General features: G+C 41.1%; 1 protein-coding gene and 1 long non-coding RNA gene across 4 annotated transcripts; one reads left to right on the forward strand and one right to left on the reverse strand.

Moving 5' to 3' along the window:
* Positions 1-22,781: 22,781 nt before the first annotated feature.
* HMGA2 (high mobility group AT-hook 2) lies at positions 22,782-88,116 on the reverse strand. Of its 3 annotated transcripts, XM_072146628.1 has the most exons (5): positions 87,666-88,116; positions 86,751-86,840; positions 72,437-72,487; positions 38,105-38,131; positions 22,782-23,686 (listed from the first exon to the last, which is right to left on the reverse strand). In XM_072146628.1, the coding sequence occupies exons 1-5, from the start codon at positions 87,771-87,773 to the stop codon at positions 23,642-23,644; spliced, it is 321 nt and encodes a 106-aa protein (XP_072002729.1). In that variant the 5' UTR covers positions 87,774-88,116; the 3' UTR covers positions 22,782-23,641. The 3 variants fall into 3 exon arrangements, with proteins under 3 accessions (XP_072002729.1, XP_072002728.1, XP_072002731.1); XM_072146627.1 differs by lacking the exons at positions 22,782-23,686; positions 38,105-38,131 and adding an exon at positions 67,498-68,152; XM_072146630.1 differs by lacking the exons at positions 22,782-23,686; positions 38,105-38,131 and adding an exon at positions 68,816-69,182.
* LOC140126784 (uncharacterized) lies at positions 84,165-86,882 on the forward strand. Its single transcript, XR_011854895.1, has 3 exons — positions 84,165-84,283; positions 84,629-84,780; positions 86,795-86,882. It is a non-coding gene; the product is annotated as an uncharacterized lncRNA (long non-coding RNA).
* Positions 88,117-144,179: the final 56,063 nt, after the last annotated feature.

Genomic DNA, 144,179 nt, shown 5'->3' on the forward strand with positions numbered 1-144,179 from the left:
CACCCCCAGTATAAGAATAATGTAGACCCATATAAATATATACAGTTCCCCCCCACCCCCAGTATAAGAATAATGTGGCCCCATATAAATGTATACAGCCCCCCCACACCGAGTATAAGAATAATGTGCCCCAATATAAATATATACAGCCCCCACCCCAATATAAGAATAATGTGGCACCATATAAATATATACAGCCTCCACCCCAATATAAGAATAATGTGGCCCCATATAAATGTATACAGCCTTCCCACCCACAGTATAAGAATAATGTGGCCCCATATAAAAATATACAGCCCCCCACCCACAGTATAAGAATAATGTGGCCCCATATAAAAATATACAGCCCCCCACCCACAGTATAAGAATAATGTGGCCCCATATAAAAATATACAGCCCCCCACCCCCAGTATAAGAATAATGTGGCCCCATATAAATGTATACAGCCTCCCCACCCACAGTATAAGAATAATGTGGCCCCATATAAAAATATACAGCCCCCCACCCCCAGTATAAGAATAATGTGGACCCATATAAATGTATACAGCCCCCCCCCACTCCCAGTATAAGAATAATGTGGCCCCATATAAAAATATACAGCCCCCCCCCCCACCCCAGTATAAGAATAATGTGGCCCCATATAAATGTATACAGCCCCCCACCCCTCTAATCCCATTATATTAGTATTAGCCCCTTATATCTTTTTAATTAAAAGTCTATATGAAAATAATAAAACTTATACTTACCTCGAGGCTCTCACGGCACGCGGCTCCTGTCGGCTCCCGTCTTCTCCCGGCTCATCAGCCGCCGCCTGTGTCCCTGCATAATACGGAGCGAAACTGGCAGCCTTAAAGGCGCTGCGTTGCTTCAAATGTAAATCACACCTGTGTCTTAAAGGCAAAATGCCGCTCTTAAAGGGATTTGCAGATGCGGCCCTGTGAATAAATGTGGTGACAGATTCCTTATAAATCGAAGCAGACCCTTAGTGCTTAGGTCCTGGTAGTAGTGCACTTGGATATTGAATTGCTAATGGGTAGTTCTTTATTTCTGTTCTATACAAATCCATATATACATGACGTTTTTCATCCATATGTGCATGTCTGTCACTGTATTTGTCCCGTATAAAATACGATGGGCCTGAAAATGATAGATGGCTGATGGCTAGCTGTCTATTGGCTGGCTGACAGAATTAATTTGCCACTGGTTCTGGTCTCCCTAGATACTGCACATGTATATGGCAGCATACAGTGCACAACAATATGAAGCGCATACGCAACATGTATTTTAAATGTCCCCATTTACTTCTATGAGGCGTACAGAATGAAAATATTGGAGAAAATAGGACATGCTCTATATTTTTATTTTTATGTCTCATTCATGGTACGGTATGATACAGTGGACAATATGGCCATGTAATCTCTCCCGGCAGGTAGTAGAAGCCAGTTTTCTGGCATGCAAGACAAGTAAAATAAAATCCCAATTCTGGCGCATGGTATGAAAATTGTGTCTTTTTGGCCTTTGTGTACTGGTTGGCACCTTAGTAAAAAAAGAGAAGGGTGGGGAAAATGCAGGCTGATCTCAGCTAATCAGATGTACAGTGTCCACCTTGGTTATTGTGTTATGAAACTAACAGCGAAGATGACTTGGAGCTGAAGTTGGCAGAGGTGGTAGAAGGCCTTATAAAAGTCTATGAACACATCAGTGTATTATATTTTGTCAGGGCACAGGGTCAGTGAACCCCCTGGACCAGCCCGGGAGATGGTGCTACCCGACACCTGGGACCGGAATCTAAGTGGCATCCGGTCTTCACCAGAGCCTGCTGCAAAGCGGGATTGCCCTTTAAACATTCGAGTGCCGGCGTTGCACCATAGGGAGCGGGAATCTGCACGGCGTAGCTGGGACAGGAGCAGAAGCGTGGAGAGGTAGGTGAGGGCCGGGGGCACCGCCACGGAGAGGGACACCCATGACATATTTTAGGTGTAATTTTCTGTACACGCCAATCTTGTACAATTGTGGTGAAATGTTTGCCTACATGGTAATAATTTTTTTGAACCCTTCTATATTGTTTTATTGCAGACTTGCATTCCTGTTATTATTAGTAGTAGTTCATCTTCATGGCACGAAATGACTGTTGATCCAGTGGAGCAGTTGGAGAAAATTGATAACACACTTGGGTAACATAATTTAATAGTCTGCTGTAAATATGAGGAATACAACAACAACTACAAGGAAAGAAACATTACTTTACAATAGCATGAAAAGGTTCTATATGAAATATGATTTTCATTTCTATCATTAATATTAATAATAGATGCAATGCCTTCAAATGTGATACTGAGAAATGGAGTGCTTGTGATGCCTAATGCTGAACCATTTAGCAAGGCATTGACAGACCTATTTAACAAGCACCAAAAACTGAAATAGTCTTCATGATTAGTTTTGTCTACCACCCAAGCATAACGTCACTCTAGGAATCTTTATGAGACCCATAAAACATTGTACTGATATATATGCATGTAACATGGCGTGGATGTAAAATATGTCAGAACTTGGATCAATCCCTAATATCAGTCATACATACCATCAAATTTTTCATATTAAAGTGGGAAAACAAGAACATAATTCATCAAAATCTTCTTGTACATGTGAAACCTTTTGCCTCATTCTTTATATCATAATTATACATATTTGTAATGTCTAGACTTTGCTCAGGTTTTTCAGTTAGACTATGGAATACCCTGCCATAGCAAAGATTGATCACTGAGTCATGAATTTAATTGAAAATGGACATTTGGATTTCTCTCAAATTCAACTTTGAATTTTCTCCATAAAATAATTACAATTGGCTACTCGCTCCACTGTTTTTCGGCTTTGCTCTGCTGGATGCTGTGTTTTGTGAAGTGAAATGCAAAGCTACAACTTCTTAATTTGGCCCAGTTCACACGTGCATCTGGGCTTTCCGTTAAAAACTCTGTTTAAATAAATTGTAGTGGAAATTAAAATATAGATGGAACACAAGGTCATACTTTCACCTTCTGTTACCTTCTGTTACACATATGTTATTGATAGGTAAATATATTCCAGGTAAATATATTGAAATCTGCTCCGCTGGACGCCATTGGCCTCCACACACACAGATAGTACTTAGAAACAGCTGCTCTGCCAATCACTGCTTTGGGGATCAGTAAGTAGAGATCAGTAAGCACCCAAACAGTCCCAGAAATAATAAAGGTTAGTACCATTATTATTGGGACCCTCATAATAAGCAGTTATAAATATTTATTCATTTTAGTCCAAAAAATGATTTTATTAATAGGCCCAGATTTATTATGCAGTCTGCACCAGAATTTTGGCGTAGAAGGCACATAAATACATTGCAAAAGGAGAAGAATTAAGTGGTTGAGCTAGTATTGTGTCACGGTGGCACTGTGCATGCTGCGACGCGATACAGTGCACATAAAGGAGCGATTCACTAAGAACATGCTCCGGTCTTCATGAATCTGGGACACTCTGCAGGATACTGAGGCAAACTGCACGTTTGTCTCACTATTAGTAAATCTGGCCTATTATCTGTTGTTCTGTCCTCCTTATGTGTGAGTGGCATAAGTTAACAAGCAACTAAACCCCACCATACCAAACCATTGATTCTGGATTGTTGATTCTTTGATTCTTTATTGTAGATTAGGGTAGGGTTAAACTGGGAACAGAAAGATAATGCACTTACTACCGCACACAGGCATGTAGTAATTCACTATTATACCAGTTAAGCAAATACAGTCATGTGCATGAAAGGTCCATACTGAACAACAGTGAGGATGAACATCCATAGATAGATGAACATTCGTAGATACAAGACATATTCTATCCTAAACATAACTAGCATGGGACTTTGGCTTAGGAAATAGGAGACATAGGGTACTAACAGAATAATATGCATTAATATGTGAACTACAAGGCTGGATGGCTATTAAAAACATACCAGCGATCCTATAGAACACAAGTTTTTACCCCCAAAGAATGGAATTTTGGGAAAGAAAAGCATTTTGGTGTAAATACATAATGCCGCTACATCACAGTTACTTAATTGTAAGTTTGACTTCATTTATAGTTGATTTTCTATAGGTTACTAGCTCACATCTCTGCCAACAGGAATACAAAGCCTAAAGCTCAGGAAAATCTGCACATTTATGCCAGGTGGAATGCAGAACAAAGCCGCAACAATGATCACATACAGAACTCATAGAAAAATTCCTTGTAGAGTGCAGGAACTGTTTTATTCTATTTATTTACTTGAAAAGTAGTTCAGTGCTCTGCTTATCATTCCCACATGCAATGAGTGGTGAAAGGGATTGTGGAAATGATTTTTACTGTCTTCATATGTTTTCTCTGACTGTTGCTATAAGAGCAAAACATGGTTCAACCCATGACAATACCCTATTGTTTAACATCCAACATTACAATTTCTTTTATTAACAGTTAATCAATATATCCTAGATATTTTCTTTTTGGATAAATGGGACTTTGAGGCCAATATATTGTCCACATACCTCATGTCATTAAATCTATATGAAGCTTTTGCGGTGGTTTAATAGTCATTGGGATTTTTTTTACAAGGCATGTTTTCAATAACTCTCATTCTGTAAGGTACAAAGATGAGCATGTGAATATTTTCATTTTTCTGGTTTCATTTTTGTTAGGGTAACTGAATAAATGAAAATGTTTACCGATTATTGACAGTTTAATATATGTAATAAAAGTCAATGGGGGATATATCATTGTACTTACATAAGTTTTCTGTCTTCAAAATGTGTTAAAACTTTTGCACTTGACAATTTGTGACAAATTTGCTACTTTTTGTGAAGCCACTCCACATTTTGCTTTTGAAAACTTACTTCAGATTTTTATTATAAGAAGTGGGTGCAAAATATCCAGTAAAAGTGGTTTTGAAGAAATTGTCCTGAAGATTTAGTATACAACAGCAAAATAAAGTGCTAAAAAAATGTTTTGTAGAAAAGGCAGAGGACCAACCCCCCGTGTGCTAGCATTGTGTTATGAACCAATGTCCTGGAGGTCTCCCTGTAAATGAAATATAAGAGAATACCAAGATGATTTACATAGTTAATTGAGAAAAGATATACATTCATCAAGTTTAACCAAGGAAGCATTTGTGAGCATGTCTTATATTTATGTGAAAACTGGAAGCAAGGGTAGAGCTTATTTTATCTACCTATTGTGAAAGTGGGAAAAAGTGGGTAAAACCAAGGTCCATTTAATAGAGATATGTTACCATAGTTACTCATATCGTGACTAAAGAGGGGGAGGGATGAATATGGTACACTGAATTAAAATGGGGTGTTGTCATGTGTGCTTCCGCGACCCATATCACGGGTTGCAGGCTCACCCGTAATCTTCTTCCCCTGCTAGCGTGTCGCCCGAGCATCTTACCTCTCCTAGCTCCTGCTCCATCCTCCTCGGCCGTCCGCACGCTTCCCCGACTCCTAGGGCGCGCGGACGCCGGCTTAAAAAGATTTAAAGGGCCAGTGCACTGCTGATTGGTGCTAGCAATTTTCTAGAAAACTATTTAAGCCTGCCTCTTCCTGCAAGCCCTGCCGGATCTTTGTGCCTCGAGTAAGCCATGTTTATATGTGGGGTGTGTTTTAATACTGTGTAGCTTTGGATATGTATTATTTAGTAGCACTGTGTTGTTATCCTGGTGACATTATACTATAACGGACTGTGGTATTTTTATGGACACAACGTAGAGATGTTCTGCACAGAGCTGCAAACATCTGGTGGTGAATTTACCACTGATAAACCACAGCAGGAGAAGTAGTAATGAATTTCTCTTCCAGATGAAGCAGATTGTCACCAATGTGTGTCACTGATTGACCTACTAGTGTGTGAGACAGCATGTGTATTGTCAGTCACAGTGTCGCTGTGTGGGAATGTTGTTAGTAATGTTGTCAGTAAAATCAGGCTTTAGATGCTTTTTAAAGATGTGACTGTAAATTCCGTTGGCGGAAGCCCTCGTGAACAGAGAAGACAAGCACTGAGCGATATTTTTTGAGTTTTATTGTGGTATAGCAACAAGTTACACATCAGCCATGTCATATGGTAGAGCGCCGCAGCTTGCTCTCCAGACAAAGGTTCATCAACTAATCCTCCTCGTGGATTTGTTATGCGCATTTTTATCTGTCTCTATGTGAGTAGATTTTAAAAAGAAAACTATTGGATTTTGGAACTGTCTACGCTATGTCTGCATCTTCTTTTCTCTCTATAGCGGAGCATGCTACCAGGAGATTTTGAGGATTAAAAAGACACTTAAGCGGTTCCGTGTCTGTATGGTGCCTTATCTTTCGTCTGAGGCGTTCAACAGTTCAAGTGATTTTATAGAAGGATATACATATAATACGAATCTGAAAGGAAACAGAGGGACTAGAAGACTATATAGAGCTCCGGTCACACTATATAATATTATTATATGATAACTCAAGAATGTTAAGAAATAACATATATTGCTCTCATAACAAATTGGGGCTGTAAATTGATTATGGAAGAAAAATATATTATAATTCATTATGTTTTGAGAGAATTTTTTTTTTAAATCATTGTGAGGCATAATGAATAATACTTCATTTTGCCCCCACAATCACTTTTAACATACCACCAAATTTTTACACAAAATAAATTGAGGCCGTCCCCATTGGGTTTATTTTATTTTACTTTTATTATGGGAAAAATATATTTTATTATTATTAGGGGGCCTCAATTTCTTATTGGGGCATAATAATTATTCATTATGAGGGGAGACACAATTTAATTTTACCTTGCAAAATAGATTTAGGTTGAGCATAAAATTAAAAACAATACTTACCTTGGCCCCCAGTGCTCCACCATGCCCCTCCTTCCTGCAGTGATTCTCACTGCCAGCCGCATTATAATGAACAGCGCAGACAGAACTATGATGCTATCATCACACATCACATCAATTGTGTCAATACTTTAAGATCCGGCTGGAGGTTACTGTCGTAGAGAGACCTGTACCCACTGTCATGGTAATCAATGAATTGATTGTTTGTTACATTTGATTATTTGTTACAACTCCTTTTGTACAGTAATGGCAGATTGAGTACTTAAGCAAATGGTCACTATCGCTTATCATATCAGTGTGAATGGGGACCACACTACAGTACCATCAGTACTGAACTAATGTCCACCATACACACATACACAGATATATTTATATATAGGATTATGCAATCATAGATTGCCACATGATATAATACATAGGTATTATAAGGGCAGATAAGATATTTCAAGCAGAAATAGTGAGATGGATGCTTTTTCTTGGTTAAAAGTAAAGTTGCACAGGTAAAGTACCACTCTCATGATCATCCTCAAGAAACTTAATGTAGGGAAGAGATATATGCTGTGTTTATAATGTGCAGCAGATATTTTTTATGACATTTTACAATTTTGTATTTTAGGATCCACTGGTTCCCAAATAGTGTTTGTGCTCCAATAGAAATTGCTATAGAAATTGTAGTAGTAGTTCACTGTGGATATGGATATGAATTTATAAATAAATACAGTACAGACCAAAAGTTTGGACACACCGTCTCATTCAAAGAGTTTTCTGTATTTTCAGGACTATAAAAATTGTAGATTCACACTGAAGGCATCAAAACTACGAAATAACACGTGGTAGTGCTTGATTGCTTTTGCAACTGCACTTGGGGGCACTTTCAAAGTTTTCACAATTTTTCGCACTTTCATTTCTTGTAATGTAAGAATGTAAGACATATTTTCAGTTGTTTCACACTTTTTGTTAAGTATATAATTCCACATGTCTTAATTTATAGCTTTGATCCGTTCAGTGTGAATCTACAAATTTTATTGTCATGAAAATACAGAAAACTCTTTGAATTAGAAGGTGTGTCCAAACTTTTGGTCTGTAATGTATTTTTATTCTACTTACATTAAAACATGTGGAGGTGATTTGTTTATGTGTCGGAAGTATCTGGCATCACTGTGAATACATGTATTAATGATATTGTCAGGAAGATGGATCATCTTAAATAATTACTGGTGGGAAAACAGTGGATTCTTTTATCCAAAGGAGGAAGTTCCACAAGGATGAGCATCAGGGTTGGGCTCCGTTCAGCTTGGAACTCATTTTAAATATTCATGAAAGGAAAGAATCCACCAGACATTTGCTCCCAAAATGTTGCAGTTTATATCCTTTTTAGTTATATTGTCACAGCAAAGTTATATTGTCAGTGCAAAGTTGGGTGGCCTCTACATGGAAGTGGACATTTTTGGAAAAGCAACAGCAAAAAACATTGTAATAGGGAGTCTTTTTTGCCTGCCAAACATATAGCCTTATTTAGTTTTTGCTGGAAATGTTATTTAAATAATGTATACAGTTACAATATAAAGTATTGTACTATTTGTAAGCAGTATACAGTCTATTGGCATTTGGAGCATCCAGCTTCCAAGAGATTTCTTACTAATATTATTTACACATAACTTCACTTTTTAGAACTTTTTTGCCTAATTTCTGCTTTTTTATATATTTTTTAAATAAAAGTATAACATAGTATAATATTATATAGCTTCCCAGATTTATTTAAGTCCTTGCACCAGTTTACTGGTGAAAGAAGGTGCAAACTGCTTACACATGTAATTATAAAGTGTCTTTGTCAGTTTTGTGTTGCTAGTACTAAGCCAGACTGTGCAGCACAATTCTGCCCGACATGTGCCACAATTGTGTCCACGTCAAAATTCTGCAACATGAACAAAGTGGGCAAAAAAAGTGGTGCACACTTCCAGAGCAGTACAGGAGTGCCAGATTCATGAAGAACGTGCACCACAATTCATGAATTCGGCCCACCCTGCTCACTCCACAGGCAAGCTGCACCTAGTACAGACTGCACTGTTTTTGACAAGAGTGGGCCAGTATGTGCACAATATAGATGACACTTTACCTCAGAAATGTTTCTCCTATATCAGTGCAGGTTCCTGCTTGATGTCTAATGCATCAATAATCATAAGAAAAATGGGAAGATGTAACTGACCTTCTATCCACATTAATGCATATTCCAGTACCTTTGTCCCCTGAAGGGTGCCTTCTGGGCCTACTCTCCGAAGAAGATTGGTCTCTTTACCAAGTCATATTCCTACGTGAAACTTTATTTATGGCCCATACTCCAACGCTGAGTATGTGGAAACTCCAAATTAACCAGATTTTGCCATTTGAGAAGTTGGTGTATAAACACAGGAAACGTCAAGGTAAATTTGACCTAGTTTGGGGAGCATGGTACGAGTCAAGGGTTACAAATTATTCAGTATGAATGTTTAGTGCAGTCCACTCACCAGCGCATAAAGTGGATACCACTACAGCCATATGATAATAGTGACTCCAATAGATACACAAGAGATGGGACTAGACTCTGGCTAGGGGAGGAGGTTATAGGACACTGTAGCTGCTTAATAGACGAGTGCTGAGGGTTAAGTTCCGACTTATTTGAATGTTTAACTCTAGAGCAGAAAAGCTCTGGATCCGGTAATAATTTTCACAAGGACTCAGGGTTGCAATTTCTTACTCAGAAACAAATATACAATGCAAAGTATTTTGGATATAACCAGGTTATTTATGATGTCACGTCTGTCATGTGAAAAAAGGGAAAAATTCCTTCCCAACCCCTAATATGGCAGTCACAATAACAATAAAAACTACTTATGAAAAGTTTAATTCCCATAAAATGTGATATTATTGCTCTCCAGAAAAGAATCCAGGCCTCTTTTAAACATGTACAAATTATCAGCCTATACAACATCTTGTGGAAGAGAGTTCCACAGTCTCACTGTTCTTACAGTAAAGGATCCCTGTCTATGTTGATGGTAGAATCGCCTCTCCTCTAAGCGTAGATGATGCCCCCTTGTCCTGGTCACAGGCCTAGGTATAAAACGATCTTTGGATAGATCCCTGTACTGCCCATTCAGGTATTTGTACATTGCAATAAGGTCTCCTCTCAGTTGTCTTTTTTCCCCAAGTTTAGTAATCTGTCATTGTATTCTAGTTCCCCCATTCCTCTAATAATCTTGGTTGCTCTCCTCTGCAACTGTTCATCTGTCCTTTTTATACACTGGGGCCCAAAACTGCACTCAATATTCCATATGTGGTCTAACCAGGGCAAAACGATGTCTTTATCATGAGAATCTATTCCTCTCTTGATACATCCCAAAATTTTCTTTGCTTTAGCAGCAAGGATAACTATAATAGAGTTTACTATCCACCAATATAACCAAGTCTTTTTCTCCACCAGTTTTACCAAGAAATGTATTATTTAACACATAATTATTATTTTATTTTCCTTGACCCAAGTGCATAACCTTACATTTATCTACACTAACCCTCATCTGCCATTCCACAAATCCCTCTGTAATGTCATGCTATGCTCCTCTGTATTAATTACTTTACTGAGCTTAGTATCATCTGAAACTCTACATTGTAAACCCTCTATAAGTTCATTAATAAAAATATTAAATGAAAATGACCCGAATACTGCCCCCAAATAAGATCCCCAAAAATATAAACTAAGATTGCCTGTTTGTAGAGGATTTCCTGACAAATCCATGCATGCCTTCTATATAGCTATATGTAGCTATATGTTAACTCTTGCTCCAGGGGATTATCAATGCCACCCGCCGCACTTCAGATATGCCCACTGCTTAATCAAAACTGTCTGTTGATGGCGACGTCAATCCTTTTCCTTGATCCGAAATCCTGCCTTTCGGAACAGTTAAAAAGTAAGAAAAAAAACAAAAACTCCAACGCTTGGTTTAACATTGTAGCATTGCTTCTGCTGTCTGCCCACATACACTCCAAGCTACAGGAGTGTAGGGGCACCCAAGGGTATGCTGAGGCCATTAATCGGCCTTCTAGTCCAGCAGTGTCAGTGAGCAGATGGCGAAGCTGCAAACATGAATTGGAGAAGGGTAATTACGCTTTATTGATTTCCTTTAATTTTTTGTTCATGCCACCATGGAGTTTTCCAGAATTCCTGGAAAACCCCTTTAAGTAGCCATTGCATGTACCCACCAGGATTCAATACATAATACTGTTCAAAGCTGAAAATGTTGTTTCCTGGGCTTCATAAAGATTGTATGGTGAGGTCACATCACTGGAGTCTGGTGTTAGTGCTGAACTGTCAGAATAAATATCTTGTTGACACTTGGTGCAGAGGAACGCTTTTTTTATTTGGAATCTTTCCAAATGAATTTATATTTGCTTATTTTCCAGTGAATATTTCTTTTTGAATGTTATATCCCAAAGGAGCATTTGCAAAAAAAAAAACACAGGATATTACAATGAATGATGACTCTTGGTTTTATATGAGGGATTATGGTTTTGGGGAAGTTGAAGCAAACTTCAGAAAAATGATATGTTCACATCTTTTTATGTCAAAATACTCAGAAATAATGATGTGTGAATGATACTGTACAATATTTTATAGAACAAAATACTTTTCAAGACATAATATTTGGCTTAAAACATGAAGATGTTCTACAAGGGAGCACTTACCATGGTTATGTTCATGACAGCATTACTTGTGCACAAGGATAATCGAAATCCTCCACTCCCTAAAATCTTAAATGATGGGGTGAGGAAATACACATAGCTCTCCAATGCATTCCATTCCTTTCCAAATCAGGAGGGGAAGAGAAAACCTAACATGCATTTTCTCCTGGGCAATGCAGTCTAAGGTATTGCATTCAACTCACCCATCTTTTTTCTGTGGGAAAGTCTTAAAAGTATGAATATTCTCTTGGTGATGAAGTGGGAGACAAAATACTGAACACCTGGCTTGTATTTAGGAGAAAAAGCAGACCTTTATTCTAGGAGTTTAAAGAAAATACTCAAAATAAGGTAGAATCGGGACAGGGTTGAAGGCCAGGCACCTGCCTAGAGCACCATCCAAATGAGTGATTAAATGCTTAATTTTTTAAATAAAACAAATTAATTTGTCAGACATAGCAACAAACATTATCTGTATTGTAATGTAGGATGTAAAACTGAGCATCCCTGTACTGGAACATCATTATGATTATTATTCATGCAGTACAAGGCAGTGGACGCACAAAGAGCATTATCCCTATACTGATGGATTGATTTGTGAATAATTCTTGTGTTGTGATTTTATGGTTATTATTAGGCCAGCTATACGTTGACTACTTCTGGCTGTGGAAACAGACCCGTATGCTGGTCTGATCCCACGTTATTAACACATTGCACTGGACACTGAGTCCTTCTATCATACAGAAATATGATGTAAAAAATTGTCATAGTGCTTGCAGTTTGGCCTGCAGACATGGACTACTTGCATCATATTTCTGCATGATGCAAGGACTCCACCCCTACATAGTGGGATCGCGTGTAGCTAGCCTTCTCATTTATTGTTATGTTTCTGGCTTCCATGTTTATGTAGTCTGTTTGCATTGTGTGCATTATTCCCACCCTATGTGAATTAATGAGTTAATGCTAGTACCTAATAAAATGCTGAGATGTTGAGTAGAAAGGTAGAAGGTCAGAAAAACAGGCACTTTTTTTTTTTTAAAGGTTTTGTTTAAATTTAAGATTCAGCCAAGGAAATAAACTGATACTATTCAACAAAACTGACCTATGCCAGTTACCAATACCCTTCTTCTTATAGCTTTCTCTATTTTGGACTTGAAGTTCTCCCATCTCTCAGCAATCTGTACCCATGACGGTGATATGAGAATCCTGGGCCAGTCAGTGCTGTAATATATTCCATATACGATATACTGCATTACAGTGCCATTGCAGTATATCGTATGAGCAATACCATATATTTTTTAGTCCCCTAGGCTGTTTGAACCCTAGAGGACCTAAAAAAAGTAAAAAAAAAGGTTGAAAATGAAAAAAAATAAACTAAAAAGGGCAAATCAGACCCCGTTTGCCTCAAACAGATTTAAAAATAAACAAATAAAATCACATCTTTGATACTGCCATGTCCATAAATGCCGATCTATCAAAATATAAAAACAATGATTCCCTGCAGTGAATTCTGTAATGGAAAATGTCTGTATGTATGTACACTTTTCTGCCATTTTGCAAGATTTGAATAAAAAGTGAGCAAAAGCTCAGTGCCTAAAACGGAATCAGCCCCTCCCACAAAAAAAAAACATTGCACAGCTGTGCCTTAGGCGTGCCACAGTAAAAGGACACTCTAAAATGGGCAGTTTTACCATATTGGGGAGGGTCCTAGCGATGTGACCACCATTTGGCTCATGCAGTGTGACGGGCAATGAATATGCAGATGAGATTTCCCAAGACACTTTCTGATAGTTTGTGGAAAAATTGGTTGGTTACTGAAAGTGATTTTTGCAGGAGCCGACTGGGAGGGAGGTATAAGATGATTTTGAAGCTGAAGATGCTGGATGCGGCGGCCTCAGGCTGCCGTGGTTATACATGGTCTAGGGTTGTGAGACTGGTTGGATGTACTGCCAAATTCTCTGAAAATGCCTATGGAGAGGACTTCAATTCACAGGCAACAGTTCTGGTGGACATTGCTGCAGTCAGCATGCCAAAAGCCCAACATAAACTGATAAAACTGTTTAGTTTAGTGCGGCCAGCATAAAGATGCTCTTTAACCACCAGCTTGATTCTCTTATGCCTAGTCATTTCTGGACCCAGCAGGAGAATAATACCGTATATACACTGGTGTATAAGCCGAGTTTTTCAGCACAAAAAAAGTGCAGAAAAACCTCACCTCGGCTTATACGCGAGTCAATAAAAAAATAAAAACTTACATGCTCACCTTCAGGAGCCCCCGATGCACGGCTCCCTGCGGCTCCTCTTCTTTTTTTCTCTCTGCTGTATTAGCTGGCAAAGGCGCGGCCATGTGCTCTGTCGCTGCTGATTACATCATAGTGTGCGCTGGCCGGCAGAGCGCATGGACACATCTCTGCCGGCTGTTAAAGCAGAGAGAAGAAAGAAGAGGAGCAGTGGGGAGCTGCGCCAAGCTTCGTGGGTGCCAGAAGGTAAGTATGTAAGTTTATTACTTTATGTGCTGGGCAAACTGTTGGCTAGCTGACTATATATTAAAGGGGGTTGGCTATATACTACAGGAGAATAGCTGGCTATACACTACAAGGGTGGCTGGCTATATACTACACTGGGCTGGCTATATACTAAAGGGGGCTGGCTATATACGAAATATAGCTCTATGTGTGGGTCGCACATATAAAGTCTTAGGCAATAGACCAAAAGCCAGTTTGTCACAAGAAATAAGAGTACAATATGCCTTGGGGGAGGGAGGGGGACTTTCCTGCGTGGGCGATTAAGTTGATTTGACTGCTCCTTGATTCAATTTACTGTAGAAATCAATGCATTTCGGTATAAAGGAATTCCAAAACCTCATCTTACAGCAGCAGATCTTCCTATACCGGTCACTTCTCATGCTCCGTTGTTGGAGTAGTACAAGGGGTGTAATGTATTTTCTGCATACATTATATTCCTTTTTTTAAATTGAACCTCCCCACCAGACAATGGCATAGCATATGATGCTTGCAATGGTAGATTAATTAAAACATCATTAACCATAAAGGGGCGGAGTTAACTAAGTTCACTGCAGGGTGCCGCATCCCGTTGTTCACTTAAAGGGGTATTCCGGGAATATGAACGTCTGATACAAAAATCCATAATGCTGTAAATAAATGAATGTAACAAAACTTGATGTCATTAGTCACAAAATGGAGCTTAAATTGTTTGATTTTATGATTCACAAATTTTTATGGCCTCTCTAAAGTTATCACCAAGATGGTCGCCACTGGAAACTACAAGTCCCAAGATCCTTTAGTTCTCAGTAACTCCTCCTACGTCTTATGCTATGCTCCTAGTAATGATGTAACAGGTTTTCCTGCACTGTTACCATAGTAATGATGTGTAACTGCCATCACCACAACACTGGCCATTCTGGATGCACTGCAACCAACCAAACGTAGTGGTGATCACTGCCCAGGCAGGTGCACGACATGTGACCAGCGGCCATCTTCTGTCCTGTGTATGCTCTGCAACGGACCGCGGGAGGAAATTAATGGACTGATTAAAGGGCCAGTAGCATTTTAATTCTCCATTACAGTCTATGTCATCAGCATTTTTCTGCTAACGGGAGCAAAATTTTAAATAACAACTAATTACATAGTAAGGAGTATAAAAAAAAAACTCTGACCAGAGCTCCCAATTATTCCAATACGGCTGTTGTTCAAAATTCCTTCAAAGATCTTCAATTACATTCTACCGATGAGGAAAGTTTGGCAACAAGATGTAGGTCACTATTCAGAACGTCCTTAAGGTGCAGTTTTCTCCTTAAACTCACTCAACAGTGTGGTAGGAAAAATTAAAAGAGAAAGTAGGCACCAAATCGCATAGTACGTTCTTAAAACCTTGGATTTTATTCTTAAAAGTTATACTCACAAAAGTATGTTTAAAATGTTTTATACGCATTTTAAACATACTTTTGTGAGTATAACTTTTAAGAATAAAATCCAAGGTTTTAAGAACGTACTATGCGATTTGGTGCCTACTTTCTCTTTTAGCCGTATTGGAATCATTGGGAGCTCCGGTCAGAGTTGTTTTTTATACTCCTTGCTTTATTGTTTAAAGTGGGACTTGTTGGATCGGTCTCGGACTGTGGTGTTAGCTCCTGTGGTATGGAAGTGTGCTGCAGTGTGTTTTTATAATTTTTGCTAATTACATAGTAGCTTATATTTTAAGGACCCATTTGTTTATAAATTATGCTGATTCCTGGAATACCCCTTTAACATAACCGGCTCTTATTATCGCTCTAACTCGCAGTCATCCAGCATGCGGATCAGGAACCAGGGGCCAGGAGGTGCTGCCCAGTTCACTCAGGCGACTGGCACCAGTTATAGTCATGTACAGGAAAGCCATGCCAGAAAGAAAAGAAATGCTAACGTCTTAGAGAGAGAAATGTGTAGCTCAGAGCAGACTCCAGACTTCCACCTCCCACTGAAGGCCCCTCTAAGACCAATGATCGCAACAGATAAATAGGGACCTAGCACAGATTAGCCAGGTATCTAGGACACAGGATTGTTAAGGATGATTTAAAGAGCATAACTCCTAGCCTAGCTCAGAGCTGTGAAAATCTGACACAACTAAGATGACTAGGAATGCAAAAACAGATGGTTGGAGAGCACAAGGATTGAATGTTTCCCAAATATTTCCATTAAACCATTCACGTATTGATAATGCAAAAAATGTTACAGACAACACAGGGATAACAGAGGCTATTATATTTATTGTGCTAAACAGACCATAAAGAAATATGTTCAACAAGCAAGCAATTTGAAGTACAATCACAGACATGAGGTCTATGCACAGAGCGAGGAAAAGGTTAGAGGACACTCCAAGAATAGGAATAAAAGCAAACATCAGTGAAGCATTTTGATACATTTGTTCTCCTCCGCCATCAGAATAATTTTGAAGGAAGAACTGAAAAGTAAAATGTCCAGTCTTGTATACGGGTGACCAATAACAGCAAAGAACAGTCTTATAAAATTTATCTCCCACAAAAATAAACTATATGTATAAAAATTTATAATGTTCTTTCGGTTTTGAATGGCCCCCAGCTGCTTTTGTTCAGTCTGAAAAATGAGGTATAGTAAGCCCTAAGAGGTAGTAATGTCTTTATCTGATTGTACTAAAAACATAGAAAACACAAATTGGTGCAACAGAGATATTAGCTCCTCAGTGCCTGATGTCACAGCAGTAAGCACACAAGTGCCGGCTCCTCACATCAATACATATTGTAATTTAATCTGAAGTTTCTTCAATTTTAGGTGGTGATCATTTTCCTTTAAGGGAAGCAAAATTTGTATGTAACTCTCCATGTTATACCTTATGTGGACCAACAATTATTTCAATTAAAAAAACAAATTATTGTCATTTTCAAGAATCATGTTTGATGATATGAACTTCTGTTGCCAATAGCTTTTGTTTCAAAGGATGCTATTAAATTTGCTGAAAAAAGTGCCTGTAATGAATGCCTGTAATGAATGTCATACAACATGATCAGCACTTGTTTACTTTGGTTTTTCTTTGCAAGTTATAGGGAAGGGTTTGATTATGTATTAAAGGACTTACACTGTTTGTTGGCAGCACATTCTAGTTAACATGGGAGATGCCCTGTCAACAATCATATTAATGTATCCATAAAAGTTGAAATCAATTACATGCAAGCGGTTTGCCCTTTGCCACTAGCTTACAGAGCATGTTTATTGATTAGTACCTTATGTAAAGTCCCATTTACCATGGCGGTGTAAAATGAAACCTGCTTTGTGATAGAAAGACATTGTTTTTCTATTTTCAGGAATCTCCCTTCTACTTTGCAGCTGTGTCATATTCTTATGAAATATATTAACAGGACACTGGCATTCATCCTTTGGACAAACATACTGCATTCTCATTTAGTAAAGGACAAAAGGTATATGTATAACAACGGTTCACATAACATGTGAATTCAGTCACTCGGCCGTATTCCTCTCTGTCCTTTGAGGTAATATTGCATATTAGAGGTATGAGAAGAATGTGACACAGTGTGCATTTGTGCATTGCCATTAGAAAGAATGAAACATTGGATGCTTTGGTGGAGGTAACTATGTAGGATTGAGCCAGATAGAAGCATAACTATTATCAACTGATTTGCAATATTCGGTAAGAGGCTATGAATAGGATGATCCTAACCTGACAATTCTAATAAATATGCATTGCCCTTGACTGAAAATCTTAACATTTATGACTTTGGAACCAAGCCACTTTCGAGACTTTTGGTGACAAATAGAATAGTTCCTAGTCTACCAAATTGACCAAATCCACTCAAACCACCTGCATTGACAGCCCCTGAGGAACTCTCTCTTGCCCAGTTATTAATACAATGTTAAGAATGTGTAAATACTGGCTAAACAAACAGAGAATAAAAACTCTACTTGAGAATTTAAAATACATCTTAATGAAACAATATAAAAATCACATTTGTGTAAAATACATGGAAATACATTTCAACCCACTACAATAAACACATAGTTATGATTGCATTATGCAAAAGCCAAGCTTGCATCTTCCCGCCTACAAAGCTTCAAGTTTCTTTGAAGGTTTTCACTAGAAGGCATTAGGATCCATGTGAACAATAGAGTGCTAGAACAGGGCACTGCTTTCAGCTCTCAAGTATCGATAAAGTCAATATTAAACATGGTCCGACATATGTGTTTACTAAGCAAGATATCCTACAAAATACTTTGGTTAGGGATTAACTGCAATTCTAAATGTTTTTGAAATGATCTAATGGTAACTTTGTGTTCCTGTCAAAAAATAAATCTGGAGGTACAGTTGTTTTTTTTTTATCAATTAGTCCATTTTCCTTTAACAACACACAAATCTGAGGTACATATATGGACAGTAATCTTTAAACATGAGGATAAGAATGGTCTGTATTATGTAAAATCAGAAAGATTATCCTTAAACACCTAAAAGAATTCAGTACAAAAATATATTCAAGTTAGCAGTTCATTATACAGAAATCTGAATACAAAGCTTGAAATCTAAGGAAACCTGTTTGTGATAAAGCAATGATTGCATAACGGTATTATTGTATTTATGGAAATACAACATGAGAATAGGGATTACTTAACTGCTCTATTGCAGTTCTCTGCAATGTACTGAGTATAGCAGCATTCAATGATGAGGCTTGTAGGGATCTGTGGAAATCAGAGGTAGTCATGAGTAGTGAGAGGAGTAGAATGTCTGCTGGTAAGTGCACACTTTAGAGATAAGCTTGTTCTGTGAAATATATAACCCTGGTTTTCTCTGAGCTATGTCTGGTATAAAAGCATCATACAAAAGTAGCTGCTGTAAAGGAGGTTTCTTTCTGCTTTCATTTACCATCTGTAAGGGTGCACATCACCAAAAATCCTGTATATCATATTCTCACCATAAAGGCACTAATATGTATATATTTACAGCGAGCTGAAGATACATATGTTCCCTTTCACAGATGTAATCTAATAGGAAGGAGACTATAAAATTGCCCAAAACACTGTTATTCTGTAAATGTGCAGTCAGTTAGCTGCAAGTTTTAAGGTGTTAAATGTTTTTCATTTGGTGATTAAGACTTGTTTAAAAAAAAAATGATATCATCTCAGAGCATAGATACACAATCCGGCATCTGTGATGCAGCTGAGAACTGCAACATAGTTCAAAGAGATGGTACCGAATGGGGAATTGGCTGTGCAGCACAAATGTCACGTCTGATAAAGTTTTCATCATTGCAACTGTTTGCAGGATTTAGCACCAGTTTTAGTTATTTCATCAGTTATTGTGGGACAAAAACAGGTGTAGAGACTTCACAGAGAGAAGGTTTAGAAACGAGAGATTTGTACCTTTTCTGCAAGATTACCCAAACCTAGTAAGACTGCGTTCACACATTGCGTTTACCTTTACATTGAGTTTACCTAAATGCAATGTAATGTAAATACACTGTTAGCGCAATGTTAATGTAATGTAAATGCAATATGTGAATGCAGTCTCGTGGCTCACACTACCTGAAATAACTGAGATGTCCCAAAACTGTTAAATAAATGAGAAAGAAAATAAATAGTTAAATGGGAGATCAGCTATTGTGCAGTCAGGAACTACAACTTTATGAACATGAAAAATACATATGGTTCTCAACTGCATCAACTACATCACAGACACCAGTGCCTGTGCCTCTGACTTACATCCGTTACATATATTCAGATTGCTATTATACCCATATTTGGTTTAAAAAAAGTATTATTCTGGTTGTTACCCTTATGACAATAAACCCAGACATGCAATTAATAGATCATACTTCAGGGCAGCCTGCAATAAAAAGGAAATACCAATTAAAACATTAATCAGCCATAACATTAGCACCACTGACAGATAAACTGAATATTTTGGCACTTCCAAAGCAATGGCATATGCAAGGCAGCTAGTAAACAATCAGGTAATTTGATGTTCCAAAAGAAGAGCAAATAGACAAGTGTAAAAATTACACTATGATAATTGCCAAGTTTATAGAGAGTACCTGGGCCCAGGAGCCATAGGGGGCCTATCAGGCGTCTCCTTCTAATGTGAAGAAACCAGTACTATGAATTACCCACTAAAGTGATAGCATTTCACAAATTAATCCTAAAAATGTAAATCAGTTCACCAAAGAAAAGATCTGCAAATAAAGTGGAATAAGAAAGTTACAGCATGTAGAAAGAGAAATCTGGGCAGCTTCAGAGATACATAAACAGAAAAAATTGGATCTCTAGCTTGATCAATAAGAAAAGATAGAGAGAATAAAAAACTATGGTTATTTCAGTGATTAAAAGCATGTGCACAAAAAAGCAGGACAAGGCCACTGATGCATTTCAGACAATCAAATGTCCTTAGCCGTGGAAGATATGGAACAAATGGACATTTGATTGTCTGAAACGTTTAGGACAAATGGTCTTTTCCAACTTTTTTGTACACATGCCTTCAATAGCTAAAACAGTTTTTATTCTCTCCATTTTTCCTTTTGGCCTAGCTGGAGATCCAACTATTTAAAATATAAAGTTGGGAGCTTGGTAAAAGTTTTGTAGTAAAGCCAAGCAGTACAAAATTGTGGCGACAAGAAAAATTGGTAGGAGAATCTCCTAAACACACGTTTTGAGTGGTTTTCCTGGCAAGCAGTAATTTCACTGCCAAAAGTGAAATGATTGTGCAGTACCATTTTAAGGAACACGATAAAAGTGTAAACTTTACCTTCAAATTGTCAAAGTTTTATATGGGAGATTGCACTTGAAATGTGCAAAAAAAAAAAAAAAGGTTTTAAGGGTATGGCTGATGTATGCAATTGGTTTAATAAGTGCTGGCTCCTTAATATTGCTTCTAGATACAGCAATCTAAAAGTCCTCTCTAAACAAGAGAATTAAATCTACCTAGGTTTTTACAAAAGCTCTAGACAATAGGGTCATGCATAAAACAAACAATAAGGACACTCATTAAATTGCATGAAACAGAAATCTGGCTTAGGCTATATTCACACGACCGTAGGGGGATGTATATACAGCCGTAAGCTTGCGGTCATGTATACCTCCCCCATAGGCTGGCAATGACCGCACTGAGCGATACGGTGCAGCAAACTTCTTGCACTGTATCGCTCCGTACAAGGAGAAAAGGTAGGACATGTCCCATCTTTCCCCATGTTACAGTGCCATGCATCGCTATTGAGAGGGGAGGGGTCACCACTTCTCCTGTCCATTGCGGCGAACGTATCCCTGCCTGGCTACGGCTTGGTGGGTATACGTTTTTGTGAATGTAGCCTTAAACTATGAAAAAATACAGTAAGCCAACCAATTGGAGGTATTAGAGGATGAGCCACTTTGACAACTTTAACTACTTAACACTGCCTTAACCTGGTTTGCACTGTACCTTTGAAGAAGTAAATATTAGACAGTATTAGTAAAAGCTGTCCTTCTCTCATTTTTTTTTAAAACCATTCTAAACAGAATTATTTGATAAATTCCATCCGTCTCCTTCAATCTCCCAAGGTCTTAATTTAGTGGCTTTTAGTATTTACTGTAATATTTGCTTTTAGTATTTAAGGCTTTACAAAAAAAGCCTTAAAACTACCATGTCACCACACATTATTGTCAAGAGAAGATGAGAAAATGGACCTGTATTTTCCACTTTTATATTTCAGATGAATGTTGTAAAGTTATGGAGATGATCTGATTAGCGACGGACAGCCCTCAGTGTGTCACTGTGCACACAGACGTACTGGTTAGTCACAGACAGAGCCACCTACAAATCTCATTTGAAATGAATCTTCTCCCACAAAACTATATATATCTGCTCATCTTCTCCTGCTGTATAACATGCTGAAAAGTTCATTGCATTTTCATTCACCGACTGGTATGCTTTAAAAAGAAAAGGTGTAATGTGTCTTCTGAATATTCCCCTTTTTAATCTGCACTTTCAAAATGAGAGCTGCCCCTGTTGTTATTAGTGTTACTTATACATGACCCTAGTCAGTAGACGCATCATATGAATTATCCATGTTCTCGAACTGGAAAGCACACGTGCATTTTCATGTTTGCCTTGTAATGTAATAAATCTAGAATATCAAGATGCTTACACGTGTCCCTCTTCACTACACTGGATGCTTTTTTATGACATCTTCACAAAGTATATTAAAGGGGCTGTCATTTATAAATATACACACACATATTTTAAGTACCCCAGAAATAACATAATAAAATGGACTTTATTTGCCTTCATGAGATCCAGCCCTGCACCTCCTGTGTTGCTTCCGGGCACATAATCATTCAGTGGCTGAACAGTGGCATTTCACACAGGCACTGGCATAATAAGAACTATCAGAATTATGTCTAGGGAACATAACTGCGCAGCTGCTGGTAGGATTACTCATAATAAAGACTACCTGAAGGCAAATAGGGCAAGTAAGTTTTATTAAAATATTTCTGGACCTATGGAGCATTTAAAAGACATCTACCACCAGGGATCAAGGATTGTAAGCGAAGCACACTGACATGCTGCCCTCTCTGTCAGGATCCCCTCTCCTTTTAGCTACTCATGTCCTGGTTTTTACAAAAAAGCCTTTTAAAAGTGCAATTGAGCCTGAGGGGCTCCAGACTCCATAGGTGTTAATGGAGCCTAGGTGTTACAACAAGGGCATAGAAAGATTCAAAAAGAGTCCTTCGTGCCAGTATGTAAGTGTGTTTGGTTTAGAATCCTTAATCCTGGTGGTAGATGTTGCTTAATATATATCTCAGACAACCCCTTTAAGGAATTTTCTGGCAATCTACTCTTGCTAAATGGCAAAAAGCAGGAATCTTATTCCAGTAAGAATATTCATGGTACCTTGGTAAAAAGAAAACCTACAAATGCAACATAGTCGTATAGATAAATAGTTATAACAGTGTTATCTAGAATGAAGAAGGACAATTTATCCCATAATTTAGTATCAAACTACTGAAAATATGAATACAATAGCAATCTCTTGCCGTGAGAGAAATGTAGCTGAGGCTTTCGGGGACAGAATCCCAAATCTTTGGTGTTCTGTGGGAAGTTTATCATATTACAATGTAAGCAAGAATAGTCTACATAGGGATATACACCAAGTTTCCCAGTTCAATGCCCATTTTAACATATATTTTACAAGTATATTTATGTTTATGCAGTGCAGTGAGTGGCAAAAAAGAATCCTGATATATTGTCTGTCCCACTTTGCTGATTAGTAGGTTACCATTTATCTGTATCCCTGTTTTACAGCAGTTTTTTCTCAGCACTAAAACTGGGACAGTGAAAGGATTGCAAAGAAAGTAATGAGCTAAAAGTTCTTATAGCGTTTGGGTGACTTTGCTCCCTGCTCAAAGGCAAGAAGTGGAGAGATGGTGGTAGTACAAATTAAGTGGTCAAGGCAGCGTCTTCATTTCTGAAATCCAGATAACTTGAAGGGACTGAATCTGAACCTAAGAAACCCAACTGCTTTTTGAGGTAGAAATTCATGTTGGTTGCGGTCTAATCCTCTTCAGATTCATGGGAGGAGGCCTCTTCGGTTTCTCCCTGCAAGAAAAAAAAATTTGCAAATTAAAAATGAAGAGTTTGTCGTTTCTGAGCCAAAAAGTAAAGTTTGAGAAAAGTTACATCATTGACATCATAACATTGAAACTGAAATAAACGCTACAATCTCAGCTACAGACGGTCAACGACTTACAGTTGGCCCCAAGTTACAGACAGACCTTTCTGCCCACAATGGCCTCTAATGAAGCTCTCTAGATGCTTTACTTTAGTCCCAGAATGATCAGCTCTAAGGTGTCTGTAATGATGCTTTATTGATAATCCTTGTTCCCATGAGAGTACAAAATTTAGTCAGTGGGGTTTCAAAGTTACATAGTTTATACGGTTGAAAAAAGACACTCGTCCATCAAGTTCAACCAAGGAAGGGAAGGGATTCGATGAGGAAGGGATTTCCACATCCACATAAATCATCTTTTATCTTATATTACCTGGCATCAGAGGGAGGCGTGTCCTGCTCGGCCAGCCCCTCCCATCTAATTCTCCCCATGCCTTATGCCTCTCATACAGGTAACAGTTCATGTCATGTGGCCAGAGTGACATAATCTCAGGTCCTTTAGCCTCTTAATAATAGCAAACTGTACCCCATGCATGTATTTGACCACATGAAGTCACAGACTCCTCCATGGACTTCTACTCCTCTCCATTATGGAGGATGCTGTGTTCTCATGTGACATGTGACAGACCTGCCATGATGTCACTGGTCACATGTCATGAATGTAACACAAGGCACAGAGTACAAAAATTTACACAATATTTCCCATCTGTACATAGAGCTTTATGTGTCTGTAATCAGGGCAGTGATTTGAAGAGACAGAACGGTCAGTCAGAATAAGGGGCCATGGTTCATTGGCAGCCTGAGAAAGAAGAGTCGCAGATACCAGACATGAGTCAGAAAAGCTAATTTGCACATCGGAAAATTAAGGTACAGTGCCACACTGGAAGCAAATTTTAGGTGATATGGGGAGGACTCGTAACCCTTTACCAGCAGGCATGGTTAGTCAGGATGGTTAAAATCTGGCAACAGGTCCTGTTTAATAAACATCATGATAGTGTTCAACTTCAAACAGCTATATCTCCCTTCCACCTAGAAACACAATTATGGCATCATATTGAACTAGAGAAGCTTCCCTTTAACGTGATACATGGATTGTGTATGAATGCTTCACGGAAACAGATATCCACCCTTAAAATTGTACTGCACTTGTATGACCTCAGCATGTAAGGAGCTTCTCATGTGGATCGGCCCCCTTGCAGGATGTGGATCGGCCCCAGGGCTGCACAATTTCTTCTGTGTGCTGGCCGTGCTTGCATAGCAGCTCAGAGCAGCCTGCTAGCTGCCCCACGGCAAAGGACCATCCTTCCTCCCGATCCTGCTGGTTCATTACAGCACTCAGGACAGAGGTATACATATATGACCTCTCCCACATCCAAATAATAAATAAATAAATAATATAAGGCTCTTCAGGGCCAAAAACAACCACCACAGGGATGACAGCAGTAGACACACACCCCCAGATGAAACTTTAGGGGCTATGTCAACCCTGTCCAACTTGGGGAATGAACAAGAGACTTGGGCTTCCTCCCCTGATCCCCAACAGGTGAAGCATCCCCGACTAGGGCTTTCACAGAACAGCCTGACTGTCAGAAATATATGCATACTATACCTACTAAAGAAGACCATGATAGCTGAATTTAAAAATATGCTAAAGTCATAGTCATGTGATTATATCTCCTATTTGCAATGCACAGTTGCAATGCAAGCCAATGCCCTACAAGCCCTTATTGCCTCAATAAATGGGCGATCAGCAACCCTTCAATCCTATCAGGACTTGGATCAGTTTTATAGATATTTAGACAGATTTATGGCTCTTTTGACAGATTGGAAACTGCAGGATCCTTTGCCAGCTCCACAATACCTTACTGAAGAAATCAAGTGTGTTATGGTCAAGGATAATGAATTCAAATGATCACAGTTTCCGGACAACATCCTCTTGACGCTTATGCAACCTTTAATAGCACTTCCCAGCTTACACACGGGTAATTTGGATGACTATCTAAGGTGAATACTTCCAAGACAGGAGGAATTGAAATTTATGTATCCATTTGAAACCCTACCGTTAGTGGTTCCTGCTACACAGGTTCCCAAAATCCGATATGATGGCAGGAAAAGGAAAACAGTTCCTGACATATATAAGTACTACCAGTATGTAGATGCATACTTTAGAAGAATCCCTTTGTGGTCCCCAATGTTAGCTTACTCCAAATAGATGGAAATTGAAAAATTGTGGACAGAGCCAGTTCACCCTAACTCGTATGTATGGTCGGATAGGCCGGATACCCTATTTCGAGGCCCTATGGAATTCACAAGGAACATTTGGAATAAAAGTAGACTTTCTAGACCCCGTTTCTGTAGATCTTTTATTTTATATAAAAATAAAAAACATAACAATACAAACCAAACATAATATACAATATATACAAAATATATAGCTTACCTGCTGGTCCAGCCCCATTCATACCTAGCAAAAACAATAACTTATAATACACCAAAATAAATAAACACCAAATACCCCCACCCAACCGATTATCACATCCTAAACCAAACCAATAAACAAAGACAAGCCACACCCACAAAAAAACATAAATGACCATAAATATATATAAACCCACCCACACCCTCTAATAACAAACCACCCCACACCCATTTTTTTTTTAATATATAACAAACACATAATACACATAACACTACACTAAACTAGATCCCTCGCCCGCACCCTCCCCTTCCCCCCCACACACTGGTCTAACGTCCAAAGTTTGCCTTTAGTAGTCCAGACCAGTGTCCAAGGTTAGTTCATAAATCCCAAAATCCCACCACCATCACCCCCCTCCCAACCTAACACTAGATCCCAAACCCAACTACATGCAATATATACAATATATACAGCATAACTTGAAGAAACATAATACAAATAAAATCTGAACAACATCAAAACCACAAAGCCCAGATTTGGCGCCTGCAAGCCCTACATCACTACATGCTTATAAAACAAAACAAAAATCTACTGTGCAGCTTCAGCCCAACACCAGGAGAGGATATGACAGACTAAGGGACACTAAAGGAGAACCCCCTCCAAAGGAGAGAGGCCCTCCCCGTGCCCTGCCTCTCATACTCCAGAGAGCGCACCTTTACCAGGTCACCCAGAATGTTCCCAACCACCTCATCCAGCGGGAGGATTTTACGCTGCATCGATACTAAGCACGGTGCGTTCCACATAAGGTACCTGACCACTAGGCTAACTAGAAATAACGTGCAGTGGTCCCGGCCACTCAGGCCTCTGAATGCTCCATAGGCCCACTCCGCATAGGAGACAATGGATGGAAGCGCCCACCCGGTTGTACACTTCTGTGTTAAAGGGGCACCTAAGCAGGAAGTGATCCATGCTCTCCAGCAGGCCACCGCACTGCTACCGGGGATAACCCCTTTCCTCAGAGCTCCTACACTTCAGATTGTCCCTCACACGCAGCTTTCCATGGAAGCAGCGCCAAGTGACGTCCCAAAACTTGAAGGGGATCCTGATGGAATTCAACAAACTCAAACCCACCCTCAGATCCTGACTTGGGCAATCCCTGAGGGCCAGAGGCTTCTGGAAATGGGTCAGACCCAGTTTCTATATAACCCATCTCTGCCAGAGGGCATGACTCAGGTTCACTATGGTTCAGCACTGGAACAGGGCAGGGTTGTTTAGATTTGCGAACATAGCAGATGACAAAATTTGGGAATTAAAAATCCCTGATTCCCTTCTTTTTCGGTAATACAAATTTGGTTTTAAGATTACTTTTTACTCTTCCCTCCCCTCAAAAAAAAAAATGGGGAAGTGCTATTTTAATGGAATATGACAGCTGTGTGGTGCATGGACCCCATCCTATGTCATATGTAAGATAAATATGCTGTGACTTTCATACTTTTATGATGGGTCGGCACGGTGGCTCAGTGGTTAGCATTACTGCCTTGCAGCGCTGGGGACCTGGGTTTAAGTCCAAGGGTCAACATCTGCAAAGAGTTTGCATGCTCTCTGTGTTTGGGTGGGTTTTCTCCGGGTCCTCCGGTTTCCTCCCACACTCCAAAACATACTGGTAGGATGATTAGATTGTGAACCCTATTGAGGACAGCGATTTGGCAAGCTCTGTGTAGCGCTGTGTAATCTGTGTGCGCTACATAAAGGAATTATTATTATTTGTACTGTTCCTTGTATATTCTTCTCAGCTAATTAAAAGAAGTTAAAAAAGGAAAAAAAATAGTTTTGCATCAGTCCGCGCTTAAAAGGGTTGTCTAGTTGTGGCAAATAAATTCTATGGTTTGTATATAAAATAAAAAACTGCATAATGAAATATCTCTTGACACCAGGTGATGCATTTTTGCAATGGCTGGAAAAAGTTTATGTAAGTAGATACAGAAATACAGTCTGCGGAGTCAATTTAATGGTTTTAGAGCCTGGCAAATATTATACAAAAAAAAGTTATATAATAAACGGTTAACTTTAATATCAGCATTTTATGTTTTGTTCTAAGCAAAATATTAAAGAGGTCAAGTACAACTACTTTCTTAAAATCTAGACATGGTGGTTTAATGGGGTAAAAACTCATGTATCTGTTGGCATAACACTACAGAAAAAATCCAGAAGAGCGCATACAATTCAACAGCATCTGATGTCTCAAAGAAAACCAAAAGAACAGATAACACTGAGTGGGCTGTTCCTGTTGGCAGTACATCTATATAGTGATACGTGTTTTAATCTCTATAGATATGTCAGCTTTTTAACAATGAATACTTGTTCTGGACACAAAACAGGAAACAAGAGAGGAAATATAGCATATTCAAGGATGGCATGAAAACCCAGATAGAGACACAAAACTATGGGGATGTATCTTTAATATCCTATTTCACTTATATATGTGTATGTATGTATGTATGTATGTATGTATGTATGTATATAACATAATCATTTATGTCATAATCAATCATCTTGATTGAAAAAAAACCCCAGAAATGTAGATATTTTTTGCCAATTTATGAAAGAAGAAAAACTGAAATATCACAAGTATTCAGACCCTTTGCTCAGTATTGAGTAGCATCACCTGTTGAGCTAGTACAGCCATGAGTCTTCTTGGGAATAATGCAACAAGTTTTTCACAGCTGGATTTGGGGATCCTCTGCCATTCTTCCTTGCAGATTATCTACAGTTCCCTCAAATTGGATGGTGACAGTTGGTGGAAGCCATTTTTAAGTCTCTCTAGAGATGGTCAATTGGGTTTAGGTCAGGGCTCAAGAATAGTCGCAGAGTTGTTCAGTAGCCACTGCTTTGTTATTTAAATTATGTGCTTAGGGTCATTGTTTTGTGGGAAGGTGAACCTTCAGCCCAGTCCGAGATCCAGAGCACCACTGGAAGCTATAGAACAATTCTAGAATATGTGCTTAATACATAGAAAGTTACTTTAGCACAGCAAGTGGGCTTCACAGGCTAAAAATATTGCTAAGATATCTATATCTAGCACCCTTATTGATTAAAAATGGAGCCGTCTGCTTCCTGTTCCATTTTCTTTGTATTAACTGTTGCAAAAATCTGTCCTGCATGATAGGGAAACATCTTCGTCTGTTGGACCACCATCAATCTGATGCTACAATCCCAATATAGGTCATCCACAATGTTGTCCAGAAAACCCCTTAAAAATATACTCAGGATAACAAAATAATGCATTTTCTAATTTACTGATATCACAAAAATATAGCATTTGTTAAAAATAACAAATGTTCAATAAAAAGTTTTGATAAAAAAAAATACAGCATTTGCTATCAGTTATCAATTTTGGTTGCCCAAGTTAGCAGTGCTGAGCGTGTCATTGTGTTTTATGTCCACCTCCTGGATCTGTGATCTGTCTCATCTCTCTTTTTCTATGTGTCAGATGCCAGTGAATATTCAGAAGGTAAACAAAAGTGTAGATAAACCTTGTACTATGACAATCTAAACACATTATCAGCACACAGCATCTCATAGCGCAGAAGAATCATGAAGTGTCTGCTCAGCTAGTGCTTGTCCACACTTAAAAATCTTTATTGTGTAAAGATCAATAGGGGATTCAAATTCGAGAACTTTCTTTTATGGTCTAATCTAAGGGCCATTAAAAACTTCAAAAAAGTGCAATAGGATGCAAATTAAAAAAAATGAACCAAAAAATAATGTGTAGAGATAGCTGTAAGATTAGTATTGTTTATTTAAATAATCAGTATTCAAGCAGGAATCCAGGGAAAATCATTTACAGCCACAGAAAATTTAAACTTCCTAAATGAACTAGCTAAACCAGATTATAAAAGTCTTCATACTTTAATAGATTTAATTTTCCACATGGCTTCCTTTTGTCTGGGTGGCTAACTGACAGAATTTATAACCTTCTTCCTTTCCCAGGCCACTACAGTGCACCATTCAGTAAAGTATGCCTTAAAGTTTGTCTGTGTTACATGAGCAACGTTTCATTCATTAGTGTTTGAAACACTTCAGCTGTGAAGGGGCTCCTAAATGCTACCACGTGTGACACTGGCGCAGGGGAGCACCCAGCACAGAGAGAATGCAGCAAGATCCTTTAATCTCTGCCTAATGCTTATAGTAAAGTTTACGTGGGATGCTTTAAATATATTCACAAGCTTATTTGCTGTAAATATAAAGAATAAACACATGCGCACATGCATGGGTGACAGCTTCAAGATGCTACAGCGGCATTAAGCTGTGACATTTCACACCACTTCTGTTCAGTCCCTTTAAAGATTTGTGGGAAACATGAAAACCATGAATCAAAGAAAACTCTTCTCATAGTGAAATAATCCTCTGCTTACTACACATTCCCTCCATGAAAGAATACCAATCTCCTGGCAATCAATTAGTCAATTCTGTACACTGCTATGCAAGTATAATAAAGGAAATACCTCACAAACATTGATATACTATATAAAAACCCTACAGTATTTAATGGTTTTCAAGTATGGCATGTCTTTAAACACTGAACACAAACATAAATAGTCTGAAATAGTTTGTGACCACTTGAATGTTGGGTTTGGGTTCAGGTATGAAAAATATGAATCTTACTGCTCATTCCCACCGTTAACACCCATGAACGGTACTGGCACTGATTGCAGATGTTACCCTCTAAATGCCTCTTGTCATTGGTGATTGGTGACCCAAGGGAAATTTATTTTTGGTCAGTTTGGCTGAAGTCTGCATTGAAATAATTTTTCTGGAAATTTACCAAACATTGCTTTATGTTTAATAGATATAATAATAACCCCACTATTGATGTGGAATGGAGATAAACTGTCATCAGATGTGCAGTTGTAAGGCTAACCAAGCCCATCTCACCACTCACTATGGAGAAAGCAGTGCAAAGTATATAGTAATGACCACATAATGGCCCAGATATATTAGAGCCCCTGTGCCAGTTTTCGGTCTGACTTTCCACATTCTTTTCCGTGCAAATTGCTTGCACGTGTATTTAAGAAGTTTCCGGGACACATTTGTGCACTATACAGGCAGTCTCCTACTTCAGAACACCCAACTTACAGACGGCCTCTAGTTACAAATGGCCCTCTGAATGTTGGGAATTTACTGTACTGTAGCCTTTTTTTTAAACTCCCGTTGTCACAGAGACCACAAAAAATTAGTCTGGAGTTACAATTATAAAATATACAGTTCCGACTTACATACAAATTCAACTTAAGAACAAACCTACAGAACCTATCATGTATGTAACCCGGGGGCCGCCTGTACTGCACTAAAATGGGCATTCCTATGCAGAGTCGGACCATGCAACATATTTATTATGTAGTGTCTGACCACAAAAAAGTTGGTGCACTCTGGAGCAGTGCAGATTCATGAAGAACGGGCACCATAATTCATCTATCTGGCGCCCTCTGCTCACTCTACAGGCAATGTCCTCTGTGCATTAACACTTGGAGCTGAAGTTTTACCAAATATACATCTATATATATCTCTAATGCAACATTATTTATTTATGAATAAAGAATAAAAAGTGTGAAGACCATGTGGCAAATTGCAGAACATGAGCAGCATTACAATTCTGTCCTTTAGTTTTTTTTTAATTTTAAAGTTTCCTAAATAGAAGAGTTTTATACACTAAATCCACATAATTTTTCAGGGCAGAAAATGATATGATGGCAGTATATTGTTCAATTGGTATAAAAATTTAAGACTTTCCTCCAGACCTTTTAGATACATTCAAAAAACTTTGCTCATACACACAGTCCGGGAAAATGGTTGAGTCTGAGTGGACTAAGAAGCACTCTCTAACCTGAATTTACTGCATTACAGTTTTCCTTGATGCTGTAATTTCAGGCTCAGTAGAGGAATGATGTTGCATTCTCAAACATAGATGCAATATTGGTCCAGCAATGGGTCTGGAACTCACAGCATCTTGAAAAATTATGGTACTGTGAATTTGGGTGTGAGAGTGCACTGTGGTTCCTGTACTTGAGCCCTAGAATGGAATGGAGCTCTCCAAGCCAAAGATGCAAATTTTCTCAAGTAGGAAAGTTTTAATTTCCATTAACTTTACTATATATTTTATATTCACATTATTTGTGATGGTCAACATGGTTTCAAGTCATTTTTATGAACCGCCCAGATATCGGAGTGTATATCTGCAAATGGCAAAACCCAAAGGGCTCAGACTAGCAGTTTCCTGCCTCAAGAATGCTCTTTGCAATGCAGCGCTCATTTTCTTTGTGAAGTGGTTGTGGAAGTAACTGTGTGAGCTGTTCAGTGTTCAGCAGCCCTCTTGCCTGGCACTCATAAAAACGTCACTGTGCACTTCCACTTTGAAAGGCTCTTTTATTTTCCTGTAGTCCCTATCCAATGGCTAAGTAACTTGAGCTGGAAGCTGCAGCATGGCCTTATCACATAGCTAGGCCTTAACGAGGTGCGTACAGCATCTCATGGCTCCAGATTTGCCTATATTAGTTATTCATTTCTATTATAACATTTACATCATGTGACAAGTTTACCATAATAATTTACTAATGAATTGACCAGTAATATAGATTTTTAAGCTGTGTGCCTGACTACGTTAATACATGATGAAACAATTTTAAACACTGTAAAAGAACTAAGTGAAAATTTACTAGATTAATGCGTAGTGTATGCAGGGAGCAACTGGGCGGAACGTTAGAATTCCATTTTCAAGAGCAAAAGGATATTATTCCATATAAATTATTTTTGGTCTATAGGTCATACAAACTCTAGGGTTTTTTAAATTAATTTCCTGCCTCAGAACCGCAGGATATCCCCTTTTCTAATTCTGTTATAACAATAGTAAAGACTGAATTTGAAGTGCTGCCCATAAACATAAGGGCTGCATTGATGATTTTTTACTTTGTTCCTTAAATTATTGTCAATATGTTATAAATACCAAAGATAGAACTACCCCTTTAAGCTGTCCCTTCACTATTACGGTTTTGTAGCATGCTTCTAATCCCATAAACTGAGAGAAAGCACAGTGTAAAAACAAAAACACTAAACGATAATGTATTTATCTATTCTAAGCTTGGCACTTTCCCTACCATGCTGTTACCACAGATCGCTAACTGCACTGCATATTTGTCAATAAATATTCAAAATTCCTAAATATAGCATACAGAAAATGTCCCAAATTAACCCCATTCCTACTCTGTGAAAACATATAACTGAAATGACATTTTAAATATTTAGGCTCCGGTTTCTTCAAAAACCTATAAATATAAGATGTATGCAGTTTATAGTAGTAAGTGTGTCAAGTCCCCAGGCAGCATTGTTAAAGAGAGGATATGCTTCAAATTTAATTTTCATTACCACATGGAAAAGCCATCAATGGGGGTATTCTCAAGGAAACAGATGGAAACGGAAAAGATTCCTGTGAATGTAGTGGAAGATTTACATTTCCCTCCATGAACTTCCATGTAGTCCCCATGTTTATATACTTTATCACTATTTCCTTACACCATTCAGATTAGGAAGCTCACATGAGCTCATGTCCTTGATGTTAATTCCTCTAATGTAAAAGGGAAATCATATGAACATAGAAGGAGAATAGAACAGGCTTATGAAATGATTGTACAAAGTCTTTGACCTTTCAATGGGGTCTTTTCTTTTTAGCAAACAAATAACAATGACGTCAAGTGGTGTAGCATAGTACAGTAGGAGAAAGAAGTAAACGTTTCACTTTCATTTTGCTTATAATTCTAGATACATATACTATATTTCTAAGAAGTTAGGTGAAATATTGTGTAGCCGCTCCCCCTACAATTACAATGGCCATTTTCTTCACAGCATTCCTAAACAATTATTTGTATTGTGACAATGTACACTATCCTGTTGATAGAGGCCACTGCCATTAGGGAATGCCTTTGACACATAAATCCTAACTGAATACTATATATTCCAATCATGGCAAAATGACACAAATGCCATGACCCAAGGTGTCTCAGCATAACAGTACAAAGAGCATTTGACAGTTTTCTTTTTTTCCCCATAGATATCTTGGTGCCATTTATTCCTGAACTAATCCAGCCAGCCAGCCCCCATGTAGTATACAGTCAGCCCACAGTAGTATCCAGCTAGACAGCCCACAGTAGTATACAGCCAACCAGCCCACTGTAGTATAGAGCCAGCCTGCCCACAGGAGTATCCAGCCAGCCAACATTAGTAGATAGCCAGCCAGCTCACTATAGTATACAGCCAGCCAGCTCACTATAGTATACAGCCAGCCAGCCCACTATAGTATACAGCCAGCCAGCCCACTGTAGTATACAGCCAGCCAGCCCACTGTAGTATACAGCCAGCCAGCCCACTGTAGTATACAGCCAGCCAGCCCACTGTAGTATACAGCCAGCCAGCCCACTGTAGTATACAGCCAGACAGCCCACTGTAGTATACAGCCAGCCAGCCCACTGTAGTATACAGCCAGCCCACTGTAGTATACAGCCAGCCAGCCCACTGTAGTATACAGCCAGCCAGCCCACTGTAGTATACAGCCAGCCAGCCCACTGTAGTATACAGCCAGCCAGCCCACTGTAGTATACAGCCAGCCAGCCCACTGTAGTATACAGCCAGCCAGCCCACTGTAGTATACAGCCAGCCAGCCCACTGTAGTATACAGCCAGCCAGCCCACTGTAGTATACAGCCAGCCCACTGTAGTATACAGCCAGCCCACTGTAGTATACAGCCAGCCCACTGTAGTATACAGCCAGCCCACTGTAGTATACAGCCAGCCCACTGTAGTATACAGCCAGCCAGCCCACTGTAGTATACAGCCAGCCAGCTGTAGTATACAGCCAGCCAGCTGTAGTATACAGCCAGCCAGCTGTAGTATACAGCCAGCAAGCCCACTGTAGTATACAGCCAGCCAGCCCACTGTAGTATACAGCCAGCCAGCCCACTGTAGTATACAGCCAGCCAGCCCATTGTAGTATACAGCCAGCCCACTGTAGTATACAGCCAGCCCACTGTAGTATACAGCCAGCCCACTGTAGTATACAGCCAGCCAGCCTGCCCACAGTAGTATCCAGCCAACCCACAGTGGTATACAGCCAGCCAGTCCACCGTAGTAGCCAGCCAGCCCACTGTAGTATACACCCGCCAGCCCACTGTAGTATACAGCCAGCCCTCATTAGTATACAGCCAGCCCTCATTAGTATGCAGCCAGCCCTCATTAGTATACAGCCAGCCCTCATTAGTATACAGCCAGCCAGCCCTCATTAGTATACAGCCAGCCAGCCCTCATTAGTATACAGCCAGCCAGCCCTCATTAGTATACAGCCAGACCACAGTAGTATACAGCCAGCCAGCCCGTCAGCCCACTGTAGTATACACTTAGTCAGCCCACTGTAGTATACAGCCAGCCAGCCCACTGTAGTATACAGCCAGCCAGCTGTAGTATACAGCCAGCAAGCCCACTGTAGTATACAGCCAGCCAGCCCACTGTAGTATACAGCCAGCCAGCCCACTGTAGTATACAGCCAGCCAGCCCATTGTAGTATACAGCCAGCCCACTGTAGTATACAGCCAGCCCACTGTAGTATACAGCCAGCCCACTGTAGTATACAGCCTGCCAGCCCACTGTAGTATACAGCCAGCCAGCCCACTGTAGTATACAGCCAGCCAGCCTGCCCACAGTAGTATCCAGCCAACCCACACAGTGGTATACAGCCAGCCAGTCCACCGTAGTAGCCAGCCAGCCCACTGTAGTATACACCCGCCAGCCCACTGTAGTATACAGCCAGCCCTCATTAGTATACAGCCAGCCCTCATTAGTATACAGCCAGCCAGCCCTCATTAGTATACAGCCAGACCACAGTAGTATACAGCCAGCCAGCCCGTCAGCCCACTGTAGTATACACTTAGTCAGCCCACTGTAGTATACAGCCCGGCAGCCCACTGTAGTATACAGCCAGCCAGCTGTAGTATACAGCCAGCCAGCCCACTGTACTATACAGCCAGCCAGCCCACTGTACTATACAGCCAGCAAGCCCACTGTAGTATACAGCCAGCAAGCCCACTGTAGTATACAGCCAGCCAGCCCATTGTAGTATACAGCCAGCCCACTGTAGTATACAGCCAGCCCACTGTAGTATACAGCCAGCCAGCCCACTGTAGTATACAGCCAGCCAGCCCACTGTAGTATACAGCCAGCCAGCCCACTGTAGTATACAGCCAGCCAGCCCACTGTAGTATACAGCCAGCCAGCCTGCCCACAGTAGTATCCAGCCAACCCACAGTGGTATACAGCCAGCCAGTCCACCGTAGTAGCCAGCCAGCCCACTGTAGTATACACCCGCCAGCCCACTGTAGTATACAGCCAGCCCTCATTAGTATACAGCCAGCCCTCATTAGTATACAGCCAGCCCTCATTAGTATACAGCCAGCCAGCCCTCATTAGTATACAGCCAGCCAGCCCTCATTAGTATACAGCCAGACCACAGTAGTATACAGCCAGCCAGCCCGTCAGCCCACTGTAGTATACAGCCCGTCAGCCCACTGTAGTATACAGCCAGCCAGCCCACTGTATTATACAGCCAGCCAGCCCACTGTAGTATACAGCCAGCCAGCCCACTGTAGTATGCAGCCAGCCAGCCCTCATTAGTATACAGCCAGCCCACCCCCTGTAGTAAACAGCAAGCCCCCAGTAGTATATAGCCAGCCAGCCCCATGTAGTATACAGCCAGCCAGCAAATTTAAAAAAATATAATAAAAATTACATACTCACCCTCCGGCTTGTCTATGCTTCTCTTTGCCCATTTGCTAAAACATGTACCCTCCGATCCTCTGCGCGGCTTCTCTTCTTTCTTCTCCTTGCTGTATTAGCCAGCAGAGATGCGTCCACGCATCAGAGGCGACTCCGCCGCATCATAGTGTGTGCCAGCCGGCACATCGCGTGGACGCGTCTCCGATGGCTAATACAGCAAGGAGAAGAAAGAAGAGAAGACGTGCCAAGGATCAGAGGGTACCTGTTTTAGCAAATGGGCAAAGAGAAGCATAGACAATATGACGGTCTACTGCTATGCAGACTCCATAGGCTTCCTCTGGATAGGTCAATAATATCAGTGAGAAGGTAGTTTGAAACCTGGATCCCACACATACTGGTTTCTGCAGCTGCCTTCAAGAACTGGAAACTGTATAATGGATGGAGCTAGAAGCTAAACACTATGGTGGCTGTGATGGTACTGCAGTACAGCATCTATTTACTTTGATAGGAGATCAGCAGGCATTACCCTGCAGCACCATTATACAAAGACAGTCAGGAAAGCAGATGTGGTGTCTATGTTTGACCCCACCTATCACATACAAATGACTTACCCAGAGGATAGCACATCAGTAGAAAAATGGCATGAGGGACCTGCAAGACCTTTAAACATTTTTTGCAAGATCGTATGGGTTAAAATTTCTCCCCCACACGTATTGATGGACTTTTAGTGCCCATATTACGGTCCATTGTGCTATTTTGGATCACTTTTGACCCCACACTTGTTAAGTTACTCTATTACACAAGTGCTTCAAGTATGTTCAAGTAGCAAAAAAAAAATCCCCAAAATTAAGCTTCTGGTTTAGGGAGACACAATCTGATCCAGGTACCTTAACAAATTTATTTATAATGCAGGTTATGAAAGCGATAAAGTGTTTTAAGTATTCAAATATTCAAATCATGCCTACATAAATAAATAATCTGTATATTATTTTAAATGTAGCAATCCATTTTTTTGTCTGCAAAAATGTAACTAAATATGAATTAAAAATAAATAATATCCATTGCCAATGTTTGAGTAAAAAGTATAAATACAGATCAAAATATGGAAAATAAAAGTTTACCTGACCAGACTTTTTTTCTTGCTGTGGCTGCAAAGAAAAAATATAAAAGTCAATTTATTTAAATACAAGCAAATGTTACATATTGAATACAGTATACAGCTTCAATACCAATTCTGTTGTCTTTTTAGCAAAAATAAGAGTCCCAGCAAGAGGTTGGGGATGTCAATTATAAAAGTACATAAATACCTATGCAGCCCTAGGGCTGTAGTTGGCATTGATTACTGATTTCTGCAGAACACACATCATTCCTAGGTGTTACCAGGGAACCAGAAAAGCCTAACGCATCAATTTGATGTGCATCTCACCCATGTTCCTCTTCACCTTGATCCCGACGAAGTCTTCTGCTAATCTTGACACACAGGGATCACCTATAAAAGAGTTAGAATTATGCACGCCATCCCCATGTCCCTCCTCCCATGCTGGGAGAGGGAGGTGACGTCACATGCATAATTAGCAGCATGGAGCGCTGGACATCTTGTCTGCACACTCCTGGCTGTTAACTATAACTTTCGTTTCTAGGTGATCTCGGGGTGTCAAGATTAGTGACGGACAGCACCGGGATCAAAGTGAAGAGGAGCGGAGGCAAGATACACATAAAATTCATGTGTTAGACTGACCATGCGCATTTATAGTTTTTTTAATGCACCAGCAGTACACCAAGTTCTAAAATCTTCTCTGAACACAGTGCTGTAGAAAGGAGTCATGTCAAAATAAGTACCCTTAATGACCGACCTTAAAACACAGTATGGTGGTCATTAAGGGGTTAACAGCAATGTAATTAGGCAAATCTCTGCTCATCTGTTGCATTACGTTTAAAAACACAATGTAAATGACACTTGTGATGTTCCTGTTAAATAAATGACTTACCTGTGCTATAAAGGTCTTTAAAATGCTTGCGTTTTTGTATGTTTAGCATGCGTTTGGCTGGTTTGAACCTGTTTAGGCAGCTTTGAAACAGTTTCAAACGCATGATAAACATACAAAAACACATGCATTTTCAGTCTGTTTAAAACCAGTCCAAGAACACACTGTGGCAGCCCCCCTTAAACTACAACTCTTAATGATGCACTTTTAACTGCAACGCGTGAACATACCCCCGCTGATCCAAAAATTAATAAAACTGTGTGAATAAAGCCTAAGGGCAAGTGGTATTTTGACATTTATTTGTAGTTTTTAACTTCCTCAATTAAAGGGGTTGTCTGACTGTAATAAAAATTTAGTTGCTGGGCAGGTAAGGGCTTTTTTTTAAATAAATGTGTAATGCTCCGGCACTCTCGCTTTTCCACGCCGTGATCCGTCGAAGCCCTACCCCTGTATGTTTTCAGTGGCATGGGAGCTCCACACCGACCCAGGAGGTCTGGCATGCCCACCCATCACCATGTCCCAGCCCCTGATACAGCCTCAGGCCTCCGATGGACCACGCTTCGGGATACCGGGACTGCCGAAACAGGGGAGTATGCATTTATTTTTTTTAAAAAAGTCCTCCACAGCCCGAGGGCCTAGATTTTTTATTAGTTGTATCCCTTTAAGCAGTCTTAAAGAAAGAAAACTGCAGAAACACTTCAGAATTCCCTAGTGAAAAACAGGTTACATGTGGATGGCATCTTCTGCAGCAAAAAAAATAAATAAAAAAGGCCTTGAAAAAACATTTCTGCAAAAAGATGTGTGAAACCAGCCTAAGGCAACTTTCCCTTTACATTACTGTGATATTAATCACACCTGAAATGATGTTAAGACCACATCAAACACAGACATTCTTCTAGCCTGGCTGATTCCTACTCTTCACTAAATCACTGTGCATCGCTTGGCTTGAGGTCCTGAACTCATGTGACTTTGCCACACTGGAACTCAATGAAAGAGCTGCCAGCTATACCAAATGTTCCATGAATTACTTTCTGACACTTCAATGAGGGGAAAGACAAAGTCTGAAAACAGGCCAGCTCTGGCGTCCTGCCTAGTATGTGTCACAGTAATTCTGAAAGCTGCCCTTCTAAAAAAAAAAAAAAAAAAAAAAAATTAACTCCATACTTCGCAGACCACCATACAAACAGACCCTTGAAAGTTTCAGTGCTTGTCAGGGTTATAACTGTGTGCATGTTTTTCCAGCTTGTGGCACCCAGTGGCTCCAGACTCTACATGGAAGGTCTTTTTTTCTTGTGTTTTTAGATTTATGTATGGTTTGTGCTCTTGAACTCCTGGCACATCCAGACACTTCGTAAATGAACCTTAATTTAACTAGAAAGAAAGACAAATTTTTGGTCTAAAACATATAAGATATATAGTTTATGTGCACTAATTTCCACACCATTAAATACTCCTGACTAGAAGTATCATGGGGCCAATTTCTCATTCTTTGTGTACCAGTTTTCAGGCATGAAAAAAAAAAAGTAGATATGTTTGAAATACAGCATTTTTTGTGTGAAAAATAATTCTGACTTTCCAGAGTTTTTTTAAACATACAAGCCCATTCAATAAAAAGTGGACATGATCCGGCATACAGAGTGTTAAGGTCTGCAATGAATTTGCAAGTTTTTGATGGAAAAGTCAAACAAAAGTTGCAGATTTAGGCAAAATAAGTTCTAAACTATTTCCTACTCCAGGTGACTGGAAAACATTTGTGCCCAAATTTGTGACTTTTTAAAAGGTTGCATGTCATAAATTAAAACTTTGAACATCTGGACTTGCCTGATAAATCTGCCGTTAGTAGTTAGAAGTGTATGGTGATGTAGGTAGCGAAAAGGTGAGCTTCTGTAGCAGCTGCAGTACCTATTGCAAGGGTCTGCAGCAGCTGCGGTGTGTATTATAAGGTTATGCAGTAGGTGCAGTGTGCATTACGAGGTTCTGCAGGAGATTAGTTGTGTATGAAGAGATTACAAAGCAGCTAAGGTGTGTACTATAAATGTTCTGGTGCAGCTGAGGTCTGAATTATGAGGCTCTGAAGCAGCTCATATGTGTATTTTGAAGTTCTCTAGCAGCTGAGGTTTATATGATGATGTTGTGCAGCAGCTAAGGTGTGTATTGTGAGGTTCTGCATCAACTGTTTATATGAGGATGCTGTTCAACAGCTAAGGTGTATATTTGGAGGTTCTGCAACAGCTTAGGTGTGAATGATAAGGTTTTGTAGTCAATAATTTGTGATTGTATTCAATATTAGCTTAAGGACAATTCTGTAATGTGGGATCTGTGGAAATGCATTATTACTTCCAGCAACATTTCTTTAAAAAAAAAAAAAAATGTGGGGAGGGTCCCCACAAGTTTGAGCCCAATTACCCCCAATGTATTTGCTTTATTCTGAAATGGGGTTGCTGCAGAAATCAGAGACCCTATAAGCAAATAGGTTGTCTGAACAATTAAAATAAAATGGGCTTAGCCTGGATTAAAAACAAGGATAGGGGCTTGGTAATGGAAGTACTGCTGGTTTTTAAATCTTTTTTTACCTATTCTGAACCTGTTCAGTACATTTTTCTCTTGAGACTAGAATTCTAAGGCTCAATGAGCATGACTAAGTTGATTCTCGGTGGTGAAAAATGGGCAGAACTCGTCCAAAACTTACTGCCATAGGCACGAGCCCCAAAGAGTGTTCTTCCTTTGATGAGATGGCTGCGTATTATGGTCAGTGGACCAGAAGTACAAGGAGCCAAGGCAATCTAAAAATAAATGTGTAGGTGATGGATGACTATGCAGAAAAAAAAAATTCTGGCAAAACTGAAATGCCTAATATTTAATCTATCCTACTTAATATCTCTATCACCTCAAAAAAAGGGGGGGGAGGATACGGCACAGCAATGATAATGACTATGGGCCAAAGTGCATCAAGAATACAATTGAAATGAAAAACAAAGAAAAGGAGATGCAACTATATGGCAAAGGGTAACAATCTTTATTGAAAAATGACAAGAAAAATACATACAAAGAGACACAAACCAATAAAAACAATTAAAAAGTGTGCTACACCGAGCACAAACAACCCCCCTTTTTTAAGGGTATGGGATGGAAGATCCCAACCCCGGGGAAACCCACAGCTGTCCTCCAAAAAACTCCCTAAAAATGAGCCCCAATAACTAAACCATGAATTACACAGTGTGTATGATCAGGAAAAAACCTGAAAGTGACCATATACGATACCTCCTACCAGCAGGTGAGCATGAAGTGGAGTAGGCAGATAGGACGGGGGAGGGATGGAACAGCTGTGGGGAAGGAAACCCCACGCGTTACGTCACGTATCCGTGACTTCCTCAGGGGTAATGATGGCTGCTGGTTCCGTCCTACTTATATGCCCCAAGAGAGTACTAGATTACCTGACACAGGTGTGTAAGCTGAAGAGCCGGAAAAATAGTCACCATCACCCCTCACCCGGAAGTATGATAGACCAGCGCATGCGCTCTTGAGGTCCAAGAAGCCAAGTATGATACGTCGATTAAAGACACAGCGCATGCGCCAGGCGGCGGCAAACCGCCAATCACAGCAAGCGTGTAGATGGTAAGTATGCGCGTGCGCAGGTGGCAATATGCGCATGCGCTACAATAATACACATATGAAGCTGTGATGCAGCACAATGAAACCACAGATTTGGGGCACAGGGGGAGGTGAAAAAAAGTATAGAAAGGGGGGCATACAAGCAGGGCAGAACCACAACCATTGTAGCAAAAGTAAGATAATCGTCTCAATGAGTAGTAATACGTGACGTAACGCGTGGGGTTTCCTTCCCCACAGCTGTTCCATCCCTCCCTCCCCCGTCCTATCTGCCTACTCCACTTCATGCTCACCTGCTGGTAGGAGGTATCGTATATGGTCACTTTCAGGTTTTTTCCTGATCATACACACTGTGTAATTCATGGTTTAGTTATTGGGGCTCATTTTTAGGGAGTTTTTTAGAGGACAGCTGTGGGTTTCCCCGGGGTTGGGATCTTCCATCCCATACCCTTAAAAAAGGGGGGTTGTTTGTGCTCGGTGTAGCACACTTTTTAATTGTTTTTATTGGTTTGTGTCTCTTTGTATGTATTTTTCTTGTCATTTTTCAATAAAGATTGTTACCCTTTGCCATATAATATCTCTATCACTGCATCTTCAGACCAAGCACCTGAAAATATAAACCTCATGTTTACACCATCTAGTGGACAAAAGGGAAATGATCATTTAATATGTCCCCAAATCATTTTTGTGCTAGCATGGGCAGGTATAAGTCATTAATGATATATCTTGTAGAAGTTGTATATGTTTACACACACATAACGTTACATTTGTCTTCTATGAACTTATGCAAAAGCAACTTAGTGATATTCTATGCACCGAGAATGTGACCTCTAATATGCATTCACGAAGGTTATAAAGTTTATGAGTCCATTTAACTGTAATTATATGTCCTTTCAGCATAACCTTTTATGATAAAAATGTACATAGAGAAAAAAAAACAACGTTATCCTCATCAGATCTGAAAAAGTGAAAAGCCTATTAACCATTACTATTAAGTAGGGGGAAAATGGTACAAAATCATGGTAAAATCTCAAAACAAGCATAAAAGACTTTATTCTGCTTGAGAGGTAATTTATGGCAAATTTGAAAGCTTCCGAATAAATATGCCATGAATCCAATGAACTATTTTCATAACTTAGAATATCATAGAATAAGATGATCATGAAGAATAATTCCTTTATTTATATAGCGCACACAGACTACGCAGCGCTGCACAGAGCTTGCCAAATCGGTCCCTGTCCCCAATGGGACTCACAATCTAATCAACCTACCAGTATGTTTTGGAGTGTGGGAAGAAACCCACGCAAACATGGAAAGAAGATACAAAATGTACAGGACTGTCAGCTACAATCTGTCACGTTCATAAAAGGCACCTGCTACAGGTTACAGGTAAAGCCGTTTGCATGTTGGCCAGATCCCACTACTTGCACACAGTTCCTTGTATTGTACAGCAATAGGATACAAGGGCTTCCCATCTACGTACCAAACACTGTAGTACCGGCATTGTATTATTGTTACAGTTGCAGGTGCTGCATTACGGCCATGAGACGGGAAGTCCTTGCCTCATTTACCTGTACGAGGCAAGGACTTCAGTCCTGTGCAATACGTGCAATCTGTGGGATGAAGTCAACATACGGGTCCATTTCCATGGGCTAAACACATACACGAACACAGCGTCATTGCCCCTTCCATTCTGCCACTTTATACAAAGATTGGAGGCACAACACTGTACAGTAGCCCAAAGTGTTAAGCATCGGTAGTTTGTTTTGTTTTTACAACCCTTTGGGTCCATATAAAAGCTTGATCCTAGACAACGCCTTTAACCTGTTGCCAAAGAGTAGCAATTTGGGCACTACAGCTAATATGCAACGATAATTCAACATTATACAGCCTTTACTCCAATTCTATAGTTCCCTAGTTTCAACAATATTGTATACGAAGAAGTTTAGTAGATAAGACTGTAGAAATCAACTTTTGGCAAAACAGAAACAAGATAAGGGCCTTAAAGGGGTTGAATATACATAAAATCAGCCAAAAATTCAGGGGTTTCATGTCATTTGTGCAAGACCTTTATTTGTAAATTCCATGAGGATATATTGAGGCAGCAGCTCAGAGTGTAATAAAGGTACAGAGATTATCATCCCCTCCTACTTTATCCTGATATCACATTTGTTAAATAAAAGGCGAGCCATCAAGTCAGCTTCCTGCCTAGAGGGTGTACTGCACCTTACAACCTCCTACATTCCACAAGTAATAGATTTTATGTTGGATAAGACAAGTCTGAACTCATTAGGTACATAATAACTCCTGATTACTTCCCTTCAGAGCAGAAGAAAAATACTAGGATGTATACTATTTAAATAGAATAAGAATACAAAAAAGATGACAGTTTTGGAATATCAGAAATGATAAGTTTTCCGGACACAATAATTCAATACCATTATTTAGAAGTAAAACCGATACTGTGATAGTAAATCCTCTCATACGACCAAACAATTTAAAGAGGACATTTCAGAACCACCATCAACTACACCTCAGAGATCAAAATTTGCGGCTCTATTGATTGTGGAGTAATGGGAATTTTCTCTCTAGCGTTGACTGTTTCATAGAAACCGACATCAGTATTGTGGGTATCTACGGTCGTATGGTTAGTACCTGGATGACCGTTCCAGCCCAGTGCAGTGTATAAATGGGCTAGCTGACTTGCTCTGTGTTATAACCTCTTTTTTATCACTGTGACTATAAAGACGTAGATGGTGGTTGGCCAAGGTGTTAAACTGAGCCCCCTTTACACACATTTCTGATGAAATAAAACCAAATCTTCTACTTTTGGTACAGAATAGAAGTTATTGCAGCCCGGACAGTTTTGCTACTGTCACACACTGATGACACATACGGTAGTTCTGCTTGTAGTCTGAGATTTAAGGTAGCTTATTGGCAGACTTCTCTGGTTTGCTTCACAGTTTATTTAATTGTTTCAATTGCCGCCATATGTGTGTGTGTACGACAGGATAGCCCTAAAATATATGGATAGATTATTATAAATGTGCTCATTACATGAACTGTCATTTTGAGTGTTTTTAGTTTATAAATATTTTAATCTAGTTATCAATAATTTCCATGTGAATAAGATCAGAATTTGGCAGAATGTTCCCCTTTAATCTAGAATATCAGTCAGAAATCATGGGCAAGATCTTCTTGCGGAATTTAAATTACTGAACTTTGTGGACTCCGATGCAGAAACATCCTTTATATTGTTCCACTGGCTTGCTGGGATGGAAGCGGGTCATATGGTGAATAACTGAGTATGGTAAGGCATTAAAGCATTAAGAAAAAAGCTTAAACGAAGGGACAGTAAAGAACAAGCAAGGGAAAAAAGGAGGGTGGGGAATCAATTGCCTACAATGGAACTGCAGCTTTGTGATTCCTGCAGCAATGTTACACAGTTTTTTTGGCACCATGAAAAGATCCCATTAATGCCTGTGTCCCATCACATAGCAGACTATGTTCATGAATGGCACCTATGAGAGTCTAGGATAAATCCAGTGATTAGAGAGAATTTGCCAAAGGGCCTTTGTAGCTCAGAAAAATGCCTACTCCAGAAAGGAATGCAGTGAATTCCTGGGAGCACAGGTCCTCCTTTGTTGGAAGTCTAGTGGTATTCTGGAGCAAATAAAGGCACAAAAAGGGATCTGAGAGGCAATAACTATTTGGAAAAATGTTCAAAGGCTTCATTTAAACATTCCATGCTTTTTTAACTGAATCAATCTGTTTAGAATAATATACAGCCAGTATAACTATCATTTAGTTGAGTTACATAATGTGAAAGCTAGTTTCAGGTCTTAATCCTCCCAAAGACAAAAAAAAAACTAAACAAAAAACAAAATGGAGTAGATATAAACAAACACGTAAAGCATCTTAAAACAGTGCTATGCTAAAATTATTTCATGTATTTTTTTGGTCAACTGTAAACCTCACTAAAGTGTTTCATAAATGAAATAAAAAAAAGAAACTTGCCAAAAATATATATTTTTTTCCTAGCAAAGTGTACAATTCTATATACAGAGGGAGCACTATAAGCTTTCCTCACAAATACAGGCAGTCCCCGGGTTACATACAAGATAGGGTCTGTAGGTTTGTTCTTAAGTTGAATTTGTATGCAAGTCGGAACTGTATATTTTATCATTGTAATCCCAGCCAGAACTTTTTTGGTTTCTGTAACAACTGGATTTTAAAAATGTTGGGTTGTCATCAGAACCAGGATTAACAGTAAAGCTTCATTACAGACACCTGTGATAACTGTTACAGCTGTTTATTGTAGCCTAGGACTAAAGTACAATAAATTACCAATATTCAGTGGTCCGTTTGTAACTAGGGGTCGTATGTAAGTCGAGTGTTCTTAAGTAGGGGACCGCCTGTAGTGTCCATGTTGAAAACCAATAAACTTTTATATAGTGCCAAGATACTGTGCAGGAAGTTGGTAAATAACAAGTAAAGTGGCAGGTAATCTGAACAGATGACACAAACCATGGCACATGGATTAATTTAAGAGATTACAAATCAGACATATGTGTAATTATAATAAATACTATTGGCTAATGGCTCCTAAATCAAACTGCAATGTATAATGAGCCTAAGCAGAACACCTGACATGAATAGAGAACAACTGCGGATCTTCATATAGGTGGTCGGGGCTTTGGCACAGCGCCCTATATGAAGGTCGCCACTGCCAAATAGCTTCAGATTAAAAGAAAACTTTATACTCACCTCCGGTATTTTTTTCAAGGGGTTCTAATGTGCTCATTTCATTAAACGGGGGCTCCGCTGTGGCCATTTCATTAAACGGGGGCTCCGCTGTGGCCATTTCATTAAACGGGGGCTCTCCTGTGGCCATTCCATTAAACGGGGGCTCTCCTGTGGCCATTCCATTAAACGGGGGCTCTCCTGTGGCCATTCCATTAAACGGGGGCTCTCCAGTGGCCATTCCATTAAACGGGGGCTCTCCTGTGGCCATTTCATTAAACGGGGCCTCTCCTGTGGCCATTCCATTAAACGGGGGCTCTCCTGTGGCCATTCCATTAAACGGGGGCTCTCCTGTGGCCATTTCATTAAACGGGGGCTCTCCTGTGGCCATTTCATTAAACGGGGGCTCTCCTGTGGCCATTTTATTAAATGGGGGCTCTCCTGTGGCCATTTCATTAAACGTGGGCTCTCCTGTGGCCATTTCATTAAACGGGGGTTCTCCTGTGGCCATTTCACTAAACAGGTGGCTCTCCTGTGGCCATTTCACTAAACAGGGGGCTCTCCTGTGGCCATTTCATTAAAGGGGGGCTCTGCTGTGGACATTTCATTAAACGGGGGCTCCGCTGTGGCCATTTCATTAAACGGGGCCTCTCCTGTGGCCATTCCATTAAACGGGGGCTCTCCTGTGGCCATTCCATTAAACGGGGGCTCTCCTGTGGCCATTCCATTAAACGGGGGCTCTCCTGTGGCCATTCCATTAAACGGGGGCTCTCCTGTGGCCATTTCATTAAACGGGGGCTCTCCTGTGGCCATTCCATTAAACGGGGGCTCTCCTGTGGCCATTCCATTAAACGGGGGCTCTCCTGTGGCCATTTTATTAAACGTGGGCTCTCCTGTGGGCATTTCATTAAACGGGGGTTCTCCTGTGGCCATTTCACTAAACAGGTGGCTCTCCTGTGGCCATTTCACTAAACAGGGGGCTCTCCTGTGGACATTTCATTAAAGGGGGGCTCTGCTGTGGACATTTCATTAAAGGGGGGTTCTGCTATAAACATTTCATTAAAGGGAGGGCTCAGCTGTGGACATTTCATTAAAGTATGCGACTACAGGCTATGGTGGGGTCATCGGACGAGGTTTGTTTGGACGATGGAGGGGCCCTAGTCACGTGAACAGCCCACGGCACATGGTTCATTTAATCCGCCACTGACAGAGAGGAGGAGGCGTGACCTAAAATGAGTGGCTCACTCACAACAATCTGCTTATGTATCCCAATTAGAGAAACTCTGTAAAAAGAGAGATAATTAAAGCCCGCTATAGTGTTTAATTACAGAATGCATTTGGTTACAATTATTGTACAACCGGTTACATTTAAAGTAAAGATGCGCCTTCTGACATTAATTTTCTCCACTCAACTGCATAGTGCTGCAATAAGAAATACATGTCAAAGGGCATTCCAAGTATCATCAAGAACTCTTCCTTTTAGTGACTGATATGGGTCTGAGCTCATAGGATACTACTGATGACATCTACTGTATGAACATAGACTTTATAGCATCCATGCTGTTTTTTTAAATAGGTAAATGAATATAATGTGTAAATGCACAAAATGTTATATTACAAAATGTTGTGCATTGGTATTACATCTATTACTGGGGAAAGTAGCTTGTCCCTTACCTTCCAGCAGTCTTTAGTTCCCCTTTTTCTGTAGATAAAGATATTCTATGTAAAGATATATTTTATCTGGTATCTGAGAGAAAGAAGTCTATGTCTATGTAAAAAATTACTATTCCCACTATATAAATCCAAAACCAAAGCATAGTATACATAGAACCCACACATGTCAACTGCGGATTGCAGCTGCGTATTCTGGGCGAGTAACTTTGATGCAGTGGTGCTGCAAAATGACTGCAGAATTTCTTCTGTGCAATTCCTCTGCATGTTCAGCTAGCCTTAACTAACTGTATAATACCAATCTTTATATGGGAAATCTGCATAAATTTGGCCCAAAATGTACAGATTCTTCGTGTCGAATTCTTGCAGATTTTCAGTCAGTAATTGAATTAGTTCAAATTTGGATACAATCCACTGCAATTTACCTCCTACTGAAGAAAGTCTCATTAATTATAATGGTAATGTATTAAGCAATGTTTCTTTGTTTTGAAATTATGTACATAAAATTTAGAGAATTGGTTTTGAAACCTACTGAAAACAATACATAAACATATCACCCCCCAAAAAGATTTATTTTCAAAATTCATATCCCCTGAAAAAGCATGTGACTTTTCAAATTAACCTTTTGTTGTACATGCTCCTTTATACACACAGTAGAATTACAATAGGCTTTCATTTATTACAGCCATACAAGTGAAACTTTCTTACTTCAGTAAGCAATAAAACAATAATATATGAGGTTTTAAATTATTTTTAATTCTATCCATTACTTCAGTTTCAGTGAGAAACACAGGGAGCACCTGGAACTTGTTACTGAACAATATATTGAAATCGATTTTTTCAAATTAACCTTTAAAGGAAACAGTCCTTTTGGGGGTTTTTTTCACCCCAGCCCTAACTGGAGCTCATTCACCATTTATGTTCTGCTGTGTGGTTTGACTGTAGCACTTAAAAGGTTTAAACTCACAGGCCACATCTTTTTTTTTTTACTTCCACAAAAAAAATAAAAATGATGGGGATTCCATTGCATGGCATCCATTCAAACTTCTGTTAAAAGTATACCTTGGAACAGATATTAACTTGAGGCGATACAAGAATGAATATAGCCTTAAGATTTATTCACATGTTGCAGATTTGTTACAGAAAATTTTGAAAATACGTTTATTTGAATTGCATGGTTTAGTGTAGATGCATGTCAAGTGTAGTGCATTTTTTATACAAATTAGTACAAGGTTTTTAACCTTTTTTTCCACCTGTGGTCCGATGTAAAATCTGCATTAAACCCAAATGGATTTCTTGCAGTTTTCACAAGCCCATATTTAAAGCAGTCACGCACAAAAACCCGCAAAGCAGATACAGAAAAGTGACATGATCATTAAAGGGGTTGGTCACTTTACCTCATTTTTGTAATGTGTATGTAAGTGTGGGGGGCAGGATAGAAGGTTATTTACCAATATACATCTATTAAAAGACAGGAGGTTTCGCTTCACATAGCAAGACACAGTGCAGAACTTTTACCTCATCAGCCATTAATGTCCAAAAAATGGCCTAAGATGTAATCTCCATCTGTCCATGAACAATTGCCATGCCACAGTCATAAGGTCTTAGCAGTGCAATTGTTCATGGACAATAAGAGATCACCATGACCCTCCATTTGTGGCCATTTTATGGTTAGGAATGTCTGACCAACCCCTTTAATTTATTTTCTGCATGGCATCATTTCCATGCGGAGAAAAAAGCCCAGTATCGGTGCCACAGTGCAAAAGACAGTACTCTGATCATTAGTGATATTCGGGGAAGCAGGGACTCCAAGTTTCATATAACAGCAGCGTTGAACTGTTAGACTTCTTTGCTGCTGTTTTTCATGTAAAAAGGGATGTAAACCACTGATGCTAGGAGTTCTGTCCTTTGCACCGCTATGGTCAGCTCACAGAATGACCACACTAGTAAGAAACTGCCCTAACGCATTACTGCTGAATGCCAGTATTCTCATTTCTGTTACAGATAACTGGCTGCAGTTGTCAAGAAATCACCATATATACTCGAGTATAAGCCTAGTTTTTAGCACAAAATTTGTTCTCAAAAACCATAACTCTGGTTATACTCAAGTCAAGAAATAAAAAATAGTCAAAACTCACCTTTCCGACGTCACCCGTAGGTCCTATGCTTAATTCGATGCTCCGGTGCGACCGCGGGTCCTTCGGATCCTCTTTGGGTTTTTCCGCTCCTCTTTGGGTCCCCTGGCGATGTCAGCGGTTCACAAACAATGACGTCATTCTGTGTGCCGGCTGAGTGCGAAGACCCGAGGAGGAGCGGAAGAATCCAAAGAGGACCGAAGGACCTGAGGTAGAACCGAAGACAGACTGGGCAGGCTATATACTACAGGAGGCTGGGCAGGCTCTATACTACAGGGGGCTGGGCAGGCTATACACTACAGGGTTCTTGCTGGCTATATACTGGGAGGCTGTGACCAATGCATTTCCCACCCTCGGCTTATACTCGAGTCAATAGGTTTTCCCAGTTTTTTTGTGTTGAAATTAGGGGTTTCGGCTTATACTCGGGCCGACTTATACTCGAGTATATACAAGTAATCACAATGGGAATGTAGCCATAACATTTGTAAATAATTCACTTTGCTGCTAATGTAAACTGCAGTTTGTCTTGTAATGTGTAGGGGCAGAATATTAGGCAACTTTCCAATATAAGACAGAAAGTAGCACCAAGCACCGATCCACACTGTAGCAGTAGATGTAGGAGTAAAAAAAATCTTTTATTTTTCACTTTTCACAAATATTCCCATCCACTTAAAAGGTATACCTTAGTGCAAACGCTTGAAGTATAACAGTTAGAAATAAAAATAATGTACTATACATAGGACCTCAGGCTGGGCTAAAAAAGAGGCAAAAACGGCACTAATAGGGCCCAAGTGCACATTTCTGCCTTTTAAAAATAGAACAGACTACAAAAACGTGGTCCGTGGATACTATGATTGTTTTGAGTCCTTGTAATGTTTTATTCTTTATTTTTGCTGTTTAGTTGTTGATTACCAAAATAATTTAGGTTGATACTTTGTATTTTTACACTGTCTGTAATGTCTGACTAGATGGTAATGTCTCTGCGATATATTGCGAGAAAGAGTAAACAAAAGTGGTCCTGTGTGGTATTAGGATACAGGTCCAACAATAGGTTTTTGTTACGACCGTCAGATCTTTAGCTTTTTCATTATATACACTCATCGGCCACTTTATAAGGTACACCATGCTAGTAATGGGTTGGACCCCCTTTTGCCTTCAGAACTGCCTCAATTCTTCGTGGCATAGATTCAACAAGGTGCTGGAAGCATTCCTCAGAGATTTGGGTCCATATTGACATTATGGCATCACACAGTTGCCGCAGATTTGTCGGCTGCACATCCATGATGCGAATCTCCCGTTCCACCACATCCCAAAGATGCTCTATTGGATTGAGATCTGGTGACTGTGGAGGCCATTTGAGTACAGTGAACTCATTGTCATGTTCAAGAAACCAGTCTGAGATGATTCCAGCTTTATGACATGGCGCATTATCCTGCTGAAAGTAGCCATCAGATGTTGGGTACATTGTGGTCATAAAGGGATGGACATGGTCAGCAACAATACTCAGGTAGGCTGTGGCGTTGCAACGATGCTCAATTGGTACCAAGGGGCCCAAAGAGTGCAAAGAAAATATTCCCCACACCATGACACCACCACCACCAGCCTAAACCATTGATACAAGGCAGGATGGATCCATGCTTTCATGTTGTTGACGCCAAATTCTGACCCTACCATCCGAATGTCGCAGCAGAAATCGAGACTCATCAGACCAGGCAACGTTTTTCCAATCTTCTACTGTCCAATTTCGATGAGCTTGTGCAAATTGTAGCCTCAGTTTCCTGTTCTTAGCTGAAAGGAGTGGCACCCGGTGTGGTCTTCTGCTGCTGTAGCCCATCTGCCTCAAAGTTCGACGTACTGTGCGTTCAGAGATGCTCTTCTGCCTACCTTGGTTGCAAGTCACTGACCTTGATTTGGGTCACTGTTGCCTTTCTATCAGCTCAAACCAGTCTGCCCATTCTCCTCTGACCTCTGGCATCAACAAGGCATTTCCGCCCACAGAACTGCCGCTCACTGGATGTTTTTTCTTTTTCGGACCATTCTCTGTAAACCCTAGAGATGGTTGTGCGTGAAAATCCCAGTAGATCAGCAGTTTTTGAAATACTCAGACCAGCCCTTATGGCACCAACAACCATGCCACGTTCAAAGGCACTCAAATCACCTTTCTTCCCCATACTGATGCTCGGTTTGAACTGCAGGAGATTTTCTTGACCATGTCTACATGCCTAAATGCACTGAGTTGCCGCCATGTGATTGGCTGATTAGAAATTAAGTGTTAACGAGCAGTTGGACAGGTGTACCTAATAAAGTGGCCGGTGAGTTTAGAGTCACACTCACGGTTTAGTTGAATGACACAGTCTCCTCCTTGGAATCCGATGCCTTGCAAGTGATGGTGATTATCTCGGCGTTCTCCGAGTGAGTGTGCGCATGTGCAAGTGCGCTACACTCCGTCAGATTAATAGAGCTGTCGATCTCCAATTTCAGGATGGACAGGAATGAAGGAGCATCTGGGAGGTATATAGTGGATCTGGGAGGTATATGGTGGATCTCCCTTGCTAAACAATGCTCAGGTGCTCTTTTAACAGTCAGAACGAGGGATTGGGAAATGAATAGCACACCCTGCTGGCTGTTTGCAACTGGCGGTTTGCAACTTCTCCACGGTGTGAATTGTAGTCCAATATCGCCATACGCGTTTCAAAGCCTTCCTCGGCTCTTTCCTCAGTGGCTTAATGAATACACGTTCCGATATAAATCTATTAAAAGTTGAGCACCACAAAAGAATGGCGCGAGACTGACCTAAGTTCCACCAATCTACCTTTCAGGACCTGTCAGCCACATCTAGACCCCCAAACCTCATTTTCTGTAGTGAGCTGCCCTGCATGATGATATTGATAGTTTGCATCCTGCCGCCTCCCCCTCTATATAGCCAGCCTGCTTGGCACACTAATAATAAAACAGCTTCTCACCTTTCCCGCGATCCACCAAAGCTCCGCTGCTACACTCCGGCCGGCGGTGACAGCTCATTGAGCGCTGGCGGCTCACAGAATATGACGTCAGCCGCGTGCCGACGTCATATTCTCTGCGACGCCGGCACCCACGTAGCTGTCACCGGCGGCCGGAGCGTAGCAGCGGAGCTTCGGTGGATCGCGGAAAAGGTGAGAAGAAACATTACCGGCGTATAAGACGACTCCAGACCAGACTGAATATTTTTCAGTCTTCAAAAGTCGTCTTATACGCCGGTATATACGGTACCAAAGTTTTGGGTTTCATTAAAAAAATTAAAAATGCTGACATTTTTAAAGAATTTGCCATTTAAAAATTCAAAATTATCTACTTTTCAGACAAATATTTCTACCACACAAATTAGTCCCTAACTAACATTTCCCATATGTCTGCTTTATGTTTTCATCATTTTTAAAAAATGTTTGAATACTTTATTTACAAATTGAACATCCGTATTTCAAGCAGATTTCAGAATTAACTTTTTTGGGGATCCCTTTTGTTTATAATATGCTTTAAATAACATGTACCATCAGGATCAAAGATTTTAAACCAAGCATACTTACATACTAGTGTGTGCCCCTTTGGCAGGATCTGATCTTTATTTAGCTTCCTATACCCTTGTTTTAAAGAAAACCAAGGCATAAGAAGCTAAAAGAAGAGCTGATCCTACCAGAGGGGGCACACACCAGTATGTCAGTGGGCTTGGTTTACAATCTTTGATCCTGGTGGTTGATGTCATTTAAATGTAAAATATTAGAAAATAAAATATTGAAACATTTTTTTCGATAAATGTTGCCTTGTGAGGGCTTATTTTTTGCAAGCTTAGATACATTTTCAGTGATGCCATTTTTGGGTGGCTATGCCCTATTGATGTAAATTAACTTTTTTGTTGGGGGCTTGTAGAAAAAAACATCAATTTTGTAATTGATTTTTGCATTTTTTTGGTGTTGACTCACAGAATAAAGATAACATGTTACTTAGAGTATACTTAGTAACATGTTATCTTTATTCTATGAATCAGATTACAGAGATAGTAAAATTTGAGAAAAAATTATAAAAATTTGATAATTTTATAGAATAAATCCTAAATTGGTAAAAAAAAAAAAATATCTATCATCCTGTATCAACATTTTCAAAGTGGAGCACAGGAGGAAGGGGCATTGTAAATGTGGTAGGACCTTTGGTTTGGGGGGCTACATGTGCTTGACAGGTTCTCTTTGCATTTAAAAATACCACCATAAGGTCTTAGAAGGTAGACTGTCAAAGAGATCACATGGCCGTCCATCTCATGCCATTGTATGGACAAGAACGTCTGGCTGATAAGGTAAAAGGCATTTTCGGGACTTTACTTCAAATCAACTTTTAATTAAATGCTCTGCACCACTTTCTTGGAAAGTAAAGTGACCAGCCACTTTAAGATAGCAATTAAATAGCCATTTCACTTCTCCATTATTTAATCAGTTTTTATTCAGTTATCGTGAGCCGAAACCGGTTGTGGAGATTGCGGAGATGTACTCTTGTTCTGTGCTTTCAACCACTCCTAACTTGACTCAAAAAAGCTAAACCTGAATGCAAAACCTGAGGCTGTGCTCACAGGAAGGGTTTACATTGCATTTTGAAACACAATACAACAGCTGAGGAGAAGAGATTTAAATACCTTGCTGCTAACATTTGTGTTTGCAAAACATGATAACAACAAGACATTAACATGTGTGTTTACGTTTTAACACTGTGTTAACATCAGTTTCTTTTAAATGTAAATTTAAAGGGAAAGAGGGGTTATAAAAGAAAGGGAAAAAAAACATTAATATATTATGGATACATGAATAAAGTGAACAGGCTATTCTTGTAATACAGTATTTGTTAAAGTTATTCCTGTGCTAAAAGCAATTAGAAAGCTCAGCTGTAATTTCACCCCTCATTCATACAAGACCTTCTCTCACCTTAAACAGGAAGCAGGGGCTGGTCTACTGAAGCTTGAATATAATAGAAGCCTGTGAATGTAGTGTAGCATAGTAATCAATATAAATCTGTCACAGACACAGGCAATAAGGGCGAGGAATGCCTGGCTCAACACGTGCACAATTTCTGGAGCAACAACAGATTAAAGTTTTCTGCAATTCAACAACATAAGGCTGGCTTTACAAACAGCATTTCAAAGGGAATGTGTAAGCAGAATATGACCTATTTTATAAAAGTTTTTTTCATAATTTTGTGTCAAAATTTCTATGTATTTATAGTTACTAAATATAATCTTATAAATACACCGAAACTTGTAGAGGATTCATTTTCCATCACAAACAAGGCATCCATGATTACAATACCATTGTACCATTTCTTACAATAGATGTCACTGCTTATCTTCCAACCTCCTAGAACAAACCATGCCTAAAAAGTTGTTCTCACAGCGAGTGGACTCCAGTCTATTGTCGTCTATGGTAATGAGTTTCCTAAATTCTGTTAACAGAGCAGAAGCAAAACTCAGGTAAGATGAAAGTCCCCTAATATTATGGACAGGAAATAAAACACTGATTACTGAGGTTAGGACGACCATGGAAGATACATGGTGATTTTGCAAAATGCCACCTTGTAAACTGCTGCATACTAACTTTGAGCCATCAGGAAGGGGTTAAAAACAAATTGTCTCAGAATGGTTAATAGAATATTTCCTACAAGCATGCAGCCACTGATTAAGTGGGTGACTCATGTAGAGAGATCAGAGGTGGGCTGAGTTGGGGAAGGCTAGGAGGTGAAGTTCAATATTTTGCATCAGGCGTGCCTGTACTATAAAAAGCATGTGATGTCTGAGTGTGACTGTATTTGCAGTGCTCTGGCAGAAAAAATCCTTTCCGAGCTTTCCTTGTTTCACAAGTACAAAATGAGTCACAATCATGTGTCTCAGGCCCCTGCCAAATTCCTGTGTGCTGCTACCACTACGAGTGTCTCTCTGAGCTCTGCCAACAATATTTGTATGCTTGCCAAGACCATCGACTGAGTCCTGGAGTGGGAAGCAAGATTTTTTTTTTTCTCTTCCCCTCAAGTTTTATTTTTTTAAACAAATAGGGAGCGATTTAAAATGTTATGGATACCAAGGATAAAAATACTCTACCATAAATACACTTTGAAAAATGAAGGAAGGTTGTTTTTAACTTGCGTAAAACGCGCAGCATTCTCTACTTTTGTGAGTGCCGAACTTAAAAAATGCACTATACAAGTCTATGGGGACACTTAAAGAAAAATCGCACTGCAATTCATCAGTTTTTTCACATGAATGGTAAAAAACTGTTTATTTTCCAAATTATGTTAATTTTTAAAAAACATTTATCAACCAAACTCTCATACAACTCTGACAATCTCTGCAATGCTCGTGTGAACGGCCCTAAGAATGTACGCCTCTGATGTCAATGAAGGGCCCAGCTTTACACCTGGACTGTGGGGTTTGACTCCAAATCAAGCCAAAGCTCAAATTCTGATTGAAAGGGTTGAAATACACAATGTCGCCATGACACGGCCGGGCACATCCAATTAACAAATGTTGCTGCTAATTCATTACAAAATTATTACTTAGTGGCAGACTTTCCTCACCAAAATCCTTCTAATACTGCTATTTTATTGTTACTTAATTATATGATGGACAGGTCCTGAGCTGGCACCCGGATCATCCTTACAATTTGTGCTGCTTTCCTCTTTTTTTCCCCATTTGTATACAAATATAATATATATTTATATTATATACACACACACACACTGCGTGATATACGGTAATTATAGTGCCACTAGCTAGCATTAAGCATAGACTTAAGACAGTTGAGTCTAGATCTGAATAAACTGAGGATGCAAATGAACAAGGTAGTATACAGAATTTCACAAAGTCAAGAATCTCTAAAGTCTGAATGAAAATGTATCTTGGCTCATATCCATGAAGATATAGCATGTTTAGTTTTACATCAGTCTGAAACCGCATTACAAACAAATAGTAGAGCAAAGTGCATGTATGTGCAGCTCAAATCGGTGTTTAATGTGGCAAAAAAATTACAAGGAATTTGAGGAATGAACACAGAAAAAAAAATACCATGAAAAGGTATTGTAAGGTCACTGCACAAATAGGTTTTGGTAAAGGGTGTGCTAAATGCACTGAATCTCCCAGGCTGGGAAGATGGAAAATACACTGCACAAGCACAAACACAGTAGTGGTTCACAGGAACATCTACATGCAGGTAGCCAAAGACAGGAACTTAGGGAATGTCCAGCCATACAACTTTAATGTACTGGCAACAATAAACTGTGAAACAATATTTAAAAAAAAAAAAAAACAACCGGAAAATACACACATTTACAGATGTAATAAGATTGCTGCGGGTCTGCTCCTGGTTTTCAAACTGCAGCATGTTTGATATTGTTGTGGAATTTAAGGCTTCCTTCACAAAAATGTGATGATTCTCTGCCAATTTGCATTGGCATTTATTTTTTTCACAGATGCTTATAAACTATAGTCTAGTGCAGTGGTGGCGATCCTATGGCACAGGTGCCAGAGGTGGCACTCAGAGCCCTCTTTATGGGCACCTGCGCCATCAATCCACCACAGAGTTCGCCAGACAGGACTTAAGGCCTCTTGCAGTCCCAGGTAGCCCAGGACCCTAGAAGGAAACTACAATGATAACCATAGCTTTTTCTCCTTCTTTCTACTGTATTGGTGTCCTCAGGTGCCTATACAATTTAAAAATGTGACAGAGCAGGGAGTAATAAGTTACTGTTTAAATTGTTGCATCGGCACTTTGCGAAAAATATGTGGGTTTTGGATGTAGTTTGGGCATTTGGTGTCTAAAAGGTTTACCGCCACTGATCTGGTGCATTTAGTGCGGCTGTGTGCAAAATGGACAGCACTCTGCATTCTTCTCATGGTTGTGTGCATCTAGCCTAACCTTTTCAATGCCAACCTGCTTCTTTTAGTTGTAAAATGAAAAATGGAATTGCTTCTTCTTCTTGTAGCTTTATCTCCAACATTCACCTCTGTCTGCCTAAAAGTGAGTATCTGATATTTAGTTGGAACATATTTTTCTATACAGACACTCTTATAGAAAATAGGACCATTTAAAGAACAACCACAAATACAACAATAACATGCAGCAATAACATGCATTTAACGCATAGAAATAGCTGAAACCTATTCTCCTTGGCACTTTCAACTTTTCAGTACCATTTTCTCATTGTTTACCTTTACTTCCACAGCAAATATTTTTTAAGAGCGAGCTGTATATATTATAAATGAGTATAATATATCCATTACTGTAGCAAATTTTTCAAGATATATTATTTTATAGGCAGAACGTGCGTGTGTGTGTAAAAAAGAAAAAAAAAAAAGCTTAAAACTCATTGAAGAGGTTCCTTTTCTAATAAGGTTTTACTAGTGATGTCTGTGTCCAACATTTGTGAATGGATTTCAGAATGTAGTGGCAACTCCCATAGTTAGCAGTCTACATATTTGTAACCACTTGCATACTTTTGGTAAACCACTGTAAAAGTAAACACACTTTTCCAAAGCTGAGCAATAACTCATTTAAAAAGGTGTGTGGTATAATGGCAATTTCACGTTGTTGTAACACTGCCCATTCCTAAGAAATTTCAATCCAACTGAAAGACAACAGAATCTGGTATTTACATAGAAAATTGATTCAAGCCTGAATACACAAATAAAATTTGTATTTTTCTTTGTTAAAGCTTAACCGTCATTTGATATAATTTTTTATATTGTGTGCGGGAGATGTACATTACATTTTATATTTAAATAAATATCATAAATTCTGCTTTGATGGAAAAAAAATCAAGCTACTTCCTCACATAGATAGGAGTATTCCATCCTGTACAGTGTGCGTCTATGGAGGCTGCATGAGCTCACATCCAATCTCACAGTTAATCTGAGGATTAAATCCCCAACTTTCAGCTCATAGCATACTACAGCCAGAAAGAGAGAGAGCAGAAAGGTTTAACACTCAAAGCTATGTAACAAACAGAAGAAGAGAAGAGAGACCAGTTTTCAAGCCGACGCTACTGCGCATGCGCAGACGGCAGGTGCGCAGCTCCTCATAGCTGCGTGCCGAAGATATCTGGTAGGAGGATCAAAGAGGCTACTGGGATGTGGAGTAGCTGCCCCGTGTAGCCTCAGCTCCGGCTACTCCACGACCCAGTAGCCTCTTTAGAAAATCTGCATATTAGGGAAATAAAAGTTATAAAAAGATTGCGAGGAAGTGAGGATTATCCCTTAAAAGGACTATCCTCACGTCCAATAGATGCACCTACCATTCAATCTACCTTTATAGGTAGATCCGTGGGGTAGGTTTCCTTTAAACAGACTTTAAAGGGGTTCTACCAAGGATCATGGTTATCCCCCATCTACAGAATAAGGGGTAACAATCTGATCAATCAGGGTCCATCTGCTGGGAGCTCCACTATTGACGATAACCAGGGTCCCATTCTCACTAATTAACTGGTGGAGCATGGGTCCCATTAGATACTATGGGAGCATCAGAAATTTCAGAGCACAGCGCTCATGCATCTGCAGCACTTTCATCGACAGTGAATGGAAGTGGCAGAGATAGCCAATCGCTATGCTCCTGCAAGAACTGGACCCCAGAACTCTTGATCTCCAGATAGAAAATACCAATAATACGATAAAAATAATACTAGATATAACCCCTTTAAAATGGAAAGATGCATACTTTATGGATGTCAAGTGTAGAGGTTTTGCAAGCACCGACCGCGGGTGATAGCGATGGGTCTTTGCTGCGATATGCAGCAAAGCCCATCTCTGTATGAAGAAGGCTCAGCCCGTGAGCCTTCTTCATACAACCTTCACAGCTCCATGGCGGATATATCCGTGAAGGGGTTAAGAAATTGCAATAGTGCTATATGAAAAAAAACAAACAAAACTAAAATTCCCGACAAGCAGATGAAAAGAATGGCACTAGACAAAGTAAGTTTTATCTTAAAGGAAAGCCATGTTCAAGGCCCATTTGAGGAAGTCAACATGCATTTCACCTGTGCTTTTGGCAATTGCTGGAGACTCCATAGTACTACCTCATAGATTCTCCAGCAGAGAGTATTGAAAAACTGCCTGTTTGTTACACAGGAGAAACCAAGGCTCTTCTCAAGCATGGGAATAACCCCCTCAAATGATTTATGTGGCTTAGAGATGTGATACGGTAAATGTCAGTTGGCATTACAACAACAGATGCTACTCAAAAATGTCACTAACACACTGGAAAATATACATGTTGGATCTCTATGGCATAAAGGGAGAAAACAGATGATGATAAGCTCTTGGTTCTAATCTTTTTAATCTCCCAGAAGAAGGATGTGGCGAAGAACAGTGATGTAGCTAGGGGTGCAGTTCAGGGGGGGGGGGGGGCAAACATATTTAAAGTGTAACCGTCATTCCGAGCAAAAAAATAAAATAAAAATAAAATACATAATTCTGCTCCAGGTGTCCCTGGGAATCATTCCTCTAAGTATTTTGGCTCCCGGTCCTCATTTAGTACCTCTTTTGGCCCATAGCAACTAGGGTTTCCAGCTCTCAAAAAAACCTACAATCAGCAAGATGAAGGGGCGGAGCCTGCCTCCTGTCACCTCATCACAAGCGCATGCTGCTGACCAAAGACACCAGAGCTATCTATCTATCTATCTATCTAGTAACCATTTATCTATCTCCTATTTATCTATCCCTCCTATCTATCTATGTATATCCTATCTATGTATCCATGTCTATCTGTCCATCTATCTACCTAAGTAACACTCCAGCACAGCACATGAGGGCAGAGCTTGTAGACTTGGAGAGAGTCTCCTGCCACTTCCTTGTGTGAGGTGATGGGGGGAGGGGGGCTGCAGTTTATGTCAGTGTGGATTATTTGTTATACACAAGTGTAGGGAAAGCTGAGGAGAGATAAGAGTGTAGGTGCTTGGTTACTACATTAGTGAGGGCTTCTCCCTTTACATGACTGAGTGCTGGGGCAGTGAGCCATGAGGTAATCAGGTGGCTACAGGGAAACATGGTCATCAGCTGTGTGCAGGGAGGGGGGGCGTGTCTCCTGTTCCGTAGTCTCGACTTCTTTATGAAGACGGAATGTCCATAGTAACAGATATCTGAGCAGTCACTGCCATCTAGGGGAAGTCTGCAGAATACAAGAGCAGGATTTGGGTAACTAATCCAATTGCAAAAGGGCTTAAAATTACCTGTATTACGTCACATACTGGGTCCTGGTGCATGGAGAGGGCTCGCGTGCCGAGCACTCTCTATAGCCGGTAAGTCTTTGCTGCATATTGCAGCAAAGGCTTACTAGTAACACCCGCGATCAGTGCCAGCACCGATCGCGGGTGTTTTCGGGCTGATTGCCGCCAGCAAAGCTGCCGGTGGCTTTAAAAAGATGGCGGTGCATGGGCGCCGTCATCTTTCCGAGGATCGTCACTCTCCGTGATGTCATCGGGGAGCAGCGATCCATCGCCATTGTAGCCTTGGGTCTCACGAAGACCTGAGGATACTTCGGGTTAACCCATGCATTACAATGTGCAGAATCAGAGTCTGAGAGGTCGTTAAGGGGGGCAATAGTCATAAAGGGAGGAAGTGGGTGTGCTGTGTTAGAAGGAAAGAATAAAATTGACAACAAAAGAGGACGGCGCATCGTTTCGTAACGTCAAGAAATTGGTATCCAGGCGTCAAGTATAAGGTGCTCACTTGATGAACACTTTTTGTTCTGCAGTCCTCTTGCGGGACTGGTACTTTATTGACCAATATAGGATCTTTCCATAGGGTAATGGCATAGGGTAATGGCATAGGGTAATGGCATAGGGTAATGGCATAGGGTAGCAGCTCCTCGGATGCGCTAATAGCCTACTGGTGGGGTCTCCTCATCAGAAAACACACATTCAAAGGTTTGAACCAACTGATTTTATTTAAATAAACACAGTATAAAATACAAGGTAACGTGTTTCAGGTAAAAACCCTTCCCCAGACCAAGCTACAGACAAAATTATAGAGAAATACATATAAAAAATAAATATATAAATGAATGTAAAATTGGATCACATAATTATATATAAAATCAATCAATTGTTGCATCCAAAATAATATTGGTAACCACAATTAATAAAATGTAAGATTAATAAAAGAATAATCAGGTTATGCTAGTAGCCACCATGGATAGAGGCAAATTCTATTAATTACCATAAGAGGCAATGAAATACCAGCAAAATGAGATATCGGTATAAAAAATGTTATCACAGTTGGTAGAGACCATAAGAAACCAAAATAATAATAATAATAATAATGATAAAACCAAACCAATCATAGCCAATTTATGCTAATGGAAAAGACTGAATAAAATTAATTATAAAAAGAGGGAAATTGCTATATATTGAATGTCCAATAGCTAATATACTGGGAACAATAGAGCTATGGCTTAGGAGAGTAAGAGAAGACCGATTACTTACAGTATATAGGAGTAGAGAACTGTTTAGTCAGAAAGGAGCTGCTAACATATGCACGTACAGTGTCACGCCACCGCATGTGTGCTAGAGGCAGAATGCTGGCGTCTGGTATAGACAGCGCCCGTGCTGCAGATGGCCCGAGTGGCCGAAATAGTGTGTATACAGCCAATGCATCAGTGTTCCTCTTAAAACATACCTTAAATGTCAGTTTGCGTAAATCATGACTTTATACCATGAAAATATAAATTGATAGATACATAAGATATAAGTGTAGTTTGGAAGTACATTCGATTAAATAAATGCCATGGCTAGAACAGTTAAGGAAGCTTTTGATATCAAAAGTTTCATGTGTGATGTTTGAACTAAACTGAGATTTCCTATGACAGATAGACTCGCAACATTTCAGGGTGCGGGACCTCCTGAAGGTGATCTTTGCACTGCGTGGAATGGTGTCCCCAAGATATGGGTTGAGTAATAACAAATTCTAATGTTTCTTTAGGATACAGCAACCCTTAGTAGAGTATGTTAGGGTTTGCATTCTTTTTATTTTTAGTCTTTTGCTTTAAGCAGTCTTCTTGTCTTAATATCCCTTACCTTGAACACGCTGATAATATAAGAGGGCAGGGGTATCCTTTGGCTCTGAACCTATCCATCAGAACTTTACTCTGTGTATCATAGTCTTCCTCGGTGGTACAATTTTGACAAATTCTTTTAAATTGACCATGGGGAATGTTAGCTTAACCCCTTAAGGACGCAGGGGTTTTCCGCTCATTTCTCGCTCTCCAACTTCAAAAATCCATAATTTTTTCATTTTTACGTGTACAGACCTGTGTGAGGGCTTATTTTGTGCGTAACAAATTTTACTTTCCCGTAATGTTATTTATTTTAACATGCCGTGTACTGCGAAGCTGAAAAAAAATTCCAAAAAAAAAAAACACGTTCTTGTGTGGGCTCAGTTTTTTCGACTTTGACTGTGCACTCAAAATAACACCTCAGCTTTATTCTTTGGTTCGGTGCGATCGCGGTGATACCAAATTTATATAGGTTTTATTGTGTTTTAATACATTTTCAAAAATTAAACGAATGTGTACAAAAAATAAAAAAAATTTTTTGCCATCTTCTGACGCTAATAACTTTTTCATACTTTGGTGCACGGAGATGTGTGAGGTGTCATTTTTTGCGAAATGATGCGACGTTTTCATTGCTACCATTTTGAGGTCTGTGCAACATTTTGATCATTTTTTATTTACATTTTTTTTTTGTGATGTAAAAAGGTGTAAAAGTCGCATTTCGGACATTTGGGCGCCATTTCCCGCCTCAGAGGTCACCGCCGGCCGTAACCGCTTTTATATTTTGATAGATCGGGCATTTTGGGACGCGGCGCTACCTAATATGTTTGTGATTTTTACTGTTTATTATGTTTTATATCCATTCTAGGGAAAGGGGGGTGATTTGAACTTTTAATATTTTTTTTTTTTATACTTTTTTTTTTTCCACAATTTTTTAGACCATCTAGGGTACATTAACCCTAGATGGTCAGATCGTTCCTACCATATACTGCAATACTACAGTATTGCAATATATGGCATTTTTGCACACTATACATTACAATGAGCCACAGGCTCATTGTAATGGATATGCAGAAGGCATGTATCCTCGGGTCAAACGTTGCCGGCGGCAACGGAGGGGTTAATAGCAATATGCAAAAACCCCCACCTTTGTATGAAGAGGACTCAGCTCGTGAGCCCTCTCCATAAACTCCTTATACCTTTGCGCCGTAGAGCTACGGCGCAGAGCGTTAAGGGGTTAAAATGGTTACTAGTAAAATCCAATTAGCTGTTACTATCAACTAATATATGTTTTCGTACAGATTTTTGATCCGTATGATACACAAATACAACAAGAAACACGGCTTCAACAATATTGGATGTAAACTCAAGACCCCAAATGTTGTTGTTGATGTCTTTAATAAAAAAAAAAAAATCTATCGCCTCTTCTTTGCTAGATTTCCAGATGATAAAGATATCGTCTATGTAGCGCTTAGAAGTTAAAGTTTTTATAAGCTAAATGTGAATTAATGTTAAGTTCCTCGAACAGGCCTACAACTGTGGCGAACTTGCATAACTGCGGCGAACTTGCTGCTAATTGCTGTTACTCTTTTTTGGAGAAAAATCTGATCCCGGAACGAGAAATAATAGGATGAAAGAAATGGATCTTAGTATAAAGTTGCTCTGTATATCTGGCCTGATACTATGGTCTCTTCTCAAGTACTGTCAGATAGCATGAATGCACAGATCGTGTCGGATGACAGTGTATAGGGAGGAAATATCCATGGTGACGAAGAGATATGAATTCTTCCAAGGTAGCTAAACAATGTCCCTGATCAAGTCTTAAGTATCCGGAGTAAAGGATGTGAGTTGTCTAAAATACTTTTGTAAAAATACGTCAACGTAATGGGATAAATTGGCAGTTACAGAATTGATCCAGAAATTAATAGGTGGATTACTGCTGGTTATATATTTTGGGTAGATAATAAAAAAGGGCCACCAGTAGGCTATTAGCGCACCCGATAAGCCCAACTTTTCTTTCCTTCCATACACTGTGTGAGTTAGGATAGTTATGCAGTAAGATTTAAATAATAAATACATAAAGAACAAGGCTGATTATTGCATATTGCATAACTGGAAATAAGGGTTTCTATGGAAAAATTACTATAAAAATAGTTTTTAATATTTTTATCAAAGTCTCCAGAATTTTGCATGATGACAACCTTTACAGTTGTCTTTTGAACAAATGTTTATACAAAGCCTATAATCATGGGCGTAACTAGGAGAGACAGGGGCCCATATACATTTTTGTATACTCACACATGCAAGTTACAATCACACATTTATACACATTTATGTACACGTGTAGAGCATATACATGCACCTACAGTGGTATATACAAATATACAGCACACACATACACCATACAAGCATATACACATGAAGATACAGCTTACATCACATATATGTTAGTATGCATATTATGCTGTACAATGTGTAGATGTGCACATCCTCCATTATTTAGTGTGTCAGTTTGGATGACTGGGCCCTCTGACACTGCGGGCCCCATAGCAGCTGCTGTGGCCGCTACCACTGTAGTTACATCCCTGCCTATAGGTTTTTCTTATGTAAAGTATGGAATACTAAAGGCACGTTGACTTACACTGTGACTTTTGAATGGGGTTGTAAAAATCCACATAAATGTTACAGAAACCACCAAAATAAGATATATGCCCCTTGTGATGTGTGTTTGGATGATGGAGTCCCCTGACACTGTGGGCCCCGTTGCTCCTGCTATGGCTGCTACCACTGTAGTTATGCCCCTGCCTGTAATTCTGTAGGTTATTCTTATTCACACTTGCACTGTGACTTCTAAATGGGCTTGTAAAAATCCACATGAATGTTACAGTAAGTCCCTCCCTAGGTCACTGTGCAGATATGAAACAAAACTCACAAACAACACAAAAGCAAGGTATTGAGCCTCAGCTGCATATAACTGCGTAAGAACTCAATCACAGCGGTAAACTACTCCTAGACCAAATACAGTCAGCAACATAAAACACAATTCACACTATGAAAAGTCAAACAAAACAGAAAGAAAATCATGTTTTCTTGGGGTCGTAGAGATTGCAAAATCAACCTTAACCCTTAAAGAGGGGGTGTTTCCATGCTATATCCCTGACACAAAGCCACAGCTCTGTACATGTGTCCTCACACAGCTTTACCTCTATATTTATTTTTTGATTATCAGCAGGATTGTGAAAAATGTATTTATATTAAGCTCTGTAAACTCAAAGCAGGTGAAATATTCCTTTTATGCTTGTTTCCAAAAGAAAGGGTCAATGCTGTGACTAATTAGTAGAAAAAACTTCTTTAATTGCACAATTTTTTTTCAATATTAAGGGTGTCCCATTTTAAATTTTGGTCCCCTCTGTTTTCGAATGCGACACACCTGCTTTATAGCATGTGTACACTTCTGATGGGGAAACCACTAGTAATTCTCCTCAGTAAGTAAGGAATGAGCCACAGAATACATGTTCTGGTGGATTTAAGCCATCCTTGAATAACTTGGTCAGCTTTTCATGTGCAGGGAAACACTTGACAGACTGTGGCAACCACATGTGGCGATGCATGAAATACAATACCAAATACAGTAGGAAAACCTAAAGCAAAAGTGACAAGGGGACCTCAAACCTGCTGACTCAAATTCAACTTCATTTACTTGTGGACAGAAAATAAAGCTCCGATATGTACACTTAGTGTCTATAGAATAATGCAATGCGAAAAGCTTGGGAAAGTGCAGCCCTGCTGCTCCATGTCAACATTCCACCCCCTCTGCCTTTCCCAAGGTCTCATGCAAAAAAAAAAACCCTCTGTTTTTGTTCTTATCAGTTCAAATAAGAACAATGAATTCCTCTAACCAACAAGAATGTGACAAGGTGCCAGCAAAGCCAACCAGGAAGGTGATGTTCTGCCCATATGCTGAAGCTCAGATCACAAATCTGGAAAGCAATAACCAAAGTAATATTTAAATTCAATTTAAATCTGCATCTGCTTGAACAATTGGACAATATATGAATATTATTATTTGTTAGGGGGGGGTCGGTAACACAACAATTACTAGGGGCATTTTAAATCTATCAGCTGGATCACCGTGTTGGACCAAATTATTTATAAACAGGATCTGTCAGATGCCATTTATGTTCATCATAAAAAGGCTCCACTCTTTTTATTCTTCTGCTACTAAAACAGAGCAAAACATTGGAAACAGCCATGTATATTTTAGCAAAGTGTAAGATGAAGAAAGAAGAACTGTAACGTCACAAATCTGTTAAGGAAGTATGGACAGGGCTTAGAGGATGAACTGTCACTATACAAACTACACATTTTTACAGATCTATACAATTACATATTCTCCATATATTGCAATACAGTAGGAATAATCAGACTCCCTCGGGTAAAGTACCTCAGGGCATCTAAAAAATAGTAAAAGAAAAAAAAAAAAAAAAAAACAGGAAAAAACCTAAAAGTTCAAATCACCCCATTCCCTAGAAATGATATAAAATAAACATAGGAAGTCATAAACATGTTAGCTGCACCCCAATAGAGCAATCATAATATTAAAATGGTAATTCCCGGCATTATTCCCGTAGCTGAAAATAGCACACAAATGTCCAATATACCACTTTTTGCTGTTTTATTTAGATTTTTGAATGTGGGGAGTAAAAATTAAAATGCAAAAACAAAATAGGGCCAAGTTCTGAGGGGGTTAACTAGAACTTAGAATATTTTACTATTCTGTCACTGACTGAAAGTTATATATTTATTCTTACTTCACAATAGTTTAATGGCAGTTCAAATAACTGAATTTTAGGTGACCTGACCTTACTTTAGATCCTTCAAACAGACAACAGGAATGCTTTGAAGCTTTAATGATAAAACATAGTTTTTGTACAAAGATTTTTATCTAAAAGGTGCAGACTATACGAAGCTCCAGTAAAATAAGATTTCAGTCTTTTTCTAACATTCACCCTACAAAAAATACAAAAATTTTCATCACTGTTATGGTGTGCAAAACCTCAAAAAGGATTACATTATGGTAAATATATATATTATTTAAAGAACCTTTTTTGATGGAGATACTAAGTATGTGATGAAAGCTATACTGGAATGCCAAGGAGGACAGGAAAAGGGGGCAAAAAAATAAAAATATGGCTATGGCTCCATTGCATGGCCTTTTATGCCAACAGCTAATTAGGACACCCTTTAGGATTCTGGGATGAATTATCTACAACCTGACTCCTGATGGTAGAAGTCTGTATAAATCTATGATTTTTGTTTAACCACATTGCAAAAACACCAAAAGGAAATGTGAACACCCAAACAGTACCAATACAAAAAGTTCTGCAAAAACCAAATCTAAAACACAGCTCTTTAGGTGGAGAAAAGAAACCTAAGCTGCTAAATAAAATAGCATTATGGTAATTTAGTTAGCCTGAAAAATATATATTAACCGGTTAAGGACCGGGCCCTTTCCCGTTTTTTCATTTCCATTTTTCACTCCCCACCTTCAAAAATCTATAACTTTTTTATTTTTACACGTAAAAAGCTATGTGACGGCTCGTTTTTTGCGTAACAAATTGCACTTCATAGTGATGGTATTAAATATTCCATGCCATGTACTGGGAAGCGGGAAAAAAATTCCAAATGCAGTGAAAATGGTGAAAAAACGCATTTTTGTCGTATTCTTGTGGGCTTGGATATTACGGCTTTCACTTCACGCCACAAATGACGCATCTAATTTATTCTTTGGGTCAGTACGATTACAGGGATACCAAATTTGTATAGGTTTTATAATGTTTTCATACATTTACAAAAATTAAAACCTCATGAACAAAAATTTTTTTTTTATTTTGCCGTCTTCTTGTGCTTATAACTTTTTCATACTTTGGTGTATGGAGTTGAGGGTGGTGTCATCTTTTGCAACTTTTGATGATGTTTTCAATGATATTATTTTTAGGACTGTACGACCTTTTGATCACTTTTTATAGAATTTTAATTTTTTTTTTAAATGGCAAAAAAGTGGCAGTTTTGACTTTGGACGCGATTTTCCGTTAGGGGGTTAAACGCAGTGAAAAACCATTATTATATTTTGATAGATAAGGCATTTTCGGATGCGGCGATACCTAATGTGTTTATGATTTTTACTGTTTATTTATATTTATATCAGTTCTAGGGAAAGGGGGGTGATTTGAATTTTTAGGTTTTTTATTATAATTTTTTTTTGTAACTTTTTTTTAATTTTTACAATTTTTCAGACTCCCTAGGGTACTTTAACCCTAGGGTGTCTGATTGATCCTATCATATACTGCCATACTACAGTATGGCAGTATATGGGGATTTTACTCCTCATACATTACAATGTGCTGATAGCACATTGTAATGAATGGGTTAACCCGAAGTAGCTTTGGGTCTTCGTGAGACCCGAAGCTACCATGGCAACGGATCGTCACTCCCCGATGACGTCACGGGGAGCGGCGATCCTCGGAAAAATGGCGGCGCCCATGCACCGCCATCTGTTTGAAGCCGCCGGCAGCTTTGCCGGCGGCGTTCTGCAAGAAAACACCCGCGATCGGTGCCGGCACCGATCGCGGGTGTTAGCGGTAAGCCTTTGCTGCAATATGCAGCAGAGACTTACCGGCTATGGAGAGGGCTCGGCCCGCGAGCCCTCTCCATGCATCGGAACGCGACTGCCGCCGTGAATACACGGCGGGCGGTCGCGAACCGGTTAAGAACATAGCATTTACAGTACAGACCAAAAGTTTGAACACACCTTCTCATTCAAAGAGTTTTCTGCCTATACAAATTGTAGATTCACACTGAAGGCATCAAAACTATGAATTAACACATGTGGAATTATATACAGAACAAAAAAGTGTAAAACAACTGAAAATATTGTTAAGTATATAATTCCACATGTGTAAATTCATAGTTTTGATACCTTCAGTGTGAATCTACAATTTATATAGTCATGAAAATACAAAAAAATTTTTGAATGAGAAGGTGCGTCCAAAAGTTTGGTCTGTAATCTACATCTCTTAGGGTATTTGCAGATATTGCAGAATGGCTGTGGGATGTACCTCAGTGGTAATCTTTCTAGCATCAGAAACTGTAATCGGATGGTTCCTGATGCTTGAAATTGTGTAACTTTTTTGTGATCTTCCTCAAAAATCAACAGTGGCAAGGCAAATCCTTTGCAGATACAATGCTACTATGTTTTGCTATGGCAAATCTGTACATAACATTAAAGATGAACCTTAAGAGGACCTGTCAGGGTGATTTGGGACACTAAACCAACCACAGGTCCTTATGGACCAGTGGTTTAGGGCCACAAATCGGCCTTTACAAAGTCCCTATGTGCTATCTAAGAAAATAAAAAACTTTTACACTTGTTTGGTTTGGGTGCTCCCTGCACCTGCGCAGTCACACAGTTGGTGTACTACACCCAGGCAGGGACAGCGCCAGCATTGGGCATACCCAGTCAAGTGCAGGCGCCCAGGGCTGCTGGGGGGGGGGGGGGGGTCCACATAAGGCTGTACATAAGGAATCCATGGTGTTGATGGTGCTGTATATAATTAATTCATAGGGTGTGAGGGGGGCTTTATATAAAATACCCATGTGGGGGCTGTTTATAAAATAATCATTAAGGTGGCTGTCTGTTAAACAAGGGAAAATTTTAGCGAACAGAAGACCGCTTTAGTTTCTGAATTTTTAGTGTTGCCATGCGAGCTCTGTCGCCCTGGGGCCTACCGAAGCTCTCTACTGAAACCTGGATTCTACCCTGCACCCAGGCTTCATTGCACATGCACCTTGGACAAATCTCTAGAGAAGTATAAGTTTGTACAAGTTTCTTTTTTATAGCAGGCTCAAAGAGACTAGCTAAAGGGCGATTTGAGACACATAAGGACCTTTGGGTGCTTTAGTGTCCCAATTTCCCCTGACAGGTCCTCTTTAAAGGACCATTTAAGTAGCCAAATTGCAATAAATAACATTGTAAAATATACTTTACTAATAATTATCCTCATAAAATAAGGAAGCTAATTTATAGCTTAATTCACACATTTCAGTTTTGGGGCAGTTTCTCTTTTTCCAAGATGCTGAAATTTAAGACTTAAAGAACAATTAAGCAAAATGAAAACCAACATATTTATTTAAAAACCTGTTGGCCGACGCTCATTTTCCCCAAAATATTAATTAAGAAGCACAGTAAACCATTTAATTCTTACCCATTTTCTTGGACGCCCCCTTGGACGTTTCTCACCAGTGCCCTCTTCTTTCTATAAGAAAAAAAAAATATATATATGAATAGATACATCATATTACACTAAAAATCATCAGCACTTTGCAAGTCATATGATCAGAATGTAGAGTTAGAGAAAGTTAGAGGTAGCGAAAGGAATCTTATTCAATAAAGTATTCACATGTTATTGCATCTTATTTGTACATTAGTGATTCTTTAAAAATGGATTTCAAATAGTTTAAATAGACATGAATACAGCATTTATATGTTTTTGGTTCTATTTTAAGTTACATGCAAAATGTAATGCAGGATATGCTGCGGCTTGTAATACCTCTGTCCAATAAAGATTTCAAAAGAACACAATAATTCCTGTTAAAAACCACATCAAGCTATGCAAGAACTTATTCTTGGCAGAAATCTATAGTTTTGGTGTATTTATACTGATGAAACAAATTTATGCATTTCTACTTGCCTCATTTGATTGAGTTATACCGGATATACAGTTTAAGAAAAATACCATACCTTAGGCCACACACAGCAGTATTTGCGTCAATATTTTACATCAGTATTTGTAAGTAGAGACCTGGAGTGGAACTGAGAAAAGTATAATGCGAAGATTTGCACATCTTTTTATGAGCTATAGACCAACTACGAGTTTGGGCTAGCAAATGCCATACAAGTGCCATAATCTCAGTAACCAGGACATTTTATTTTGGACATCAGTTGGTTCATCTTTACGTTCCTTTGTATTAACTAAGATCTTATCAATCTTTCTTAATCATTTGTTAACAAATATCATCTTTCTGTAAGGAGAAATGTGTGCAGCACTTGGAAAAGGACCTGCATGTTGTAAATGTAGTCTGTAAATGTAGTATTTAAATCCAATTTGCATAATTAATTGGAACACAGTGCTGCAGCAGTGAATGGTCTGATCACTTGAATTCTGGAACATATCTATAAATGTAATGTGGCTTGCAAGAAGGTAGTTATATGGAACACTACATAAAGAAATAATTTATTGCACGGAAAACTAACAGCACATGAATTTTTGAAGACAGTTTGCCAAAGAGTTTGTGATAGGAACAGTTCCCAGTGTAAAAGCCCCTAAAGTCATTGACCTCCCTGGGGAATTTTTTACCCCCGTAGAGATCATCAATATGTGCTTTTACAGTAACCAAGGGGCACTACGTTAAGCCACCCTATATCTACAGCAGGTATAAAAAGCTATCTAAAAATAAAATATAAATTATCCCAATGAAAACTACAAAACATCCCACAAAAAAACAAAACACAGAGGGGGTCATTTACTAAGGGCCCGATTTGCGGTTTCCCGACGTGTTACCCGAATATTTCCGATTTGCGCCGATTTTCCCCGAATTGCCCTGGGATTTTGGCGCACGCGATCGGATCTTGGCGCATCGCCGCTGGCATGCACGAGACGGAAATCGGGGGCGTGGCCGAACGCAAACCCGACGGATTCGGAAAAACCGCCGCATTTAAAAAAAAAAAAAAGTTGCGGAGCTTGCACTTACCTTCACTAGGAATAGGCCGGTGAACCTGAGTGCGCTCCAATGCTCTTCAGCGCAGCTGTGCCACCTGGTGGACGTCGGAGGAACTGCCTTAATGAATCCCGGCCGGACCTGAATCCACCGCAGAGAACGCGCCGCTGGATCGAGAATGGACCGGGTAAGTAAATCTGCCCCATAACGTCATAAAGCAAAAAAAAAAAAAAAAAGTTATGGGTCGTCTTAATTCTGATCTTGCCATGGGCATAACTCATAACAATACATCTTTGACTGTTGACACTTCAGTATTAATGTATATATTATGTCCTGGCTTCTTAAAGCCATAGCTCAAGATCTATATATAGAGCGCAAAAGAACTGCTGTATATGAATTTCCCATTTATGAGGTGTCTTTTACTGCTGATATCTCAATTTCGGTAGCACCTTGAACCACGATCCTAGTGCAGAAGAGACACTCTGTGGTTCTTGGTGCCATAGATCCTATTATTTCAGCTTTTGAAGTGTTGTCCTCTTCAACCACTCATTTAAGCAGCATAGACAAGAGGAATGGGACTGAAGGTGAAGCGTGCAGAGAGAAAACATACTCTGTAACTTTGGCTATCCCCAGGGAAAGTTAACACAAGTAGGTTTATTAATTATGTTATTAATACACTTTCCTCATAAAACAGTTTATGATTCTTTAACTCCATTTATTATAAATTGAAGGAGGTTGTGGTGTTCTATCCATAATAAAAGGGGATACATATTATACCCAAGTGGCCTTAGTTATAACATTAGTTAGGCTAAGGAATATACAGATATTGTAAGATTACAAGGTTATTAGGCAGATGCAAAATTATATACATATGCAAAGTGCCAATGCAATATTCTTATAACCATTTAATTAAAAATAGTACCAATGAAAAGGTTAACGTATTAAGATAAAAAGTGTTTTTATGGAAAAAAGAATGCTATGTAAATACCGTAACATGAGAAAAAAAATAAAACCTCAACATTTTTGGGTGGGTCACTTGAATACACTGCAATATAATGCAATCAAAAGCAGATTTATAGGCTATAATTTAGAGTTTATAAAATATGTAAAAAGGGAATCTGTCACCACAACCAGGTTCCAAAAGCCCATAACATGACAATTGTATAGCTGTTTTTGTCACGTTTGTGAATAGTATAGGTTTGCTATAATCATACAGTGTATTTTACCAGGCTCCCTGCCAAGCTCCCAGGCGGAGTCCCAAGGACAGGATCTCTTCCCCAGCCCACATGCTCCAGTCCCTCCCTTTTACATCATTGATGAGCGGCAACTAGGATCCAGCCTATCTGTGACATCAGAGGGAGCATGTGGTCTGTGGAAAAGATCCACAAGCAGATGTATATTTGATTTTGGATTTCTGCCCCCAGGACTCAGCATGGGAGATTGTCAGGGAGCTAAGTAAAATACACTGTATGATTAAAGCGAACCTATACTACTCACTAATGTGACAAAAGCAGCTATGCAATATTAATGTTATGGGCTTTTGGAACATGTGCATGCTGGAAAATGGGGGTTGTGGCAATAGGTTCCCTTTAGGAGAAACAGCTGCATGGAGAAATGGGAGACTGCTATATCCCTCGGCACTTGGCAGAATATTTGGTCCAAGAATGTAAACTTGTATAGTTTACCAAGTAATCATTATAAAATATTAATGTTCTGGTATCATAACACAACACTTTTGCATCATTTCAATAATACAGGTTCCATTAGTTAAAAGTCAATTCAGGTACATCAATTCACTATATGTGAATGCCCATGATACAGACATTGTAGGTTCCCCTAAAAACCATATCATGAACCCATGCCCATACTAAGAGAGGTAGATTTCAGCATTACCACATCCCCGCTAAAACAGTCTGCACAACAGCAGACATTGCTACAGTCAATACTGGGTCATTAACATCAACATTTATTTGTGTCTAAACCCCAGGGAGGAAAGATATCATGATTGATCTTAGAGAAGTAATCATTACTGTTCATCTATATGGGAAATGTTAAAAACCCTGTCATTGTCCAGACCTCAACCTAATAGAAATACTCCTTCCCTCACCTGGACATATAGTATGTTCTTGTGAGCAGTGTTTTAAAGGTAGGAGTGCAAAAGCAGAGCCCTTGTAATCGCTGCAGGAGCCTGGCACATGGTGACGTCCGGTCTGCTGTTGGAGCAACTGTGTACTCACCAATCGGGCCCATTTAACCCCTCAGACGCTGTGGTCAGCAGGGACTGCAGCATCTAAGATGCTCTGACAACTCTCCACTCTGCATCAGCACCCCCTGTGCCACGATCAGAGGGTGCCAATGTGTTGCCATGGCAGTCAAGGGCCTAATGAAGTCCAGTGGCAGAACCTAATACACTGGCTAACAGCCAGAACACACTGCAGTACTATGGTATGGGAGTGTATAAAAGGTGTGATCAGGGAAATCACACTTTTTATTCCCCTCCTCGAACAAAGTAAAAGAGGAAGTTAAAAAAAAGAAACAAATTATTTCCCTTAATTACCTATACTCCATTTTATTATAATAAAAATGAAAACAATTGCATAAATACACTCACCGGCCACTTTATTAGGTACACCTGTCCAACTGCTCGTTAACACTTAATTTCTAATCAGCCAATCACATGGCGGCAACTCAGTGCATTTAGGCATGTAGACATGGTCAAGACAATCTCCTGCAGTTCAAACCGAGCATCAGTATGGGGAAGAAAGGTGATTTGAGTGCCTTTGAACGTGGCAAGGTTGTTGGTGCCAGAAGGGCTGGTCTGAGTATTTCAGAAACCGCTGATCTACTGGGATTTTCACGCATAACCATCTCTAGGGTTTACAGAGAATGGTCCAAAAAAGAAAAAACATCCAGTGAGCGGCAGTTCTGTGGGCGGAAATGCCTTGTTGATGCCAGAGGTCAGAGGAGAATGGGCAGACTGGTTCCAGCTGATAGAAAGGCAACAGTGACTCAAATCGCTACCCGTTACAACCAAGGTAGGCAGAAGAGCATCTCTGAATGCACAGTACATCGAACTTTGAGGCAGATGGGCTACAGCAGCAGAAGACCACACCGGGTGCCACTCCTTTCAGCTAAGAACAGGAAACTGAGGCTACAATTTGCACAAGCTCATCGAAATTGGACAGTAGAAGATTGGAAAAACGTTGCCTGGTCTGATGAGTCTCGATTTCTGCTGCGACATTCGGATGGTAGGGTCAGAATTTAGCGTCAACAACATGAAAGCATGGATCCATCCTGCCTTGTATCAACAGTTCAGGCTGGTGATGGTGGTGTCATGGTGTGGGGAATATTTTCTTGGCACTCTTTGGGCCCCTTGGTACCAATTGAGCATCGTTGCAACGCCACAGCCTACCTGAGTATTGTTGCTGACCATGTCCATCCCTTTATGACCACAATGTACCCAACATCTGATGGCTACTTTCAGCAGGATAATGCGCCATGTCATAAAGCTGGAATCATCTCAGACTGGTTTCTTGAACATGACAATGAGTTCACTGTACTCAAATGGCCTCCACAGTCACCAGATCTCAATCCAATAGAGCAGTGATGGCGAACCTTTTGGAGCCTGAGTGCCCAAACTTCACAATAAATAAGTGGCTTTTGGTTGAAGTTCCAGCACAGCAATTTAAGCAGTAATTTATTTCTCCTTGTTCTTTGACAACTTTCAATCGTTCAGCCTCCTAAAGACACCAACGTAGTTGAAAGTAGGAGGGCAAAGTCGCCTATCTTTGTATTAAAATTCTGTAGGAAGGTTTTTTGAGTCCTGACTGGTGAACTTCATGCTGGGGTGATGGCCTGGGTGCCCACAGAGAGGGCTCCGAGTGCCGCCTCTGGCACCAGTGCCATAGGTTCGCCACCACTGCAATAGAGCATCTTTGGGATGTGGTGGAACGGGAGATTCGCATCATGGATGTGCAGCCGACAAATCTGCGGCAACTGTGTGATGCCATCATGTCAATATGGACCAAAATCCACCTTGTTGAATCTATGCCACGAAGAATTGAGGCAGTTCTGAAGCCAAAAGGGGGTCCAAACCGTTACTAGCATGGTGTACCTAATAAAGTGGCCGGTGAGTGTATATATGTATAATATATATGTATAATATATATATATACACACACACACACACCGAACAGATCTATGTAATCTATTATTTAACACTGTTAGTGAGTGCCGAAAAACCTACAAGAAATTGCATTAAAATGGTGTATTTGTCACATAGTTTAAAAAAAAAAAAAACCTGATCAAAAAGTCGCACAAATGCTACCAAGGAAAATTACAGCTCATGACACAAAAAAAGCCATCAATTAGCTCTGTCTGTGGAACAAATTAAAAAGTTCCGACTTTAAGAAAATGGCAATAAAAAATGTAATGATTTTTTTTTTTTATAGAATACCATTTTTCTTGTACAACACAAGCAAAACAAAAACACTTACAGATATATACAAATTAGGCATCTTCCGAATCGTACTAACTTGCCGAATAAAGATAACATGTTACTTTTGACGTACAATAAATGACGCAAATTTTTTAATTAAACACTCCAAAATGTGTGGGTTTTTTTCAGCCTCTCTTTAATGTGTTAATTAACCTCAATAAGTATTGGGCACCCCAAATGGACACCACCAAAAATTGCAACTTGTTTCGCAAAAAAACAAGCCCTCAACCAACAACATACACATAACAATAAAAAAAGTAAATGGCTTTTAAATTAAATGCGAAATGAAAGAAAAAAAATGGCTTTCTCCTTATGGCCAAAAAAATCCTGAAAGGGTTAGAAGAAATGTGTCACCAAAAAGCCAACACTTTTTATTTATGTTAAGTGTCTTTTAATTTACTGATTATATGAAACAATATAATTTATTTTAATATTTCCCACAATTGGCCACTAGAGGGAACTTTAACTTACTCTGTCTATGCACACAGAAGACAGTTCATAGGAGAGCAGTAATGATGACAACCCTCTAATATACTAAAGTACTTAACAGGATCGGTTATGACATTATAATGGGAAGAAACAGAGTCCTGCTCTGGCTGATGCAGTTTCTCATACATATACCTGCTTGCAATGTTACTGTAGTGATGTAGTGTTAATTTACTGCTCTATAGCAAACATATCAAGACAGCATCACTCAGAAGTTCTTTGCCATGTAAAAATCATCTTTGTTCTGTGTCTTGCATTTATTTGTCTGTTTAATCAGTTTTGCTGTTAGGTAACAAGGTCCTATCATAACTCAATGCTGCCAATTTGTGTTTCTTCTCTAAAAGCTTTGGGTAATAAATAATTTGCTAGGTGTCCCAGCCAATTGTTAATTAATCTTCTCTGGATTGTCAATGGCCCTCCTCATGCTTAGGATTTGTCTAAACTTTAGACTCTAAAGGATACAGAATTGAACATATTTCTCAGATGTGCACTGTCACAACATAACAGATTATTTTGGTCTATTGGCTTAACATACAGGTCCTTTCTTAATCTACCTGCATCAAACCAGTGTGACAAAAAACGGCTAAAGCTAGCTCTGAAACAGCAGCTGTGCAACACAAATTGTAATCAGAAATATTTAATGTACTGTAAAACGATCCATATAGTAAATTATTTCATTCACCTTGATTACCCTATAAACAGACTTTCCATTATACAGGTCATCTATGGCAAAAGCTGGATGACAAACCTAGAATATAAGTTAGATGTTCACAAAGTATATTGGATAAAAAGTATATTAGGTGGCATCTCTAGACTATCACCATACTTCTGAAAAGGACATCTGAAACTAAGCTGGTGTATTTCAAATGGCACCCGCATGAGTCACTGCTGTTTTTAACCACTTATTAGTGGAGTAACATTCTTAACCCCTTCCCGCCGCAGTCCTTTTTCGTTTTTGCGTTTTCATTTTTCACTCCCCACCTTCAAAAATCTATAACTTTTTTATTTTTCCATGTACAGAGCTGTGATATAGCTGATTTTCTGCATAAAAATTAGGTTTTATAATGTTTTCACACATTCACAAAAATTAAAACCTCCTGTACAAAAAACATTTTTGGTGATTTTGCCATCTGGTGCTAATAACATTTTTTGTACTTTGGTATACGGAGCTTTGGGAGGTGTTTTTTTTCCAGCTTTTGATGACGTTTGAAATGTTATCATTTTTAGGACTGTAAGACCTTTTGATCACTTTTTATAGAATTTTTTATTTTTTTTTAAATGGCAAAAAAGTGCCATTTTCGACTTTTGGCATGATTTTCTGTTATGGGGTTAAACGCAGTGAAAAACCGTTATTATATTTTGATAGACCGGCATTTTAGGACCCGTTGATACATAATGTGTTTATGATTTTTTACTGTTTATATTTAAATCAGTTCTAGGGAAAGGGGGGCCATTTGAGTTTTTAGGGTTCTTTATTATAATTTTTTTTAACTTTTTTTTTATATTTATTTTTACTATTTTTCAGACTCTCTAGGGTACTTTAACCCTAGGTTGTCTGTACGATCCTATCATATACTGCTATACTACAGTATGGCAGTATATGGGGAATTTACACCTAATTCATTACAATGTGCTGTAATGAATAGGTTAACCCGAAGCAGCCCTCGGGTCTTCGGAAGACCCGAGGCTGTCATGAAGACGGATCGCCGCTCCCCGATGATGTCACAGGGAGCAACGATCCTCGGAAAGATGTCGGCTGTCTCTTGTGTTCTCATAGACACCTGATGTAACAACCTCAAAGAATAGCTGTACATATCAGTAGGTAAATTAGGTTAGTAGTTACCACACAGATAAGTCCATTATATCAGTTGATGGCTTGAGACTGTCGCTGTGATATTTAAATGAAACAGCTGTTCATTAAGGCCATTGGGGATTGTGGTGTTTGTTCTGAAGATCCATTGGCATTCCCTCGGCAGGATCTTCTGATCCCAGTCATTCCAGCCCCTTTGGAGTAGCTTCACCAAATCAATTCCCAGAAAGCTCACAGATTTGGAAAGTGTCACGATGGTTCATAATGTTGCCTACATGTTCACCTATTCTTATCCTCAACTCTCTGAAGGTGTTACCTATATATTCACTGTCGCAAATATACTTGGCCTTATAGATCACTCCCACCATTTTTCAGTTTATACAATGCTGTCTCTCAAAATGGGCCCCTGTCACATTACTTGGGAATTCTTTGCCAGTTGTTAAAAAGGGGCAAGGGACACAACCTTCACACTCATAACAGCCTTAAATCTGTCTATCTAGCCAGGTTTCTGGTTGTCTGGGACATGTGTAGTGCCTGTGCAAAAGGTGGTCAATTATCGATAGTCCTTTCCTAAAGGTAATCTGCAGCCATCAACCTACTAAGTCCTTTAAGTCTGGGTCAAGGAGCAGTAGCTCCCAATACTCTTTCAATATTTCTCTTGCTGCATTTATGCCACATTTATAAGTGGTGATGAAACGAATTGTCTCATCCCTTCAACTCTTGTCTCATTATTAGTTATTAAAGTCCTTCTTTCTCTTTTTTGAGCTTTTTGAAATGCTGTCTTTAGAAGGATACACTCTATTATTAACAGACATCTTAAATCATCTGTTTTTTTGTTTAAACTTTTTTGGCGTGCTGCAGTTCCTACGCATTCTTAAATATTGTCCCTTAGGAATACCTCTTTAAAAGGGAAAGGGATGACTGCACTTTTAACAGGCCATTTGCGGCTGTTGGTTTTCTTCCTAGAAGCCCGCTACTTGATTTAGTTATTAGCACGTCCAGGAAGGGGAGTGGAGTTTAACTAGGGTAGGTAAACCTGAGGTTCAGGTTAATCCTGTTGAATTTTAGAAAGCGGTCTTTATCACCCCTCCACATTACAAAGACGTTGTCTATGTAGCGTAGCCACTTTTCACCAAAAAACAATTTCCTCAAGCCAGCCAAGGAGCAAATATAAATAGGTAGGTGCACATGGAATATCCATTGCTTTAACATCTAACTTATCCTCCAAGTCGGTCATCCAGCTTTTGCCATAGATACCCAGTATATTAGTATGATAAAAAAAAGTCAATTTATAGGGCAATCAAGGCAAGTCCAATAATTTACCCTTTTGAGCGTTTTACAGTATAGTAAACATTTCTGATTACCATGTACAGTTGCTGTCTAGGAACTAGCCAGGAATCAGTAAAGGAAAATAGATACTGGTATATAAAACACTCACGGGTGTAGATCACCAAAAAAAAAACCAATGTATTAAATAAAGGAATAGGGCAAAATGGGAAAAGTGTGAGTGTATCTTTTGTTTAAAACATAATTTTCATTATATTCATGTATATTATATTATATTTTTCATTATAGTGTGTTATTCTTTAATCTCAATGATCACCACTGTAGGTATGTTTTATATAGCACTGGGACTAGTAATAAGGGATGCCCCCATTAAATGATATACACTCACCCCTAAGGCTGCATTCAGACAGCCGTTGGGGGACGTATATACGTTGGAAATAGGTCCCCCACAGGACGTTACGTACATGTCCTATCTTTCCCCGGAATACGGTGCCAATCGCCATACATCACTATTGAGAGGGTCAGGGGTGAGCAGCGCTCACCTCCTCCTCCTCTCCCAAACACCAACATGTTCCTGCCCTGTTACGGTACGGCGGGCACACATTCGTCTGAATTTACCTTTGGCACAATCAACCCTCCCGATTCATTTGGTTAGAGGGAGAATATGACCCCAGAGAAGTAGATGGGAGTAGGTGTGTACATATTATTGACACTTCGATTGCTTCAATGTTTAAATTCCCAAGTTATTATGCAATTGAATGCAACAAAGTTTCTTTCTGCAGTCAAATACGGCCGGCTCATGCACCTCGCATCCCTGCCATCGGGAAGTAAACCCAGGCAGCCGCGCAAGTGTACAGAGAGAGATTCTGTTTACACACATAACGGAGGAGAGACCCGCTTCCCCACTGATCTGCATCCACACACAGCAGCTGCAGTACATTAAGGGAGAATAGATATCTTGGCACCGCTATCCTTTATGATATGTAATAACTGTCCGTAGCCTACAGTGGGATCAAACTAAAAACGTCCCAACACTTGTTTCACTGTGGAGACTCAGCTTCTTCCGAGTCAGGAATGAGTCCGATAGTCACACGTTGACGTACACATCACCTAGGAAATTACTAGGCACACCCCGTAAGAGAGGCAGCACTTCCAGTAAAGCGGTCTGATCATGTGACCAACATGTGATTCAGATCAATGGACAGTGCGACTGAGTCTCTGAGTTAGTGACCATGTGCGCCACAGGTAAGGATGCCATTGTACATCTGTAGGAGTCAATGCTCCTGGATACTATATGGGTGAGACCAATACCTTGATATTATCCCACTAATACACCCAAGTATATAGGGCAAGTATAGAGCACTTTGTAGGGAAAGCACTACTTGAAGGAGCAAATTTATGAGACCTGGGTTATAAACAGGGATGAGCAAGGAAGATCCTGATCCGTTTCCTTCTGCTGGATTTTGACTGGAGAAGTACAGTGTGGGAAAACTATCACATGACAACCAGTCACCCCCAGAGCTCATAAACCGCCCAAAATAAATAAAAAATTGAAAAACCTATTGACTCGAGTATAAGCCGAGGGTGGGAAATGCATTGGTCACAGCCCTCCCAGTATATAGCCTGCCAGCCCCTGTAGTAAATAGCCTGCCATCCCCCTGTAGTGTATAGCCTGCCAACCCCTGCCCCCTATATAATGCCTGTAGGAAAAAACAAAAAGTGTACTCGCCTTCCAATGCCCCACCTCCCCCCCCCATCCCCGGCAGGTCCTCTTCTATCCATCACGGCCCCGGCATTGGCTCTGTGCCCCTGCGCGGTCCGTCGCAGGCACCATGACATCAGCCGCTGATTGATGACGATTATTGCAGGGCAACAAAATAGAATGTCAGCGTGCGGCTGACATCATGATACCTATGACAGATCGGGCGGGGACACAGAGCCGATGCAGGAGCCACGATGTATGGATGAGGACCTGCCGAGGGGGACGTCGGAGGGCAAGTACACTTTTGTTTTGTTTTCTTGACTCGAGTTTAAGCAGAGTTAGGGTTATACTCGGCTTATACTCAAGTACATACGGTATTCCAATTTCTTAGATGTGATAGGCAATTTTGTTTCCTCTGTCTTTTAAGCTGCCACAATGGCAAGATGCAGTTTTAGAATCACTAAATTCTCAACAATCAATCTCTGAGTGGCATTATACTTAAATATTGATGACTGGATTGTAGACTTCTTACCTAGGCTACGTGGATAAAGGTAACATGTTTTGAAGAATATTGCTACAAATAAACAAATGTCCTTTTTGTGTTCTATTATTCAGAGTTTTGGTACAAAGTATTTTAATTTGTTAATATTAATTAAAAGTTAGATTTTTGTTCCTCTCAGCTGTTGTGAGTGGAGTTGGGGTCAGTGCAGTAAATCCAACATAAAAGAGACAATGTTAGAAAGGATTTTTCATACCCTACCCGAGGGTGCTGATGCTTTAGTGCAGTGACATGTTTCCCTTTAAATTATTAGGAAATTGTTTTTGTTGTAAGCTGGATTACCTCTTTTTCTGCTGGATACTAATGGCCTGTTCTACAAATAAGATGTTGGTATCAGATTTTTAGGGCTCAACATCCAGGACACATATAAGCTGTTCTCTGTAACTGATCATTAGAGAATGACACAGAAAACAAAGTGGATTTTAGAAGGAAGGAGGCCATAAATAATACATACAAGAAGATTACCACAGTTACAGTGGCTGGATCTGAGTAAGTGTCCCTGGTTTATCATGCTTAATTTTGATGGTGGATTTCCTTTAATGAGTATTCATAGACTCAATCTAGTATACACAATAATAAACCACATTTAAAGTATATAAGCAGCAACTAAAACTTAACCCTTTCATGATTGCCATAAGGCTATATATGCTGTATATGCACCTGTCCCATGCAATTAGGACCTCTACAGACATCATGACAGTGGTCTATTTTAAATTGCTACATCTCCTGAACAGAGGCACCCAGTAACATTTTTAATGTCAAAATTAAAGAGGAGAATCTCTTCTGTAAAATGACACCTTGGATGTGTATCCAAGTGTTTCAGAACCGGACATGTGTACTGTTTTCAGTTTTAAAAAAGAGATTTTTGCATGCATTTGAATATCTCCAGTTCCTTTTAACCCCTGTAATCCATGAGGTTATATGAAAGGGGTGATTCTGCTTTTTGATATGACACCAGAACTGTGTTTCTAGGTACCAAGGTTCAGAAGTTATAGTCATTTTAAATGTGCCCCTCCCTCCAGCCTGTCAACTACAGGCAGAATGAAGAATGAGCTGAAGGGAGATAGAGCTTATAGTTTCCAGAAGTACATGCACACTTCTGCATCTGTACCTGAATTCAGTGTAGAGTAATGTATTTACGCCATACATATTTTTAACATACATAAAAATGTTCATAGGAAAAAAAATAAATCTTATTTCACATTTTAGTTATATGTTATATATGAGAAAAAAGATTTTATTGAAAAAACTATCCTATTAGGTTAAAGTTTCACATATCATGAAAAAAACAAAGCAAAAATTGTTATGATATGTAAAGCTCCTCCAGAGATATCCAAAATAGAGAATAACAGAACAGAAAAAAAATTGACCCGGACATTATGGCACCAAGGACCGTTGGTTATGAAAGGGTTAAAGAAAGGTAGTTAAAGTGTACCCAAACTTTGCAAACAACTTAGCAAGCAAAAAGTACCATTTATAAACTATACACTTGTAGATAGTTTTTGATACATTTAAAACATCGAAAAACACATTGTGTAAAACCATGAGGAGCATTCTAGATAACAATTTATCTATTTATCTTTGTAAGCTGAGAAACAGGAAAACTTACATGCTGCATGGAGAATCACCCTCTATACATTAAAAAACGTAAACACTGACCTATTTTTTCTAGTACACAAGATTATTTATTATTCTAGCAATAAATATTACATGGTGAAACTTAATAAAAGACCTCCAACAATGTGCAGGAGTCACTCACATTTAACAATTGCTTAAAGTCTAACCATCCATTGCTCCACATTTCATATAAAGACATCATAAAAGCCATGCTTACTTGCAAGGTAAATGATTTACAAAAATCTAAATCTTAAATAATCATACATTTTACAGAACAGTAAAATTAACAGTGGTACAGAAATAATGTACACCAATCACAAAGTCATTCTAACCATCCAATACATTTAAAAGGGTTGGTCTATTAGATACAGAATTATATTTTCCCAGTCAAAAAACAATTGAGCAAGAACAAAAACACAGAAAAGATCAAACGATATTTGCCAAGTGAAACATCTCATTTTGTAACCATTATGTTGTTAAGCAGTGAGAAAGAACACAGCTCAGACTTGCCAACATGACAAGTTGCTAGTTGTTATGAATGATCAGTGGAATGTTTTAGTTTTGCTATTTTTAAGTAACAGTTGTGCAAAAAGACCATATTAGATGTTCAGTTCAAGAACTACATGTTACTAAAAATAAGCAGGCTTTTAATACAATCACATCACTATACACTACTAAGAAACAAGGAACTTTGCTAAGGGCCATTTCACTGTTCAGATTTAAATAGCAGATTCCAGAGTGTGGTGTTAAAGATTGTAGATCATAGCCAGCTTCACAGAAATCCTATACTAGAAGCACAAGTTGTTAGTCACTTCTGTACAAGCCTGAGCTGCTAACCTTACCTTTTGTGCTGATTTTGAAGGACCTTTGTTTTTGCTTCCTTTAGGTCTTCCTCTGGGTCTTTTAGGAGAAGGTTCTCCAGCTGCTGGCTCCTAAATACAGAAATAAACTTGATATAGTGGAAGGAATTTAACATGGGAAATTATTCCACAGTCTCCAAAGACAACTAAACCTTTTCTTACTATGATATACTGGACTATTAAAACCTTAGAGGGAAACATATGTAACTAATGTACAAATCCAATGATTTGCAGGAAAAGAAAACATTTACACACTGAGATAGGTAATAAAAATGTAAGTTGTGCACTTAAGGACTGTAATGCTTCCTAATCAATGACATACAGTGCAAAATATAAACAAAACGTGGGACCTAATAGAAATGTGGCAACTACACAAACAAGTGGTCTCATATAATGGTAAACTACATAAATAGATACATTTAGTGGCTTGCCTTGTTCACACCAGCACATAGATCGCATAATGTGACCTGATTACAACATAATATCAGCCTGATGATGAATACAATGTTATTTTCATGTTTCTTCTGGAGACTTGGTGAAACGTCTGATGTGAAGCTGAAGATCGAGCAATGAGATCTATCAGGGGGCACTAGCAGTGTACAAACCTGCTGGTAACATCACACACTAGCCACAGTGAAGCATGCGGTAGTCTGTACCCTATGAATGAAAGCATGCAGTGTGTACACACACATATACAATGTATATAGACACATCTACATTCCCAGCTAGATATGTGCAGGAGGCAGCACATGGAGTGCTGTTATTGTTTCTAGTAGTGTACAGATTTCACAGTGTGAATGAGGTGCTGGCACAGGGAGCCCCCCGCAGCGCGCTGACTGCTATGAATGGGAGCCGCATTGTGTGAGGTGCAGGGTGAGGTAAGGATGCGGTACTGACTTTTTGTGGTTTCCGAGGTCTCCCCCGTGCCCTCTTCGGTGACTCTGATGAGGGGGATGCAGGATGCTCGGCAGACGTGGACTGGCGTGCACTTTCTTTTGAACTCATAGTATCTGCTGGACCCAGACGATGGTCTGCCGAAGCTTAGGTGATCCACACGGAGAGCTGGAGCAGACGTCCTGCTGCTAGGAGAAGAGCGCAGCGATGTGTCTCTGCAATGTCCTGACCACAGGGGGCTTCCCCTTACACACAAGGGGCCACTGAGGAGATGCTATGTGTGATGTGACGGGGACAATGGAGGTCACAGGGCAGCGGAGGTAACGACTAGTGAGCGGTGACACAAGGCAGCTGCATGCTTCTGGCCACATATAAGTATTGCTGTACGGCTGAGGAGGAGGAGCGGGCATGTGCTGTGACGTCAGCGGTGCACGCTGTGGTGATCTCCCTGGCTCCTGCTCTGGTCAGGCTGCGGCACATGGAAGCAGTGTCTCCCAGCGGGGGCTGCACCCGGCCTTTGATGTAGTGCAGAGAGGAGACCTCGGAGCTGAGAGGGAGAAGTGGCTGCAGAGGTAAACAGTGCCGGAGGTGGGGGAAGCAGAGGAGAGGCTGATTGATTGCTCCCTGGGTGGTCTGCCAAGTCCGGGTGTGAGGAGGCTATGGTGGACTGTCAGCTCAAGGGAAGAAAGACCTGGGGCTGCACACTGTGACAACAAGAGATAAGAGAAGATCCAAACCCAGGCTAAACTACTCTATATCTGGTGTAGGAGGCAGTCTGCTCTCACTGCATATTATCCTTACCAATTCCTCCACTAATTTACAACTTGTGTTTGCCATTCGCTGCTTTTCATATATTAAAGAGTAATTCCAATTTTATCAAATGTTATTGTTTGAATTTAAAAAATGTATACAATTTTCCAGCCAATTGACACTCTCTGTATCGATTCCTTGTGGTTTTCTAGATCTCTGCTTGCTGTCATTCTAGAGACGCTTCTATGTTTACTTTTAGTGGACAGAAATCTGACCATGGTCACACAGGTGCACGGCTCGTTATATATCACACGGCTGATTACTGTCTATGATACTAACGAGGCATGCACCTGTGTAATCATTTTCAGAATTTTATCAGTGGCAGCATTCAGAGATGCATAAATGAGGAATAGATATAGAAATTAAAAGTATTGGTACGGGATATTAGGTTTGTTTAAAGGACATCTACCATCGGATTACCTGATTTTAACAACCAGGGCCAGCCTTGGGGGCGGCAAACTGGGCATTTGCCCAGGGCCCCCTGTTTTAAAGGGGCCCCCTGGACATGGACTTTGTGGGCAGAGGATGTATTGCTTTTTTGTATTGCCCAAGTGAAGATGCTTTTCATAATCTCCTATCTATATATCTATCATCCATATGTGTAGTTATCTCTTATATCTCCTTTAATTTATCTATTATAGATCTGTATAGATTTTATACCTACCTATCTACTGTATTATCTATCCAGCTATCAATCAATCTTCTTTATTCTACTGTTATTCATATTTATCTTCTATCATCTGTCTATCTCCTATATAATTCTCCTTGTATCTTTAGAAATAAAGTTTTAAATAAAGCTTTCTAAACTATGCTAATAAGTCTTAGGCGCTCGGCCAATAACTTATTAACGCATGCCCCCCACCACCACCACCCCCATGCCTATTCTGTATTAAAAGAAATCTACCATTTGTTTTCATACATTGAGACCCAAACATACCTTGAGAATGCTGTAGCGTATGCAGGCACATACCTTGTTTAATCTTTTTTGGTCCACCCCCCGGCTTCCGGCACGCATGCGCAATGTCCCACTGACACGCTGGAAGTGACATCAGTGAGGCGCAGCGGGAGCCGGCTGCCAAGAAGACGCTGGATCATAGTATCATAGTGTATAAGGCTGCAAAAAGGCGCAAGTCCATCAAGTCCAACCTTTAAGAATTAGATAAATGTTTTATCCCCATAACCCCTGATATTTTTTCTCTCCAGAAAGGCATCCAGGCCTCTCTTGAACATGTACATAGAGTCCGCCATAACAACCTCCTGCGGCAGAGAGTTCCATAGTCTCACTGCTCTTACAGTAAAGAACCTTTGTCTATGTTGATGGTAAAATCGCCTCTCCTCTAGGCGTAGAGGATGCCCCCTTGTCCTGGTCACAGGCCTAGACCTGAGTGAAGTTGGCCCCCCCACCTTGTTCAAATCAAACAAAATTGGTGTCAAACGTTTGTGCTACGTTTGTGCTGGTTTGTGCAGCAAAAATTATCGTTTGTGCCGCTATCGTTTTTAAGATATTAATGAGAGTTTCCAGAGGTCATCAGAGGTCAACCAGCCCCCCCACATTGTCCAAACCAAACAAAACTGGTGCCTAAGAATTCTGCTACGTTTGTGCTGCTCAAATTTTTGTTTGTGCTGCTTTTGTTTTGAATATATGAACAAAAAATGAAAGGTCAAAAGTTCAAGCAGCCCCCCCACATTAACCAAATCGAACAAAACTGGTGTCAAACGTTAGTGCTCCGTTTGTGCAGCAAAAACTTTCGTTTGTGCTGCTATCATTTTTAATATATTCATACTTTTTTCCAGAGGTCATCAGAGTTCATTTCTTCCAAAGTACAATGTGTTTGCTAGCTCCCCCTGGTGATCAAACCAGGGAAGTGTCACTAGGTTTGTTTTTTACCAGTTCATCCTAAACACCTTTAACCTATGTAAACACATGAACATACCGTAAAAATGATAGCGGCACAAACGAAAATTTTTGCTGCACAAACGTAGCACTAACGTTTGACACCAGTTTTGTTTGATTCGGTTAATGTGGGGGGGGGGGGCTGCTTGAACTTTTGAACTTTAATTTTTTGTTCATTTATTCAAAACAAAAGCAGCACAAACAAAAATATGAGCAGCACAAACGTAGCAGAATTGTTCGGCACCAGTTTGGTTTGGGCAAGGTGGGGGGGCTGGTTGACCTCTGATGACCTCAGGAAACTCTCATTAATATCTTAAAAACGATAGCGGCACAAACGAAAATTTCTGCTGCACAAATGTAGCACAAACGTTTGACACCAATTTTGTTTGATTTGAACAAGGTGGGGGGGCCAACTTCACTCAGGTCAGGCCTAGGTATAAAAAGATCTTTGGAGAGATCCTTGTACTCTCCGTTCAGGTATTTGTACATTGTAATGAGGTCTCCTCTCAGTCTTTTTTTCTAAACTTAATAATCCCAAATTTTGTAATCTGTCAGTGTATTCTAGTTCCCTCATTCCCCTAATAATCCTGGTTGCTCTCCTCTGCACCAGTTCCAGCTCTATTATATCCTTTTTATACACTGGTGCCCAAAACTGTACACAATATTCCATGTGTGGTCTGACCAGGGATTTGTATAAGGGCAAAACTATGTCTTTATCATGAGAATCTATTCCTCTCTTGATACATCCCATAATTTTATTTGCTTTAGCAGCAGCCGCCTGGCTCTGGTCACTAAAATTAAGTTTACCATCCACCAATACCCCCAAGTCCTTTTCAGCTCCAGTTTTACTAAGTAATTGACCGTTTAGAACATAATTATACTTTTTGTTTCCATGGCCCAAGTGCATAACTTTACATTTATCTACATTAAACCTCATCAACCATTTCTCTGCCCACTCCTCAAGCTTCCACAAATCCCTCTAATGCTAAACTATCGACCTCAGTATTTATTACTTTACACAGCTTAGTATCATCTGCAAATATTGAAACTTGACTGTGTAAACCCACTACATGGTCATTAATAAAAATATTAAAAAGAAGTGGCCCCAATACTGACCCCTGTGTCACTCCACTGGTAACATCAACCCAATCTGAGAATGTGCCATTAATGACCACCCTCTGTTTTCTATCACTAAGCCAATTACTTACCCAAATACACAGATTTTCTCCTATTCCCAGCAGTCTAATTTTATATACCAACCTTTTATGTGGCACGGTGTCAAATGCCTTTGAAAAGTCCAGATATACAACATCCACAGCGTCTCTCAGATCCAGTCTTGAACTTAACTCCTCGTAGAAACCAATCAGATTAGTCTGACAGGACCGATCTCATAAACCCATGCTGACGCTGGGTTATAAGGTTGTGCACAGTGAGATACTCCAGGATAGCATCTCTAACAAACCCCTCAAATATTTTCCCCAACACACCAGTTAGACTCACGGGTCTGTAGTTTCCAGGATCGCTATTTGATCCTTTTTTGTATATTGGTACCACATTTGCTATGCGCCAGTCCTGTGGAACATAACCAGTCCTCAGTGAATCTTCAAATATTAAAAATAACGGTCTGTCTATCACCATACATAATTCATGCAGAACCCGGGGGTGTATGCTATCTGGCCCCGGTGATTTTTCTATCTTAGTGGTTGCGAGGCGGCGCCGTACCTCTTCCTAGGTTAAACTGTTGACATTCAAAAAAGAATTTACATTATTCCTCATTGTGTCTTCCACCAGGGGATTTTCCTGGGTAAAGACAGTTGAGAAGGCGACATTCAGTAGATTGGCCCTTTCCACATCTCCTTCCACCATGACCCCCATGTTATTTCTAAGGGAACCCACAATCTCTGTTTTTAGTTTCTTATCATTTATATACTTGAAAAATAATTTGGGATTATTTTTGCTCTCCCTGGCAATTTTTTCTCTGTCTCTATTTTTGCGGCCTTTATCTGCTTTTTACAGGATTTATTTTTCTCTCTATAATCCTGTAATGCCTCATCACTACCTTCACGTTTTAGCACCTTAAACGCTTTATCTTTCTCGCTTATTGCTTTCCTTACAAGACTAGTTAGCCACATAGGCTTTTTCTTGTTCCTTTTATGCTTTTTCCCATAAGGTATGTCTTTCTCACAGGACTTTTTCAGAATATTTGAGAAAAAGTCCCATTTTTGGGGGGGTCTCAAAGACAAAAGCCCCCCCCCCCCCCCCCCCCGGCTTTTGTCTTTGAGAACATTATCCCAGTCTATGCCTTTAAGATCTTCCCTTAGTTGCTGAAAATTTGCCCTCCTGAAGTTTAGAGTGTTGGTTGTCCCTTCACTAACGCTCCTAGTAAAGCATAATACAAAATCAATGATATTATGATCACTATTACCCAGGTTCCCCCCAACCTGTAGTTTTGATACTCTATCAGGTCTGTTGGTTAGGATAAGGTCCAGCAGTGCCCCCCCTCTTGTTGGCTCCAGGACTAGTTGCGACAGGTAATTGTCTTTTGTTGTTGACAAGAACCTGCTGCCTTTGAAGGACCTGCAGGTTTCTGCCCCCCCAGTCAATATCTGGGTAATTGAAGTCCCCCATGATAAGTACTTCACCTTGCTTTGAAGCCACATCCATTTCACTTATCAGCATTTCCTCTGCTGCCTCCATTATATTTGGAGCCTTATAACAAACCCCTAGTAATATTTTATTATTCTTTTTCCCTCCTCTTATCTCAACCCATAGGGACTCCACATTTGCATTTGCGTTACTGATGTCATCTCGCAAGACAGGCTTGAGGCAAGAATTCACATATAAACAAACCCCTATCCCTTTTTTATTTATACGATCCTTTCTAAAAAGACTATAACCATCTATAGTAACAGCCCAGTCATAGCTACTGTCCAGCCATATCTCGCTGATACCCACTATATCATATTTCCGTTCCAACATCAAGAGTTCCAGTTCCTCCATTTTGTTTGTGAGGCTTCTGGCATTTGTGTACATACACTTTATATGGTTTTCCCTGTCCGTATTCCTTTTGTCCTTATTCCCCAATCTCATTCCAGCCCCCCTTCCTCCCCCATGGACTATGACTCTTCCCAGCTCTCTATCTACACTGTCTATTTGCCCTGCACAAGTGTACTTGCCCTCCCCCCAGGTCTCTAGTTTAAACACTCCTCCAACCTTCTAGCCATTTTTTCCCCCAAAACAGCTGCACCCTCCCCATTGAGGTGCAGCCCATCCCTACTGTAGAGCCTGTAGCCGACAGAAAAGTTAGCCCAGTTCTCCATGAACCCAAAACCCTCCTTCCTACACCAACTTTTGAGCCACTTATTTACCTCCCTGATCTCCCGCTGCCTTTCTGGTGTGGCACGTGGTACAGGCAGTATTTCGGAGAAAACTACCGTATATTCCGGCGTATAAGACAACCTGGTGTATAAGACGACCCCCCTACTTTCCTGTTTAAAATATAGAGTTTAAGATATATTCGCCGTATAAGACTACCCCTTTTCCAACGCATACAAAACACTGGTAAAAATTAAAAAAAAAACAGATTTGAATTTAACATAGTCCTTTTTTTAATTAAAATTCTTATGACATGCAGGTATATAGCAGGAAAACTGTCGCTCATAAACATAAGGCATACAACAACAACATTACCATTATAGCACAACCCCCAGTAGTATACAGCACAGCCCCCAGTAGTATACAGCACAGCCCAGCATTAAAAAAAAAAACTTATATACTCACCCTCCTGTGGCCCCGATGTGCTGCGCTGCTCCCCCGATGTCCGCGCGGCTCGTCTTCAGTGTTCCGCGCCGCCATTGATCTTCCCCGGCAGGCGCCTAGTATGACGCGCCGCTGCTGGGAAAAACATGGCGGCATCCAGCAGAAGACGGCGCGGAACACTGAAGAAGAGCCGCGCAGACATCGGGGCCAACGGAGGTGAGTATGCGCCCCGATGTCTTTTTGAGGCTGCCGGCACCACGGGTGAAAACACCCGCGATCGGTGCTAGCAATATGCAGCAAAGACTTACCGGCTATGGAGAGGGCTCAGCCCGTGAGCCCTCTCCATGCACCGGGACCCGACCGCCGCCGTGAATACACGGCGGGCGGTCGGGATTACCGGCGTGTAAGACGACCCCAGAGAAGACAGAAGATTTTTCTGTCTTCAAAAGTCGTCTTATACGCCGGAATATACGGTACCTTTGAGGTCCTTGCCCTGAGCTTATGGCCTAAATCCCTGAAATCATTTTTAAGGACCTTCCACCTACCTCTTACTTTGTCATTAGTGCCAATGTGGACCATGACCGCTGGTTCCTCACCAGCCCCTCCGAGTAATCCGTCAACCCGATCCGCAACATGCCGAACCCGAGCACCTGGCAAACAACACACTGTTCGGTATGCACGGTCTTTGTGACAGATTGCCCTGTGTGTTCCCCTAATAATCGAATCTCCCACTACCAGCACCTGTCTGACCTTGCCTGTGCTCCCATTACCCTTCCCCTGGTTGCTAGAAGCCATGTCTTGCTGCAGCATTGCTACCCCAAAGCTGATATCCCCCTCATCCGCCAGCCTGGCAAACTTATTGTGGTGCACCAGATCAGGACTAGACTCTCTACAACTCTTCCCTCTACCCCGCCTTCTACATGTTACCCAACTAGCTGCCCCCTCACTCTGCACCTCTATACTTCCCTCCCCGCACCCATCTTCCCCAGAGAGTTTGTGCTCCTGGAGCAGCAAACTTCGCTCCATATTGTCAATTGCCCGCAGCCTTGAAACTTGCTCATTTAGATCCAGAATCTGGGCTTCCAGATGAGCAATTTTCACACATCCCACACAGCAGTATTCCCCCTCAAACGGCTGTTCAAGGAAAGCATACATGGCACAGGATGTACACTGTGTAGCAATGCCACTTATAGAGTCCATTGTTCTAATGGGGATTACAATAGAAATATGCACAGAAAGAAGAATTTACAGTCAAAGTAACACAAAATACAGCAGTTACCTGCTAAAGCCCCTCAAACTTAAGTCCCTTAAACCTAAGTCACACTTAAGACACTGTACACACTGAGGATCAATGCACACTCGCCACCATGCTCCCACACTCGCTTTTCTGATGCTTTTTTTTTACAGGTTATGGGCCACAAAAATCTGCAGAGCTCACGGCAACAAGATCTGGCTGCAAACCACCAAACAAACTGACCACAGAAGTATATAAAGGCTGCTAATTAGATAGCCACACCCCACTATTAATTAGGCAGCACCTGTGACTATACTGTCTAGATAAGCAAGGTGAATGCCTCCCTATACCCCCCACACAATATACAGATTATGCAAGTAAAATACCTTCAGATCTACTTGGTTGCAATAAAAATCACACATGGTATCATGGTAAGAATAAGATAATAGCGGGTTCTGAGTAATCGTCTGGTAATCTGCAGTACTCTTTCCACTATGGCGCTTGATGCAGACTTTGGACCTTTTTCTGCTCCCTGCATTGTAAGTTACAGAAAAGATGAATGGTCTATGATTAACATATTAAATTAAGGATTCTCCCTTCATTTGTTTGTTAGGAGTCTCCTTAAGAGATGCAAAGCTAAGCTACCAGATGCCTACAAAAAACTAATTGACTGTTTATCAAGAATTCTGAAGGAAGAAAGATCTTCCTTTTTGGATGAACTGCAGGCTCCAATAAGAGCTTCATTGAGATCAGGACCCTCTCCTACAAAACAAAGATTGACGGAGGTTATCAATGATTCAGCCTCCGATTCTGATAATATTGGGAAATGTCGGATACACTTTTCGGTTTGCACCCCTCATCTTTCCCTGCTCTCTCCTTCTCTCATTTCCTGCCTATATACTGAAACCTAAAGCTAGTCTCAAAAATACAGTACTAAATATCTTTTTTCGTCAGTAGAAGTAGAACCTCTGATAAAAGCTTTACGTGATACATTGAAAATTGAGGATGTGGTGATTTATTTGGTGGCTTAACCCCAGGGCCGGCTCCAGGTTTCACTGGGCCCCTGGGCGACAGTGCCTCACTGGGCCCCGTAGCTCATGTGGTGGCATTAAAAACGCAGACCTTAAGAAACCAATATTAATATACACCCGCCCAGCCAGGCTCCATTAATTAATATACCCCCCAGGCTTTATTAATTAATATACACCCCCCAGGCTCCATCAAATAATATACACCCCACCCCCCTAGGCTCCATTAATTAAAATACCCCCCCAGGCTCTATTAATTTATATATCCCCCCAGACTCCATTAATTAATTCCCCCCCCCAGGCTCTATTAATTAAAATACCCCCCCAGGCTCTATTAATTAATATACCCTCCCCCTCAGCATCCATTAATTAATATACCCCCCCCCCCCCCATTAATTAATATACCCCCCCAGGCTCTATTAATTAATACACCCCCCTCCCCGGCAGGCTCCATTAATGAATTAAATACACATTAAAAAAATAATAAACGCTAACTTACCTCAAGGGCTGCTCGCATCTTCTTCATCTGCTACATCTTCCTGAGTGAGAGCTGCGTCTATCGTGCAGCAGCAGGGACGCTGGCGCCATGAAGTCATCACGTCGGCCAGCGTCCTGCACAGCATTAGACGCAGCAGAAATACATCGGCCGCGCCGATGCAATTGTGTTCTGTGGATGCCCGCTTGCGGTGCCGCCCCCCTGTCAGCCGCGCCGGTACTGTGAGTGCGGCGCTTCCCTCAATTACATCGGCAAAGTATGCCGATGTAATTGAGTTTTCCTATGTTTTCAGTGTGTGCCGTGGGCCCCTCTGGGACCTCTGGGGCCCCGGCACTTGCCCGGGTAAGCCGGGTGCTGGCGCCGGCCATGCTTAACCCCCTAATGATGTATTACAATGGCCATCATGCGTCGGCTGCGGGTGTTTGGAGTGGGCGCCGCCATGTTGGCTTAGATTGTCTCTCCCTGCAGCGATTGGTTAGCCCCAGAACATGGCAAAAAAAAATTTATACAATAATATAATTGTTGTAGATTCCCATTGAGTGAGTAGGTACATAAAAAAAGTATAATCAACTTACCGCCAGCGTCCCGCGGACAAATAATATGTTCGTATCTTACTCTACTCACATGAAAGTTCGTGCGCATGCGCACATTGGGACCTTGGCACACCACAAGTGTAAGATTGGCAGCGGCTGGAACCTGATCTCAATATGCTGAATAGGTTAGTTATCACAGACTTTTCTTTCTGTGCAGTCCTGGCTCCGCCTCCTTCAACAGTAGTATTCGAAATGTGTTTAGCAAGACGATACTGACAAGCCATAGATCGACAAACTATTCATTAGGACTCCCAGAGGTATCTGAGGTTTTCAGTAATTTCTCCAGAGGGCAAAGAAATCCATCTACAGTTCACATGTCTACCCTTCGGGATATCTTCAGCCCTGAGAATCTTCACGAAAATTATGCTCGAAGTGGTGAAGGTCTTACGGAGGAAGGTAATTCTAATCTTTGCTTATCTGGGGGATTTCCTAATTGTAGAAGACTCATTAAGCAAACTAAATCTACACAAACAAGAAGTGATAGTTATTCTCAGATTTAGGATGGTTGGTGAACATGCAAAAATCAAACCTTTGTCTGCCAACATCCAAAGTATTTTTGGGGTAACCCAATCCTCCTTCCTCCCACAGAAGGAATGTATCCTACCCGCATGTATCCAGAGCGTGGCATGGAGCCAAAATCACTACAGGGATTTTTAAGCCTAGATCCTAAGATCATGGAACAAAAAGACTTTAGGGCTGGAGAAGAAGATAAAAATCCCATCAAAGGTGAAATTGTCTCTAACATGATGTTCAGTCCGGGAAAACCTGGGAAGGGGAGTCTCCTGGAACCTGTGGCCAATAACAACTATACAGACAGATGCCAGTCAGTCGGGCTGGTGGGCCATGCCGATATCTGCAGGGCTCATGGGCTCCCAGAGCTTTGAAGATTCTCTCCGCACTATCAACTAAAACCTTAGATGCTCCAAAAACCACACTACAGCACAAATTTCCCCCAGAAACCACTAGTGCATAATACTGTATTTGTACAATTAGTAACACAGATTCTAGGGCAGACTACAATACAATACACAAACAATCTGATAATAATGATGTAAATTGTCTAAACCCATGCAGCAGGTAATTGTGAATAACTGGCTCATCAGGGACTCTGATAGACCCCAGTACTGTGCCCTACCTGCAGCGACCCAGTTTTTTTCTTACTTATCTGCTGCACAGGGCCAATTTCTAGCCTTTTTGATGCCTGAGGTGAAAAGAATATAACTACAATGATACTGCACCCTATCTACAATAATATAACTAGTATAATACTGCCTTCACCAGGTAGGTCTCTCTTCTCACTCAGGTAGCCCCCCTCAATGTCTGCTACCCCTTTTCTCACACAGTAACCCCCCCCCCCCCTACCAGGTCTCACAAAGCAAGCTCCACCTCCACCCCCAGGTTGTGAATCATGGCAAAACCAGGATAAAATTGCAGGGCTGTTGGATAAGGTAATTGAAACTTTGAAAGCCAGTAGGAAATTGGTAACCTTTCCCATGTGTTCTAAAGTCTGGAAGACATTTTGCTCCTGGTGTGCTGATTCTAACCCTAACCAAAACTCTCTGAATATTTAACTGATATTGGGTTCTCTTCAAGCCATGTTCGAGAAAGACCTCTGTCCAAGCACGTTGAAACCATTTACAAAGGCATGTTCAAGACCAGAAAACCTAAAGTTCCTTACACTCAAAACAGTTTTTTGTGACAATTGCCATGGCAAGAAGGCCTAGTTAAAACTTGTATCTCACAATCAGAGACCCCAATCTTCAAATAACAAGAGAAAAATCACTCTGACTTGATCCCAAGTTTCTTCCTAAAGTTGTCTCTAATTTTCAAAGTCTCAGGAAATGATACTACCATCATTCTATAACAACCCGAAAAATTACAGGGAAGAGGCCTGGCATCATCTGGTTGTGCGGAAGATAATTCTTCTTTATCTGCAAGCCACAACCTGCTGTCGCAAGGACTCAAATGTTACAAGGCTTCTGTGATAAATATGACCAGGGGGAGGTAGGCCTTATACTACTCAAATCCCACACTTCCCCCCAACCTCAGTGTAATTAGCCCACTTCACTCGGATCCAATAATACTAGAACCATGTTGCTATGACTTCCCTTTGAGACGCTATGGCTTCTCCAGGGTTCTATATGTAATACCAGGTAGGAGGGACCCAATACCCCTCCTGTTGGGTGGACAGAGGTGTGTCTGCGCCTGATATAATCAGACACCTCTAAGGCCACGTTGTCTTTCAACTGGCCGATATCTTACCATCACCAAGTGCAGGGAGGATCTTAAAGTGTGGACTATCCATCCCCATTAGGCCCACACACACGATAACTAGCTCACTGAACTGCTGAGACTTGTAGTGCTACCTTTGTATTTTGTACTGTTTACTGAATATATCTATTGTGTGTTCTGTTTTGTCTAGTGTGCCGTTAAAGCAATTAAATATAAAATTTAACTTGTGTTGCTCTTTTATCTTGACACCGAACCCAAACGTCCGTGCTTTGCTCATATACATGTTACCGGGTTGCTTCCTCACCCTATATAATCCCGTTACGGACCGGGCTTATATTAAAAGAGAACTACTGGTAGCTCCTTGGGTTGATAAAATTCTGTTTCACTGAGGCTAGTGAAAGGGGTTTATAGCCATTCAGGGTTGTAATTTATTGTTGTACCATATCCGGAAGTTGTGTGGACAGCTTTAAATCACTTCCAGCGCCTCTCAGAACCTGTGCATTCTGAGAGTGTCTAAAAAGCATAACTAAGTGACCTTGCGTACCCTTCAGGGGTCCGAAACATCACGGTTTCCCTCACAGCTTCCAAAGCAACAATCATAAGATGGCTAGTTCCCACCATCAAGGTGTGTTATCGACAGTAGGTCCAGCTACCAAGTAATCACACTGCTCATTCTGCAAGGCTAATGTCAACCTCCTGGGCTGACAGAGGGGGTGCTATATTAGAACAAATATGCAAAGCAACCACATGGTCCTCCAACCTGACCTTCGCTAATCACTATAGACTGGACATTTCCTCCTCGGGGGTCTAGTATTTGGTCGTAAAGTCTTACAAACAGTGATCAAATCATTTGTTATATCACCAGTTGGCCATTCAATGGGAATGCCATTGAAATTAGAATTTGCCGGTAATTCAGTTTCCATAAGTCCACCATGAAGGCCTCTGTACTACCCCCCTCCCTTTTTTGATTTTGATGCGTCTCTATTCTGCTTGTAACCTTTATGTGAATCTAACATACTAAATAAAGAGCATGGATAATCCTTCCATGAGTGGTTATTTGTTAGCCACTGGCAGGAGGTCGTGGGAGAGTCCTTTTAACCTCTCACTCTTCCTGTCCCTACAGGCGAAAGGGGCAACCAGTTGGGCCGTCAAGGTGGACTTATGGAAACAAAATTAGTGGTGAGTTCTAATTTCCTGTCTCTGTGGCAGAACCTATGCTTTCATCAGTGTACCTGAGCATCGCATTCAGAAATATTTCACTTTTAATCTTTGTGACTGGTTCCATGCTTTTAGTGATGGCTTGATCACATATCATATTTGTGGACCTACCTTTTTTTAATCTGTTTCCATTTACTAACCTTACCCTAAACCCCACCCAACAGGAGCATCTAGTTTCATTTGGATTGTGAATTGTTTTTTTGTTTTTTTTTATAAGCATAATAGTCTATTAAAGAGATTAGGGATTGTATAGCTATCCATTGTACACTGTGTGGTCTAAAGATTGGGGATTGCTTCTGGTTAGCCTCTAGAACAGGGGTAGGGAACCTATGGCTCGGGAGCCATATGTGGCTCTTTTGATGGCAGCATCTGGCTCTCAGACAAATCATTGAGTAACATGGATCAGCAGTGTATATATCTAAGACACACACAGCGATGATCACTGGATGCAGGGATGTTAACACTGCCTGTGTCCTTTGTGTGACCAAGGTGCCATTGCCGCACCATTGCTTAGGTGACAGCGCCTGTGTCATAGAGTAGAGCAGCATCCACTCTTCTCTATGACCCAGGTGCCATTGCCTAAGCAACTATGGTAGCGTCGCCTGGGTCATAGAGAAGAGCGCGGGAGTGATGAGAAGCCGCTGAAGGGAGAGCAGGTAGGTGAGTATTCCCTTTTTTTTCTCTATCTACTGGGGACATGTGCTGGAGCTACCTATCTACTGGTGCCTGGGGGCATGTGATGGGGCTACCTATCTACTGGGGGCATGTGCTATGACTACCTATATACCAAGGGCATGTACGTTGACTACCTAACTACTGGGGAGCCTGTACTGTGACTACCTAACTACTGCAGAGCATGTGCTATGACTACCTAACCACTGGGGGGGTCATGTGCTGTGGCTATCTACTGGGGGAATGTGCTATGGCTACCTATATAATGTGGGGGCATTTGCTGTGGCTACCTATTTACCAGCGGACATATTATGGTGCTACTTATCTACTGGGGGGCACATGCCATGATTACCAATATACGGGGGGGGGGCATGTTCTGTGGCTACCTATCTACTTGGGGGCATGTGCTGGGGTTAGCTGTCTATTTGGGTCCATGCACTGTGGCTACATATGTACTGGGGGCATGTTCTGGGGCTACCTATCTACTGGGGCCATGTTCTGGGGCTACCTATCTACTGGGGCCATGTTCTGGGGCTACCTATCTACTGGGGCCATGTTCTGGGGCTACCTATCTACTGGGGCCATGTTCTGGGACTACCTATCTACTGGGGCCATGTTCTGGGGCTAACTATCTACTACTGGGGCCATGTTCTGGGGCTAACTATCTACTACTGGGGCCATGTTCTGGGGCTACCTATCTACTACTGGGGCCATGTTCTGGGGCTACCTATCTACTACTGGGGCCATGTTCTGGGGCTACCTATCTACTACTGGGGCCATGTTCTGTGGCTACCTATCTACTACTGGGGCCATGTTCTGGGGCTACCTATCTACTACTGGGGCCATGTTCTGGGGCTACCTATCTACTACTGGGGCCATGTTCTGGGGCTAACTATCTACTACTGGGGCCATGTTCTGGGGCTAACTATCTACTACTGGGGCCATGTTCTGGGGCTACCTATCTACTGCTGGGGGCATGTACTGGGGCTACCTATTTACTGGGGGGCATGTGCTGTGGCTACATATTTACCTGGGGCCATATACTGGGGCTACCTATCTACTAGAAGGGAAGTACAATGACTACCTATCTACTGGGAAACATGTGCATATTGTATGGCTCCCCAGAGAATTATATTTTAACATTCACGGCTCTCTCAGCCAAAAAAGTTCCTGACCCCTGCTCTAGAAAATCCTTAAAAAGAACATGAGGGGCCCAATCCTCCTAAAAACAAGGGGATTGGGGTACTTCACAATACACAGGAATATCAATACAAATGATTAAAGATGAAGTTGGATTAATGATCTTGCATCTCCTATTAATACTAATATGGTAAGACTATAAGATTGAGTAGTGGTAACAAGAAACAATTAGGGAAGGAAGATGGGGCCACATTTAACATTAGCAGAGAATGAAGGACCTCAGGAGGAGAACATTTCAGAAATCTTTTGCTGTCATGGCATCTCAAATGGGAGAAATTACCCTTTAGCGTTCTGCGTCCGATATATAGCGGACGCTGAGTGCAATGACTTAGCGCTCAGCATCCGATATATCAGACGCAGAGCTGATGCTGGTTCAGCTCAAGATCTGAGCTGAACCGGCATCGGGATACACAGGGTGCCGGCTGTAACTAATAGTCAACACCCCAGTGTAACACCCATGATCGGAGTGGGCTCCAATTGCGGGTGTTTAACCCGTTAAATGCCACAGTCAATGTGAACGGTGCATTTAAGCTGCCTTTGGGGGGTCTTTCCCCCACGATTGTCTGTTTTCGGGGGGCGCCAATCGTTGCTATGGCAGCCCTGAAGTCTGATGGCTGCCTGTAGGCACTGCCTGAAAGATGGCGTCTGTATTGCAGAGTATTATCATGAACAAGCAATCAGATGATTGCTTGTTCATGTCCCATGGTAAAAATATAGTAGAAGAAATAGTTATAGTAAAAAGGTAAAAAAAAAATGTTTATCCAATAAAAAAAGTAAGTAAAGTAATAAATCAATAAAAATGCCCATATGCCCCATAACATATAAAGAGACATATAACCCAAAAAAAGTCTAAATCATAACACAAACCCCACATGTATAGTATCACCGCGTCCATAACAACCCATGTAATAAAAGTAAATAATTATTGAACCTGCACGATGAACGCCATTAAAAACCCACCAAAAATTATTATTGTTATTTTTAATAATTATTATTATTATTTTTACCTATAAAATCCCATAAAAAATGCAATAAAAAGTGAAAAAAAACATATGTACACCAGAATGATGATGTTGCAAAGTACAACATGTCCCGCAAAAAATAAGCCATCAACCAGCTCCATAGCCAAAAAATTAAAGGAAGTGGAAGAAAGGATTAGTTGTACAGGGGGAGATTTATGAGAGCAGAACCAATAAGAGCTCAGAATTAATTTTATAAACTGCTGTGGGAAAATGAAAGCTGAGGTCTGATTGGTTGCCCTAAATAATAATAATATTATCATTTTTTTATTATTATTCATTCCTGCACAGAGCTTGCCAAATCAGTCCCTGTCCCCAATGGGGCTTACCATCTAATTAACCTACCAGTATGTTTTGAAATGTGGGAGGAAACCAGAGGACCCAGAGGAAACCCATGGGAAACATGGGATTAAAAAAAAGTTCTGGTGGAAAATGTCCAATAAAACAAAATAGTGGAAATAAAAGACAGGATGTGGATGTGCGATCCAGTTCTCTCCCCATGTTGGATGTGCGGTCCAGTTTCTCTCCCCATGTTGGTTTAGTACATTCTATCCCTTCATTTATTTAGTTTTTTGCCTGGTACCAGCACTCCGCCCCATTCGACGCAAGTGTTTTTAAATTAGCAGGAGACTGCATATAAGGGCCGCCTACTTCCTCTCAGCCAGCGTCTGAGACCACATGGAACAGTGAGTATTCAACACCTGTTTACACATGGTGAGACTTTTTTAATGTTCACATGGTGCGGTATTGCATGGCATCCGCTGCTTCTGGGGCCATGGTTGCTATGCCTGCCAGTATGGGTGCTGGGAGGCAACCGGGTCTTGGTCCCTGCCAGTGCTGTGGTGGAGTGGAGGTGGATGCCATGTAATGCCGCGCACAATAGCGTAGAGACCCACCACAACGAGGTCACCGTGAAGTGGTTGGTAGGCTTATACAATTTGATCAAAATCTAACTGAGAACCTCAAGTTTATTATATAATGTAGCCTAGTGGCAGTAGATCATTGTGTGATGTGTGGATGAGCGGCCCAGTCCTTTTTCTCTCCCCATGTTGGTTTAGTACATTCTATCCCTTCATTTATTTTGTTTTTTGCCTGGTGCCAGCACTCCGCCCCATTCAACCAAGGTGTTTTTAAATTAGCAGGAGACTGCATATAAGGGGCGCCTACTTCCTCTCAGCCAGCGTCTAAGACCACATGGCACAGTGAGTATTCAACACCTGTTTACACATGGTGAGCCTTTTTTCCTGTTCACATGGTGCGGTATTGCATGGCATCCGCTGCTTCTGTCATGCGGTGCTGGTGGGGACCCTGGGCCCGGAGCCATGGGGGCTATGCCTGCCAGTATGGGTGCTGGGGGGGCAACTAGGTCTTGGTCCCTGCCAGTGCTGTGCTGCAGCAGCGGTGGATGCCATGTGATGCCACGCACAATGTTGATAGAAGATAGGATAACTAATGTAAGGTTCATTGGGTTCCCTGAAGGGAGAGAGAAGCAGTAAAGAGGCTGGATAAAAAGGTTTCTAATATATTACAAAGGAGCCTTGATGGATTAACATGCTAAGTGTTTTTTTACAGGGGTTGGCGGAAAAATTTAAATGGATATCCCACTGTTAATTTCTGAAAACACAAATTATGTCCTCAAGGAGGAATTGGATAGATGGTGGGTAGGTGTAGGCAAAATTACTCATGCAAACACAACCCTGTGTAGGTTTATACATGAGGTACAGTGGGAAGATATTACAGGCTTTAGCATTGGTAGACCTCAGCTAGTGATTGGCGGAGCTGCCCACCCCAGTGTCTGGAGACACATAAGTGATAAGGGGAGAAATAACTACAATTTTGTAATGTTAATGGCCTCACCAGACCACATATAGCTATTATTTTACTTATTTGAGGAGCCCCTTTAAAGTTATTTATATACAGCGGCAAGTAAACGCTTTAGCTGGTGCACATGACACAATGCATTTTTTAACAAATAAATGATGCCCCTTTGTACCTTATTGTTAGGCACAATTCTTGTAAATCAAATGAAGAGTCTTTTTCATACTTTAATGGGAAATATTATATTAACCATTCAGGAAGTACAGTAATTTTCTTGCCACTCCATCTCACAGGTTTTGAAATAATTGGACAGTTGACTGATGAACCATTTCAAGGTCCAGTCTGTTACCTCATTATTTCATGACAAATTAAGGAGATAAAAGGCCTAGAGTTATTTCCAAGTGCTACATTTGCATTTTGTAGCAGTTCATAGGAACTTTGAATTACTGTATGTGTCAATGCATTTAAAGGAGACCTCAATAGGCTGGGAAAAAACAATAAAACAAACCTATCAAAGAGGGCAGAAATCCTACAAGTGATCAAATCGAGAACTTGGTACATTTTTAAAAATACTTAATAGGGTGATTACACAAGTATTTTCTCGGTAAAGAAGAACCCATTCACAACATCTACAAGTCAAGCTCACTCTTCAGGAGGTCAGTATCCGATACCATTGTCAATATCCACAGCTATGACCTAAGACAGGTTGGGTGTGATCCTATATTGACGGGTGCTTCATGTGGAAGTACAACTGTAAAGTATAAAAATGTTTTCCTAACTCTGCACTAAACAGAAATTAGCAATTCTCTATTTTACTCTAATTAGCTATATGCAGGTGTTTAGCAGCTAGCGGAGGGTTTACCTTGTCTCCCCTTACTAATCTCTATTGACCATACTTCCTGGTAACTGTATAAAAACAGTATAGAACAGCTAGAGATGACAGGAGGCTTTTTCCGGAGTGTCGGAAGTAGACAAGTGCAAATACAAACATGCTTTCCTGATTCCTGTGAAAGGCGTGTGTCCTGGCAAAGGACCTTCAATGATATCACAATCGTGACTCATCAAATTGGCCAATTACAAATATGCTGTCCTGTTCTTGCTTCAGTGCCCTTAGCTGATGTCACAACCAGGAAGTGCCCAACCACTTCAGAAATAGCTGAATCTGATTTAATAAAAACTTATCTTAGATATACCAGATATATATCAGGCTAGGATATAGCCAGCAGTATGATGCAGGTATCTTTGGAATTGTTGTCAAAGGCTCTCTCCAGCTATACAATTATTGTGTAAGTAACTTTACAGTTAATTAACAGTAATCTGTAACCATTGATAAAAGTAACAAGTGGTTCTCTTTATGGAGGGGAGTTGTTGTTGTAGCTACTATATATAAATATGAAAGTAAGCAATTACCCCTCAAGACAGAATTTGTAACACCTTAATGTCACATCGCTTATCCCTTTTTCATTCCCCTTCCTCCAAAAGCCATAATGTTTTTTTTCATTTATTTGTTAAATAAATGGCCAATTCTACTTCCTGGTCACATAATTTACTAATCCATGCATTGTACTGGGAAGCTGGGAAAAATACAAATGCAGTGAAATTGCCCCCCCCCCCCCCCATTTTATTTGGCTTCATTTTTGTCGCTTTTACTTTATTTGATACATACTATTGGTTTTCTCAATTTCATTAACATTGGATGCTGCCCATTGTCTCTGTATTTTTGCTTGTACAAATTTTAATATAGTACATGCTGTTTCTTCTCTACGGAATTTACTTGTTTTACTAGAACAAGGGTATTTTAATCTAATTCCTATAAGGTTTTAATTTTTTTTATATGGATATTGGCCTATACTTTTTGCTATATAGGTTTCATGTTTAAATTTTGTTTAACATTTCCAAAGAAAGATGAAAATATCCGTCCTATAGGGAGGGAACTATATACCCTGACAAGGTAGACTGATGGAAACCAATTAGCAGTAAGTCTAATTCCTTTTTTTAATATTGTCCCACATGACAGCCCACCTGGAGATGTAACAGATTAATACATTTGGAAGGGACTATTTCCTGAAGTATTTTTATACTGAAGGTAGAATCCTTAAGCGGTAGTGCTTAGCAAAGGCCCATTACATATTTATTTGAGAGGTTGCAACTCTCTCTCTGCTAAAGATGTCACAATAATCTAATTTGAGTGAGCTCTGAGATTCCTTGGAGTTTTTTTTTCATTAACCTCCTAATATTGGCTGAATCAATAGGACTTTTGGCAAGAGAGTTTATACCCTCACTTTATAATCTCTCCTCGCACAGCATTATACTCCAGATTCTGGTTTACTATGTCCCAATTATGGCCCTCACACTTTGGGCTGTTTCGAATTACTTCATGATCACTGCCGTGACTTGTTTCCCGCGCCATGGACTGACCACTAAGTTGGGGAATATTGATATTTGCTGCATGGAGTTCTTGTTTCTCTAATATGTAGCAGAGCCATCAATCCGTGTCATGGCACTTGTCACGGCCGTGATCACAGACTTCTAATGGAATAGTGTGAAACAGCCCTTTGTAATATACCCCTTTTTACTAATTTTACAATTAACCCCCAATTGCAGCCCCCCACGGTGTAGAGAATTATACTTTACATCACACCCCACTCTTGTGGCCCTCACACTTAGTAATGTGGCCTGACATGTAATCATGCCATTCAGAAATAGATCCCCCCACACCTAGTAAGAGCCTCAGCAAACTCATTAATATCCCTATGCACTCAGTAATGGCCCCCCCACACTCACTTTTAACCCCCCTTTCCATTCACTAATAGCCTCCTCACATTCACTAATAGCCCCTACATTTAGTAAAAGGCCCCACATTCAGTAATGGCCTTCACACTCAGTATTAGCCCCTGAAACTCACTAATACCCCCCCTCCCACTCACTTAAAACCCCTTACATTCAGTAATATTACCCACATTTTGTAATAGCCCTCCCAGACTCATTATTAACCCTACACACTCGCTATTAGCCCCACATACTCACTAATAGCCCCTCACTTTTAACCCCAATATTTTGTAATAAACCCCTCAAATTTACTAATAGCCACCATAAATTTACTAATAGTCCCCACACACAATAATAACCATCCACTCACTAATAGCCCCACACACATTCAGTAATAGCCTCCACAATTTATACTAGCCCCACCCCTCTCTCCCTCACCATTAGCACCCATATTTAGTACAAGCCCTGACATACACTAATAGCCCCCATATTCATGAATGGCCCCCTCACACTCAGTAATAGTACTTTTTTTAAAAGTATTTATTTTTGCAGTTTTTTGAAATTTTATACAATTATAATACACAAAACCGAAGAACAAGATTGTCTGTCACATATTTCCTTCCCCCCATTACAGGAATATTAAGCAACAGCCATGGTAACAGTCAGGTTCTTGCTGTGTTTCAAAACTAACTGAGGGATATTACACAGTAAATGACAGCAGGATACTGCAGCCAGACATCTTGATACAACACAAATAACTGTTGACACATAGACAATCACACACACACACACACACACATACCAGCACGCTCAGTCTCCTTCATTATGGTGAGAAGCTGATACCACACGTGATTGTAAAGCAGTATGGGGAGTCGCGCACCATCTGGACCAGATGCTATCAAACTTTGACATACAGGGACCGATAGTGGGGAATGACACTGTTGATGAGTAATATCCATCTTTTTAATGGAGGGGGCTCCTGGTCCTTCCAGGTCATCACCACCACTTTTCGGGCGTAGTATAAGACAAACCTAAAGAAAAATTTTTCATAGTGGCCATTGACAACTTCATTTATGATGCCGAGGAGACACACAGAGGGAGACAGTAAGCGTGGGAAATCAAAGTGTAGATTTAGGAACTCCAGCACTTCGGACCAGAAGACAAGAACCCTAGGGCAGGACCAGACACAATGCAGGAAGGATCCGACTTCAGCCTGACAGCGAAAGCAAAGATCATTAGGCATTGCTCCCATACGGAATAGTCTAGCAGGGGTGAAATATACTCGATGGAGGAATTTAGATTGGATCAGGAAGTCCCCCGCACTCACTACAGATGTGAAGTAGGACAGTTCGACTTCCCTCCAGTCATCCTCTGACAGGTCAGGGATATCCTGTCTCCAGCGTTCACGGGCTCTATCAAACGGTCTGGACTTTTGCTCTTGTAGGAGAGCATAGCTCTGAGTGAGTGGCTTAGGGAGGTCCGGGGTACTCATCAGAGTCTCTAGTTTGGAGAATTTCACTGTCAGGCTGAAGGAGCCGAATTGGGCTTTGAATGCGTGTCGCAGTTGCGTGTAATGGAAGCTGGCCGTATTGGGTACAGTATGTCTCTCCCTTATCTCGTTAAAGATGAGTAATTCTGCTTCCGGGGATAAGAGCTGACCTACAAATTTCACCCCCGCCGCCCCCCACATTGTCCAGCCTGGGAGGGAGAGGAAGTGAGAGAGCCACGGATTGAGCCATAATGGAGTCCTAGGCGAGAGAGGGGGAGAGCTGCTTAGCTCTACCAGGGATTGCGCCCTACGCCAGCACACCACTACCGTACGTAGGGGAAGTGGGGTATCAGATGGGGACTTATATCTGTACAGCAGGTCTGTAAGGGCCTCGTAGGAACCTACCAGGGCACCAGCCAGTGCAGTAGCTGCATTACCCATGTCTATATCTATCCACCACTGGGCATATACTAGCTGGGAAGCCAGGTAATAAAGATACAGATCCGGGGCAGCCAGTCCACCCCTAGACTTGGGAGCTTGAAGCAGCGCTAAACTGAATCGCGGGGCACCACTCTGCCAGTAGAAGGACCTGAGAATGCCATCTATGCATTTAAACAGGCTCTTGGGAAGCAGTATAGGACAGGCATGAAAAAGGTATAGAAATTTTGGGAGAAAAATCATTTTAAATATGTTAATACGCCCGTACAGAGACAGGGGGAGAGTGGACTAGGCGCGATTCCGTTGCAGCTATCAGGGGTGTAATGTTTAACTCCGTATATGCCTGGACCTTGCGTGACACCTGGACTCCCAGATATTTAAAGGTGGACACCACCTGGACTGGGACGGGGAGGGAGTGTACCCCTACATCAGATAAGGGAAAGAGGGCCGATTTGTCCCAGTTAACCCGGAGACCTGAGAACCCCCCATAGCATTCTATCAGGGACAGAAGGGATTCCAGAGAGGGGCCCACATCCCCAAGGTATACAAGTGTATCATCAGCATAGAGAGATACCTTTTCAATAATAGTACCTCTAGTTATGCCTATAATGCCCTCAGAGTGGCGGATCGCCACAGCAAGGGGTTCAATGGCGAGTGCAAAGAGAAGGGGAGATAGTGGGCAACCCTGTCTAGTGCCCCTGGCCATAGGGAGAGTAGGTGAGATATTAAGATTGGTCCGTACCCTAGCCTTGGGATCGTTATACAGTAGTTTAACCAATGCTGTAAATCGGGGGCCAAAACCCATTCTAGGCAAAAGGGTCCACAGATATGTCCATTCCACAGAGTCAAACGCCTTACAATTGTCTAAGGACAATATAAACCCAGGGTCCGAAGACTTCTCTGCCTCTGCAATGTTCAGGTGTAGTCTTTGTATATTTATGTCAGTTCCCCTCCCAGGCATATAGCCTGTCTGGTCCGGGTGAACCAAGGATAATATTACTTTGTTAAGCCTTGTTGCCAGAATTTTTGCTAGTATTTTAACATCTGAGTTTAGGAGGGAAATTGGGCGGTATGAGTCGGGAAGTAGCGGGTCCTTACCAGGCTTAGGAAGAACTACAATAAGGGCCTCTCGCATGGAGTCAGGAAGGGAACCACTATCAAGCGCATTGGAGTACAGGCTAAGGAGAAGGGGGACCAGAGTCTCACAGTTATCCCTATACCACTCAGAAGAATAGTATTCATGAAATACCATGTTAATGGCCCGGGGTTCTGTGATCAATGCTCCGTTACCATTGATAATAGAGGGAACGGAAGCACAGGGGCGTTCAGCCCGTGATAGATACGCAAGCAGCTTCCCGTTTTTATCTCCGAATTCAAAGATGGACGCCTCCCTGGCAAGCAGGCGCTTGCTGGTGCGCTCCTTCACTAGAGCTAGATGGTTCCTCTGCGCCTGAGCCCAAGTCTTTTTATTCCCCGGAGTAGGTTTCTCTAGATAATCCTTTTCTGCAGTCACCAGTACAGCCGTCAGCCTTTCCTCCTGCGCATTTAAAGGAAACCTACCACCACAAATCTACCTATAAAGGTAGATTGGGTGGTAGGTGGATCAATGGGACGTGAGGATAGCCCTTTTAAGGGCTAATCCTCACGTCTCCACACTTTTTTGATAACTTTTATTGCACATTTATTCAAATTTACTTATGCGGCTACTGGGGCGTGGAGTAGCCGCATCTGAGGTTACACGAGGCGGCTACTCCACGCCCCGGTAGCCACTTTACTCCTCCTACTCACCCATCTTCGGCGCGCAGCTCCGCGTAGTTGCGCGCCCTCGTCCGGCGATCCTGCCTGTTTCGGAGCAGTGACCGCGCAGGCGCGGGCCTGCTCTTCTGCGCATGCGCAGACGGCAAGATCGCCGCACGAGGGCGCGCAGCTACGCGGAGCTGCGCTCCTAAGATGGGTGAGTAGGAGGAGTAAAGTGGCTACCGGGGCGTGGAGTAGCCGCCTCGTGTACCCTCAGATGCGGCTACTCCACGCCCCAGTAGCCGCATAAGTAAATTTGAATAAATGTGCAATAAAAGTTATCAAAAAAGTGTGGGGACGTGAGGATTAGCCCTTAAAAGGGCTATCCTCACGTCCCATTGATCCACCTACCACCCAATCTACCTTTATAGGTAGATTTGTGGTGGTAGGTGCCCTTTAAAGACTTCCTATGGCCAGCTACCCCCGACATGAATGCTCCCCGCAACGAGGACTTGTACGAGTCCCAGACTAGAAGAGGATCAGGATGGGTTGAATGTACATCCCAGAACTCGCTGTGCGCTGTCCTAACAGTACTCTGGACTGCTGGGGATAGGAGCCAGGCCGGGTGCAGGTGCCATAAGCGGGAGTCGCTGGGGGGGCCTATAAGGAGACTGATGAGCAAGGCGGAGTGGTCTGATGCACTGCGCGGGCAATAGGATACCTGGTCAACGTGCTGCATCATATCAGGGGAGACAAAGGCCAGATCAATCTGAGAGAAGCTCTTATGAACAGAGGAATAGAATGAATATTCTCTCTCTTGAGGGTGCTTACAACGCCAAACATCGGCGAGGTCTAGAGAAGTGAGCCACTCGTTCAGACGGACCGAGCCTGTGTCTAGGCCGCTTGTGCGATCCAGGGAGGGATTAGGGACAGCATTGAAGTCACCAATGCAGAGTAACGGGCTTGGAGGCATGGCAGCCAGTTTACTGGATATTAGGTGCAATACAGCTGGATCAAAGGGAGGGGGGACATAAATAGACGCTATAGTAAAGGTAAAGCCCCACAAGGTGCAATGTACGACCACATAACGGCCAAAGTGATCCGGCGCTACCTGTATGACCTCTATGGGAAGCGCTTTGGATATGAGTATGGATACTCCCCTGGCGTAAACAGAGTAGGAGGAATGATAACCTCTAGCCACCCAGGCCCGCTTCAGAGAGAGGACCTTCTGACCCGTAAGGTGTGTCTCTTGGATACATACAATATGGGGGGCCTGACGCTTAATGACGTCTAACATCAGAGCCCTCTTGAATTTGGAGTTAAGTCCCCTCACATTCCAACTCATTACCTTAAGTGCAGACATATTAGCGGAAGGGAAAGGGGTGTGGGGAAGGAGACGTGAGCAACCAAGCATTCATCCTTTCATACCACAGAGACATAGACAGACAGACAACAGTGAGCATAACAAATATAACAGAACTGAACTAACAGTCGCAAGAATATAAACCCCCTGTCTAACACCCTAACAGCAGTAGTGTAGACCTATACCCACTAACAGTCAAATAGTAGAACAGTGGTCCCTAACTCAAGACAAACCTACACCATTTGTCCCGGGACCTTCAACCCTTAATGAATAGATGAGCAGGAGGTTATTAGGCAGCCATATTTAGAGAGAACCAAAGAGGAGATAGGGGAGGGGGGGGGAAGGAGGGAGACGCAGGGAGGTAGTGGTAACAGGGTAGGAGGGGGGGGGAGGGGAGGGAGAGGGGGGAGGAGGGGGGGGGAGAAGGAGGGGAGGAGGGAGAGAGTGAAGTGCCATATGTAGCGCACTGGTCAAGATGACCAAAAAGAGAACGCAAATCAATCACAGGGTACATTTGTGAGGCACGTAATGTGTAAACAAATATTAGAAAACTGTAACAGTGATTTGGGACCCCTAGATAACTATTCAGGACTAAGTCCAGCATTGTCATAGCACATCAGATAAAAGGATATACGAGTCCAGTCACTCAGGAGGTGCGGGCCTTCCAGCGGGAGCCCGTGGAGCTGCATCAGCCCAGTGAAGTGCTTCGGTTGGGCAGGTGAAGAATCGAGTCTTCTGACCGTCCACAATTCGGAGCTTGGAAGGGTACATCATGGAGTATTTATACCCCTTGTCACGGAGACGGGCACGGACCTCAGTGAATTGTGCACGCTGTTTCCTGACCGATGCAGAGAAATCAGGGTAGAAGGACACTCTGCTGTTAGCATAGAGAATTTCTCCCTTGGTACGGACAGCCCTGAGGATAGAGTCCCTGTCCCTAAAGTGCAGCAGTCGGGCCAAGAAGGGTCTTGGATTGCCCCCTGGAGGGCCAGGGCGGGATGGCACTCGATGGGCCCTTTCCACTGTGAAGAACGGGGAGAAGGTATCTGCAGGAAGCATATTTTTGAGCCAATTTTCAAAAAAGGATACAGGGTCAGACCCTTCCACTTTTTCGGGGAGGCCAACCCCTCTGACGTTGTTCCGTCGCAGGCGGTTTTCGAGGTCATCAGCTCTGTCGATGGATGCAGACATTTGGCGCTGAAGCTCTCTGATCTGTGTCGGCGTAGGCCTCTGGACATCTTCCACCTCAGATATTCTGCGTTCAGTTTCTGTAATTCGCTCTTTAGCTTTGTGGACATCGTGTCTTAAAAGAACAAAGTCCTGTCGCAGCTCATCCACCTTGGTGACCAGTTTGGATTGGCACCCGTTAATGGCCGCCAGCACCTCTGCGAATTTCCGATCCAACTCTGTGGCCGCGTCAGACGGATCAGCACCCTTTTCATAGCTTACAAGCTGTGGCGGGCTCTGGGAGCCTTCAAAGAGGGAGGGAGAGGAGTTTGGGGACCCCTGAGGAGAGCAGGGCTTTGTGCGGGAGAATCTCCCCAACTTTTTGGCAGAGTTTGACTGTATCTGTGCAAGAACGGCTTGGGATGTGGAGCATTCCTGCGCATCCAGGGGTTCCAGGGACTGGAATGGAGGATCTTCATGGACGGATTCATGATCCGATGGAGGCGCAGACGCCCCGGATGCTGCTTTGAGCATTTTAGCCGTCTTCCTCCAATTACCCATGGCGTCTGGGCAGGGGGGGGGGCAGTGATAAACAATCAAGGAGCCTAGCGTCCAGTAGTTAGCAGAGATACAGTCCAAACCCACGTGGAGTATTGCATCGGCACTGCAAGGGTTAATATAAAACAGAACCCAGGAGTAGGGGATCACTGGGAGTATGGAGGACTCAGTGCTGGGCTGCACAACTTGGGGTCCCCAGGGCAGAGGTGGGCAGCAGCAGGGGAATTACTTCCCTACTTTGGTCCTGGCTCAGTCCAGCAGTGTCAGGGTTAACCCTGCGCGCCTAGGCCTCAGGCAGCGCAGGGGAGTCCCACAAGATGGCGCCTCCAGCAGGATGTAGGGCTGGCTGGAGCGCTGCCGCGGTACCTCCGGTGGTGGGAGCGGCGTCTCAGGCTGCAGGAGGATCTCCCCGGCGATCGGCACAACGCTATGTACCTGCCGCGGCACCGGGCGGCTAGGACCGGGCCGCCGCGTGGGTCACGTGGCCGGCTGCAGGGAAGTGTGGGGGAGCGGCGCGGGGTCCGCGGCCGCCTCCAAATCGGCACCGGTGGACAGCGGCAGGAGTGTGGGGCACCACGGAGCAGAAGGGAACGGGCAAAGGTGAGGGATGGCTGCCTTGGAGGGGAGACAGAGTGTCGGGTCCCGGGAGCTCCGCAGCGCACGTCCTCTCAGTCCGGCATCAGGCCACGCCCCCCCTCAGTAATAGTACTTAATTAATTTATAGCCTTCCCCTAACTCATGGATAGCTCCCACCCTACAGTAATGCCCCCCAGACCCCATACATACACTGTATAACAAAAAAAAAAAACACTAATACTCACCTCTTTACACTCAGGATTTTCCTCTTCTTCTCTGTGTGGAAGAGAGAGGCGCCGTGACGTAACAACATTGCGTCTCCAGCTCCTGGCTGCTATATGAAGCTGCTTGAAGCAGGAGATGCAATGTCCTTGCCACCTGCAGAGCTCACAACTCCACAGACTGCTTTGAGCTCTGTAGTGGAGCTGTATGCTGCTGATGCCCTGCTCCACTACACTAACCATCTCTATATGCGTCCAGAGGTTGCAAATAGAGATCGTCACGGATGCTCCGTGATCCATGTCACAGGTCGCGGACACATTTGTGTCCTCTGATGTGGCGTCATCCCCTCTCCTGGCTCCGGATTCCATGGCGGTCCCACGCCGGCTTCCTCTGTAGGCCGCACTCCTGCCCAGGGGCGGACTGGGAATTTAAAATGGCCCTGGAAAAAACTGTAAAAGCGGCCCCATTTTATGGGCGGAGTCAAGACAAGTGGGTGTGGTCAGACAATATGGGTGGGGTCATAACCGACAAATTGTTGGTATATATAGAATAACACATTTAATCCTGCCTTCTTTATACAAAATAAAACTACTAAACTATGTTTTCCCATATACAAGCTAACTATCTATAATCCTGCCCCCTATGTACAAAAATAGAACTACCGTACTATAATACTGCCCACTATGTACAGGAATAGAACTACTATAATACTGCCCCCTAGCTACAAGAATATAACTACTATAATACTGCCCCCTATGTACAGGAATATAACTACTATAATACTGCCCCCTATGTACAGGAATATAACTACTATAATACTGCTCCCTATGTATAAGAATATAACTACTATAATACTGCCCCCTATGTACAGGAATATAACTACTATAATACTGCCCCCTATGTACAAGAATATAACTACTATAATACTGTCCCCTATGTACAAGAATATAACTACTATAATACTGCCCCTATGTATAAGAATATAACTACTATAATACTATCCCCTATGTATAAGAATATAACTACTATTATACTGCCCCCTATGTACAAGAATATAACTACTATAATACTGCCCCCAATGTACAAGAATATAACTACTATAATACTGCCTCCTGTGTGCAAGAATATAACTACTATAATACTGCCCCCTATGTACAACAATATAACTACTATAATACTGCCCCCTATGTACAGGAATATAACTACTATAATACTGCCCCCTATGTACAAGAATATAATTACTATAATACTGCCCCCTATGTGCAAGAATATAACTACTATAATACTGCCCCCTATGTATAAGAATATAACTACTATAATACTGCCCCCTATGTACAGGAATATAACTACTATAATACTGCCCCCTATGTATAAGAATATAACTACTATAATACTGCCCCCTATGTACAGGAATATAACTACTATGATACTGCCCCCAATGTACAAGAATATAACTACTATAATACTGCCCCCTATGTACAGGAATATAACTACTATGATACTGCCCCCAATGTACAAGAATATAACTACTATAATACTGCCCCCTATGTACAAGAATATAACTACTATAATACTGCCCCCTATGTACAGGAATATAATTGCAAAAAAACTGCCTCCTATGTACATGAGCACTTTACATAGAGGGGATGGCAGCAGTCCTGTGTAAGAAAACAAAGGTGGTCAGGCTGCAGCAGGCCATCGTAAAATATGGACCTATGGGGTGCAGCAGACCTGTGTAATTTATCCACATGGCTGCTGCACCCCATGGCAGCATATTATATGCAGGAATGCTGCGCCAGACCTCCATATCTTTCCTTCCACAGGACTTCTGTTTCTACCTCGTGTAAAGCAGAAAGTGTCACACTTTGTACAGGATTGTCAGAAGTGACATTTAGCTACTCACAGGTGATGATCATCTCCATCAGGTATAAAAGTGCACTGATTCTCCAGGCCATCACTTGTCGATAAAGAATTCACGCTCACGTTTAGTTGCTTCCTTGCAGCTCCTCTGTGAGCCTAAAGACACTACAGTCACTTACACTATAGTGTCACCTGAATAACACTGTGCTCCTAAGTAATATAATATATACCCCTCACACCACAACTGACCACACTGTACCCCACATATATCATATATACCCCTCACACCACAACTGACCACACTGTGTCCCCACATGTATCATATATACCCCTCACACCATAACTGACCACACTGTACCCCACATATATCATATATACCCCTCACACCACAACTGACCACACTGTGTCCCCACATATATCATATATACCCCTCACACCACAACTGACCACACTGTGCCCCCACATATATCATATATACCCCTCTCACCACAACTGACCACACTGTGCCCCCACATATGTCATATATACCCCTCACACCACAACTGACCACACTGTACCCCACATATATCATATATATCCCTCACACCACAACTGACCACACTGTGCCCCACATATATCATATATACCCCTTACACCACAACTGTACACACTGTGTCCCCACATATATCATATATACCCCTCACACCACAACTGATCACACTGTACCCCCCACATATATCATATATACCCCTCACACCACAACTGACCACACTGTGCCCCCACATATATCATATATACCCCTCACACCACAACTGACCACACTGTGCTCCCACATATATCATATATACCCCTCACACCACAACTGACCACACTGTGCCCCCACATATATCATATATACTCCTCACACCATAACTGACCACACTGTACCTCCACATATATTATATATACCCCTCACACCACAACATACCACACTGTACTCCCACATATATCATATATACCCCTCACACCACAACTGTACACACTGTGTCCCCACATATCATATATACCCCTCACACCACAACTGACCACACTGTGCCCCCACATATATCATATATACCCCTCACACCACAACTGACCACACTGTGCCCCACATATATCATATACACTCCTCACACCACAACTGCCCACACTGTACCCCCACATATATCATATATACCCCTCACACCACACTGACCACACTGTGCCCCACATATATCATATATACCCCTCACACCACAACTGACCACACTGTGCCCCCACATATATCATATATACCCCTCACACCACAACTGACCACACTGTGCCCCCACATTTATCATATATACCCCTCACACCACAACTGACCACACTGTACCCCCACATATATCATATATACCCCTCACACCACAACTGACCACACTGTGCCCCCACATATATCATATATACCCCTCACACCACAACTGACCACACTGTGCCCCCACATATATCATATATACCCCTCACACCACAACTGACCACACTGTGCCCCCACATATATCATATATACCCCTCACACCACAACTGACCACACTGTGCCCTAGGATAAATTATGTGTGTACTAAAATAATAATATTTACATTGCCACTTATAATTTACTATAAAACATACATATGTTAAATCCACATATACTGCCGTACTGTCGCATTGCAGTATATGGTAGGACCAATCCAGGGGTATGAAAAAGAAAAAAAAAAATAAATTATAAAAAAGCTAAATATTTAAATCACCCACTTTCCCTAGAACTGATATGAAAATAAACAGTAAAAATCATAAACATGTAAGGTATCCCCGCAAAATGTCCTTTCTATCAAAATATAATAACGCTTATTCTCGGTGTTGAACCCAGTAATGCAAGTGATCAAAGGCCGTACAGATTTCAAAAAGGTAGCAAAGAAAACATCAGCTCATCCCGCAAAAATTCACATCTTTACACAGTCCCGTATACCCAGAGGTATCACTAAGATATTTCTAGAAGGGTAATATTACTCCTCTTACTACTTTTGAGGAGTATATAATTTTCAGTAATACAAGTATATACCGTAACTCATGGCGGTACAGAATGTTGATAGACGCTATTTATATAATCATGTGTCAGTGTCTTCTGTGTTTAAATTGAGGCAGTTGTAGTGATGTTACATTATGCATTGCCCAGACTGGAGCCACCAACCCCCCCCCCCAACCAGACTGCGACTGCAGCCACCGAAACCTCCCACCACCAACCTGTGGCTGCAGCCACCAAAACCTCCCACCACCAAACTGTGGCTAACGCCACTGACACCAAACACCAAGACTGCAGCCGACGCCGCCGAACCCCAGTGGCCAGACTGCAGCTGATACTGCACATCCATGATGGTTGCTTTGTAAACAGCTTTTTTTTTTTTAAAGAAATTTTATTTCATTTTTTTTTTGTTTGTGTGTGTGTGTGTGTGTGGGGGGGGGGGCATTTTTTCATTATTTTATTAATTGAATTTGCATCTTTGTCATTTTTTGCCACCTGTGCACCCTCCAGACATGCAGCCCCACGTAACACACACCTCATGCCACCTCAGCACACGCCAGACATGAAGCCCCATGTAACACACACCTCATGCCACCTGAGCACCCGCCAGACATGCAGCCCCACGTAACACACACCTCATGCCACCTGAGCACCCGCCAGACATGCAGCCCCACGTAACACACACCTCATGCCACCTGAGCACCCGCCAGACATGCAGCCCCACGTAACACACACCTCAAGCCACCTCAGCACCCGCCAGACATGCAGCCCCACGTAACACACACCTCATGCCACCTCAGCACCCACCAGACATGCAGCCCCACGTAACACACACCTCATGCCACCTCAGCACCCGCCAGACATGCAGCCCCACGTAACACACACCTCATGCCACCTCAGCACCCGCCAGACATGCAGCCCCACGTAACACACACCTCATGCCACCTCAGCCCCTGCCAGACATGCAGTCCCATGTAAGATACAAGTGTTCCCTGACCTTACTACAGCCATCCTATCTCCTCCTGTGAAGCCCCCTCACCTCCATACACATGTTTGCTCACAGTCCCCCTACCAGTTCTTCTTGCAGGCAGCCATTACATCTCCACTTCCTGCACTGTGAGGAGACTGTGTATAAAGTCACGCCCCTTTCCCGGAGGCTCCGCCCCCTCCGGTGACATCACTGCTGCACGGAGTAGCTCCCGTAGGATACAGTGTGAGCTGAGCGGTGCCGGCCTGCGCGCTGTACACCATACCTGTGCGCTCCGGACCCTCAGCTCACAGGCAGCGGCGCTTCACTGCCGCTGTGTGTCACTAGTACCCGCATCAATTATAGGATGTGGGTACTATTGATTAAAGTTGTAGGGGGAGAGGAGACCGGCCCCAGATAGAGGAGATCGGCCCTGTCCAGCCAGAAACCGACCGGCCCACCGGGAGAATTCCCGGTCAGTACAATGGCCAGTCCGCCCCTGCTCCTGCCACTTGCCGAGGCCGCGCGCTCCTGCTGCTAGGGCTCGCGCGCCGACTCTCCAGTAACTTAGAGGGCCAGCGTTGTCCTAATTGGCACTGGCATTCCCGGCTCTACATCATAATCTGGTGGCTCCCAGCATCCCCTGCCAGATCTTCAAGTCATTCTACTGAAGTGAAACCCTTGACAAAGACCTGCTGCGGTTGAAACCAGGGCCGGCGCCGGTTGCTGGCGGCGCGAAGCAGTGCTCTGTGTGCTGCAGGACGCTGCGTCTCTGCATGGCCGCGGTCACAGGCTCCCCTAGCGTCACGTTCATAACGTGACGCTAGCACACAGGGGGCGGGCCTCGGCGATCGGGCCGCCCCCTGTGTGCTAGCGTCACGTTATGAACGTGACGCTAGCAGAACCTGTGACCGTGGGCTGAAGCGCTGTGAGGCTGCCGGAAGGAGAAGGAAGACGGAGAGGGGGAAGCTCCGGACCTGAGCAGAAGGCTGAGGTAAGTATTATTCTTTTATTTTGAATGGTCACATTTACTAGTATAGGGGCTGATAGTATAATGAATGGGACATGAGGAGGGGGCTGTATGTAATCCATGTGGGGAAGGGGGCTGTATATAATGTGAAATCTGATGAGGAGGCTGCATATAATGTATTTGGGGTGATGAGGGGGCTGCGTATAATGTATTGGGGGCTGCATATAATGTATTGGGGGTGAGGAGGGGGCTGCAAATAATGTATTGAGGGTGAGGAGGGGACTGCATATAATGTATTGGGGGTCAGGAGGGGGGTGCATATAATGTATTGGGGGTCAGGAGGGGGCTGTATATAATGTATTGGGGGTCAGGAGGGGGCCGCATATAATGTATTGGGGGTCAGGAGGGGGCTGCATATAATGTATTGGGGGTCAGGAGGGGGCTGCATATAATGTATTGGGGGTCAGGAGGGGGCTGCATATAATGTATTGGGGGCTGCATATAATGTATTGGGGGTCAGGAGGGGGCTGCATATAATGTATTGGGGGCGAGGAGGGGGCTGTGCTGTATAGAATGAATCCATGCCATTACACAAGTTAACTGCAAAGGGGCCCACTAAGGCTCTGTCGCCCAAGGGCCCACTGAAACCTGGAGCCGTCCCTGGTTGAAACGCACGTCGGGGTTGCACGCCAGGTAATAGTCTGTCCTGTTATAGTCTCTCCAATGTTATTTTTGCCACTTTTTGGCGTTTATTTATCTATCACTGATCATGTTATGTCTCTTGTCACATTGGATGTACATCTGTTGGTAGCTATGGTACACTCCTCACCTTAGTGCTTTTTGTATGTATACGTATACTAGTATCTATGGTCTATTACCTCTTGCTATATTATATGTGCTTTTGTGACTTTATATTACTTATTATCTGTACTACTCTTTTGATACTTTACTTTATCAGGACGTATTACCTGGCGTGCATTATGTATCTCGTCCTGTGATGCATTTATCTTTTATTTTTTATATAGTTTTTATGTCTCCTGGTATGTAATAAAGATTATCACTTTTCCATTACTCATTTTGTAGCCTTGTGTTTCTTTTCCTCTTTTGCTTCTTCTTTTGGTATTTGAAGTGAAAGCCTCCTGAGCGTTTCCAGACACCTCCATGTTTCCTGCTCGTTTCCAGATGCCTCCTTGTTTCCCGTGTTCCTGTGGTGGTCCTGTGTTCCTCTGGTGGTCCTGTATCCTGGTGGCCATCCCGAGGTCCTGCCTACCTGAGGTCCTGCCTTCCCTGTGTCTCTACACTCACCGGCCACTTTATTAGGTACACCATGCTAGTAACGGGTTGGACCCCCTTTTGCCTTCAGAACTGCCTCAATTCTTCGTGGCATAGATTCAACAAGGTGCTGGAAGCATTCCTCAGAGATTTTGGTCCATATTGACATGATGGCATCACACAGTTGCCGCAGATTTGTCGGCTGCATATCCATGATGCGAATCTCCGGTTCCACCACATCCGAAAGATGCTTTATTGGATTGAGATCTGGTGACTGTGGAGGCCATTTGAATACAGTGAACTCATTGTCATGTTCAAGAAACCAGTCTGAGATGATTCCAGCTTTATGACATGGCGCATTATCCTGCTGAAAGTAGCCATCAGATGTTGGGTACATTGTGGTCATAAAGGGATGGACATGGTCAGCAACAATACTCAGGTAGGCTGTGGCGTTGCAACGATGCTCAATTGGTACCAAGGGGCCCAAAGAGTGCCAAGAAAATATTCCCCACACCATGACACCACCACCACCAGCCTGAACCGTTGATACAAGGCAGGATGGATCCATGCTTTCATGTTGTTGACGCCAAATTCTGACCCTACCATCCCAATGTCGCAGCAAAAATCGAGACTCATCAGACCAGGCATTATAGCCTCAGTTTCCTGTTCTTAGCTGAAAGGAGTGGCACCCGTTGTGGTCTTCTGCTGCTGTAGCCCATCTGCTTCAAAGTTCGATGTACTGTGCATTCAGAGATGCTCTTCTGCCTACCTTGGTTGTAACGGGTGGCGATTTGAGTCACTGTTGCCTTTCTATCAGCTCGAACCAGTCTGCCCATTCTCCTCTGACCTCTGGCATCAACAAGGCATTTCCGCCCACAGAACTGCCGCTCACTGGATGTTTTTTCTTTTTCGGACCATTCTCTGTAAACCCTAGAGATGGTTGTGTGTGAAAATCCCAGTAGATCAGCAGTTTCTGAAATACTCAGACCAGCCCTTCTGGCACCAACAACCATGCCACGTTCAAAGGCACTCAAATCACCTTTCTTCCCCATACTGATGCTCGGTTTGAACTGCAGGAGATTGTCTTGACCATGTCTACATGCCTAAATGCACTGAGTTGCCGCCATGTGATTGGCTGATTAGAAATTAAGTGTTAACGAGCAGTTGGACAGGTGTACCTAATAAAGTGGCCGGTGAGTGTAGGTGTGTTCTGAACTGAGGTTTTCATTGCACTTTTTATTTTACTTGTTAATGGCATAGGATTAGCTTGCACTTTATTTGAGCACATATATTTCTGCTTTCTGCTATATCAATGTAAAGTGCTTATAGGCTTGGTATTGTGGTATTTATAAATTACTGTAATGAAGAATCAAAGTGCTTCTAGCCTTTTAATCAGTCTGTTGATTGTCTCCACGTGGAGCAGACACAGGACAGAAGATGGCTGCAGGTCACATATCCACATCACATTTCCTGAAGCTGCCTGGGCAGGTTATGTGAACATAACTATGGCTTTAGTCGGTTGGTTGCACTGCATGCAGTGTGGCCAGTTTTGTGGTGAGACGTCATCTCAGTGAGGTAATGTGCAGAGATGCTAGTTACACATTGATGCAAGAGCAAGAAAGTCTGTTACATCATCAATGTGAGCAGAACATAAGAGGGAGGTGCTGTTACTGAGAACTAAAGGATCATGTAGAAAGCCCATAACATTCTGTGAATCACAAAATCAAACTATTTAAGCTGCATTTTGTGACTAATGACATTGAGTTTTTTAAATATTCCTTTATATATACCATTATGGACATTCATATTTTTTTGTATCAGACATTCATATTCCCGGAATACCCCTTTAACCTTTTAGGTGTTTTACAGAGTGGGGTTAATATATATATATATATATATATATATATATATATATATATATATATCTGGTAAGAAAAGGCAATTATCATACGAGTGGTGGTGTCAGAGCACGGTCCAGTGAGACCGGGCAGGCTGCATTCCCGAATCCAAATATACTCCAATCAGCAAGCAGCAAGGTTGCTGACACTGGGGTTAAAACAAAATGCTGTTTTTTTTTGTTTAGACATTACAATCATTTTGGCACATATGCAATGGATTGAATGACAAAAAGTTCCAAAAAAAAGTTTGAGAATCAATCCCTCCCCAGTGTACCAATATCTGCTATGTGTTGGTAAAATAGGTTTTTTGCATTGCTCTAACTTTTTTATTTTTTGTTTACAGAGCTGTTTTAGGGCTTGTTTTTTTTTTTTTTTTTGCTGTGTTTTTAATTTTTTTTATTATATGTGATCTTTACATAGAATTAGGGGACTTTTTTATTTGCACTTTTGTATTTAAACTTACAGTCTTATTTTTTTTTTCCAGTGTGGAACATGAACAAGTGATGATATGATCATTTTTTCAGTGATTATATACTACAATACTGATGAATTGCTTCATATTACATTAGTCAGCAAATGCATTAATTCACGGTTAGATCATGCTGAATGCTCAATCACTGGTAAACCTGCCTTATTAACTTTTTAACACAGTGTTTAACCCTTTCAAGACCAAGGGGTTTTTTTTCATTTCTGTTTTTCACTCATCTCCTTCCACAAACCATAATCCATTTTTTTTCTGTTTACTAGGCTATTTCTTGACTTGTTATATGCGAGACCAATGTTATTTTCTAGTGGCATCATTTCATATTCTGTGCCATGTACTGGGAAGCTGGAAAAAAATTCAGGAGGTGGAATTGCCAAATAAAAACAGATGAGCCATATTCTATTGGGCTTTATTTGTACAATGTTCAATGTGCAGTCAAGATACCACTCCATTATCCTTTGAATCCATACGATCGCAATGATACCACATTAATAAAATAATACCTAAATTCAATAACCTTGCATTAAAGAGTAAAGTTTTTCCCCACAAAGCTATTGCTCTTGTGATGTAAAACAACTCTGCCTATTATCATTGTTAGTAGTTTCTTTGGTATGGCCCTCATATTACCTCAGTGCTGCAGGAGCTGATTTCTCTGCCTGTGCTAACCAGCCCTGGAGTCCGGAGAATAAACAAACTCTACAAACTGAATGGTTTCTTGGGAAGGGAGGGGCTTATGCTTCCTGCTCACAGAGTAGGAGGTCATGTGACAGCTCTCTTTGTATGAAGCAGGGCTGGATGTGTTCAAAACAGTGGATACAGATGTCTCCTGCACAGAATAGTGAGGTAAAAGATCTCTCCTGTTCCCTATCACTTCCTTTATCCAAGTCTGTGACTTTACAGAATAACTAATCTAATAACTGAAACAGAACAGCACGTGAGTCACAATTCCGGCTTGTCAGGTTCCTCTGAATTTTGTAACAAAATTCTGTTTGGGCATGGACTTCGGGCTGAACTTTGATCCAAACGTGAACCCTATTGATGTCGATAGTGACCCAAATTTTAACACCCCAAAACGGCTACAAAATGGGGGTAGTAAGGACTAGAGGACTGAAAAATGGTAAGAATAACAGGACAAATGTCCTGTCCACATTGGGATAAAGAAAGTACTTAATAATAACATTATAAAAAAAATAGAGAAAAATCATAAAATAATACATATTGGTCAAAGGCACTCTTGGTGTTCAGACCTAGTTATTTATATAGAGGATTTAGATGACAATGGAAAAACCAAACAGCCTTACTCTCACTGTGTTTAAAATTCTGGAAATGGGGATTGACGAAATTTCAATTTCTAGTTCTGGCTATACGGAAAGTCAAATACTCCTGCTTCAAAACTGTTTGATTGCTGGACATTGCAGTAGCAGACCAGTTGTTTGGGAACCAACCTTGTGAGCCTTTGGTAGACTAGCCTGGCAACTGTTCCTCCTCTTTTTCCTCATCTGCCACCATTACATCATCTGTAATAGCCTTAAAAGATTGTTTAAGAGAAGGGGATGGTAGAGCTTACATGTTTACTCTGCAGATGCCTGGTTATACATGAAGTGCTCAGATTGTAAAGGCTTTGGCCACACTTTATGGACACAGTGTGCAAATGACACATGTTATGTCTTCTGCATTCTGTGAGAAAATTCTGCAGGCACCCTGTGGGATGACCTTTGTTTCCTGGGTTCCTAAACTTGGGCAGTAGCAGGTGATGATGTGGCTACAGGCTGACTGCTGTGCCTTGGCCCTGATGGATGTTCTTACAGCCGTCCAGAGCTTTCTGCCCACCACCTCTTCTTCCAAAGTATCACTGCCTTCCACCCATGACAGGTCCAGGACCACATCATCACCTTTTGCTTCTTCTACCTTCAAGCCCTTTAACCACTGCCCTCCTTCTCAGTCTGTACATCGCAGAAAGCCACATCCATTGGCAGTTGTGTTTCATCATCATAATAGGTCTGTTCTGATGATCCACTGTTCACACCCTCATCCTCCAAACAAAAGTTTCCAGAATCTTGGAACTCTGTCTGCTACAGGGGGCAGGTGGTTTGGCCAAAGAATGTTTAAGGTATTCCTGGACGCAATTCACAGACAGGAGCAACTTTACAATCAAGGTATTAATGGACAATATTCACTGGCAGCAGAACCTTTTATGATCGAAATATCACTGGCCACTATTCTGTGGCAAAAAACTATTTGATCAAGGTATTACAGGATGCTATTCACTGACTGGAGCAGCTTTATGATGAAGGTATTACTGGATTCTATTCCCTGACAGGAACAACTTTATGATTAGGGTGTTACTGCAAGATATTCACTGACAGGAGTAACTTTTTAAGCAAGATATTACTGGACACTATTCTCTGACAGTGATAACTTTTCAATCAAGGTATTACTTGACAATATTCACTGACAGTAGAACCTTTATTATTAAGGTATTGCTGATTGCTATTCATTGACAGAAGCAACTTTACAGTCAAGGTATTACTGCACAATATTCACTTAAAGGGGCATCTTTCTGATCAAGGTATAACCATACCCTATTCACTGACAGAAGCAAATTTATGGTTAAGGTATTACTGGACACTATCATAACCTTAAGAAAAACATGTCATACAGCTTTTTAGAAAAAATGTCATCCTAAAAAACAAAACATAAGCCCAAAAAGGAAGACAGGACTAAGCATAGTTAAATACTTAAATAAAGCTTTAATTCAAATAAATGTTAAAAACTATTTAAAAAAGCGCAATTCTGTGCACATAAAAAAGTCCCCCTTCTCTTTTCATGAACAAATAGTAAAAAGATATAAACCAGAGTATATACATAGATACATGTAACCTTAGTTTGAATATTAAGGTATTACACAATAGTGGTAAATAAATAAGCAGTATAAAGCCTGCTAGGACAGGTGATACTTGTGGGGAGCTTTCAGTCCCCCTTACTTCTATCTCTTTGCCATAAAAACTGTGGCACAAATAATTATTTTTCCGACAATTTCATCGTATTTGAAAATTTTTTCCAGCTTCTCAGTGCATGGTATGGAATATAAAATGCCGACACTAGAAGTACAGTTTGTTACACAGAAAACAAGCCCTCATACAGCTCTACAAAAAGAAAAAGAAAAACGTTATGGATTTTTAGAGACTGGAAGCAAAAATGGAAACTTAAAATGGAAAAAGGCGTGGTCCTTAATGAGTTAAGGAGAACTACAAGTTAACACCTATTGAGCATTACACACTGCATAAAAAAATGCTGAGCCCATTGACCTTCATGGAAAGGCAGCTGTTTCCACTACAGACCTACTTGTAGCAGGCTTTCAATTTCTATCCAGGACAGGATTTCCTAAGCTGGTTGATTTAGTGCCTTGATTGTATGTTTTTTTTTTTTTTTATCAGCCAGTGCTACAGTAGAGGTAACTGCCTGTTTCAGAGAGCACAATAAGTAGTTTCCTATGAGAAAAGAGATAGGATATACCAAGTGACCTTTATTGTAAATAGTTTATTATAGATATATTTCTAAAAAATCACCTTCTCCTACAGGACTTAAGGGGGATCTTAATTTCCAACATATCGGATTTGCTCTGTCCATTGTGTAGTGTCAGCAGTGCTGCTTTTAGCGGGTGGCCAGGGTGCCAGGTGTTGCATCTACAACAATGCTAAAGATTAGTGATGGCGAACCGTTTAGAGACCAAGTGCCCAAACTACAACCAAGACCCACTTATTTATGGCAAAGTGCCAACATAGAAATTTAATTAGTGATTTACACTCCCTGCTCTGTCACAGCTTTCATTGATACCAGCACTCTGAGGACACCAATAAATCATAAAATAGAAGAAATTTGGACAATCATTGTAGCTTCCCTCCCGGGTCCCATAAACAGGAAGAACTGTCAGGGCAAAAGCTACAATGATAATCCAGATCTGTACTAAACATCCCACTCCTCCAGAAGTCCCAGATAGCCCTGTCACATCTCTGTGCACAACAAGTCCTGGGCTGTCTGGGACAGCAGGAAGATACCTGTAGTCCTCTCTGGTGATGGCCTAGGTGCCCACAGAGAAAGTTCTGAGTGCCACCTCTGGCACCCGTGCCATAGGTTTGCCACCACTGCTATTGATTATTTACATGTTGAGGCTGCAAATCTTCTTTAACCCCTTACCAACATGTGCCACAATAGTACCAAATTCAATCTCCACAACTGGCTAACAGCAGAAAATAATGCTTGGAGGGTGTAATAGGAAATCCAGAATATCACATCACACTGCAGTGCTACTGCATTTAGAATTTTTCCCAGTTTCCGAGTGCATTGCATGGAATATTTAATGGTGCCAATAGGAATTGCAATGTGAATCAAAGACAACAAGTCCCATGGTTTTGTAAACTGAAATATAAAGTTATGGCTTGATGAGTGCAGGGAGTAAAAAAAATACAAAAATGGAAAAGGTTTCGAGCCGGAAGGATTTAAGTTCATTTCCTTATATTTCTTTTTTTCCCCTTAAATTCACACTTTTTTCTGTTGTCTTAGTAAGACCCCATAAGATTTTAATTGTGACCTGGCCTGTTGGCTTCTTCATTCTGCCAAACAGTTTGACTCATGTCCTTATTTTTTCTTAGGTTATGCCACAAAATGATACATTTCTGCATGATTCTACAGACATAATGTTATTAAACACTTCCTTCATATGTATATAAAAATATATATTAGGAATATTTTATGTATATCCTGTAGTAGAGAAGCGGATGAAGTGCTGGAGTACTCTAATCTATTGCCAGCAAGTCACACTCCATAAATGTTGGACTTCACTCTTTGTGTATGATGGTGTTTTGTGACTAAGCAGTGAGTCACATCTCTGTTCTGTACAACTGCATATGAGTAAGGGTGAATCATAATTCAAAACTCAAAAGCAATTGTAGATTTACTTGTATGATTGAGATGAATATTAAAGTGGTAAATGGAAAGGATGCAATAACTCGGGTGTGTGTAGTTTAAAAAGCCATACTCAAATATATTTCTGTATTAACTCTTCCAAGTCCACTGCCAAATTTATTTGCCTAAGACTTTGCCGAAGTTAGCAAAATGTGTTCTATTTTATGCAGATTTAGGAAATATAGATGAAATACACTCATATTGTATACATCTTTATGTGACAAACATAGAGCATAGACAGGGATCACCAAACAACCTGTAAAGTACAGGTTTTAATAAAGAATACAAAAATCTTCCTCCATTTCCAGTACACCATTATACGAGTATCAAATGTGAACATATAGCGGAAGCATGGTATATGTTACATAGAAGGCAGACAGATCAAACACTATTCAAGCTCATGAAAATAATGAAGAAGAGCTGCTTTATACAGGCAGATGTTTCTCAGCACATCATTTAGTGTTTTGAGGTACATCCTTGTTTCCGTTTTGGGACTGCTTTTTTAATGTGCGTTTTTTTCCTTTTCGAAAAACTGTGTTTTATAGGACACTTGAGAAAACTAGTGATCTTTTTAAGTTTTAAAAAGCCATGGCTTCACTGCTATTTTAATTTAGGAAAATAATTATCCTCAAATAAGTTGGTTATTTACAATGGTGTGGTTAATACAATGTGGTTTTTTAGATAGATTTATATAGATTTAGGTATTAGATTAGTATTTTAAGCTTACTTCAGACATTTTATATATTCTAGAGCACAGAATAAAAATGTAAATTAGATCATTGTAAAAATCACTGATCAAAATTAGAGAACACTTTCAGATACCGGCAAGTTGTTGGTGTTAATTCGGCACCTGGTGCTAATTTCCTATATTATTTGGCAAACCCTATTTAACTGGAAGCTTCGGGGTGCATTCACATGTGGTTTTAATGAATGCGTTTTCACAGCAGAGAAGAGATTTTTTTTGCTGTCAACATTGCATTTACAAAATACATGCTTTAACGAATGCATTTTTTTTACACATTACATATGTTAACACATCACATTTTGTAAAGGCAATGTTGAGCGCAATGTATTCAGGCGATATCCTCTAAAACCTTCCAGTAGCAAGTTGTCCACATGAAGGTCAGAGGGTGACCCTATCAGCCATAGCAAGAGAAGTTGGATCATTTGGACTGGCCACCCACTCTGCAGTGTCCAAACCTCTAAATTAGTAGAAAGAATCAAGAGACTTAATGTTTGCTGAGAAGTATGTTGTGTGGACAGAGTAGAAGTGGTCCACCGTTCAATTTTAAAAAATGGAAGTGTCTATGAACATTTAGCAAATCCACATGCACAGAAATGCTACTTATTGGGAAACAAAGAGGGGGGTTATCGATCATAGCTTCTAGATGGGTCAATCTGTAAGCAAGGTCAAGGCAGGAAATGGAGCCACAGATGGGGTATATCTTGAGTGCTTGGGGGAGTACTATTCTACCCTTAACTTATCACCATGACTGAAGTGGACACCAGCACCTCCATTTAATCAGGGTACAGTTTGTAGTAATAATAATCTTTATTTATATAACGCCATCAAATTCCATAGCACTTTAAAAATCATAGAGGACGTATACAAAAATAATAATACATTACAGAGTGAAAGCAGCCATATGGAACAATAGGAGTGAGGGAGCTCACATTCTATGAGGATGAAGGGGTTGACACAGGAGGTATAAAAGCTTTTATAATGGTCCAGCCATTCTTTATAAAGGAACTGTATAAAATAATCTCTAGGGTTTACAGAGAATGGTCCGAAAAAGAAAAAACATCCAGTGAGCGGCAGTTCTGTGGTCGGAAATTCCTTGTAGATGCCAGAGGTCAGAGAAGAATGGGCAGACTGGTTCGAGCTGATAGAAAGGCAACAGTGACTCAAATCGCCACCCGTTACAACCAAGGTAGGCAGAAGAGCATCTCTGAACGCATGGTACGTTGAACTTTGAGGCAGATGGGCTACAGCAGCAGAATACCACACCGGGTGCCACTCCTTTCAGCTAAGAACAGGAAACTGAGACTAAAATTTGCACAAGCTCATTGAAATTGGACAGTAGAAGATTGGAAAAACGTTGCCTGGTCTGATGAGTCTCGATTTCTGCTGCGACATTCGGATGGTAGGGTCAGAATTTGGCGTCAACAACATGAAAGCATGGATCCATCCTGCCTTGTATCAACGGTTCAGGCTGGTGGTGGTGGTGTCATGGTGTGGGGAATATTTTCTTGGCACTCTTTGGGCCCCTTGGTACCAATTGAGCATCGTTGCAACGCCACAGCCTACCTGAGTATTGTTGCTGACCATGTCCATCCCTTTATGACCACAATGTACCCAACATCTGATGGCTACTTTCAGCAGGATAATGCGCCATGTCATAAAGCTGGAATCATCTCAGACTGGTTTCTTGAACATGTCAATGAGTTCACTGTACTCAAATGACCTCCACAGTCACCAGATCTCAATCCAATAGAGCATCTTTGGGATGTGGTGGAACGGGAGATTCGCATCATGGATGTGCAGCCGACAAATCTACTGCAACTGTGTGATGCCATCATGTCAATATAGACCAAAATCTCTGAGGAATGCTTCCAGCACCTTGTTGAATCTATGCCAGAATTCAACAAGGCCAGAATTGAGGCAGTTCTGAAGGCAAAAGGGGGGTCCAACCCGTTACAAGCATGGTGTACCTAATAAAGTGGCCGGTAAGTGTATATCTGGTTTTTGCCGGATAACAGATGGGAGGAGAACACAGGATGCATTAGTAAAGAGAGAGTTCACATTTCATGCAGTTTGCGAGTGTGATAAGTTTGCCTAAAGAGATGGGCTTTAAGAGCACATTTGAAACTTTGGAGGGTGGGTAGTCTGATAGTCCAGGGAATGGCATTCCAGAGAATTGATGCGACTTTGGAGAATTCCTGGAGACGTGCATGAGAGGTTCGAATTAAGGTAGAGATTAATCTAATATCCCTGGCAGATCAAAGAGCACGGGTTGGGCAATATACTGAGATGAGAGAAGAGAGGTAGGGAGGTGCAGCATTATGCAGAGCTTTGTAGATGTGAATTATTATTTTAAATTGAATATGGAAGATGACTGGAAACCAGTGCAGTGATTGGCACAAACTGGAGGCATCCGTGTAGTGTTTGGTCTGAAAGACGAGCCTGGCTGCTGCATTAAGAAGAGAGTTTAGTGAGTGGAAGACCAATTAGCAGGGAGTTACAGTAGTCTAGTCAAGATTGTACGTAACTGATGAGACCCAGTAAATATTCTGGTTCATGATTATTCCCTTGTTGTACAGTACATCTTAGTGATAAAAGCAGGTTTAACTTATTTGGATTTGATGGAAAATACTGATGGAAAAGATTGACTTTTTTAATGCCAGTGTTACAATTTCCCCTGCTGGCGACCTGTATTCACTAAGACGCTTCGACCTCTTAGTAAATGCAGGTGTAAAGTTTGGTCTACAGATCCGAACTGACAGAGATTTTTGCTGTAGTCTCTGCCAGTTTTAAATATAGAAGGACACGTGTTCATGCCCCTGCTTGCCCTCTACCCGCTGCTTGAAGAAAGACAACAAATGGGGGGAGATTCAAGTGGCAGAATGAATCTCCCCTGAAAAGACGTCAGTGAAAGGTGGCAGAGGAAGTGTCAAAATTTGGGGAAAGTTTTTTGCAGCCGGATTTGGAACTCACATACAAATACCTCCATACAGAAACTTCTTCATCACATATAGCATTCCTTGCATTCTTCACTCAATCAGTCGGCAATTTTGCCCCCCCCCCCCTCCCCCCCATAACACAGCAAACCTGTGGAAAATCATTGGTGACAAAGGGATGGTCAAGAAAACTACAACAGTCACAAAACTGTTAAAGAGACTGAAAAAAGCGTGGACTTAAATCAAACTAGCGTGAGAGACTATTGATGGCCTGTGGTTGCAAATGCTGAAGTCATTTAAAGCAATGGCCTGTGCACTGCCTACTGATTAGTTTTACTCAGATCTGCAAAAAACATTATTGGTTTACATTCATTAGAAGGTTAAACACCTGGTTCCCCAGCATCATCAGTGAAAAAAAGAACTGCGCAGAAAAAAATCTTTTTTTTTTGTGGACCAATAGGGGGATTTATAACCATGTTGTCTGGCTTCTTGTACTACTTTGAGACCTTTTTATCGCAGTTGAGACTTTTTTTTTTGTAGTACAAGAAACCAGACATCATGGTGACAAATCCCTGCCCCTCCAACAGATTTTTTCAACAGGTAACTGTTCAGTTGCAAAAAACAGAATTGTGAAAAACACAGAAAACAATTGTTCAGTAAGGCATCAGTGAAATGCATAGATGGCATGCTGAAAAAAAATTATGTGTGCAAAAGACTTAACATTTTTAATACACTCTTCTAAAAGACCTTGGCATGCATGCAACTTAGACTGGATGCACATTGTCAATGATCAGTCTGTAATCACGGAATGTGAAAAGTGCCATGTCACAGACTGATCGTACGCTATGATCGATATATGATGTACATATGATGTTTCCCCCATATTCAGCAGAGTCGAAACTGTAATGACTATATGCATGGCCGGCGCCAGCACCCGGCTTACCTGGGCAAGTGCCAGGGCCCCAGAGGTCCCAGAGGGGCCCACGGCACACACTGACAACATAAGAAAACTCAATTACATCGGCATACTTTGCCGATGTAATTGAGAGAAGCGCCGCCCCGCAAGCGGGCATACACAGATCACAATCGCATTGGCGCGGCCGATGTATTTCTGCTGCGTCTAATAGTGTGCAGGACGCTGGCCGACGTGATGACTTCATGGCGCCAGCGTCCCTGCTGCTGCACAGGAGACGCTGCTCTCACTCAGGAAGATGTAGCAGATGAAGAAGATGCGAGCAGCCTTTGAGGTAAGTTAGCGTTTATTATTTTTTTTAATGTGTATTTAATTAATTAATGGAGCCTGGGGGGGGGGTGTATTAATTAATAGAGCCTGGGGGTTATATTACTTAATGGAGCCTGGGGGGGTATATTAAATAATAGAGCCTGGGGGTTATATTAATTAATGGAGCCTGGGGGGTATATTAATTGAGCCTGGGGGGTATATTAATTAATGGAGCCTGGGGGGGGGGGTATATTAATTAATAGAGCCTGGGGGGTATGTTAATTAATGGAGCCTGGGGGGTATATTAATTAATAGAGCCTGGGGGGGTATATTAATTAATAGAGCCTGGGGGGGGGATTAATTAATAGAGCCTGGGGGGGGGGATTAATTAATAGAGCCTGGGGGGTATATTAATTAATAGAGCCTGGCTGGGGGGGTGTATATTAATTGATGGAGCCTGGGGGGCTGTATATTAATATTGGTTTCTTAAGGTCTGCGTTTTTAATGCCACCACATGAGCTACAGGGCCCAGTGAGGCACTCTCGCCCAGGGGCCCAGTGAAACCTGGAGCCGGCCCTGACTATATGGCTATAGAATTCTGATCCCTGGCAGTTTGGCAAGTCAGTGACACTGCATTTTTCATGTATCGTGATCACCTACTGATCACGTGACTCTGCCCTTACTGAGGATAGTTAATGTTGCATGTTAACTAGTAAAATGGAGCATTAAGGCAGCTTTAGGGCTCTTTTAATCACATACTGTACAGCAAACTGGACTGATCTATTAAGACCTCCCAAAAATGTATTTTATCAACTTAAAGGGGTATTCTCATCTGGGCACTTACATTCAGTTTCATTAATCTGCCATACATAAACATTTCTTCAATTGGATGTTATTAAATAAAATGTTCCTGTGTGAAGATCATTTCTCATAAATGTAGCCATGTTGTCCCCTAGAAACGAGATAGCTTCCTCGGATACGGCCACGTCTGATAGATTGAGTGCACAAAGAAACAAAAGGTTATTGTATATAAAATGTCCGGGAGTTACTGCATGTCCTACAGCCGTCCTGTGGTAATGATTGCTGAATCCTGGTGGTCCGGCAGGACTCTATAGCGCAAGTCTGGCCACCGCTGCCAGAGTGTGACGTGGTCGTATCCGAGGAAGCTATCTTGTTTCTAAGGGACAGAATAACTACATTTATGAGAAATTATCTTCACACAGGAACATCTTTTTTAATAACATCCAATTGAAGAAATGTTTACATATGGAAAATGAATTTAATTAAATGTAAATGCCCAGATGGGAATAACCCTTTAAATGTTTTGCAAAAAATTACACCTTACAGAGCTCCATACCTCAAAGAAAATTTATTTGTACAAAAAAGTTTTCATTTTTTAAAACCTAATAAAACGCATATAAATTTGTCATCAGCGTGATCACAACAACAGAGAGCACAGTGAAAGCTATAAAAACAGAACCCACAAGAAAATGCTCAAGTTTTTGTCAAGTTCACCAGATTTGGATTTTTTTTTCCTGTTTCCCCAGTACATGGCAAGGAAAATTAAATAACACATAAAACAAGCCCTTGTAAAGCTGAATAAAAAAAAGTTATGGGTTTTCAAAGAAGGGAAGCAAAATATGGAGACGCAAAAATGAAAAAGGGCAATGGCTGGAAGGGGTTAATAAGTGAAACCTATTAAAGGTATTCTTTCTCTACAGGTTCAAACTGTTCCCCTCTCTTGTAGAAGCCAGGAAAAATGAAGAATAGCAATTTCAGGCAAAAGGAAATCTGTTTGCACAAATACATGGTTCCATAGTTAAAGAAAATAAACCAGTATTTGCTTAAAATGTAAATTAATCGGTGATAACATTTCAGTTTATTTTATATTTGTTGTTTTATGAAAGTCTAGCATTGAGCAATAACAATCCTTTTCATACATGAACTAAATAAAATCTCATCTTGGCTAAGCAAAAATGTGATAACAAAATAATCACAAATATGCCACATCATACACTCCTTTCCAAAAGTTTCTGCTTGGAAATAATGTAAGATAATGTTAAACCATCAGTTTTTTTCTTTTGTTTTGCAGAAATAAAAAAAAAATAGATGTGGATAAAAAACTGAAAAGAAACATTTGTTTTTTTTTTAATGGATGTGCAATGGACATGTCTGTTTAAATAATCTCTCTGGCAGATTTGTTTGAGCATTTTGATGCAGAAAATTCTGACCAAGGATCTTTAGTCCAGGAAATGATGGGGGAGATTTAATATTGTGCTTGCGCCACAATTTTCATTTAGCATTTAGCAGAGTGTTTTGGCCCTTGACAAGTCAGTTTTACTTTCTATTTGTGCCAAAAAGGATAGATGTTTCCGCATAAGTGGGTGTATCGGAATGGGGGGACTAAATAAATTAAAAGACTAGGTGCTCTATGGTGCTTCGGGAGCATAGCGGGAGCTTAGCAGTCCAATCGACAGAACTGTTTCCTCTGCGGTCCAGGTTATTCATGAGGGGGTCGTCCAGGCACTCATTTCTCTTCATTTTGCTCTGCTGCACCCAACTACCACTGTCATCAATTCTCAATACCAGTGGTGACTGCGCCCAATGTGCAAGCGTACCTTCTGGTCGTGAAGTGTGAGGTGGCCTCTCTGCGCATGCGCACTGCACTACCTCATCGACAAAAGGAAGTTGCACCACAGTATGTCAAGAAGTATTATGATGAGGCGCACATGCGCAGGAAGGCCACCACGCACTAAGCGACTGCCGAAAGGAAGCTGTGCTTGCGCATTGGGTGCTTGGACGGCCCCCCTCATAAATACCCTGGACCACTGAGGAGACAGTTCTGTCGATCGGACCACTAAGAGCCACAGTATAGCACAGCATTTAGGCATGTTACACTACACCTATGGTTTTGAGAGTCATTTTGTTAGAAAAAGGCTAGTGAGAGTATTTCATTAGTATTTTCAGATAGTCCTCTTAAAGGACAGGTGTTCTTTAAAGCCTGTTTAGAAAGGGGTTAAACAGAACAGATCCATGTCTTGTCTCGTTGTAGTGTGCAGAAATGGCGCTAATGAAGATACTAATATTGGAAAGACATGTTAGGAGAATAATGTTTATAATGGAGGAAACATACATCGGGGAATACATTTATACTACAGTAATGTATGATTTCAGTTTCTATAAACTAATAAAAAAAATCAACTAACAGAATACCTCTTTAATGTTTCTCAAAATCTTAGTTTTGCATTTGAGTTGGTTGAAACATATACTGAAGAGTCTATAATTAATATTCTTTACCCTTTTGCATTTTCCCAAGTGAATTTCTCTTTCTTTGTGGACATGTCCAAAAATTAGCAAAGTTTATGTTCTGGAAAGTAGAAAAACCAGTTTTATAAAAGGGTTAATAAGTAATCACAATGCAGGCAAAAGTGTGTTTGACAATATTATCTTACAAAGGCTCATATTTTAAAGGCAGTATGTCACATTAATAATAGAAATGAATTTACAGGACTATGTTGTGTCTTCCCATGCTCCCTCCACATGGGAATGAAACTACTTATCTATTTAAAAATACACATGTTTTTGTTTCGTTTGTTTTGGATGACTAAATCCCTGAGTCATGGCTTTGCCACTCGTGACTGATAGTTGTTCATAACTCTTTGACACAAAAAACATGCAGCCTCTTTAGTAAACAGAAACTGTGGAAAAGCTTGATTATCTATTTCTTTTTGGATTGTGGTTACAAAATAATTCAGTCTAAGTTTCTTTGCAGTTGATGTGATGTCCAATATCCTTGGTATTCCTATGTGTAGTACAAATGCAAATTCTATTTCAGAAGTAAAATAAAATGAATACCAGACAATAATCGTCTGCCAATAAAACACAGACCATATGACAGTTGTGTTTCCCAGACTGAACTCTATGGGCCACATTTATCATTGGTTTTTCTTGAGCTTTTTGGCATGATAAGCGCCAAATCTAATCTCGCCACTTGACCACAGAAGCACTAACCAACATATTTATCAATCTGTCACGCAATGCAAGGCTGGATATATGAATAGTATAGATGGGCAAATCGATTTTAACGCAGTGGAATTAGTTTAGAATCTAAGGAAAACTTCTGCATGAATCCGAAGTTTACGGTGATTAGTGGGAACAAATTATTTTTTTTCCCCTTTATTAGCAAAATGGCCATGAGCACAACGTGTTACATGGGGGAGAGAACACTGGGAAGAAGAAAGGAACACCCTCAATCACATGTGCAGACATGTAAGCCAATCAGCAACCGGCAGGCTTATGTTATGTCACAGTCCTACAAAAACAGATGGCCATTTGCAATCCTGTCATTTCATAGCAGCAGGACATGGAGCAGACCCTGCACCAGCAGGTGATGCCCTACTTGGACAGCACTTTACCACCCCAGGTAGAGGATCCCCTGGACTACTGGGCAGTCAAACTTGATGTGTGGCCGCAACTTGCAGAGTTTGCAGTAGAAAAGCTGTCCTGCCTGGCCAGTAGTGTGGCATCAGAGCGGGTTTTAAGTGCAGCGGGGGCCATTGTTACCCCAAGGAGAACCCGCTTGTCCATCCGTAATGTGGAGAGACTGACCTTTGTCAAGATGAATCAGGTGTGGACCGGCCAGGACTCCAACGCACCAATGCCTTATGCATCAGATTAGATCAGCCAAAATGCCTCCCCCAAGCGTTGAAAAAATGAGTCTGGATTCTAACTACCTGCCTCAGCCACTATTCTCATGCTGCCACCCGCCTGATGCCACACATCTGCTGCCAGTTGCTCCATCTGCCTCCCACCATCTTTACCAGGGACTGGAATTGTCACCTCCACACTCTGTCATTGTGCTGCTCTCTGACCTTCTGCTGCTGCCGCCACCTCCACACTCTGTCTTTGTGCCACACTGTGGCCTACCATGTTGCTGCCACCACCAGAATATGTCATTGTGCCACTCTCTGACCTCATGATGCTGCTGCTGCCACCTGAATAATTTGTCATTGTGCCACTCTGCGGCCTACTCATACTGCTGCCAACTGACTGCTGTCTCCCTGGAACAGCCTATGATTTCCATAATGCTGTTTTCACCCTTCACCACTCTATAGCGTTTCCACTATGTTTGGTTTTCCCCTTCATTTCATCTGTCAGAAGGAATGATAGCCAAAAGCAGGAGTGAATACATAACACAGAGGACATGCAAATATCCTATTTACTGGTCATCTCTGTTTTGGATCAACTCCTGCTTGTTTTTGGCTGATGGATTATTGACCGATTGAAAGCGGACACTGCCGGATGAAAAGAAGGGCAAAATGATCAGAGACGTCAATGCAAAATTATTGCCAACACCCTCCCCACTCTTTAGGGGAGTTATATATAAAACAAAAAACACACTTTCTTGAGTAAAAAAAAAAAAATTCATACCATCCCTTAATTTTTGTTAAATGTTACGGTGTTCTTCCTCAAATTCTTTTTGTGCTGCTAATACAATGTTTGTTATCTCATTAGCTTAGTTTATTCATATATAGTTTTTGATTTGGATCACCTTTGTGTAAGGGACTGTACAATAATATTTCAGTGCAATTTTCAGCAATATTTGGCGCACCCCATAGATTTACCATTCCCTTTGCTGTATACTTTTGTGAATATTCACATGTGGGGTATATATAAACTCCTCACTTCTTCCAGTTTTTAGAAAAGTATATTTTCTATATATTAATCTGGATTTGTAAATATTTTTGTGAAAATTTTCATGTGATCTTTGCATTTTATCGCTGTTTGCTACAAAGTTGCATGAAGGCGGTTGCGCTTATTAATTTAAAACTTAATTTTGTGGACGGTGGGAGCATCACATAGACATGGGAGGAAATTTTATTGAACTTTGTTAAAAGTGTGTACAATTATCAAGCTGTGTTAGGCTCTTGTCATTACACTGCTATAATACTGCTATAAAATGTCGCTATTGGCTACTGAAGTTGAGTGGTGATCAACTGCATCCCAGAGGGCTTTTAAAAGATGGAGAATTACCGCTGTCTTTGACGCTATCCTCGTCTGCTGTGCAGTTTAGTTTGTGTCCTAGTGGTCTCTCACAGTGGAGCAGGACACAAATCTCTTGAGAGGTGATATAAAGGGATGGGAGCAGTTTGTTCCTAAAATGGTAAAACTGGCGAGTAACTAGCTGCAATGGACTTTTGTATTTTACAATGATTCTGCTCGGTCTGGTTGGTCTAGATAGAAATCTGTGCTGGTACTTTTGTATACATGGTAGGCTTTGATTTTTTTTTTAAAAAAGTATTTTGACAGAATAGGAACTTTTTTACTTTGTGAGTTATATATTTTTAAAAATATTTGTGGATTGCAACCAAATATTGCATCATTTTTGTTTTAGAAGTTTTGGGAGTGTAAATTCTTGTTAATGTTGTGTGCTGTAAAAATGTATGTTTACATTGCAGTTTCAATGCAATTTTTTAATAATTTGTGTTTGTCTCAAAGTTGCATGATGGGCGTGCAGACTGTCAATTGTTAATCAAGAGAAATGTAATCGCCAGGTTGTCTGCTTTGAAAAAAATAAAATATAAAAAAAAATGAAAAGAAAAATATAGTTTTAGTGGTGCCTTTACCTTTCAGTCTGCTAATCTCTATATTTTGCAGGTAGCCAAAAAGCATAATTTTGGTTATTTCAGTTGTAGTGATTTTATAATGATTTATTCATGTAAACATATGACTATGAGGTATCAGTGAACTCTGCAGATGTTCATTTATTACACTTGGGAGGTGTGAAGCAAATCAAGGCTGGCATACCTGGGCAAGTGACAGGGCCCAGAGCTCCTGGGGGGTCTGTACATAAGAAATCCATGGGGGTAAAAGGGGCTGTATCTAATGAATACATAGAATACATAAGGATTGATGGCAGCTTATATAAAATGAGGGGGTTTGATGAACAAGGGGGATTCACATGCCAGATATTGTGATGAACATACATATACAAGGGAGTTTCACATGCCAGATTTTGTCCTGTTCATCAAGCCATTAATATCCCTTACTTCCCCCTAGCCTTATCTTGTATAATTAATGAGACCTTGGAAACTTCCTACTACAAAGGCTGCAGAGGGACTGTCTCTATAGGGGGTAGCTATTAACTAACACCTTTTGCAGCCAGAGCAACTCCTAAAAGGCTTGTGGAGACTTCCCTCCAATTTTTAAACCAGGAGAAGTTATAGGGTTATGGTCCTTCTCTGCCGAAGGGCAAATACATTTTTGGAATCTGGATAGGCAGTGGATCATAGTGCCCCGATTCCCTAGGTCCTAGCCTGTTTGGACATCTTGGCACGGGACCATAATAAATGGGTCAGTTTTGGTATCAATGCGATCCAGGGATTCACCTGGATCCAATGATACCAGAACCCTGACCCTATGACAAGCTATGATAAGCTATTACTTCTCCAAGGTTCTGGACTTAATACCAGGTAGGTGGGTCCTATGAGCCCTCCTGGGGGGGGGGTGTGCAGGGGTGTGTCTGTACCTTATATAATAAGAGCACCCCTGATTCCCCTTGTCTTTCGTCTGGGAAACCATTTATCATCAAGTGCAGGAAAGATCTTATGTGTGGACTATCCATTTCCATTAGGCCCACACATAAGGTAACTAACATACAAATTGCTGATACTTGTAGTTCTGCCTGTTCTAGTTTGAATTTTGAATGCTGCCACATGAGTTCACTGCAAAGAGGCCCACTGAGGCTCTGTCGTCCAGGGGCCTACTAAAACCTGGAGCCAACCATGAAGCAAATTATTTTCTGTTTTGGGGCACTGTTTTGCATTTTTAAATAAAAGTTTACACTTTAAATCAAAATTGCATGGAGGTGTCTATGCCTATAAACTCCTTAATGCAATTTAAAAAATGGAACAAGTGTCTGCTTTTAGAAAATATATGGTTTTATGGGAATTAGTACAATCCTTTATGCTGTAATTTCGGTTTTATTTGTACATGTCAAAATTGTAAACATTGCTTTGGCCAATAACCTTACAAAATTTCCAGAAATGCCTGGAAGGGAAAGGATTAATATGTGACAGTGGTAGCAGCAGGACTACCGTATATACTTGAGTATAAGCCAACCCGAGTATAAGCAGAGGCCCCTAATTTTACCACAAAAACCTGGGAAAACCTATTGACTCGAGTATAAGCCGAGGGTGGAAAATGCATTGGACAGCCTACCCAGTATATAGCCTGCCAGCCCATATCCCCCAGTATATAGCAGCAGCCCCTGCCCCAGTATATAGCCAGCAACCCCAACCCCAGCATATAGCCAGCAGTCCCTGCCCCAGTATATAGCCAGCAGCCCCTGCCCCCAGTATATAGCCAGCAGCCCCTGCCCCCAGTATACAGCCTGCAGCCCCTGCCCCAGTATATATCCAGCAGCCCTGCCCCAGTATATAGCCAACCCCCCGCCCAATCGTGCAGCCGGCTCCCCGTTTCCTGTCGTACAGCCAATTAATTAAAAAAAAAATCAAAACTCACCTTTCCGATGGCCCCGCCTGCGGGTCTTCTGTGAGATACATCCGGCAGTGACAAGTCCGTGCGGCGCACAGTCAGTCAGTCGCCACCACTTACATCAAGAGTCTGTGCCGGCTGCCGGACGGATACCACAGAAGACCTGCGGGGGCCGCCAGAAAGGTAAGTTATGATTAATTTTTTTTTACTCGAGTATAGGCCTAGTTTGAGGTTTTCAGCACATTTTTCGGCTTATACTCGAGTATATACAGTATTTTGAAGAAAGAGAATCAACCTGAAACAGGAAATGGCTAGGCTCGTGTTAAAACCTTCTGAAAAGTAATTGCTAATAAATGTAAAATTAAGCCTTCACTGCCATGTGGTTTTGAACATGTCCCT

This window comes from Engystomops pustulosus, chromosome 4 (assembly GCF_040894005.1).
Source record: "Engystomops pustulosus chromosome 4, aEngPut4.maternal, whole genome shotgun sequence".
NCBI lineage: Eukaryota > Metazoa > Chordata > Amphibia > Anura > Leptodactylidae > Engystomops > Engystomops pustulosus.

What these genes read in the sequence shown, in the direction of transcription:
- HMGA2 (XM_072146627.1), bottom strand. Translation starts at nt 87,773, where the DNA reads ATGAGTTCAAAAGAAAGTGCACGCCAGTCCACGTCTGCCGAGCATCCT. An exon ending in GACCTCGGAAACCACAAAAA is followed by an intron (nt 86,841 to 87,665) that starts GTCAGTACCGCA and finishes TTCTGTATTTAG; the next exon opens with GAGCCAGCAGCTGGAGAACC. An exon ending in GGGGGCGTCCAAGAAAATGG is followed by an intron (nt 68,153 to 72,436) that starts GTAAGAATTAAA and finishes ATTGCTTTCCAG; the next exon opens with ATTTGTGATCTGAGCTTCAG.